We start from the raw sequence: 144,179 nt of genomic DNA, 5'->3' as shown, positions 1-144,179 counted from the left end.
CTGGTCCATCAAAAGCCGAAGAGATCTCATGTAGGCCAAGGTTTGGACAGGATGACAAGATGTGGCCACCAAAATGTCCCATGAGGTTGCCAACATAGCATTCAATCTAAAGTCCTTGATATTATTTAAAGACAACAGGCCCAAGATGAAAAAAAAAAAAAGTTCTGGGCCTTCCATTTGCAACTCAGAATTTGTTCCATATTGCCCAAATTGTCAGAGGGGTTGGAGTAAGAGGACTACACCAGGGAATTGTCTCCTATATGTTCATTACATGATATATTTCCAGTTTGTATTATTCATATACATTTTGTTTTCTCTTCCAGGTGCGCAGCCCAGCACAGGTACGTTACATTGTATAGACTTTATTCTGCTCTTCTTCATTGTCTTCCAGTTCATAAAATATGTCAGATATGTTCCCATAAAAAAAAAAAAAAATTGGATAATTTAACCTTTTAAAACTTAATTTTTTAATTTCATAAATCGATGCAGGGGGTGATATGTCAAGTACGAGTACTCTAGCAGTTTGGACACAAAGGTAGACCTCGAGGTCTGTGGAGAGGGGGATGGGGAGGAGAAGGAGAACAAGTGAGGATCTCCTCAAATTACTGTGTTAGGAAGCAAGATATTATCCATCTCTGTATGGAGATTAGATTTGGACTTACCCCTGTACTCTCTGCCCTCTTCTTCTCTCGCTCTATAGACTTCAGTGGGATAAGGATATATATATATATATGTCCATTCAGATACAGTTTGGGAAGAGAGGAGTAACAGGAGAAGGAAGTATTTTTCTTTAACAAAATATATAGTGTGTATCTGCCAATTTTCTCACTATCTTGTCTATGTAACACCGAGTGTTGTGCTTGTCCATTGTGGAGTCGCTGAATGCCGAATTTCCCCCTCGGAGACTCATAAAGTAATTCTATTCTATACCATTAAAAGTTTAGGTGTAATTTAAAGTGATTATATGCAATAAGGAAAAACAGGACTGGCTGCGCACTGCGGGGAAGAATCTCGCACGTCTAAGGGCTGTTTTATTTCAATATCTAAACATATTAGTCCACAGAAGTAAATAGCAGAAAAATTTGATAATTTATGTTTCTTGCCTTTTATTGACTATTGCAGCAGGAAGTACAACTACTGGACCAACCACAACTAGTACAACTACCACACCAACCACTACAACCGCGGCGACTACAACTACCACACCAGCCACTACAACCGCGGCGACTACAACTACCACACCAGCCACTACAACCGCGGCGACTACAACTACCACACCAGCCACTACAACCGCGGCGACTACAACTACCACACCAGCCACTACAACCGCGGCGACTACAACTACCACACCAGCCACTACAAACACAGCTACTACAACTACCACACCAACCACTACAACCGCAGCTACTACAACTACCACAGCAGCCACCACAACCGCAGCAACTACAACTACCACACCAACCACCACAACCGCAGCTACTACAACTACCACACCAGCCACTACAACCGCACCTACTACAACTACCACACCAGCCACTACAACTGCACCTACTACAACTACCACACCAGCCACTACTACTGCAGCTACTACAACTACCACACCAGCCACTACAACCACAGCTACTACAATTACCACACCAGCCACTACAACCGCAGCGACTACAACTACAACTACCACAGCAGCCACTACAACCGCAGCGACTACAACTACCACAGCAGCCACTACAACCGCAGCGACTACAACTACCCCACCAGCCACCACAACCGCAGCTACTACAATTACCACACCAGCCACTACAACCGCAGCGACTACAACTACAACTACCACAGCAGCCACCACAACCGCAGCTACTACAACTACCACAGCAGCCACTACAACCACAGCGACTACAACTACCCCACCAGCCACTACAACCACAGCTACTACAACTACCACACCAACCACTACATCTGCAGCTACTACAACTACCACAGCAGCCACTACAACCGCAGCGACTACAACTACCCCACCAGCCACTACAACCACAGCTACTACAACTACCACACCAACCACTACATCTGCAGCTACTACAACTACCACAGCAGCCACTACAACCGCAGCTACTACAACTACCCCACCAGCCACTACAACCACAGCTACTACAACTACTACACCAACTACTACAACCACAGCTACAACTACCACACCAGCCTCTACAACTGCAGCTACTACAACTACCACAGCAGCCACTACAACCGCAGTGACTACAACTACCCCACCAGCCACTACAACCGCAGCTACTACAACTACCCCACCAGCCACTACAACCACAGGTACTACAACTACCACAGCAGCCACTACAACCACAGCTATTACAACTACCTTACCAGCTACTACAACCGCAGCTACTACAACTACCCCACCAGCCACTACAACCACAGCTACTACAACTACCACAAAAACCACTACAACCGCAGCTACTACATCTACCCCACCAGCCACTACAACCACAGCTACTACAACTACCACAGCAGCCACTACAACCACAGAAACTACAACTACCCCACCAGCCACTACAACCGCAGCTACTACAACTACCCCACCAGCCACTACAACCGCAGCTCCTACAACTACCACAGCAGCCACTACAACTGCAGCTACTACAACTACAACAGCAGCCACTACAACTGCACCTACTACAACTACCCCACCCGCCACTACAACCGCAGCTACTACAACTACCATACCAACCACTACAACTGCAGCTACTACAACTACCACAGCAGCCACTACAACCGCAGCTACTACAACTACCACAGCAGCCACTACAACCGCAGCTACTACAACTACCCCACCAGCCACTACAACCACAGCTACTACAACTACCACACCAACCACTACAAACACAGCTACTACAACTACCCCACCAGCCACTACAACCACAGCTACTACAACTACCACACCAACCACTACATCTGCAGCTACTACAACTACCCCACCAGCCACTACAACCGCAGCTACTACAACTACCACAGCAGCCACTACAACCGCAGCTACTACAACTACCCCACCAGCCACTACAACCACAGCTACTACAACTACTACACCAACCACTACAACCACAGTTACAACTACCACACCAGCCACTACAACCGCAGCAACTACAACTACCACACCAGCCACTACAACCACAGGTACTACAACTACCCCACCAGCCACTACAACCGCAGCAACTACAACTACCCCACCAGCCACTACAACCGCAGCTACTACAACTACCCCACCAGCCACTACAACCGCAGCTCCTACAACTACCACAGCAGTCACTACAACCGCAGCTACTACAACTACCACAGCATTCACTACAACCGCAGCTACTACAACTACCCCACCAGTCACTACAACCACAGCTACTACAACTACCACACCAACCACTACAACTGCAGCCACTACAACCGCAGCTACTACAACTACCACAGCAGCCACTACAACCGCAGCTACTACAACTACCCCACCAGTCACTACAACCACAGCTACTACAACTACAACACCAACCACTACAACTGCAGCTACTGCAACTACCCCACCAGCCACTACAACCGCAGCTACTACAACTACCACAGCAGCCACTACAACCGCAGCTACTACAACTACCCCACCAGCCACTACAACCACAGCTACTACAACTACCACACCAACCACTACAACCACAGCTACTACAACTACCACACCAACCTCTACAACTGCAGCTACTACAACTACCACACCAGCCACTACAACCGCAGCGACTACTACCCCATCAGCCACTACAACCGCAGCTACTACAACTACCACAGCAGCCACTACAACCACAGCTACTAAAACTACACCACCAGCCACTACAACCACAGCTACTACAACTACCACACCAACCACTACATCTGCAACTACTACAACTACCCCACCAGCCACTACAACCGCAGCTACTACAACTACCACAGCAGCCACTACAACCGCAGCTACTACAACTACCCCATCAGACACTACAACCACAGCTACTACAACTACTACACCAGCTACTACAACCACAGCTACAACTACCACACCAGCCTCTACAACTTCAGCTACTACAACTACCACACCAGCCACTACAACCGCAGTGACTACAACTACCCCACCAGCCACTACAACCGCAGTTACTACAACTACCCCACCAGCCACTACAACCACAGTTACTACAACTACCCCACCAGCCACTACAACCGCAGCTACTACAACTACCACAGCAGCCACTACAACCACAGCTACTACAACTACCACACCAGCTACTACAACCACAGCTACAACTACCACACCAGCCACTACAACCGCAGCTACTACAACTACCCCACCAGCCACTACAACCACAGCTACAACTACCACACCAACCACTACAACTGCAGCTACTACAACTACCCCACCAGCCACTACAACTGCAGCTACTACAACTACAACACCAGCCACTACAACCGCAGCGACTACAACTACCACACCAACCACTACAACCGCAGCTACTACAACTACCCCACCAGCCACTACAACCACAGCTACTACAACTACCACAGCAGCCACTACAACCGCAACAACTACAACTACCCCACCAGCCACTACAGCCGCAGCTACTACAACTACCCCACCAGCCACTACAACTGCAGCTCCTACAACTACCACAGCAGCCACTACAACTGCAGCTACTACAACTACCATAGCAGCCACTACAACCGCAGCTACTACAACTACCCCACCAGCCACTACAACCACAGCTACTACAACTACCACACCAACCACTACAACTGCAGCTACTACAACTACCCCACCAGCCACTACAACCACAGCTACTACAACTACCACAGCAGCCACTACAACTGCAGCAACTACAACTACCCCACCAGCCACTACAACCGCAGCTCCTACAACTACCACAGCAGCCACTACAACCGCAGCTCCTACAACTACCACAGCAGCCACTACAACCGCAGCTACTACAACTACCACAGCAGCCACTACAACCGCAGCTACTACAACTACCCCACCAGCCACTACAACCACAGCTACTACAACTACCACACCAACCACTACAACCACAGCTACTACAACTACCACACCAGCCTCTACAACCGCAGCTACTACAACTACCACACCAGCCACTACAACCGCAGCGACTACAACTACCCCACCAGCCACTACAACCACAGCTACTACAACTACCACACCAGCCTCTACAACTGCAGCTTCTACAACTACCCCACCAGCCACTACAACCGCAGCTACTACAACTACCACAGCAGCCACTACAACCACAGCTACTACAACTACCCCACCAGCCACTACAACCGCAGCTACTACAACTACCACACCAACCACTACATCTGCAGCTACTACAACTACCCCACCAGCCACTACAACCGCAGCTACTACAACTACCACAGCAGCCACTACAACCGCAGCTACTACAACTACCCCACCAGCCACTACAACCACAGCTACTACAACTACTACACCAACTACTACAACCACAGCTACAACTACCTTACCAGCCTCTACAACTGCAGCTACTACAACTACCACACCAGCCACTACAACCGCAGTGACTACAACTACCCCATCAGCCACTACAACCGCAGCTACTACAACTAACCCACCAGCCACTACAACCACAGGTACTACAACTACCCCACCAGCCACTACAACCGCAGCTACTACAACTACCACAGCAGCCACTACAACCACAGCTACTACAACTACCACACCAACCACTACAACCGCAGCTACTACAACTACCACACCAGCCACTACAACCACAGCTACTACAACTACCCCACCAGCCACTACAACCGCAGCTACTATAACTACCCCACCAGCCACTACAACCACAGCTACTACAACTACCACACCAGCCACTACAACCACAGCTGCTACGACTACAACACCAGCCACTACAACCGCAGCTACTACAACTACCACAACAGCCACTACAACTGCAGCTACTACAACTACCCCACCAGCCACTACAACCACAGCTACTACAACTACCACACCAACCACTACAACCACAGCTACTACAACTACCACACCAGCCACTACAACCGCAGCTACTACAACTACCACACCAGCCACTACAACCGCAGCTACTACAACTACCACAGCAGCCACTACAACTGCAGCGACTACAACTACCACAGCAGCCACTTCAACTGCAGGTACTACAAGTACCACACCAGCTACTACAACCACAGCTACTACAACTACCCCACCAGCCACTACAACCACAGGTACTACAACTACCCCACCAGCCACTACAACCACAGCTACTACAACTACCACAGCAGCCACTACAACTGCAGCAACTACAACTACCCCACCAGCCACTACAACCGCAGCTACTACAACTACCCCACCAGCCACTACAACCGAAGCTCCTACAACTACCACAGCAGCCACTACAACCGCAGCTTCTACAACTACCCCACCAGCCACTACAACCACAGCTACTACAACTACCACACCAGCCACTACAACAGCAGCTACTACAACTACCCCACCAGCCACTACAACTGCAGCTACTACAACTACCCCACCAGCCACTACAACCGCAGCTCCTACAACTACCACAGCAGCCACTACAACCACAGCTACTTCAACTACCACACCAGCCACTACAACCGCATCTACTACAACTACCACACCAGCCACTACAACCACAGAGACTACAACTACCACAGCAGCCACTTCAACCGCAGTTACTACAACTACCACACCAGCCACTACAACCGCAGCTACTACAACTACCACAGCAGCCACTACAACCGCAGCTACTACAACTACCACAGCAGCCACTACAACCGCAGCTACTACAACTACCACACCAGCCACTACAACCGCAGCTACTACAACTACCCCACCAGCCACTACAACCACAGCTACTACAACTACCACAGCAGCCACTACAACTGCAGCAACTACAACTACCCCACCAGCCACTACAACCGCAGCTACTACAACTACCCCACCAGCCACTCCAACCGCAGCTCCTACAACTACCACAGCAGCTACTACAACCACAGCTACTTCAACTACCACACCAGCCACTACAACCGCAGCTACTACAACTACCACACCAGCCACTACAACCACAGAGACTACAACTACCACAGCAGCTACTTCAACCGCAGGTACTACAACTACCACACCAGCCACTACGACCACAGCTACTACAACTACCACAGCAGCCACTACAACCGCAGCTACTACAACTACCTCACCAGCCACTACAACTACCACACCAGCCACTACAACTGCAGCGACTACAACTACTTCCCCTGCCACTACAACTACAGCTACTACAATGACCTCACCAGCCACTACAACCGCAGCTACTACAACTACCACACCAGCCACTACAACCGCAGCTACTACAACTACCCCACCAGCCACTACAACCACAGCTACTACAACTACCACACCAGCTACTACAACCGCAGCTCCTACAACTACCACAGCAGCCACTACAACCGCAGCTACTACAACTACCACACCAGAAACTACAACCACAGTGACTACAACTACCACACCAACCACTACAACCGCAGCTACTACAACTACCACACCAGCCACTACAACCGCAACTACTACAACTACCACACCAGCCACTTCAACCGCAGCGACTACAACTACCCCACCAGCCACTACAACCACAGGTACTACAACTACCCCTCCAGCCACTACAACCGCAGCTACTACAACTACCACACCAGCCACTACAACAGCAGCTACTACAACTACCCCACCAGCCACTACAACTGCAGCAACTACAACTACCCCACCAGCCACTACAACCGCAGCTACTACAACTACCCCACCAGCCACTACAACCGCAGCTCCTACAACTACCACAGCAGCCACTACAACCACAGCTACTTCAACTACCACACCAGCCACTACAACCGCAGCTACTACAACTACCACACCAGCCACTACAACCACAGAGACTACAACTACCACAGCAGACACTTCAACTGCAGGTACTACAACTACCACACCAGCCACTACAACCGCAGCTACTACAACTACCACAGCAGCCACTACAACCGCAGCTACTACAACTACCACAGCAGCCACTACAACCGCAGCTACTACAACTACCACACTAGCCACTACAACCGCAGCTACTACAACTACCCCACCAGCCACTACAACCACAGCTACTACAACTACCCCACCAGCCACTACAACCGCAGCTACTACAACTACCCCACCAGCCACTACAACAGCAGCTCCTACAACTACCACAGCAGCCACTACAACCACAGCTACTTCAACTACCACACCAGCCACTACAACCGCAGCTACTACAACTACCACACCAGCCACTACAACCACAGAGACTACAACTACCACAGCAGCCACTTCAACCGCAGGTACTACAACTACTACACCAGCCACTACAACCGCAGCTACTACAACTACCTCACCAGCCACTACAACTACCACACCAGCCACTACAACTGCAGTGACTACAACTACTTCCCCTGCCACTACAACTACAGCTACTACAACGACCTCACCAGCCACTACAACCGCAGCTACTACAACTACCACACCAGCTACTACAACCGCAGCTCCTACAACTACCACAGCGGCCACTACAACCGCAGCTACTACAATTACCACACCAGAAACTACAACCACAGTTACTACAACTACCACACCAACCACTACAACCGCAGCTACTACAACTACCACACCAGCCACTACAACCGCAACTACTACAACTACCCCACCAGCCACTACAACTACAGGTACTACAACTACCCCACCAGTCACTACAACCGCAGCTACTACAACTACCACACCAGCCACTACAACCGCAGCTACTACAACTACCCCACCAGCCACTACAACCACAGCTACTACAACTACCACAGCAGCCACTACATCTGCAGCAACTACAACTACCCCACCAGCCACTACAACCGCAGCTACTACAACTACCCCACCAGCCACTACAACTGCAGCTCCTACAACTACCACAGCAGCCACTACAACCGCAGCTACTACAACTACCCCACCAGCCACTACAACCGCAGCTACTACAACTACCACAGCAGCCACTACAACCACAGCTACTACAACTACCCCACCAGCCACTACAACCACAGCTACTACAACTACCACACCAGCCACTACAACCGCAGCTACTACAACTACCACACCAGCCACTACAACCGCAGCTACTACAACTACCCCACCAGCCACTACAACCACAGCTACTACAACTACCACAGCAGCCACTACCACTGCAACAACTACAACTACCCCACCAGCCACTACAACCTCAGCTACTACAACTACCCCATCAGCCACTACAACCACAGCTACTACAACTACCACACCAGCCACTACAACCGCAGCTACTACAACTACCCCACCAGCCACTACAACCGCAGCTACTACAACTACCACACCAGCCACTACAACTGCAGCTACTACAACTACCCCACCAGCCACTACAACCGCAGCTACTACAACTACCCCACCAGCCACTACAACCACAGCTACTACAACTACCACAGCAGCCACTACAACTGCAGCAACTACAACTACCCCACCAGCCACTACAACCGCAGCTACTACAACTACCCCACCATCCACTACAACCGCAGCTCCTACAACTACCACAGCAGCCACTACAACCACAGCTACTTCAACTACCACACCAGCCACTACAACCGCAGCTACTACAACTACCACACCAGCCACTACAACCACAGAGACTACAACTACCACAGCAGCCACTTCAACCGCAGGTACTACAACTACCACACCAGCCACTACAACCACAGCTACTACAACTACCAGAGCAGCCACTACAACCGCAGCTACTACAACTACCTCACCAGCCACTACAACTACCACACCAGCCACTACAACTGAAGCGACTACAACTACTTCCCCTGCCACTACAACCGCAGCTACTACAACGACCTCACCAGCCACTACAACCGCAGCTACTACAACTACCCCACCAGCCACTACAACCGCAGCTACTACAACTACCTCACCAGCCACTACAACTACCACACCAGCCACTACAACTGAAGTGACTACAACTACTTCCCCTGCCACTACAACCGCAGCTACTACAACGACCTCACCAGCCACTACAACCGCAGCTACTACAACTACCCCACCAGCCACTACAACCACAGCTACTACAACTACCACACCAGCCACTACAACCGCAGCTACTACAACTACCACACCAGCCACTACAACCGCAGCTACTACAACCACCCCACCAGCCACTACAACCACAGCTACTACAACTACCACAGCAGCCACTACCACTGCAGCAACTACAACTACCCCACCAGCCACTACAACCGCAGCTACTACAACTACCCCATCAGCCACTACAACCACAGCTACTACAACTACCACACCAGCCACTACAACAGCAGCTACTACAAATACCCCAGTAGCCACTACAACCGCAGCTACTACAACTACCACACCAGCCACTACAACCGCAGCTACTACAACTACCCCACCAGCCACTACAACCGCAGCTACTACAACTACCCCACCAGCCACTACAACCACAGCTACTACAACTACCACAGCAGCCACTACAACTGCAGCAACTACAACTACCCCACCAGCCACTACAACCGCAGCTACTACAACTACCCCACCATCCACTACAACCGCAGCTCCTACAACTACCACAGCAGCCACTACAACCACAGCTACTTCAACTACCACACCAGCCACTACAACCACAGCTACTACAACTACCACACCAGCCACTACAACCACAGAGACTACAACTACCACAGCAGCCACTTCAACCGCAGGTACTACAACTACCACACCAGCCACTACAACCGCAGGTACTACAACTACCAGAGCAGCCACTACAACCGCAGCTACTACAACTACCTCACCAGCCACTACAACTACCACACCAGCCACTACAACTGCAGCGACTACAACTACTTCCCCTGCCACTACAACTACAGCTACTACAGCGACCTCACCAGCCACTACAACCGCAGCTACTACAACTACCACACCAGTCACTACAACCGCAGCTACTACAACTACCCCACCAGCCACTACAACCGCAGCTACTACAACTATCACACCAGCTACTACAACCGCAGCAACTACAACTACCACAGCAGCCACTACAACCGCAGCTACTACAACTACCACACCAGAAACTACATCCACAGTGACTACAACTACCACACCAGCCACTGCAACCGCAGGTACTACAACTACCATACCAGCCACTACTACCACAGTGACTACAACTCTACTTCTAACTCTCATATCAACAACTGCGTCTCCTACAACTACTACTGCAATCACAACTACATTATTACCAACTACAACTGCTACCAGCAGTGCTAGTACTACAGGTAATTCAAATATTCTTCCAGTTACTCAACCAGTAGGTACCCTTAACCTTCCGGACAGTACGTCTTCCACTCCCCCAACTACCACACCAGCCACTACAACCGCAGCTACTACAACTACCACAGCAGCCACTACAACCGCAGCTACTACAACTACCTCACCAGCCACTACAACTACCACACCAACCACTACAACTGCAGCGACTACAACTACTTCCCCCGCCACTACAACTACAGCTACTACAACTACCACACCAGCCACTACAACCGCAGCTACTACAACTATCACACCAGCCACTACAACCGCAGCTACTACAACTACCCCACCAGCCACTACAACCACAGCTACTACAACTACCACACCAGCTACTACAACCGCAGCTACTACAACTACCACAACAGCGACTACAACTGCAGCGACTACAACTACCACACCAACCACTACAACTGCAGCGACTACAACTACTTCCCCCGCCACTACAACTACAGCTACTACAACGACTTTACCAGCCACTACAACCGCAGCTGCTACAACTACCACACCAGCCACTGCAACCGCAGCTACTACAACTACCCCACCAGCCACTACAACCGCAGCTACTACAACTACCATACCAGCTACCACAACCACAGCTACTACAACTACCACAACAGTGACTACAACTGCAGCGACTCCAACTACCACAGCAGCCACTACAACCTCAGCTACTACAACTACCACACCAGCCACTACAACCACAGTGACTACAACTACCACACCAGCCACTACAACCGCAGGTACTACAACTACCATACCAGCCACTACTACCACAGTGACTACAACTCTACCTCCAACTCTCATATCAACAACTGCATCTCCTACAACTACTACTGCAACCACAACTACATTATCACCAACTACAACTGCTACCAGCAGTGCTAGTACTACAGGTAATTCAAATATTCTTCCAGTTACTCAACCAGTAGGTACCCTTAACCTTCCGGACAGTACGTCTTCCACTCCCCCAACTATCACACCAGCCACTACAACCGCAGCTACTACAACTACCTCACCAGCCACTACAACTGCAGCTACTACAACTACCACACCAGCCACTACAACCGCAGCTACTACAACTACCACACCAGCCACTACAACCGCAGCGACTACAACTACCACAGCAGCCACTTCAACCGCAGGTACTATAACTACCACACCAGGCACTACTACCGGAGTGACTACAACTCTACCTCCAACTCTTACATCAACAACTGTGTCTCCTACAACTACTACTGCAATCACAACTACATTATCACCAACTACAACTGCTACCAGCAGTGCTAGTACTACAGGTAATTCAAATATTCTTCCAGTTACTCAACCAGTAGGTACCCTTAACCTTCCGGACAGTACGTCTTCCACTCCCCCAACTACCATTGTTCTTTCCAGTACTACTACAACACCAACTACAACTAAACCTCCTACAACTACCACATCAGTAACAACTGCACCTTCTGCAACTACTACTACACCCACTACTACTACTGTACCTTCCACAACTACCACATCATCAACTACAACACAAGCACCCACAACTACTTCATCACCAACTACAAGGACTACCAGTACTACAGGAAATTCAAATGTTCTTCCAGTTACTCAACCAGGAGGTACTCTTAATCTTCCAGACAGTACGTCTACTACTTCTCCAACTACCACTAATCTTCCGACTAGTACTACAAAACCCACTAGAACTCAACCTCCCATGACTACTGTATTGTCAACAAGAATTGTTGTGGGTCCTACTACCACTCCAACCACAACAAATGAATCTCCTACAACTACTACATCAACGTCACTTACAACTACCACATCAGTAGCTACAAATAAACCTCTGACAGTCACTACATCACCCACTACAACTGCACTACTCAGAACTACATCACCACCAACTGAAGAACCGATAACTACCAAGCCAGCAAGTACAACTGAACCTACCACAACCACAAGAACAACTACATCATCAACAACAACTGAAGCACTTACAACTACGACTAAGCTTTCGACAACTGCTACATCGCCCACTAGCACCAAGCCTGCTTCATCCATCTCTGGAATGACAACCAACAGAGCTAGTACTACAGCAAACTCAAATGTTCTTCCAGTTACTCAACCAGGCGGTACTCTAAATCTTCCCAGCAATACAATGGTCTCTACAGTTGCTAGTAACACTACTACATCTACTACTACAACTACAAAATCTGTTGCGGCTTTTCAACAAGACGATGAAGACTGTAAGTATTTCACTCTAGTGTTCTACAATGTTTTTGTATACATCTCCCTGATATCATTGTCCAATTACCATTCCCCCTATGGGTTGGATGGTTTCTGCCAAGGAGACCATTTGAGGTTCTTCAGAATTGAAGAATTGAATCTTCTTGCTTTTTTCTTATTTTTTTTTTTTTTTAAACAGAGTGTATTTAGCCAAAAACAGAAATTAAATACTGACCATAGATTTGTATTGAGTTTATCAGGCCCAAAAAATGGACAAAGTTGGGACATGTCCTATTTTGTGTGCACCCTTTGACTTCCATTGTTCCAAAAACATGAATGTTTGGATTTTTTTTTAACCATTTTTCACTGAGGAGTGTATGCGGCCCAAGTTATGTAGCTTCAAGATTCCTCAAACGCAAGAGGGCAATATTACACAAGCTCAATAGGGCAACACTATAGAAGAACAATAGGGCAACACTACACAAGCTCAATAGGGCAACACTACACAAGCTCAATAGGGCAACACTATAGAAGAACAATAGGCAAACACTACACAAGCTCAATAGGGCAACACTATAGAAGAACAATAGGACAACACTACACAAGCTCAATAGGACAACACTACACAAGCTCAATAGGGCAACACTATAGAAGAACAATAGGACAACACTACACAAGCTCAATAGGACAACACTACACAAGCTCAATAGGGCAACACTATAGAAGAACAATAGGGCAACACTACACAAGCTCAATAGGACAACACTACACAATCTCAATAGGACAACACTACACAAGCTCAATAGGACAACACTACACAAGCTCAATAGGGCAACACTACACAAGCTCAATAGGGCAACACTACACAATCTCAATAGGACAACACTACACAATCTCAATAGGGCAACACTATAGAAGAACAATAGGGCAACACTACACAAGCGCAATAGGACAACACTACACAAGCGCAATAGGACAACACTACACAAGCTCAATAGGGCAACACTACACAAGCTCAATAGGGCAACACTACACAAGCTCAATAGGACAACACTACACAATCTCAATAGGACAACACTACACAATCTCAATAGGGCAACACTATAGAAGAACAATAGGGCAACACTACACAAGCGCAATAGGACAACACTACACAAGCGCAATAGGACAACACTACACAAGCTCAATAGGGCAACACTACACAAGCTCAATAGGGCAACACTACACAAGCTCAATAGGACAACACTACACAATCTCAATAGGACAACACTACACAATCTCAATAGGGCAACACTATAGAAGAACAATAGGGCAACACTATAGAAGAACAATAGGGCAACACTATAGAAGAACAATAGGGCAACACTACACAAGCTCAATAGGGAAACACTATAGAAGAACACTAGGGCAACACTACACAATCTCAATAGGGCAACACTATAGAAGAACAATAGGGCAACACTATAGAAGAACAATAGGGCAACACTACACAAGCGCAATAGGACAACACTACACAAGCGCAATAGGACAACACTACACAAGCTCAATAGGACAACACTACACAATCTCAATAGGATAACATTACACAATCTCAATAGGACAACACTACACAAGCTCAATAGGACAACACTACACAAGCTCAATAGGGCAACACTACACAATCTCAATAGGGCAACACTACACAATCTCAATAGGGCAACACTACACAAGCTCAATAGGGCAACACTACACAAGCTCAATAGGGCAACACTACACAAGCTCAATAGGGCAACACTACACAAGCTCAATAGGGAAACACTATAGAAGAACAATAGGCAAACACTACACAAGCTCAATAGGACAACGCTACACAAGCTCAATAGGACAACACTACACAGGTTCAATAGGGCAACATTAAACAGAGTAGTATTCCTTTCCCCATAATATATATATAAAACATTCCTATTTTTTTTCATTTTTTCTAAATGCAAAGCTGAAATCTTATCTTTTTCATCAGTATCTGGAGTATTATATGACACATTGTGTTCTATGTGATCATGATCGCTCATTATGTTAATGTATGTTAATGGCCGGCCTGGTCATATTCATTATATAGATTATTTTTAATTACAGTGCCATTCTGGGGCATCATCCTAATTTCACTGGCTGTTATACTGGCTTTTGGGGTGTTAGCAGCTTGTCTTTTTGGGGTAAGTACACTAGCTATTTTATTACATATTACATATATTAGACCATATTCATGTCTATATACTTTACATGATAGTTTTTATACTTTAGTAAAGTTTTTCTAAGCTGAAGGTTTTGTACGTTACATAGAGCTTGAGTATTTGTATATAGTATTTATATTTTGCATATCTGGTTGAGATTTTTTTCTATATGATTCTTAGTAATGTCTTGATCCATTACAATGAATATGACCATGAATGCAGGAACTGTCTATGGTCTGGGATTTATCAGAAACCCAACCATGATTGTCGACTTGTGGCCATGTTATCAGGAGGACACTACATGTATGAGAAGATAACCTGACCACAATAAGGACATCATGGCTGGTTATCAGGAGGAGACACTACATGTATGAGAAGATAACCTGACCACAATAAGGACATCATGGCTGGTTATCAGGAGGAGACACTACATGTATGAGAAGATAACCTGACCACAATAAGGACATCATGGCTGGTTATCAGGAGGACACTACATGTATGAGAAGATAACCTGACCACAATAAGGACATCATGGCTGGTTATCAGGAGGAGACACTACATGTATGAGAAGATAACCTGACCACAATAAGGACATCATGGCTGGTTATCAGGAGGACACTACATGTATGAGAAGATAACCCGACCACAATAAGGACATCATGGCTGGTTATCAGGAGGACACTACATGTATGAGAAGATAACCTGACCACAATAAGGACATCATGGCTGGTTATCAGGAGGACATTACATGTATGAGAAGATAACCTGACCACAATAAGGACATCATGGCTGGTTATCAGGAGGACACTACATGTATGAGAAGATAACCCGACCACAATAAGGACATCATGGCTGGTTATCAGGAGGACACTACATGTATGAGAAGATAACCTGACCACAATAAGGACATCATGGCTGGTTATCAGGAGGACATTACATGTATGAGAAGATAACCTGACCACAATAAGGACATCATGGCTGGTTATCAGGAGAGGACACTACATGTATGAGAAGATAACCTGACCACAATAAGGACATCATGGCTGGTTATCAGGAGGACACTACATGTATGAGAAGATATCCTGACCACAATAAGGACATCATGGCTGGTTATAAGGAGGACACTACATGTATGAGAAGATAACCTGACCACAATAAGGACATCATGGCTGGTTATAAGGAGGACACTACATGTATGAGAAGATAACCTGACCACAATAAGGACATCATGGCTGGTTATCAGGAGGACACTACATGTATGAGAAGATAACCTGACCACAATAAGGATTATCATGGCTGGTTATCAGGAGGACACTATATGTATGAGAAGATAACCTGACCACAATAAGGACATCATGGCTGGTTATCAGGAGGGGACACTACATGTATGAGAAGATAACCTGACCACAATAAGGACATCATGGCTGGTTATCAGGAGGACACTACATGTATGAGAAGATAACCTGACCACAATAAGAACATCATGGCTGGTTATCAGGAGGACACTATATGTATGAGAAGATAACCCAACCATATCAGAGAAATATCCTTCATTCATGGTCATATCCATTAGTAACAGACAATAGGCAGTCTCTACTATGATGGTTGGAGAAAATCTATTTTTAATGAACACTTAACAAAATGGTGGAAGAAGGGAACAAATCTTAATCTTTGTTATAGTATGACTATGAATGGCCACATAGACAGCTCTGCTATAGACTCATTAGGCTAATCCTTCAGACAGACTCCTTTTGTCGGCCTCCAGATGGCATTGTGTCATACTATGATGATGATGAAGACACCTCTTGGCTTCAGGGTGATAAATAACGTTCTGTAATGAGATGATCTTGTGGAAATTTCCTATTTTACATTACATACAAAATATACAACAAAAATATCTTTACAGAATTTATTTTTTAAAGACCCCCTATACATTTCTGAATAGTTCTCTAGTGGTCCTCTGTATGGGATAAGCCGGCAAAGAAGAGGAACTTATTACAATAGAATAACTGACCTAATGTTGGGGTGGCCAGACCAAGGCATTCAGAGGCACCCTCAAGCAGGGCAAGGATAATCAAGACTGGCATGCAAAATGTTGGTCTTGATAAATCATCCCCATAGTCTTCTACAGGGGGATAAGGTTTAGATAATTAGAGTAAATTATCAAAAAACATGAAAAGAATTCTGTATCTTGGTATCCCATCCATTTTCTATTCCTGCACTCCACCAGCCCTGCACTTCTCTTAGCTATTATGGCGGCATCCCACCCTTTTGAGCGATGTTTTGTTCAGGTGATCATTTTTCAGCCGATCGCGATCATGAAATTTGCTCGATCGGGATCCGATCCCAATCGCTCAACCCTAGTGATGTCACTATCATCCATAGTGATGTCATCGCTTGTTGGCAATCATGTGACAAAATATGTTATGTTATGCCAAAACATCCAATATATTACATAGAAAGATGAGGAGCAGAACCGGAGGGGATGATGAGTGGAGGAACTCTAGTGAATACTGTAAGTGGACTACTTTACCAAGTTAATTTATGATATCATGTTTGTTCTACATACAGATTGCAGCCTGTATGCGAATGACACGTGGCTACAGAGTGAACACAGCCCAGGCCTGCGAACAGTCTGTCCCATCCTACAATACACACTATGGATGCTGGAACTGTACCCAACCAATGCCAGACCCAGAAGGCGGAATACCAAGAGAATGTATCCCGAGGTCAACGGCTAGAGATGAATTTTGCTCAAGGCCACAGTGTGGAGAGACCCCCCAATAATTGGTCTAAACTGGACTTGGCACTTGTTACGATCTGAGGGGCTTTGAGATGGACATTTCGGACTATCAAAATACAATTCTATGCTCCATGGGCTCCAGGCTGATATTCTTTTGAGAAGACATTTTCATTGGTAGCCAACAATTTTCTACGATTACCGTTTTTTAAAAAATTCAACCTGGATGGATTGGGTGGTACATACAGCCATACAGAATATTTCCATACCAAAGTTTAAGTTTGTTCTATTCAGATACAGATTTAGCTATTTTTATTAGAAGATGTTATAGCCCATAGTGTTAACCCACATTGTTCTAGGATGTAATGTCAACACTACTGTTACATGGTGATTCCTCACACATACTAGATATATTGGAGTGTTTGAGCACAATCCAACCTAACCCCATCTATATGGCCACTAACCCCATCTACATGGTCACTAATCCCACCTAACCCCATCTACATGGCCACTAACCCCATCTACATGGTCACTAATCCCACCTAACCCCATCTACATGGCCACTAACCCCATCTACATGGTCACTAACCCCATCTACCTGGCCACTAACCCCATCTACATTGCCACTAACCCCATCTACATGGCCACTAACCCCATCTACATGGCCACTAACCCCATCTACATGGCCACTAACCCCATCTACATGGTCACTAACCCCATCTACCTGGCCACTAACCCCATCTACATTGCCACTAACCCCATCTACATGGCCACTAACCCCATCTACCTGGTCACTAACCCCATCTACATGGCCACTAACCCCATCTACATGGCCACTAACCCCATCTACCTGGTCACTAACCCCATCTACATGGCCACTAACCCCATCTACATGGCCACTAACCCCATCTACATGGTCACTAACCCCATCTACATGGCCACTAAACTCATCTCCATGGTCATAGTAGATCTAAAGATGAACTGTAATTACCAATTCCAATTTTAATGTGGAAAGAAATCTGCCCTTGAAATTAAAATACATTTACCCCCTCCCCCAGGTAACTGGTAACAGGTCCTTCAGAGCATCCCTTTTTCTGTAGGACCTGACCTGGGTAGTATTATTATTATGGACTCTATGTAATATTCCATTTTCCTTGTGGTGGAGCTGCAGGAAAATTAAACACTCGCCAGGTTTCCCTACAGATCATTGGGGCACTTTTATCATGTGCAGGGCATTTTGTTACAATCAAACGAAACCTATAATAAGTAAGGGGCGTCCAGAGCAGAGGACCCCTTTAATGGAATGATTATTTGCTATACTATGCTTCGATGCCTTGTTTCTATTTATTTGGGATCAGTGTTAGTTCCTGACTTTGCTTACGGTCCTGCCGTTTGTATAACCACCGACTGCATTATTTTATATGTCTAGACCTATATGGGCTATTTATTACATGTACTATATTGTAAATATATCAGTCTTGATTGTTTTTTGCTATAATCCATGATTCTTATTATATATTTGTATGGACAAGTTCATATCTTTATTTTCATACCCGATGATTTAATAAAGCTTTTATTTATTAATTAAAAGAATTTTAAAAACTTTCTGTCAACTTTACTCCCAAAATATTTTCTAAAAAAAATGTTTACTATTTTTTACAGTTGGAGATGAATGAGAAGGATCTCTTGTATATTATCATTGACTTTATTGTTACTGTACATTTGAGGAGTTGGTCATTGACATATGATACAATACACACATTCCTATGGACCATTTATGACCCAGCATTCCAAGCTAGATCAATGGAAACATTTCTCAAATTTTTCCACCCAAAATCAAATTTTTAAGATGTGACTCCAGTCACTTTGTCTCATCTCCTCCCAACAACACACTCACAGGTCATCAAATATCAAGAGTTGTTTTTTACAGGGTACACTATAGACCTAATGGCACACAAAATGTGAAACAACAACCCCCTCCAAGTCTTCAAAGGCTATGGACAATTTTGCACCAAATTTTTTGGAGTTCATTTCCTTCCTAAATTCAAAATTAAGCAACTTTCTAAACAGGTTACATTTAAACTTTCCTACAATTTTTTTGCTGTAGAGTCTGTACAGTTTCTTTACATAGCTGACTGTGCTGCTGATGTAAATGTACACAATTCTTGCCTATTGTTTTTTTTACGAGCCTGTTCTTTCTGTTCTCCCCTTTCCTTCTTTAATCATTTCCCACTACAGTCATTTCTCACTTTTGTGTTTTCATTTTTACCCCCTCCCTCTTCCAAAAGCCACAACTTTTTTTTTATTTTACACATAGGAGCTTATATTTTGCAGGACAAACTGTACTTCATAATGGTAACTTTTAATATTCTGTATTAGGGGGATATCATCTCTCCATAGGGAGAGACCACTATTTAGGTGTGTGGAGTCTTATTAAGCCATTAGCGCTAGAGATGAGTGAACAGTGAAATATTCGAGATTCGATATTCGTTTTGAGTAGAGCCTCAATATTCGACTATTCGATCAAATATTGAATCCCATTATAGTCTATGGGAAAAATGCTTGTTTCAGGGTAAACCACTATTTGACTAAAGGAGAGTCATCAAGTCCACGAGTAGCAGGAGGAGAGTGTTTAGGAGGAGCGCTGTGCAGTAAAAGTCTATTATAGTCTATGGGGTCCGTACGCTTTAACTGCACAGCCCTTGCAGTTGCACTGATAAAAAGTCAGCTCCCTCATAACAGCAAGCTGCCAGCTCTCCTGACTAGCAAGACGAACCTGCGGCAAATCAACGCTGATTCTGCAGCAGGCTCGTCCTTGCTAGTCAGGAGAGCTGGCACCTTGCTGTTACGAGTGAGCTTACTTTTTCTCATAGGAATGAATAGACCAGCGTTGATTGGCCAGTGTACAGCATTCGGCTAATCAATGCTGGTTCTGCCGGAGGCTCGTTTGTGAGGAGGTGGAGTCTAAGATCGGACCACAGCAGTCTCCATTGTGGTCCAATTTTATACTCCGCCTCCTCACAGACGAGCCTCCAGCAGAACCAGCATTGATTGGCCGAATGCTGTACACTGGCCCATCAACGCTGGTCAATTCATGAGAAAGAGAGTCAGCTCCCACATAACAGCAAGCTGCCAGTTTTCCTGGCTAGCAAAGACGAGCCTGCGGCAAATCACTGCTGGTTCTGCAGCAGGCTCGTCCTTGCTAGTCAGGAGAGCTGGCAGCTTGCTGTTATGAGGGAGCTTACTTTTTCTCATAGGAATGAATTGACCAGCGTTGATTGGCCAGTGTACAGCTGTTTTCGCAACATAGGACCCCAGCCTAGAGGTGCACATTCCCTCTTCCCTATACGGAATCTATAAAAGAAAATCTATCAAGCTAGATCAGATGCCGTATTATGGAGAAATGCAGGTAGGGGACAGGTAACGAATCATTGCTATATCATACAGCAGCACATGTGGAATGATGATACAGACTCCATGCACATATCTTTGCCAGAGGGGTTAAAATGTGGGAGAAACCCACATAAATAGACACCCACGTCTTCAAATCCATAAATAATTAGATCAGTCATTATAATACAGATTTTATTAAATTTCTATTTAATAGAAATTGCTTGTAATCTAATTATATTAAGAACTGAAATGCCGAGGCGTTCAATGGCTTATGATAATTATGGGAGAATGTAGTCATTACATGTTATGTCTCCCATACACAGGATGCATCATCGTATTCAGCTCTACAGTAGATTGTCCCGGGGGCAGACACAGTCAGCGAATGCGAACGCTTTGATCTGCAAAGTCATAGAACTCGCTCCTTATGTCTCTAGCTCTTCACCTTTAATTGTGCGCAATGAAATTCATTAGGTCAGTTCTTAGGAACAATCCTGTAGACAGTAAGAAGCCTCTTCTAAAGGGAATTTGTCACCATATTTTTTTCTTGATTAAATCTATATAGTGAAATCTACGACTTTTTAAAATCTTTTTTTTTAAATGTATTTAGTTATTTATTTGGATATTTTCTTACTTTTTTGTACATGATTATAGGGGCGGCCATCTTGTCTAGGGTTCTCCTTCTCTGTTAACAGGATTTAGTGATATGTTTTACAGTGGTTAGTGCCATGCCTTGTAACACTGGGGTGCTGGTTTCGAATCTTGACCAAGGGCGGCATCTACAAGGAGTTTGCATTTTGTCCCTATGTTTATGTGGATTTTCTCGGGGTCCTCCAAATTCCTCCCACATGTCAAATACACACTGATAGGTAAATTGACTTCCTTTAAAATATCTCTGACCCTTGTGGTTGTTGGGGCTGAGCGTCTGTACAACATTTATGAACTCTTACCTATGCTTTTAGTGAGAAAAGTGCATTTCAATGGCCATAGGCAGCGATAGTCTGGTGTCGACACATTGAGGTCTAGGTGAGAATTTTCTAGACATGCTCTATTATCCGTAACGATGGCTCAGTGGTGTTGTATATGGAGTTGTTATCTTCTATTGTAATACTGTCTAAGGTGTAAATAAGATGACTATTACCAAGGAAACCCCTACAAAATTGGCAAGTGTCAGTCTATTATTAGACTTAGTGGCCAGAGTGAAAATTTCAGGACATAGTATTTTCCTAAAAAAATCTTTAAAAATATGTTTAATATACAATCTTGGTTTAAAACCAGGTTATTTTCTGTTTTGAGGAATGGTAAAATAGGTCCAAATGTCGGCTTAGTCCAATCCCTCTGTCTCTTCATGTCATCCCAGACAGACGGGAAGATGTTGAGGTCGGGGCCATATCATCACTTGCAGGACTCCTCCTCCTCCATAGGGCAAAGGTCACACCAAATATTGATGGGATTTACATTTCTCTTTTCTTTATGCAATTCATTCTTGCTTTGTGGTTCTGAGACAGAATGTTAAAGATTTAGATGCTTCGGCTAAACATTAATTCCTTTTAAAAAAAACAAAAACAAACTACAATGCCGAGATCCTGAATTTTTGGGCCGAGGAACAACTAAATATGATCAAATAATATTTCATACAGCTAAAGACTTAAATGATCTTTCTTACATGTTTTACAAGTTGTCTGGTAAGTCAGCGAGGACAGTTCAGGATTACATTGTCTCAGACTTGGACTGACGCCAGAAGAAGGATCGCTACTCATACCGCCCAAGGCACTGTTTTATGTGTAACAAGGGAGAGTTCCGTCACAGCGCAGGTTTTCCCAAGCAACCAAGGAGATAAACTATTTATAGCTGCTTGAACAGCCGTGCGTAAAAAATCTCATCAAACCTTCTGTAGAGTCGGCTTTGTCTTCTCAAATCTTCTGCTCCAAGGCTGGGCTTTTCCTTCTTCTTATCTTTGGATCCTTTCACTCTACCATATGCTTATACCATATGTTCCTATTCTAGGTGTTGAGTCATATGGATGCCCAGACCACAAGCACCAGCAATCTACCGTAAATTATTAGACTTCTTTCTTAAGTGGGTCCTTTCATGAAGACAACCATTCTTAGTCCTTTATTGACCTTTACTGGCCTTCCTCTTCTAATCCTTTACTGACCAACCCCTTCTAATCCTTTACTAGCCGGCCTCTTCTAATCCTTTACTGACCGGCCTATTCTAATCCTTTGCTAGCCATCCTCTTCTAATCCTTTACTGACCGGCCTCTTCTAATCCTTTACTAGCCTTCCTCTTCTAATCCTTTACTGACCAACCCCTTCTAATCCTTTACTAGCCATCCTCTTCTAATCCTTTACTAGCCGGCCTCTTCTAATCCTTTACTGACCAGCTTCTTCTAATCCTTTACTAGCTGTCCTCTTCTAATCCTTTACTGACCGGCTTCTTCTAATCCTTTACTAGCTGTCCTCTTCTAATCCTTTACTGACCAACCCCTTCTAATCCTTTACTAGCCGTCCTCTTCTAATCCTTTACTGACCGGCTTCTTCTAATCCTTTACTAGCCATCCACTTCTAATCCTTTACTAGCCGTCCTCTTCTAATCCTTTACTGACCGGCCTATTCTAATCCTTTGCTAGCCGTCCTCTTCTAATCCTTTACTGACCGGCCTCTTCTAATCCTTTACTGACCGGCCTCTTCTAATCTTTTACTGGCCGTCCTCTTCTAATCTTTTATTGACCGGCCTCTTCTAATCCTTTACTGACCATCCTCTTCTAATCCTTTACTAGCCGGCCTCTTCTAATCCTTTACTGACCAGCCTATTCTAATCCTTTACTAGCCTTCCTCTTCTAATCCTTTACTGACCGGCTTCTTCTAATCCTTTACTAGCTGTCCTCTTCTAATCCTTTACTAGCCTTCCTCTTCTAATCCTTTACTAGCCGTCCTCTTGTAATCCTTTACTGACCGGCCTCTTCTAATCCATTACTGACCAACCCCTTCTAATCCTTTACTAGCTGTCCTCTTCTAATCCTTTACTGACCGGCCTCTTCTAATCCATTACTGACCAACGCCTTCTAATCCTTTACTAGCTGTCCTCTTCTAATCCTTTACTGACCGGCTTCTTCTAATCCTTTACTAGCTGTCCTCTTCTAATCCTTTACTAGCCTTCCTCTTCTAATCCTTTACTAGCCGTCCTCTTCTAATCCTTTACTGACCGGCCTCTTCTAATCCATTACTGACCAACCCCTTCTAATCCTTTACTAGCCGTCCTCTTCTAATCCTTTACTGACTGGCCTCTTCTAATCCTTTACTGGCCGTCCTCTTCTAATCCTTTGCGAGCCGGCCTCTTGTAATCCTTTACTGACCGGCCTCTTGTAATCCTTTACTGACCGGCCTCTTGTAATCCTTTACTGACCGGCCTCTTCTAATCCTTTACTGACCGACCTATTCTAATCCTTTACTGACCAGCCTCTTCTAATCCTTTACTAGCCGTCCTCTTCTAATCCTTTACTAGCTGTCCTCTTCTAATCCTTTACTGACCGGCCTCTTCTAATCCTTTACTGACCGGCCTCTTGTAATCCTTTACTGGCCTTCCTCTTCTAATCCTTTACTGACCGGCTTCTTCTAATCCATTACTCACCAACCCCTTCTAATCCTTTACTAGCCGTCCTCTTCTAATCCTTTACTAGCCGTCCTCTTCTAATCCTTTACTGACTGGCCTCTTCTAATCCTTTACTGGTCATCCTCTTCTAATCCTTTGCTAGCCGGCCTCTTGTAATCCTTTACTGACCGGCCTCTTCTAATCCTTTACTGACCGGCCTCTTCTAACCCTTTACTAGCCGTTCTCTTCTAATCCTTTACGAGCCGTCCTCTTCTAATCCCTTACTAGCTGTCCTCTTCTAATCCTTTACTGACCGGCCTCTTCTAATCCTTTACTGACCGGCCTCTTCTAACCCTTTACTAGCCGTCCTCTTCTAATCTTTTACTGACCGGTCTCTTCTAAACCTTGTTGACCAAACTTTTTTTTTTTCCTTTTCTCCATCGTCAGATACCAAGATTTATAACATTTTTAATCCATCATCAATGTAACTGTACAAGGGCTTATTTTTTTGCGGGACAAGTGGTAATGTTTAATGGCAATATTTTGGGTAGATATTAATGATTATCCTTTATTAACTCTTTCTGGGATGGAATAGAAAAAACAGCAATTTGGCCTTTAGCTTTTTATTCTATAAATTTTGCGATGTAAATAACTTAATATGTCCATTCAGTGGTTTGATACAATTAAATTGATACCAGATCTCTGTGTTTTTTTTAAATTAAGCATAAAACCTCTTTTTGTAATAATATTTTTTCCATCGCCACTTTCCAAGATCCAAGGGGCTTTTTTTTTGCGGAAAGACCTAAGATTTAAATTTTTCAACACTTTTTATATTTCTTTTTCTTTCAGTGGCTGACAAAAATTGAAATTCTGGCATTTATTTATTTACTTTTTTACACCGTTCTTATCATTATAATTGTTTTGCTCAGGTCCTTACGCCCATGGCAGTACCCAATAGGCGTGATATAGTTTTATGATTTATTAGTCATTTTGGGGTGGGGGATTAATGTGGTGTTATGGATGAACTTTTTTTTTAACTTAATTTAATACAATTTTTTGTCTTCCTATCGGCCTTTATCTTGCAATCTTCTGATCACTTTTACATTAGACTACTGGTGTGAGTTATAATAAATATGATGGGTGAAGGTGTCCCTGCCCCAGTACACCCCGCTCTCCCACACTGAGTAAGAAAGGAGTGCAATAGGGATTGTGGTGCAGATTTGGTACAAAAAAGGTCCTTGTACAAATGTGCGCCACTATATCATCGTTTTCTGGCATAGAGGGATTACTAAATCTCTGCTACTTTGTATATTGAGGAATCTTTAGTTGTTTTTCAGCAATGAATTTTTTTTAGGTGTTTTCCTGAATTATTTTTCGGCACATTGATTGACGTCTGGGGATTATTTTTAGGCCGATGAACTTCCTCAAAGTCGTGTTTGTGTATATTGGTTGTTAGAACATTTGTCCCAATTGCTTACTTTGGCCTTTGATCCTCTCTTCACACAAATGTGTGTAATGTTTCCTTGCACCAATGAATGGCTGTGAAGGAAGGAGGCTAAACCAACAAAACATGTGCAAAACTTATTGATATAAGGTGGATATAATATTAATCCACCTGTGGGAGAGAAGATGAGGCCCTTTATGGGGGACACGGGTCATGATTTTTTGCCACCAGTTTAATTTAAACACATTGGAGTTTCTTAAATGTATTCTGTTGGTAATCTCACTGGATATGTAATAGTCAAGCCAAAGCAAAATTAAAACCATCATTTTTAATTGAAACCTCTCTTGTCGCATCAAGTAACCATGAGGCCCCATAGCAAAATTTATTATGATGCCCCAAAGTATGATTATTTTGGTCGCATTCACAAAGAGAGATAACACTCATAATAATATTACAGCATAAACAATACACAGAGTGATGTCACAGTACAGAGATAATACACACAGTGATGTCACAGTACAGAGATAATACACACAGTGATGTCACAGTACAGGATAATACACACAGTGATGTCACAGTACAGAGATAATACACACAGTGATGTCACAGTACAGGGATAATACACAGAGTGATGTCACAGTACAGAGATAATACACACAGTGATGTCACAGTACAGGATAATACACACAGTGATGTCACAGTACAGAGATAATACACACATTGATGTCACAGTACAGGATAATACACACAGTGATGTCACAGTACAGGATAATACACACAGTGATGTCACAGTACAGAGATAATACACACAGTGATGTCACAGTACAGAGATAATACACACAATGATGTCACAGTACAGAGATAATACACACAGTGATGTCACAGTACAGGATAATACACACAGTGATGTCACAGTACAGAGATAATACACACAGTGATGTCACAGTACAGGGATAATACACAGAGTGATGTCACAGTACAGAGATAATACACACAGTGATGTCACAGTACAGAGATAATACACAGAGTGATGTCACAGTACAGGGATAATACACAGAGTGATGTCACAGTACAGAGATAATACACACAGTGATGTCACAGTACAGACATAATACACACAGTGATGTCACAGTACAGGATAATACACACAGTGATGTCACAGTACAGGATAATACACACAGTGATGTCACAGTACAGGATAATACACAGTGATGTCACAGTACAGAGATAATACACACAGTGATGTCACAGTACAGAGATAATACACACAGTGATGTCACAGTACAGAGATAATACACACAGTGATGTCACAGTACAGGATAATACACACAGTGATGTCACAGTACAGAGATAATACACACAGTGATGTCACAGTACAGGGATAATACACAGAGTGATGTCACAGTACAGAGATAATACACACAGTGATGTCACAGTACAGAGATAATACACAGAGTGATGTCACAGTACAGGGATAATACACAGAGTGATGTCACAGTACAGAGATAATACACACAGTGATGTCACAGTACAGACATAATACACACAGTGATGTCACAGTACAGGATAATACACACAGTGATGTCACAGTACAGGATAATACACACAGTGATGTCACAGTACAGGATAATACACAGTGATGTCACAGTACAGAGATAATACACACAGTGATGTCACAGTACAGAGATAATACACACAGTGATGTCACAGTACAGAGATAATACACACAGTGATGTCACAGTACAGGATAATACACACAGTGATGTCACAGTACAGGCTAATACACACAGTGATGTCACAGTACAGAGATAATACACACAGTGATGTCACAGTACAGGATAATACACACAGTGATGTCACAATACAGGATAATACACACAGTGATGTCACAGTACAGAGATAATACACACAGTGATGTCACAGTACAGAGATAATACACACAGTGATGTCACAGTACAGGGATAATACACACAGTGATGTCACAGTACAGAGATAATACACACAGTGATGTCACAGTACAGGGATAATACACACAGTGATGTCACAGTACAGGATAATACACACAGTGATGTCACAGTACAGAGATAATACACACAGTGATGTCACAGTACAGGATAATACACACAGTGATGTCACAGTACAGAGATAATACACAAAGTGATGTCACAGTACAGGATAATACGCACAGTGATGTCACAGTACAGGATAATACACACAGTGATGTCACAGTACAGGGATAATACACACAGTGATGTCACAGTACAGAGATAATACACACAGTGATGTCACAGTACAGAGATAATACACACAGTGATGTCACAGTACAGAGATAATACACACAGTGATGTCACAGTACAGGATAATACACACAGTGATGTCACAGTACAGGATAATACACACAGTGATGTCACAGTACAGGGATAATACATACAGTGATGTCACAGTACAGAGATAATACACACAGTGATGTCACAGTACAGGATAATACACACAGTGATGTCACAGTACGGAGATAATACACACAGTGATGTCACAGTACAGAGATAATACACACAGTGTTGTCACAGTACAGAGATAATACACACAGTGATGTCACAGTACAGGATAATACGCACAGTGATGTCACAGTACAGAGATAATACACACAGTGATGTCACAGTACAGAGATAATACACACAGTGATGTCACAGTACAGGGATAATACACAGAGTGATGTCACAGTACAGAGATAATACACACAGTGATGTCACAGTACAGAGATAATACACAGAGTGATGTCACAGTACAGGGATAATACACAGAGTGATGTCACAGTACAGAGATAATACACACAGTGATGTCACAGTACAGACATAATACACACAGTGATGTCACAGTACAGGATAATACACACAGTGATGTCACAGTACAGGATAATACACACAGTGATGTCACAGTACAGGATAATACACAGTGATGTCACAGTACAGAGATAATACACACAGTGATGTCACAGTACAGAGATAATACACACAGTGATGTCACAGTACAGAGATAATACACACAGTGATGTCACAGTACAGGATAATACACACAGTGATGTCACAGTACAGAGATAATACACACAGTGATGTCACAGTACAGGGATAATACACAGAGTGATGTCACAGTACAGAGATAATACACACAGTGATGTCACAGTACAGAGATAATACACAGAGTGATGTCACAGTACAGGGATAATACACAGAGTGATGTCACAGTACAGAGATAATACACACAGTGATGTCACAGTACAGACATAATACACACAGTGATGTCACAGTACAGGATAATACACACAGTGATGTCACAGTACAGGATAATACACACAGTGATGTCACAGTACAGGATAATACACAGTGATGTCACAGTACAGAGATAATACACACAGTGATGTCACAGTACAGAGATAATACACACAGTGATGTCACAGTACAGAGATAATACACACAGTGATGTCACAGTACAGGATAATACACACAGTGATGTCACAGTACAGGCTAATACACACAGTGATGTCACAGTACAGAGATAATACACACAGTGATGTCACAGTACAGGATAATACACACAGTGATGTCACAATACAGGATAATACACACAGTGATGTCACAGTACAGAGATAATACACACAGTGATGTCACAGTACAGAGATAATACACACAGTGATGTCACAGTACAGGGATAATACACACAGTGATGTCACAGTACAGAGATAATACACACAGTGATGTCACAGTACAGGGATAATACACACAGTGATGTCACAGTACAGGATAATACACACAGTGATGTCACAGTACAGAGATAATACACACAGTGATGTCACAGTACAGGATAATACACACAGTGATGTCACAGTACAGAGATAATACACAAAGTGATGTCACAGTACAGGATAATACGCACAGTGATGTCACAGTACAGGATAATACACACAGTGATGTCACAGTACAGGGATAATACACACAGTGATGTCACAGTACAGAGATAATACACACAGTGATGTCACAGTACAGAGATAATACACACAGTGATGTCACAGTACAGAGATAATACACACAGTGATGTCACAGTACAGGATAATACACACAGTGATGTCACAGTACAGGATAATACACACAGTGATGTCACAGTACAGGGATAATACATACAGTGATGTCACAGTACAGAGATAATACACACAGTGATGTCACAGTACAGGATAATACACACAGTGATGTCACAGTACGGAGATAATACACACAGTGATGTCACAGTACAGAGATAATACACACAGTGTTGTCACAGTACAGAGATAATACACACAGTGATGTCACAGTACAGGATAATACGCACAGTGATGTCACAGTACAGAGATAATACACACAGTGATGTCACAGTACAGGATAATACACACAGTGATGTCACAGTACAGGATAATACACACAGTGATGTCACAGTACAGGGATAATACACACAGTGATGTCACAGTACAGGGATAATACACAGTGATGTCACAGTACAGAGATAATACACAGTAATGTCACAGTACAGAGATAATACACACAGTGATGTCACAGTACAGGGATAATACACACAGTGATGTCACAGTACAGGGATAATACACACAGTGATGTCACAGTACAGGGATAATACACACAGTGATGTCACAGTACAGGGATAATACACACAGTGATGTCACAGTACAGAGATAATACACACAGTGATGTCACAGTACAGGATAATACACACAGTGATGTCACAGTACAGGATAATACACACAGTGATGTCACAGTACAGGATAATACACACAGTGATGTCACAGTACAGAGATAATACACACAGTGATGTCACAGTAAAGGATAATACACACAGTGATGTCACAGTACAGGGATAATACACACAGTGATGTCACAGTACAGGATAATACACACAGTGATGTCACAGTACAGAGATAATACACACAGTGATGTCACAGTACAGAGATAATACACACAGTGATGTCACAGTACAGAGATAATACACACAGTGATGTCACAGTACAGAGATAATACACACAGTGATGTCACAGTACAGAGATAATACACACAGTGATGTCACAGTACAGGATAATACACACAGTGATGTCACAGTACAGGATAATACACACAGTGATGTCACAGTACAGGGATAGTACACACAGTGATGTCACAGTACAGGATAATACACACAGTGATGTCACAGTACAGGATAATACACACAGTGATGTCACAGTACAGAGAAAATACACACAGTGATGTCACAGTACAGGATAATACACACAGTGATGTCACAGTACAGAGATAATGCACACAGTGATGTCACAGTACAGGATAATACACACAGTGATGTCACAGTACAGAGAAAATACACACAGTGATGTCACAGTACAGAGATAATACACACAGTGATGTCACAGTACAGGATAATACACACAGTGATGTCACAGTACAGAGAAAATACACACAGTGATGTCACAGTACAGGATAATACACACAGTGATGTCACAGTACAGAGATAATACACACAGTGATGTCACAGTACAGAGATAATACACACAGTGATGTCACAGTACAGGATAATACACACAGTGATGTCACAGTACAGGGATAATGCACACAGTGATGTCACAGTACAGAGATAATACACACAGTGATGTCACAGTACAGGATAATACACACAGTGATGTCACAGTACAGAGATAATACACACAGTGATGTCACAGTACAGGGATAATACACACAGTGATGTCACAGTACAGGGATAGTACACACAGTGATGTCACAGTACAGGGATAGTACACACAGTGATGTCACAGTACAGGGATAATACACACAGTGATGTCACAGTACAGAGATAATACACACAGTGATGTCACAGTACAGAGATAATACACACAGTGATGTCACAGTACAGAGATAATACACACAGTGATGTCACAGTACAGAGATAATACACACAGTGATGTCACAGTACAGAGATAATACACACAGTGATGTCACAGTACAGGATAATACACACAGTGATGTCACAGTACAGAGATAATACACAGTGATGTCACAGTACAGAGATAATACACACAGTGATGTCACAGTACAGAGATAATACACAGTGATGTCACAGTACAGAGATAATACACACAGTGATGTCACAGTACAGAGATAATACACACAGTGATGTCACAGTACAGAGATAATACACACAGTGATGTCACAGTACAGGATAATACACACAGTGATGTCACAGTACAGAGATAATACACACAGTGATGTCACAGTACAGAGATAATACACACAGTGATGTCACAGTACAGGATAATACACACAGTGATGTCACAGTACAGAGATAATGCACACAGTGATGTCACAGTACAGGGATAATACACACAATGATGTTACAGTACAGAATAATACACACAGTGATGTCACAGTAAAGGATAATACACACAGTGATGTCACAGTACAGGGATAATACACACAGTGATGTCACAGTACAGAGATAATACACACAGTGATGTCACAGTACAGGATAATACACACAGTGATGTCACAGTACAGAGATAATGCACACAGTGATGTCACAGTACAGGATAATACACACAGTGATGTCACAGTACAGGATAATACACACAGTGATGTCACAGTACAGAGATAATACACACAGTGATGTCACAGTACAGGATAATACACACAGTGATGTCACAGTACAGGATAATACACACAGTGATGTCACAGTACAGGATAATACACACAGTGATGTCACAGTACAGGGATAATACACACAGTGATGTCACAGTACAGAGATAATACACACAGTGATGTCACAGTACAGAGATAATACACACAGTGATGTCACAGTACAGGATAATACACACAGTGATGTCACAGTACAGAGATAATACACACAGTGATGTCACAGTACAGAGATAATACACACAGTGATGTCACAGTACAGAGATAATACACACAGTGATGTCACAGTACAGAGATAATACACACAGTGATGTCACAGTACAGGATAATACACACATTGATGTCACAGTACAGGATAATACACACAGTGATGTCACAGTACAGGGATAATACACACAGTGATGTCACAGTACAGAGATAATACACACAGTGATGTCACAGTACAGGATAATACACACAGTGATGTCACAGTACAGGGATAATACACACAGTGATGTCACAGTACAGGATAATACACACAGTGATGTCACAGTACAGGATAATATACACAGTGATGTCACAGTACAGAGATAATACACACAGTGATGTCACAGTACAGAGATAATACACACAGTGATGTCACAGTACAGGATAATACACACAGTGATGTCACAGTACAGGATAATATACACAGTGATGTCACAGTACAGAGATAATACACACAGTGATGTCACAGTACAGAGATAATACACACATTGATGTCACAGTACAGGATAATACACACAGTGATGTCACAGTACAGGATAATACACACAGTGATGTCACAGTACAGAGATAATACACACAGTGATGTCACAGTACAGAGATAATACACACAATGATGTCACAGTACAGGATAATACACACAGTGATGTCACAGTACAGAGATAATACACACAATGATGTCACAGTACAGGATAATACACACAGTGATGTCACAGTACAGGATAATACACACAGTGATGTCACAGTACAGGGATAATACACACAGTGATGTCACAGTACAGGATAATACACACAGTGATGTCACAGTACAGGATAATATACACAGTGATGTCACAGTACAGAGATAATACACACAGTGATGTCACAGTACAGAGATAATACACACATTGATGTCACAGTACAGGATAATACACACAGTGATGTCACAGTACAGAGATAATACACACATTGATGTCACAGTACAGGATAATACACACAGTGATGTCACAGTACAGGGATAATACACACAGTGATGTCACAGTACAGGATAATACACACAGTGATGTCACAGTACAGGATAATACACACAGTGATGTCACAGTACAGAGATAATACACACATTGATGTCACAGTACAGGATAATACACACAGTGATGTCACAGTACAGGATAATACACACAGTGATGTCACAGTACAGGATAATACACACAGTGATGTCACAGTACAGGGATAATACACACAGTGATGTCACAGTACAGAGATAATACACACAGTGATGTCACAGTACAGGATAATACACACAGTGATGTCACAGTACAGGATAATACACACAGTGATGTCACAGTACAGGATAATACACACAGTGATGTCACAGTACAGGATAATACACACAGTGATGTCACAGTACAGGATAATACACACAGTGATGTCACAGTACAGAGATAATGCACACAGTGATGTCACAGTACAGGATAATACACACAGTGATGTCACAGTACAGGATAATACACACAGTGATGTCACAGTACAGAGATAATACACACAGTGATGTCACAGTACAGGATAATACACACAGTGATGTCACAGTACAGGATAATACACACAGTGATGTCACAGTACAGGATAATACACACAGTGATGTCACAGTACAGGGATAATACACACAGTGATGTCACAGTACAGAGATAATACACACAGTGATGTCACAGTACAGAGATAATACACACAGTGATGTCACAGTACAGGATAATACACACAGTGATGTCACAGTACAGAGATAATACACACAGTGATGTCACAGTACAGAGATAATACACACAGTGATGTCACAGTACAGAGATAATACACACAGTGATGTCACAGTACAGAGATAATACACACAGTGATGTCACAGTACAGGATAATACACACATTGATGTCACAGTACAGGATAATACACACAGTGATGTCACAGTACAGGGATAATACACACAGTGATGTCACAGTACAGAGATAATACACACAGTGATGTCACAGTACAGGATAATACACACAGTGATGTCACAGTACAGGGATAATACACACAGTGATGTCACAGTACAGGATAATACACACAGTGATGTCACAGTACAGGATAATATACACAGTGATGTCACAGTACAGAGATAATACACACAGTGATGTCACAGTACAGAGATAATACACACAGTGATGTCACAGTACAGGATAATACACACAGTGATGTCACAGTACAGGATAATATACACAGTGATGTCACAGTACAGAGATAATACACACAGTGATGTCACAGTACAGAGATAATACACACATTGATGTCACAGTACAGGATAATACACACAGTGATGTCACAGTACAGGATAATACACACAGTGATGTCACAGTACAGAGATAATACACACAGTGATGTCACAGTACAGAGATAATACACACAATGATGTCACAGTACAGGATAATACACACAGTGATGTCACAGTACAGAGATAATACACACAATGATGTCACAGTACAGGATAATACACACAGTGATGTCACAGTACAGGATAATACACACAGTGATGTCACAGTACAGGGATAATACACACAGTGATGTCACAGTACAGGATAATACACACAGTGATGTCACAGTACAGGATAATATACACAGTGATGTCACAGTACAGAGATAATACACACAGTGATGTCACAGTACAGAGATAATACACACATTGATGTCACAGTACAGGATAATACACACAGTGATGTCACAGTACAGAGATAATACACACATTGATGTCACAGTACAGGATAATACACACAGTGATGTCACAGTACAGGGATAATACACACAGTGATGTCACAGTACAGGATAATACACACAGTTATGTCACAGTACAGGATAATACACACAGTGATGTCACAGTACAGAGATAATACACACATTGATGTCACAGTACAGGATAATACACACAGTGATGTCACAGTACAGGGATAATACACACAGTGATGTCACAGTACAGGATAATACACACAGTGATGTCACAGTACAGGATAATACACACAGTGATGTCACAGTACAGAGATAATACACACATTGATGTCACAGTACAGGATAATACACACAGTGATGTCACAGTACAGGATAATACACACAGTGATGTCACAGTACAGGATAATACACACAGTGATGTCACAGTACAGAGATAATACACACAGTGATGTCACAGTACAGGATAATACACACAGTGATGTCACAGTACAGGATAATACACACAGTGATGTCACAGTACAGGATAATACACACAGTGATGTCACAGTACAGGAACAGCCCCACTTTTATTCTTTAATACCACTGCTTTAAGAAAAACAGCCCCCATGCCCCGCGCCCATTATAGTTTAACTTCCCCTGTCCCTGTATTGAGACAAAGTAAAAATATATGTTAGACTCCTTTCCCAGAGATATTCTGTGAGCTCATGAAATTCTCTTTATAGAATGCTATATTACTTCTATAATCCTCTCTATTAGGCGGGTTTAAGCTAAAAATTTCTTAATTTGACAGTTCTGACAAAAAGCTGAGATAAGTGGACGATAAATATCTGCTAGTCCTGTAAGGGCCATAAGCCGATTCACTACACCTATATCCTCCAGGGTATCTGCTCTCACACAGGACCAAGATTTCAGATTTAAGTCTGGGATGAAATCTTTACAATAGTCCGTCTTAGAATTTTACCGGTAAATTTTGGGACTTAATTGCCTTAATTTTTGCATTTTTTTCTTTGCGAGGCAATGCACAGATTGTCTCTAGAAGATCCACAATCTAATCAGACATATCCTTGGAAGTGAAGTCTTGTTATTGGGCACAGGCTGGATCTTTATGGCCTTTTGATTTATAGAAAAGAATGGAATTTGGAGCCCTAAATATTCAACAAGTTAATACCAAAAAGAAGAATAACCCTGAGATGATGGTAATAAAGAAATATACAAATACATCATCTCTGGATAACCAAAGAACTTCACAGAATTCCCTTAACTAGACCTCAAACAGTCTATTTTAGGCTCGGGTCAGACAGAGCCTTGAATTGCACCTAAAAAATCTCCAGAAGAAAAAAATTGCGGAAAAATTATATAAAAAAATTCTGCAAAAATACTTGTGTTTACTAATATTCTCCCACTTTTTTGAATTTAGCTCTCCCCCGATATGAATGTTAGGGGAAAAAAATAGAGATTCCATATATAAAATTTCAGAATTTTTTCTAAAAGTTCTAATTTTTTAATAATGCGTGGAGGAAATTCACAAAATCCAGTGGCGTAAGTATCGGGGAAGCAGCGGAGGCAGCTACCACAGGGCCCAGGAAATCAGGGGGCCCGGCATTTTTTTTTTTTAACAGGCCGTTCCGGTAACTGGCCCTACATACTTACCAATCCTGGCAGGGGCCGGGATCGGTAAGTGACACCGCGGGCCCCGCAAACATCATTATTATACTCAGGCCCGAGTATAATGATAGGAGGCCCGGGAGAGGTAAGCGAACATAACAAACAGTGTTACTTACCTCTCCACACTCCGCAAAGGCTTCGGGCCTACTTGGGGTTGGTCAGGGTCTTTGGCATCGGTCGGGGGGCCCATGTCAAAGGTTCGCCAATGGCCCCGCCATTCCTACCCTGTTTTCCCGAAAATGAGACGGTGTCTTATATTAATTTTTGCTCCCAAAGATGCGCCATGTCTTATTTTCAGGGGGTGTCTTATTTTTTTCAAAGAAGAATTCACATATATTGCTAAATATAAAAATTAACATTTATTAAATACTGTACAGTATAAAAATATTTTTATAGATTTGTAGAGCAGGCGATTTTGGACACAGGGATACCTAACATGTACGGTATGTGTTTCACAGTATTTACATACTTTTATACAGTCCTATGAAAAAGTTTGGGCACCCCTATTAATCTTAATCATTTTTTGTTCTAAATATTTTGGTGTTTGCAACAGCCATTTCAGTTTGATATATCTAATAACTGATGGACACAGTAATATTTCAGGATTGAAATGAGGTTTATTGTACTAACAGAAAATGCGCAATATGCATTAAACCAAAATTTGACCGGTGCAAAAGTATGGACACCCTTATCATTTTATTGATTTGAATTCCCCTAACTACTTTTTACTGACTTACTGAAGCACAAAATTGTTTTGGAACCTCAGTGAGCTTTGAACTTCATAGCCAGATGTATCCAATCATGAGAAAAGGTATTTAAGGTGGCCAATTGCAAGTTGATCTCCTATTTGAATCTCCTCTGAAGAGTGGCATCATGGGCTACTCAAAACAACTCTCAAATGATCTGAAAACAAAGATTGTTCAACATAGTTGTTCAGGGGAAGGATACAAAACGTTGTCTCAGAGATTTAACCTGTCAGTTTCCACTGTGAGGAACATAGTAAGGAAATGGAAGAGCACAGGGACAGTTCTTGTTAAGCCCAGAAGTGGCAGGCCAAGAAAAATATCAGAAAGGCAGAGAAGAAGAATGGTGAGAACAGTCAAGGACAATCCACAGACACCTCCAAAGAGCTGCAGCATCATCTTGCTGCAGATGGTGTCACTGTGCATCGGTCAACTATACAGCGCACTTTGCACAAATAGAAGCTGTATGGGAGAGTGATGAGAAAGAAGCCGTTTCTGCACGTACGCCACAAATAGAGTTGCCTGAGGTATGAAAAAGCACATTTGGACAAGGCAGCTTCATTTTGGAAACAAAAATTGAGTTGTTTGGTTATAAAAAAAAGGCGTTATGCATGGCGTCCAAAAAGAAACAGCATTCCAAGAAAAACACATGCTACCCACTGTAAAATTTGGTGGAGGTTCCATCATGCTTTGGGGCTGTGTGGCCAATGCCGGCACCGGGAATCTTGTTAAAGTTGAGGGTCGCATGGATTCCACTCAGTATCAGCAGATTCTTGAGAATAATGTTCAAGAATCAGTGACGAAGTTGAAGTTACGCCGGGGATGGATATTTCAGCAAGACAATGATCCAAAACACCGCTCCAAATCCTCAGGCATTCATGCAGAGGAACAATTACAATGTTCTGGAATGGCCATCCCAGTCCCCAGACCTGAATATCATTGAACATCTGTGGGATGATTTGAAGCGGGCTGTCCATGCTCGGCGACCATCTAACTTAACTGAACTTGAATTGTTTGTCCAAAATACCTTCATCCAGGATCCAGGAACTGATTAAAAGCTACAGGAAGCGACTAGAGGCTGTTATCTTTGCAAAAGGAGGATCTACTAAATATTAATGTCACTTTGCCCATACTTTTGCACCGGTCAAATTTTGGTTTAATGCATATTGCACATTTTCTGTTAGTACAATAAACCTCATTTCAATCCTGAAATATTACTGTGTCCATCAGTTATTAGATATATCAAACTGAAATGGCTGTTGCAAACACCAAAATATTTAGAACTAAAAATGATTAAGATTAATAGGGGTGCCCAAACTTTTTCATAGGACTGTATGTGTTCTAGGGAAATGGATTGATTTGAATTTTTAATATATATATATATATATATATATATATATATATATATATATATATATATATATATATATTTTTTTTTTTTTTCTTTTTTTGCATTTATTAACCCCCTGTAATACATTACAGACAGGCGACCTGCCTTCAAAAGGAATGACGATTTTTTGCAATGCAATTGTAAAGGTCTGATCACTAATGCAATGCATTAGTGATCAGACCTTTGCAATTGCATTGCATTGCAAAAAAAAAAATCGCCTTTACAAGGCTCCCGGCTGTCATGCCAACTTGACATCGGCCCTGGAGCATGCTCCAGGTGCCGGCAATCACCGGCACCAGAAGTGTTAATGCCCACGGTCGGTGTGGGCACCGACCGGAGGCATTAGCGCTGGATGTCTGCTGACACCAGCAGACACCAGGCGGCTATGGCGGCCTCCCGACTCCCGAGTGGCCGCCATAGTTAAACACCCGGCATCCTGTGTCGGGCAGCCGCCATAGCCGCCTGGTGGGTGTTTAACTATGTCGGCCACCCGGGAGTCGGGAGGCCGCCATAGCCGCCTGGTGTCTGCTGGTGTCAGCAGACATCCAGCGCTAATGCCTCCGGTCAGTGCCCACACACGCTCCCATAGAAATGAATGGAAGCGCCCGGCAGGCCGAGAAACCCCCCGCTTGCTGGCTACTTCCATTCATTTCTATTCACTACGTCTTACTTTCGGGGGAGCGCCTTATATTAGGCAAGGCAGCAAAATGTCTGCCATGCCTTACTTTCGGGGTACGTCCTATTTTCGGGGAAAATACGTACACCACTCACAAAATCTCATTCACTTTGCTCATCCTGTAAAACACAGGGGGTATATGATTATTTTTTTTATCTTGCTTTTATTTTTTTTATAATTCAGACAAATAAAAAGAGTTTTTATAAAAAAAAAAAAAAAAAAATTGCAGTAAAAATAAATAATAAAATATTTCAGCAGATACATAACCTTGCCTACAACGATCTCATCAATCCGCCTTAAATTAACCAGGGTTATTAATCCAGGTCTGGGATTACCAATATAATTTACATAAGATTCGCAGATTTAGATGGGGAAGATAAAAGAAAGTGGTGAAGTCTATGTACAGCAATGATAAGGTGACTGGAGGACCCCAAACAGCTACTTAAAGGGGTTTGGCAGGATTGGAATAAATAAGGCTACTATCTACCAGAAACAGCGCCACACTTGTTCATAGGTTCTGCCTGGTATTGCAGCTCAGATCCACTGAAGGGAATGTGGCAGAGAAGTAATACCATATACAACCTGTGGATAGGATACGGTGTGATGTGTAGTTGACTCCTTACAATATACAGTACTTGTCATTCCAGATAGAAGAGTCATCACAAGGATATAACAAACTAATATAGCATACATATACTGTATATTAAGTGCAATGCTCAGGTGTGAACAGGGGTCAGTATAAGCCCCCTGACCAGTCTATGGATACACAGCCCTGTAATGTACATAATATACTGATGGGTTCAGCTGTAACTCAGCCTGAATTTGGTTAAGGACTCCAGTATCCCATGAAAACAATTCAATACAATATTATGACACGCTAGCTAATCATTGACAGGTTGTAATTCACAAGGCAACCACCAGATGGCCGCACTCAGACACAGATAGCATATCACTCTTGACACAATATCACGAAACAATATTATCTTGAAAACCTGTTAGTCTCATGACTAGAGATGAGATTTGTTCTGATGAATATTCGTGAAGTTCACTCCTTTGGTTCATTTTGACCTGGACTTGTTCGGAAGTGCGATTATATTATCCTCAGACCCCAGAGTATAATACGTGGCGGTCCAGGCGAGGTGAGTAATAATAACAATCCCTTATACTCACCTCACCTCTCCTGGGCATACTCACAGCATCCGGAGATTCCCCCGGCATCCTCTTCCCACCTCCTATGGCCTCTGTCCGATGTCACGTGAAATGCTGGGGATGTTGGGGCATCATATCATCCATATGGGTCCAACCCAAACTTTTGGAAAATTCAGTTCAATCTGAAACGGTTCACTGATCCCTACTCATGACACGTATCTGGACACATCCGGTCAAGAGGTCAGGTAAAGAAGGAGGCATCTGTATACGGTATATTTGTGTGCCATCCTACATGAGAGCAGAGCAGGATACAACACGATACGCGGCTGCTCCAGAATCCACTATGACTCACGCGCATAATCGACATATTTATGTGAAAATATCAGATACAAATACCAAGAAGATAAAATCTACTATCCAGACCTAGATATAGATGGAGCCCAGCGGTGCAATATCCATAGGAAGTAAAGACAGTTGTGTTCTACGTGACCTTGCCATGACTATGGTGTCTATACACCTGAGTATCATATACAAGTGCACGTTTTTTGTTGCACCCCTGTGCTGGTGCTGAAGACCTGATACGGTGCTCGCTATATCTGTCATCAGGAAAACACTATCAACTCATTGTCATGTTCAAGAAACCAGTCTGAGATGATTCCAGCTTTATGACATGGCATTGCATTATCCTGCTGAAAGTAGCCATCAGATGTTGGGTACATTGTGGTCATAAAGGGATGGACATGGTCAGCAACAATACTCAGGTAGGCTTTGGTGTTGCAACGATGCTCAATTGGTACCAAGGGGCCCAAAGAGTGCCAAGAAAATATTCCCCACACCATGACACCACCACCACCAGCCTGAACCGTTACCGATACAAGGCAGGATGGATCCATGCTTTCATGTTGTTGACGCCAAATTCTGACCCTACCATCCGAATGTCGCAGCAGAAATCGAGACTCATCAGACCAGGCAACGTTTTTCCAATCTTCAATTGTCCAATTTCGATGAGCTTGTGCAAATTGTAGCCTCAGTTTCCTGTTCTTAGCTGAAAGGAGTGGCACCCGGTGTGGTCTTCTGCTGCTGTAGCCCATCTGTAGCCTCAAAGTTGGACGTACTGTGCGGCATTCAGAGATGCTCTTCTGGCTACCTTGGTTGTAACGGGTGGCTATTTGAGTCACTGTTGCCTTTCTATCAGCTCGAACCAGTCTGGCCATTCTCCTCTGACCTCTGGCATCAACAACGCATTTCCGCCCACAGAACTGCCGCTCACTGGATGTTTTTTCTTTTTCGGACCATTCTCTGTAAACCCTAGAGATGGTTGTGCGTGAAAATCCCAGTAGATCAGCAGTTTCTGAAATACTCAGACCAGCCCTTCTGGCACCAACAACCATGCCACGTTCAAAGGCACTCAAATCACCTTTCTTCCCCATACTGATGCTCGGTTTGAACTGCAGGAGATTGTCTTGACCATGTCTACATGCCGAAATGCACTGAGTTGCCGCCATGTGATTGGCTGATTAGAAATTAAGTGTTAACGAGCAGTTGGACAGGTGTACCTAATAAAGTGGCCGGTGAGTGTAGACTTACCCAAGAAGTGGTCACTACATTTGTAGCAAAATTTTTTCTTAATAAATTCTGTCGTTCAGGCAAATCTACTTTGTAATACATCTGGACAGAGACAAACTTCTAATTTCTTCCATTCTTTATCTTTTCTCTGACATTGGCCACTCACTCTTTGCTAAATCTGTCTTGGTCTTCCAAGTAGGACTGTCAGAGATCAAAGGGATCAAATTACAATTGCCCTTGGAAGTCTATGGTAAGGGAGGAGAAGTCAACTGGAAGTAAAGCAGAGACACAGACACAGCATGGGTAAGTCTAAGTTTTCAGTCTCGCCCCATTGCTAAGGATAGGTGATTGGTATTTACATCCTTTAAGACACCTTATATAAAGCTGAGCTGCAGAAGCCGACTCCATCCTTTTACCAGTGTGGTGCTAGTCCTGGAAAAAAAAGCAGCCACGTGTTTCTAATCCGATACGGTATAACTGCCATAATGGGATTATATCCGCACGGATTATCCATGGTCTGTTTAGGGATTTGAGCTCTGAAATCCTTAATGATACCAGGAGTGTTATCTATCTTTCTGTGCGGTGCCCCTTAAGGATTAGAACCTACAGTAAATGACTTGTCGCCAAGCATAAAAACTAGAACGTGACACAGGAGAAAGTTGGCGTCACACAGTAGTCCCACAAGGAATGCAAGCGGATCTCACCCATAATTAGAACTGCCAGTCACTGCCCCACATCGTATCCTGTTATTCTGCTCACCCTGCCAAACAGTGCATAAATAATACCGCTATATAGGTGCAGACTAATCCACACGTACACATGCTTGTACATTGTTTTACATTGCGTCTTGCCAGGGGGTAATAGTTCAAGGCGCAACAAAATCAACAAAGACAAAGGTGATGAAAGAGACCTGATTTATTATCCAGGGTCAGTCACTGGGGTAAATCTCATGCAGTGTGACTAAGGATGAATAAATCTGACCTATAAGGTTCATATAATACTTCAAATAATCTCCACTCCCAATATAAATGGCTGCCTTGCAACATGAACTCCTGGCCATAGAGCAGCCCGGGATGTCCTTTATGTACCAGAATGGAGAGTCGATCCAGTGGTCACATCACGTGTATGCATAACGTGTAAGACTAAACACAGCTTGTCCGGTGATAGTAGCTGGAGGTGAGAAAAGCCAAACTGAAGGTGAACATCACTGCGGCTTTAAAAGATTTTTTTTTTCTTGTGCTGCAATACTTATAATACTGTAGCCTCATATATACAGTATTCAATAACAGCAAAATAGAGGGTTAAAATAACACCGCTATAGAGGGCTAAAATAACACTGCTATAGAGTGCTCAAATAACACCACTATAGAGGGCTCAAATAACACCGCTATAGAGGGCTCATATAACACTGCTATAGAGGGCTCAAATAACACCGATATAGAGGGCTCAAATAACACTGCTATAGAGGGCTCAAATAACACCGATATAGAGGGCTCAAATAACACCGCTTTAGAGGGCTAAAATAACACTGCTATAGAGTGCTCAAATAACACCGCTATAGAGGGCTCAAATAACACCGCTATAGAGGGCTCATATAACACTGCTATAGAGGGCTCAAATAACACTGCTATAGAGTGCTCAAATAACACCGCTTTAGAGGGCTAAAATAACACTGCTATAGAGTGCTCAAATAACACCGCTATAGAGGGTTCAAATAACACCGCTTTAGAGGGCTAAAATAACACTGCTATAGAGTGCTCAAATAACACCGCTATAGAGGGTTCAAATAACACCGCTTTAGAGGGCTAAAATAACACTGCTATAGAGTGCTCAAATAACACCACTATAGAGGGCTCAAATAACACTGCTATAGAGGGCTCAAATAACACCGCTATAGAGGGCTCAAATAACACCGCTATAGAGGGCTCATATAACACTGCTATAGAGGGCTCATAAAACACTGCTATAGAGGGCTCAAATAACACCGCTATAGAGGGCTAAAATAACACTGCTATAGAGTGCTCAAATAACACCGCTATAGAGGGTTCAAATAACACCGTTATAGAGGGCTCAAATAACATCACTATAGAGGGCTCAAATAACACCGCTATAGAGGGCTCAAATAACACCGCTATAGATGGCTCAAATAACACCGCTATAGAGGGCTCATATAACACTGCTATAGAGGGCTCATATAACACTGCTATAGAGGGCTCAAATAACACCGATATAGAGGGCTCAAATAACACCGCTTTAGAGGGCTCATATAACACCACTATAGAGGGCTCAAATAACACTGCTATAGAGGGCTCAAATAACACCGCTATAGAGGGCTCAAATAACACCGATATAGAGGGCTCAAATAACACCGCTTTAGAGGGCTCATATAACACCACTATAGAGGGCTAAAATAACACTGCTATAGAGGGCTCAAATAACACCGCTATAGAGGGCTCAAATAACACCGCTATAGAGGGCTCATATAACACTGCTATAGAGGGCTCATATAACACTGCTATAGAGGGCTCATATAACACTGCTATAGAGGGCTCAAATAACACCGCTATAGAGGGCTCAAATAACACCACTATAGAGCGCTCAAATAACACCACCATAGAGCGCTCAAATAACACCGCCATACAGGGCTCAAATAACATCACTATAGAGGGCTCATATAACACTGCTATAAAGGGCTCATATAACACCACTATAGAGGGCTCAAATAACACCGCTATAGAGGGCTCATATAACACCACTATAGAGGGCTCATATAACACCGCTATAGAGGGTTCATATAACACTGCTATAAAGGGCTCATATAACACCGCTATAGAGGGCTCATATAACACTGCTATAGAGGGCTCATATAACACCACTATAGAGGGCTCATATAACACTGCTATAGAGGGCTCATATAACACCACTATAGAGGGCTCATATAACACCACTATAGAGGGCTCATATAACACTGCTATAGAGGGCTCATATAACACCACTATAGAGGGCTCATATAACACTGCTATAGAGGGCTCATATAACACCACTATAGAGGGCTCATATAACACCGCTATAGAGGGCTCATATAACACTGCTATAGAGGGCTCATATAACACCACTATAGAGGGCTCATATAACACCACTATAGAGGGCTCATATAACACTGCTATAAAGGGCTCATATAACACCACTATAGAGGGCTCATATAACACCACTATAGAGGGCTCAAATAACACCGCTATAGAGGGCTCATATAACACTGCTATAGAGGGCTCATATAACACTGCTATAGAGGGCTCATATAACACTGCTATAGAGCGCTCAATGATACAAGCCCATAAGTTTAACACTAAAATTTACTCTAAACCACTTATATGATGCTGTAGTGCAGTCAGTGACATACTAAACATATTTTTGGGATCAAAGTGCAATCTTGTTGCCAAGTAAGTCATCTTTTAATGTATATGCAAATGAGCTGAGACATGACAAAAATGGGGCAGACATGACCGCACCCCAGGTGCACCAGAGCATTCACAAATGGAATAAAAGATAATTCTTCTCAACAGCGAGAATGCATTTTGACACAAAAAACAGTCTATGTCACCTTATGGCTGTACAGTAGCATGTAAGGGGTTTAATGGTGATTCTGGCGGTGGTAGTTCCACTAAGAGGTCATCCCAATCTCCAAGACTGATGGCTGGTGTGGTTACTTACACTTCTCCAGGATTTGGTGTTGAGGGGGCTTTCTTGTCTCCACTGTATATTTGGCTACAGCGGTGGGATCTTCCTCTTTGACCCAATCTGTAGCCAAAGAGCCGCCCATTCGCCCTCCCATGAGGAGATGATACAGTTCCTACAATTTTAGTTTTGGAAGAAATATTACATCACTGTTACACTTGTAGCCGGGTTATATTTTTCCTTGCTGTTTGTCATGTAGGTGTCACGGCTGAAATTTGGCAGGACCTTGTCCCTTTTCAAAGCTGGAGGAGTTGGGGTATATGTCGCCTGTGAGACGAACAAGGACATGTCCACCATGGGCGCAGTAGTGGATATATTCATGGTAAATTGACATAGTTCTTCACATGTGCAATAAAGTTGGTCGCCCCCACCTTCACCCACAATCTGGTGCCTAATTTTGGTAAGGTGCATTCATATAGGTATGGAAGGTTTCATTGGAGACTCTGTCTCAGAGTGTACCAAAAATTGTCGGAGGAAAAATTCTTGCTCGGAGGACTTTTACCCCGCCGGTTTCAGATGAAAAAGAAGAACACCCAACAGACCCCTTTACAGTCAAAGAGGTCCGAGTGTGACTACTGTTTCACCGATACGCCTTTCCAATGGTGCCTCCAGTTATGTTTCCATGCTCAGGTTTTCTGATGTAATTTTTGGGGCCAAATGGAAAAAAGGAAGAACCATCATCTGTTGTTTATACAGGGTTAGGCAGGGAGGTATGGATGATTGGAAATAACACTTACACACTCATTTTTCAACGAAACTCAAATGTTATTTTTTCATTGTGTAGCTTGGATGTTGCCATTACCTAAAGTTCTGCTTGTTTACCACTCCTGACCAGTGAAAGCGAGCTTCGTCACTCATAACCAAAACAATATCGTCAGTCATGATGTTTCTGCAAATCCGAATCGTCTTCCGTAGTCGCTTTGCTGCAACTGTTGGACAACCATCAGCTTATAGGGATAAAAATACTGGTCCCGCTGTAAAATCCGGCGAACTGATCGGTCCGAGATGCAAAGAGCACGAGTATGGCCGAACCTCAAGGGCTGGCTTCAACTGCTTGACGCACCCTTTCGATGTTTTCCGGGGTCCGTACTGTTTGGTCATCTCCTCGTGCAGTTAAACTTTGGTACACGACCATGACAGCCAACGTTGAAATGATTCCACGAAACGTCTCTGTGTTTGAATGACAGAACGGCCCGTTTCAATAAAGGTGTTGTACACGAACACACGACGCTCTATCGACCACGTCTCCATTGCTCCTGACGAGCAGATACCCCCACTCTTTATCCACCAAGGTTATCCCCACCTTGCGTGGCGCCCCGTTCTAATCCTCCATACCTCGCTGCCTAACCCTGCATTTTATCTCGCTTTTTGACCCATGTCTGGTTTTGTCATCCAAAAACCAGATAGAGTGTAAAACCAGCCTCGCGTACAGTAATCCTGACATACATATTTTAATTAATACCAAAAAGGAGTGCTCATGTAATACCGTCATTTACTCTTTTATATAGCATTAATCCTACTATACAAACATTAATTAAAACCGCCATTAATTGTTTAATTAATGCTGATGTAGCGAATTTACACAGTACCAAAATAATGGCACCGTATACTGTACACAAGGGCTGGGAAATTCCTCAAATCTGATTAATGCAACATCAATGTAAATCATGATTTTCATCAGAATCCTGACCTCGATAACAGCCTGGTCCCTCGTGGGCGTGGCTAATATTAGGGGTGACAGGTGACAGCAGGAATTTAGGCAGCTAGATTTGGGGTCAGGCTGGGGATGAGTACACAGTATACCTCTGTCTACAGTTCACACTGGGCTGGAGTCGGTGTTAAGTTTGTGAGGGTAGCGTGTACTATGTGTGTGTGTAACCCCGGAGATGACTTCACCATGTTGGCAGGTTGTATAATAGTCCTTGGGCACCAGGAGAGGTGCAGCTATAGGTTTGCAGAGGAAGGAATTGGCTCGTGAGCCTCGGGGGTCCCAATGGTCTCTGTATAACATAAGGAGATACCAGTATTATAGATAGCACATGGATGCCCCATTACATATTTTGCATTGGGGTCCGGGATCTTCACGTTACGCCTTCAGCCACCAGAAATCCAGGATAGCGGTCAACAAACCAATGATCATCTCACACTTACAAATGTTCATTTTGCGCTTACGCAATACACTCAAGTGACACTTGAAGTGACATCCGAGCGCACTCGATTATACATTCATGTCTATGGGGGCTTCCGATTCATTGCACTCTGATGACTCAGAACATGATAAAACTTGCTCTATAATCACCCGTGTCATAGGAACAAAATGAATCCGAAGCTACCAAAGGCGTGAAAGCATACCTGAGTGCAGGTGTCACTCCAAGTGTCATCCGAGGATGCTCTGTTGCAAACTCAGCCACACATCGGAATCACACATGGTTATGTGCATGGGGCCCAAGTCTCCTAGAGAATACAACAGGGCGAATCAAGCACCAAAGTATTCACAGTGATTCTATAGTGGAATAATTGGCAAGATTGGGCAGAACTAGGGTTGAGCCGATCTTGAGATTTCAGGATCGATTTTAAAATCCAATTTCCAATCATCTTCCAGCTGATCCCGATTATGAAATTTGCTAGATCACCGATCGGGATCCGATCTTTCCCGATCCTGATGGCTCAACTCTATTAATGATATATACATGAATAGGGTTGAGCTGATCTTGAGATAACCTCCAACCTCGATCCCGCCGGAAAAGATGGGGATCAGAATTCCGATCGCGATCGTGAAATTTACTCGATCGCCGATTGGAATCCAATCTATTACGTCTAAAGAAACCTATAACGTCCTATACATATTGCTGACCATTTATCCATCTTTTACCCGAGGGATTCCCCCCTCCCCCACATATAATGATGGAATAATTTATAAGCCTCTACTGATAGTTCCTCTCACTGGAACAACATTCTTGAGTGTGATCATATCACAGGTTATGGTTCCTAGAGACTAGTTGGTGACGGGTCATTGATTAAGGGGTTTATTTGTATATTCTGTCATAACTTTGAGTTTTTGTTACCCAAGACGACGAGAATTAGAAGTCTTGTTTTTATGAATTTATCAGTCTTCTGTTATATAAGACGTCCTCGTACCCTGTCTTATTCTAGAGACAATGACCACGCCTCATCTTTCTTCCCTTGGCATACCTGAGACATCTGCATCACATCGGCACGTAATATTTCATCTCCCTAAACACAGTTACCCGATTGATAGTTCATATTCAGCTGATGTGTCAGAGGTCCCGGGACATTAGATGTCTAATCTTCTAGAAGTAATCATATACGTAGCTCAAAGAACAATTACTATATAAGTTTCACAGGGTGTCAACTCTGAGTAATGACACAATTGGGTTGTCGCCAGTCCAACACACCCCGAGATAAAACCCCCTGCAGTGAACCTTCAGTAGATCTTTACGACAGATAAGTGGACATTGTTTTTGGAGATTTGGACTTGATATTGATTGAAGGACAATAGGGCGAGACATCATGAAGACGTCGTACCTCTGCCTCGTAGCAGGGCTTGTGTTCCTTGTAGCTTTTGCTGGTCATACGGGTAAGTCATGAGGATTTGACTTTTCAATGATAAGGGATTCTTATTTTGTGCATTGTATTAAGCTAGAGAGGGGTACGGGGGCCGACAAGGTTCTTGTCTCGGTTCCCATATACTTTAGCTTTTGCACTTGGCTCCTCGTACACCTGTACCATTGGCCACACGCACGTTCTAACTGGGAGGGGAGCACGCTACTGCCAAACACCTCCGGCATTGGCAACTATTCCCAGAGAACATACGAATCAGCATATGGAAATTCTACAGTCAGGTTCTCGTTCCCCTGACTTTCTAGGGACGTCGCCCTCTGTATCGGATGGTCAAATGGTCTGCCAAAGCCAGTGGAATCGGTCAATATAAATCCAGTATATATATAGTCAGCTCAAGGTGCATTTAGGAAAGATAACAGAGCAGTTACATTACAAGGAACTACAGCGAAGATAAGGGTATAATTATATGCTTAGAGAAGAATAACACAAGTACATTGTGCAAACCTTCAGTTTATATAGCTCCTAGACATGTCACTAGCTGAAGGATTTGGTGCGCACATAGAACGGCGATATGAGCAATGAGCCGAACGTAAGGACAATAGTAGGCTGCTTAGGAAAATAAGAATAGTGCTAGTACTGCTAGTATTACTACAACTAAGTGCAACACTAAATACAATAATAATTATACTACTACATATAGTATTACCACAACTAAGTGACATAGTAACAGTATCACAACCACCAACACTAAATATAGCATAACAATACTACCATATATAGTATTACCACAACTAAGTGTAATAGTAACAGTATCACAACCACCAACACAATACAATAATAATAATAATAATAATAATAATAATAATAATTATACTACATATAGTATTACCACTCAACGCACTAGTAAAGTATCACAACCACCTACACTAAATATAATAATAATTATACTACTTCATATTGTATTACCACCACTAAGTACAATAGTAATAAGATTAATAGTAATAGTATCACAACCACCAACACTAAATACAATAATAATTATACTACTACATATAGTATTACCACAACTAAGTGACATAGTAACAGTATCACAACCACCAACACTAAATATAGCATAACAATACTACCATATATAGTATTACCACAACTAAGTGTAATAGTAACAGTATCACAACCACCAACACAATACAATAATAATAATAATAATTATACTACATATAGTATTACCACTCAACGCACTAGTAAAGTATCACAACCACCTACACTAAATATAATAATAATTATACTACTTCATATTGTATTACCACCACTAAGTACAATAGTAATAGGATTAATAGTAATAGTATCACAACCACCAACACTAAAACCATTAATAATTATACTACTACATATAGTATTACCACAACTAAGTGTAATAGTAATAGTATCACAACCATCTACACTATAAATACAATACTAAGTACTATTATATATAGTGTTACTGCTACTAAGTGCAATGGTAATATTATTATTACTAATAGTATCACAACCAGATCACTAAAACCATTAATAATGATACTCCTACATATAGTATTACCACCACTCAACGCAATAGTAATACTATCACAACAACTAACACTAAAACCATTAATAATTAAACCACCCACCCCACCTCTCCATATAGCAGAGGAAGGTGAGACTCCACGGACTGTTAGGGGGAGTTCACATGGAGTAAAGTGCCGCGTGACCTGGCACGTATACGGCGTGTGAGACTTTGAGCGCCGTATACGCTCCCATTGATTTTTGTGGCCGCAAAATCACTGCCGCAAAATAACGCCGCGTATACGATCCAGGCTCCCATTGGAATCAATGGGAGCGTATGCGGCGCTCAAAGTCTCATGCCGTATACGTGCCACATCACGCGGCACGTTACTCCGTGTGAACTCCCCCTCATACCCCAAATCAACCACCCCAACCCCCCATACCCACCACTCACCCCCCCCTCCGACTCCAACCCCCCCCCTTTACTAGCTTTGGCAATGCCACATATCTATTCGGACGTTCCAGTAAAGCCTGTTTGATTTGATATATTGTATTACTACCACTAAGTGCAAAAGTAATAGTAATTGTATCAAAACCACCAACACTAAATACAATAATAACAATACTCCTACATATAGTATTACTACCACTCAGCACAATAGTAATAGTATCACAACAACCAACACTAAAACCATTAATAATTATACTACATATAGTATTACCACCACTAAGTGCAATAGTAACAGTATCACAACCACCAACACTATATAAAATAATAACAATACTCCTACATATAGTATTACTACCACTAAGTGCAATAGTAACAGTATCACAACCACCAACACTATATAAAATAATAACAATACTCCTACATATAGTATTACTACCACTAAGTACAATAGTAATAGTATCACAACCACCAACACTAAATATAATAATAATAATTATACTACATATAGAATTACTACCACTAAGTGTAATAGTAACAGTATCACAACCACCTACACTAAATACAATAATAATACTCCTACATATAGTACTACCACCACTAAACACAATAATAATAGTACTACTACTAATACAGCCGATAACAACAACATAATAACAAGATCAATATTACTACTACTATAGAATAATAATAATAATAATAATAATAATAATAATAATAATAATAATATAATGTATCATTAGAGCAACGTTCGGAGTACAGAACAACCATCAGTAATATAAGTGGAGCCTCTTAGATCCGACATTCAGTAACTTCTACTTCTGGCACGGACGGGACTTATACCCGGAGTTTCTGTCTCTGCCTTAAAATAACCCCATTCAGATTTCTAGATGTGATTTTTATTTGCCGATATTTGCAGATTTGTATACACTGTAATCTGTGCTAGCAAGTAAGAAGCGGAAAAAGTTTTGTAAACTCGGGGATTTTAATAAATTTCTTGCACCTTTCCTGGTCTGTATGATAGAAAAGCAAATCTAGTGGAGCTATTTCTTGGTGTATGTGGCTGTGCACATCTGTCAGGCTCGCTGAGGTCCCGCATCTTCCACTTGTTGAGTGTCACAAATGAAAACATTGTGTTTTGTTTCACACAAAAAAAATTATTTTCCAAAAGTGGACACTTAAAAAAATAAAAATAAAAAATAAATATATATATATATATATATATATATATATATATATAGTATTATTATTATGATAATAATAATAATAATAATAATAATAATAATAATAATAATAATAATAATAATAATAAAATACAACAATAATCTCTATATTGCTCCTAATAAGGACAGGTTTGCACTTTTGCCATTTTTCTTTCTTTCTATTGTATGTTAGTGAGAATCTCCTTTATATTTTGAGACTCAGACTTGTAAGTTTCTCAGAACATTCTCTGCGTTTCACCTATTCTTAGTAGATTGTGGGCAAAAATTGGCAAAAATTGGTTTTGTTTCTGTTATAGATATGTCATAAAATAACAACTGATAGAATCCTTGTTAATCAGAATTCTACTAACCCTAACAATATCTGCGCCCAATGTCGGGTTCCGGTTCTTTGGGACCACCCGATAAATGATTCGAGGGCCCCCCAGGACATAGCACATGGTACCCTTCAAATTTGTGTGTCGTATTGGACCATTATTGTATTTGTGGGCTAGTCCGACACTGATGGTGCCCGCAGTCCCATGAAAGCAACTGTATTGTCAAGTTGAAGTTTGCTAGGTCTGTACACAATATTATGAGAATTAGACAAAATGTAAGTTGTTAAAGGGGATGTATAAGAGCGTCGGTCTTGTCCATCGCTGTGTCTGCAATTCATCTGAAGGGGCTGCAATACCAGTCACAACCTTTGCACAATAATGGCGCTGTTGCTAGGAATACAGGTGGTAATCTTTTCTGGGAGAGAACATTCCACCTACTATTAAGGACCTGACATCTACATTAAAAAGTTTCATAAAAATCATCAATAAATTTGCAATTCCTTCAGTATTTGACAATTTCAACCAAAAATAGAAAAATAGGCAAAAGGATGGAAATGCAGAACAATAACCCAGACGCGGGGGGCGCTACGTAGATGATGTGCCCGGCTTGTGCTACTGGATTTGCACAGACAAGGGCAATAACAAAAAGCTTCGAGACTTGGAGACTGAAACTATTCACAAAAAGTTCAAGCACTGATGGATTTTGTTCCCCAGTCACAGCCCCTTGGGGTCGCAGTGAAGGAATCAGAGGGTGACATGGCGGTCTGTGGAATCGCAGCCAAAGTGGCCTTAAAGATATGGCTGATCGATGTCCCTTTATAAACACAACATTTGGAGTCAAACTCATCTCGGACGATACAAAACGTATTAAATGTATTTATATAGTAGTGATGTCACATTATATACTAGTGATGTCACAGCTACAAAAACACTAAAAGTAGCAAAATCTAACGTGACACAAATATAAGAGGAAACACACAGAACATGAAGAGATACAGAATATCATATGTGTGACAAGTAGAGTGTACTGCGCCCCACGTATGTATGAGACATGTAATACAGGACGGTGTATAACGCTGACGTGTTGCTTGTCTTGTAGGTGCAGAGACGACGACACCAGGTACAGTAGGATATACACGGGATTATTACTCACCTCCTTCTCTTCCGCACTTTTCTTCCTCCTTTCTCACTTTTTGAGTCTCTTCTCTTTTGCACAGAACAAAATCTTCCTCTATTATATTTGGGTAGAAACCAAAGCCGCACCTTCTGCTCCAACTGAACTCCGCGACTCACACCGTCACTCCTAGTTCTCCTTCCCGGAGAAAGGATTATTCACAAAAACAGCAGCAGTCTGGGATAATCCAATAAGATAATTAGCTGCTGTAATCCGCACTCATGTATATACTAGGAAATACTGAATCTATAATTATACAGAATGGACTGCGATTATATAATGTGCTGCACTGTCCTGTATATAACCAGATCTATATACCTGCAATACCTACCTACAGGATTTATCTACCACATATATATCTCCTATCTATCTATCTATCTATCTATCTATCTATCTATCTATCTATCTATCTCCTATCTATCTATCTATCTATCTATCTCCTATCTATCAATCAATCAATCATCTATCTAGCTATCTTGAATGTTAAAAGATTTCAGCTCTCACTGATTGATAATGCAACTATAATATAGATTGATATGAAATATATAGATATTAGATAATGAAATAGATAGATAGATAGATAGATAGATAGATAGATAGGAGACAGATCGATAGATAGATAGATAGATAGATAGATAGATAGATAGATAGATAGGAGATAGATCGATAGATAGATAGATAGGAGATAGATAGATAGATAGATAGATAGATAGATAGATAGATAGATAGGAAATGGAAGATAGATAGATAGATAGATAGATAGATAGATAGATAGATAGGAGATAGATAGATAGATAGATAGGAGATAGATAGATAGATAGATAGATAGATAGATAGATAGGAGATAGATCGATAGATAGATAGATAGATAGATAGATAGATAGATAGATAGGAAATGGAAGATAGATAGATAGATAGATAGATAGATAGATAGATAGATAGATACCGAAACGTCGCTGCTTGGAATATACCCACACTGTTTCTAAATGTTGGAGTGCTGCCATTTTTTCCATTTCTTAGATAGATAGATAGATAGATAGATAGATAGATAGATAGATAGATAGATAGACAGATTGTAATATCGTTGAAGTAAAGGACATGAACGTATTTCATGAAAGCATATCATAAATTATTCTTAAAAATCTCATTACTTTAGCCACAACATCATATACCAGTAATACTGGTGCACCCACTGCATCACCCAATGATCCAACACCCAGTTCAACTGTGTCTACAAGTTCAAAACCTGCAACAACAAGTCAAGAAATAACATCGACATCGAGTAATGTATCAGGTACATCAGTTGCAATAATTACAACTCAACCTATAACTACTCAATATACAACTACACAGACCACAAATGCAGCAAAAACACAGACCTCGCCTGATACTACAACTAGTACAACATCCCCAAAAAGTACAGGAACAACCCTTACAGCAACTATACCTACTACTACACAGTCTACAACTACTCTAAGAACCAAAGATGCAACAACACTAACGTCAACTGATACAACTAGTACTACATTCTCAACAAGAATAGAAACAAGTACATCAGGAACAACCCTTACAACAACTCTACCTAATGCTTCACAGTCTACAACTACTTTAATTACCACGGCTGAAACAACTCAGACATTACCTGATACTACAACTAGTACTACATCCCCAACAAGTACTGAAACAAGTACCTTTACAACAACTCTACCTACTACTACACAGTCGACAACTACTCTAACCACTGCGGCTGCAACCACACAGACCTCACCTGATACTACTAGTACTATCTCCCCAACAAGTACAGAAACAAGTACCCTTACAACAACTCTACCTACTACTACACAATCTACAACTACTTTAACCACTGCAGCTACAACAACACAGACCTCAACTGATACTACAACTTCTACTACATCCCCAACAAGTTCTGAAACAAGTACATCAGGAACAACCCTTACAGCAACTCTTCCTACCACTACACAGTCTACAACTACTTTAATTACCACGGCTGCAACAACTCAGACATCACCTGATACTACAACTAGTACTAAATCCCCAACAAGTACTGAAACAAGTACCTTTACAACAACTCTACCTACTACTACACAGTCGACAACTGCTCTAACCACTGTGGCTGCAACCACACAGACCTCAACTGATACTACTAGTAATACCACCCCAACAAGTACAGAAACAAGTACCTTTACAACAACTCTATCTACTACTACACAGTCGACAACTACTCTAACCACCACAGCTGCAACACAGACCGCACCTGATACTACAACTAGTACTACCTCCCCAACAAGTACAGAAACAAGTACCCTTACAACAACTCTACCTACTACTACACAGTCTACAACTACTTTAAGCACCACGGCTGCAACAAATCAGACATCACCTGATACTACAACTTCTACTACATCCCCAACAAGTTCTGAAACAAGTACATCAGGAACAACCCTTACAACAACTCTTCCTACCACTACACAGTCTACAACTACTTTAATTACCACGGCTGCAACAACTCAGACATTACCTGATACTACAACTAGTATTACATCCCCAACAAGTACTGAAACAAGTACCTTTACAACAACTCTACCTACTACTACACAGTCGACAACTACTCTAACCACTGCGGCTGCAACAACACAGACCTTACCTGATACTACTAGTACTCCATCCCCAACAAGTACAGAAACAAGTACCATTACAACAACTCTACCTACTACTACACAGTCTACAACTACTTTAAGCACCACGGCTGCAACAACTCAGACATCACCTGATACTGCAACTTCTACTACATCCCCAACAAGTTCTGAAACAAGTACATCAGGATCAACCCTTACAACAACTCTTCCTACCACTACACAGTCTACAACTACTTTAATTACCATGGCTGCAACAACTCAGACATCACCTGATGCTACAACTAGTACTACATCCCCAACAAGTACTGAAACAAGTACCTTTACAACAACTCTACCTGCTACTACACAGTCGACAACTACACTAACCACTGCGGCTGCAACAACACAGACCTCACCTGATACTACTAGTACTCCATCCCCAACAAGTACAGAAACAAGTACCCTTACAACAACTCTACCTACTACTACACAGTCTACAACTACTTTAAGCACCACGGCTACAACAACTCAGACATCACCTGATACTACTAGTACTACCTCCCCAACAAGTACAGAAACAAGTACCCTTACAACAACTCTACTTACTACTACACAGTCTACAACTACTTTAACCACCACGGCTACAACAACTCAGACATCACCTGATACTACAACTTCTACTACATCCCCAACAAGTTCTGAAACAAGTACATCAGGAACAACCCTTACAACAACGCTTCCTACCACTACACAGTCTACAACTACTTTAATTACCACGGCTGCAACAACTCAGACATCACCTGATACTACAACTAGCACTACATCCCCAACAAGTACTGAAACAAGTACCTTTACAACAACTCTACCTACTACTACACAGTCGACAACTACTCTAACCACTGCGGCTGCAACAACACAGACCTCAACTGATACTACTAGTAATACCACCCCAACAAGTACAGAAACAAGTACTTTTACAACAACTCTACCTACTACTACACAGTCGACAACTACTCTAACCACCGCACCTGCAACAACACAGACCTCACCTGATACTACAACTAGTACTACATCCCCAACAAGTACAGAAACAAGAACCCTTACAACAACTCTACCTACTACTACACAGTCTACAACTACTTTAAGCACCATGGCTGCAACCACACAGACCTCACCTGATACTACTAGTACTACCTCCCCAACAAGTACAGAAACAAGTACCTTTACAACAACTCTACCTACTACTACACAGTCTACAACTATTTTAACCACCACGGCTACAACAACTCAGACATCACCTGATACTACAACTTCTACTACATCCCCAACAAGTTCTGAAACAAGTACCCTTACAACAACTCTTCCTACCACTACACAGTCTACAACTACTCTAAGCACTGCGGCTGCAACAACACAGACTTCACCTGATACTACTAGTACTACCTCCCCAACAAGTACAGAAACAAGTACCCTTACAACAACTCTACCTACTACTACACAGTCTACAACTACTTTAACCACCACGGCTGCAACAACTCAGACATCACCTGATACTACAACTTCTACTACATCCCCAACAAGTTCTGAAACAAGTACATCAGGAACAACCCTTACAACAACTCTTCCTACCACTACACAGTCTACAACTACTTTAATTACCACGGCTGCAACAACTCAGACATCACCTGATACTACAACTAGCTCTACATCCCTAACAAGTACTGAAACAAGTACCTTTACAACAACTCTACCTACTACTACACAGTCGACAACTACTCTAACCACTGCGGCTGCAACCACACAGACCTCAACTAATACTACTACTAATACCACCCCAACAAGTACAGAAACAAGTACCCTTACAACAACTCTACCTACTACTACACAGTCTACAACTACTTTAAGCACCACGGCTGCAACAACTCAGACATCACCTGATACTACAACTTCTACTACATCCCCAACAAGTTCTGAAACAAGTACCCTTACAACAACTCTTCCTACCACTACACAGTCTACAAATACTTTAATTACCACGGCTGCAAAAACTCAGACATCCCCTGATACTACAACTAGCACTACATCCCCAACAAGTACTGAAACAAGTACCTTTACAACAACTCTACCTACTACTACACAGTCGACAACTACTCTAACCACTGTGGCTGCAATCACACAGAACTCAACTGATACTACTAGTAATACCACCCCAACAAGTACAGAAACAAGTACATTTACAACAACTCTACCCACTACTACACAGTCGACAACTACTCTAACCACCGCAGCTGCAACAACACAGACCTCACCTGATAGTACAACTAGTACTACATCCCCAACAAGTTCTGAAACAAGTACATCAGGAACAACCCTTACAACAACTCTTCCTACCACTACACAGTCTACAACTACTTTAATTACCACGGCTGCAACAACTCAGTCATCACCTGATAATACAACTAGCACTACATCCCCAACAAGTACTGTAACAAGTACCTTTACAACAACTCTACCCACTACTACACAGTCGACAACTACTCTAACCACCGCAGCTGCAACAACACAGATCTCACCTGATAATACAACTAGCACTACATCCCCAACAAGTACTGTAACAAGTACCTTTACAACAACTCTACCTACTACTAAACAGTCGACAACTACTCTAACCACCGCAGCTGCAACAACACAGACCTCACCTGATAGTACAACTAGTACTACATCCCCAACAAGTTCTGAAACAAGTACATCAGGAACAACCCTTACAACAACTCTTCCTACCACTACACAGTCTACAACTACTTTAATTACCACGGCTGCAACAACTCAGTCATCACCTGATACTTCAACTAGTACTACATCCCCAACAAGTACTGAAACAAGTACATTTACAACAACTCTACCTACTACTACACAGTCGACAACTACTCTAACCACTGCGGCTGCAACAACACAGACCTCAACTGATACTACTAGTACTCCATCCCCAACAAGTACAGAAACAAGTACCCTTACAACAACTCTACCTACTACTACACAGTCTACAACTACTTTAAGCACCACGGCTGCAACAACTCAGACATCACCTGATACTGCAACTTCTACTACATCCCCAACAAGTTCTGAAACAAGTACATCAGGATCAACCCTTACAACAACTCTTCCTACCACTACACAGTCTACAACTACTTTAATTACCATGGCTGCAACAACTCAGACATCACCTGATGCTACAACTAGTACTACATCCCCAACAAGTACTGAAACAAGTACCTTTACAACAACTCTACCTGCTACTACACAGTCGACAACTACACTAACCACTGCGGCTGCAACAACACAGACCTCACCTGATACTACTAGTACTCCATCCCCAACAAGTACAGAAACAAGTACCCTTACAGCAACTCTACCTACTACTACACAGTCTACAACTACTTTAAGCACCACGGCTACAACAACTCAGACATCACCTGATACTACTAGTACTACCTCCCCAACAAGTACAGAAACAAGTACCCTTACAACAACTCTACTTACTACTACACAGTCTACAACTACTTTAACCACCACGGCTACAACAACTCAGACATCACCTGATACTACAACTTCTACTACATCCCCAACAAGTTCTGAAACAAGTACATCAGGAACAACCCTTACAACAACTCTTCCTACCACTACACAGTCTACAACTACTTTAATTACCATGGCTGCAACAACTCAGACATCACCTGATACTACAACTAGCACTACATCCCCAACAAGTACTGAAACAAGTACCTTTACAACAACTCTACCTACTACTACACAGTCGACAACTACTCTAACCACTGCGGCTGCAACAACACAGACCTCAACAGATACTACTAGTAATACCACCCCAACAAGTACAGAAACAAGTACTTTTACAACAACTCTACCTACTACTACACAGTCGACAACTACTCTAACCACCGCACCTGCAACAACACAGACCTCACCTGATACTACAACTAGTACTACATCCCCAACAAGTACAGAAACAAGAACCCTTACAACAACTCTACCTACTACTACACAGTCTACAACTACTTTAAGCACCATGGCTGCAACCACACAGACCTCACCTGATACTACTAGTACTACCTCCCCAACAAGTACAGAAACAAGTACCTTTACAACAACTCTACCTACTACTAAACAGTCGACAACTACTCTAACCACCGCAGCTGCAACAACACAGACCTCACCTGATAGTACAACTAGTACTACATCCCCAACAAGTTCTGAAACAAGTACATCAGGAACAACCCTTACAACAACTCTTCCTACCACTACACAGTCTACAACTACTTTAATTACCACGGCTGCAACAACTCAGTCATCACCTGATACTTCAACTAGTACTACATCCCCAACAAGTACTGAAACAAGTACATTTACAACAACTCTACCTACTACTACACAGTCGACAACTACTCTAACCACTGCGGCTGCAACAACACAGACCTCAACTGATACTACTAGTACTCCATCCCCAACAAGTACAGAAACAAGTACCCTTACAACAACTCTACCTACTACTACACAGTCTACAACTACTTTAAGCACCACGGCTGCAACAACTCAGACATCACCTGATACTGCAACTTCTACTACATCCCCAACAAGTTCTGAAACAAGTACATCAGGATCAACCCTTACAACAACTCTTCCTACCACTACACAGTCTACAACTACTTTAATTACCATGGCTGCAACAACTCAGACATCACCTGATGCTACAACTAGTACTACATCCCCAACAAGTACTGAAACAAGTACCTTTACAACAACTCTACCTGCTACTACACAGTCGACAACTACACTAACCACTGCGGCTGCAACAACACAGACCTCACCTGATACTACTAGTACTCCATCCCCAACAAGTACAGAAACAAGTACCCTTACAACAACTCTACCTACTACTACACAGTCTACAACTACTTTAAGCACCACGGCTACAACAACTCAGACATCACCTGATACTACTAGTACTACCTCCCCAACAAGTACAGAAACAAGTACCCTTACAACAACTCTACTTACTACTACACAGTCTACAACTACTTTAACCACCACGGCTACAACAACTCAGACATCACCTGATACTACAACTTCTACTACATCCCCAACAAGTTCTGAAACAAGTACATCAGGAACAACCCTTACAACAACTCTTCCTACCACTACACAGTCTACAACTACTTTAATTACCATGGCTGCAACAACTCAGACATCACCTGATACTACAACTAGCACTACATCCCCAACAAGTACTGAAACAAGTACCTTTACAACAACTCTACCTACTACTACACAGTCGACAACTACTCTAACCACTGCGGCTGCAACAACACAGACCTCAACAGATACTACTAGTAATACCACCCCAACAAGTACAGAAACAAGTACTTTTACAACAACTCTACCTACTACTACACAGTCGACAACTACTCTAACCACCGCACCTGCAACAACACAGACCTCACCTGATACTACAACTAGTACTACATCCCCAACAAGTACAGAAACAAGAACCCTTACAACAACTCTACCTACTACTACACAGTCTACAACTACTTTAAGCACCATGGCTGCAACCACACAGACCTCACCTGATACTACTAGTACTACCTCCCCAACAAGTACAGAAACAAGTACCTTTACAACAACTCTACCTACTACTACACAGTCTACAACTATTTTAACCACCACGGCTACAACAACTCAGACATCACCTGATACTACAACTTCTACTACATCCCCAACAAGTTCTGAAACAAGTACCCTTACAACAACTCTTCCTACCACTACACAGTCTACAACTACTCTAAGCACTGCGGCTGCAACAACACAGACTTCACCTGATACTACTACTAATACCACCCCAACAAGTACAGAAACAAGTACCCTTACAACAACTCTACCTACTACTACACAGTCTACAACTACTTTAAGCACCACGGCTGCAACAACTCAGACATCACCTGATACTACAACTTCTACTACATCCCCAACAAGTTCTGAAACAAGTACCCTTACAACAACTCTTCCTACCACTACACAGTCTACAAATACTTTAATTACCACGGCTGCAACAACTCAGACATCCCCTGATACTACAACTAGCACTACATCCCCAACAAGTACTGAAACAAGTACCTTTACAACAACTCTACCTATTACTACACAGTCGACAACTACTCTAACCACTGTGGCTGCAATCACACAGAACTCAACTGATACTACTAGTAATACCACCCCAACAAGTACAGAAACAAGTACATTTACAACAACTCTACCCACTACTACACAGTCTACAACTACTCTAACCACCGCAGCTGCAACAACACAGACCTCACCTGATACTACAACTTCTACTACATCCCCAACAAGTTCTGAAACAAGTACATCAGGAACAACCCTTACAACAACTCTTCCTACCACTACACAGTCTACAACTACTTTAATTACCACGGCTGCAACAACTCAGTCATCACCTGATAATACAACTAGCACTACATCCCCAACAAGTACTGTAACAAGTACCTTTACAACAACTCTACCTACTACTACACAGTCGACAACTACTCTAACCACTGCGGCTGCAACCACACAGACCTCAACTGATACTACTAGTAATACCACCCCAACAAGTACAGAAACAAGTACTTTTACAACTCTACCTACTACTACACAGTCGACAACTACTCTAACCACCGCACCTGCAACAACACAGACCTCACCTGATACTACAACTAGTACTACATCCCCAACAAGTACAGAAACAAGTACATCAGGAACAACCCTTACAACAACTCTTCCTACCACTACACAGTCTACAACTACTTTAATTACCACGGCTGCAACAACTCAGAAATCACCTGATGCTACAACTAGTACTACATCCCCAACAAGTACTGAAACAAGTACCTTTACAACAACTCTACCTGCTACTACACAGTCAACAACTACACTAACCACTGCGGCTGCAACAACACAGACCTCACCTGATACTACTAGTACTCCATCCCCAACAAGTATAGAAACAAGTACCCTTACAACAACTCTACTTACTACTACACAGTCTACAACTACTTTAACCACCACGGCTACAACAACTCAGACATCACCTGATACTACAACCTCTACTACATCCCCAACAAGTTCTGAAACAAGTACATCAGGAACAACCCTTACAACAACTCTTCCTACCACTACACAGTCTGCAACTACTTTAATTACCACGGCTGCAACAACGCAGACATCACCTGATACTACAACTAGCACTACATCCCCAACAAGTACTGAAACAAGTACCTTTACAACAACTCTACCTACTACTACACAATCGACAACTACTCTAACCGCTGCGGCTGCAACCACACAGACCTCAATTGATACTACTAGTAATACCACCCCAACAAGTACAGAAACAAGTACTTTTACAAAAACTCTACCTACTACTACACAGTCGACAACTAGTCTAACCACCGCACCTGCAACAACACAGACCTCACCTGATACTACAACTAGTACTACATCCCCAACAAGTACAGAAACAAGTACCCTTACAACAACTCTACCCACTACTACACAGTCTACAAATACTTTAAGCACCACGGCTGCAACAACTCAGACATCACCTGATACTACAACTTCTACTACATCCCCAACAAGTTCTGAAACAAGTACATCAGGAACAACCCTTAAAACAACTCTTCCTACCACCACACAGTCTACAACTACTTTAATTACCATGGCTGCAACAGCTCAGACATCAACTGATACTACAACTAGCACTACATCCCCAACAAGTACTGAAACAAGTACCCTTACAACAACTCTACCTACTACTACACAGTCGACAACTACTCTAACCACTGCGGCTGCAACAACACAGAACTCAACTGATACTACTAGTACTCCATCCCCAACAAGTACAGAAACAAGTACCCTTACAACAACTCTACCTTCTACTACACAGTCTACAACCACTTTAACCACCACGGCTGCAACAACTCAGACATCACCTGATACTACAACTTCTACTACATCCCCAACAAGTTCTGAAACAAGTACATCAGGAACAACTCTTACAACAACTCTTCCTACCACTACACAGTCTACAACTACTTTAATTACCACGGCTGCAACAACTCAGTCATCACCTGATACTACAACTAGCACTACATCCCCAACAAGTACTGAAACAAGTACCTTTACAACAACTCTAACTACTACTACACAGTCGACAACTACTCTAACCACTGCGGCTGCAACCACACAGACCTCAACTGATACTACTAGTAATACCACCCCAACAAGTACAGAAACAAGTACTTTTACAACTCTACCTACTACTACACAGTCGACAACTACTCTAACCACCGCACCTGCAACAACACAGACCTCACCTGATACTACAACTAGTACTACATCCCCAACAAGTACAGAAACAAGTACATCAGGAACAACCCTTACAACAACTCTTCCTACCACTACACAGTCTACAACTACTTTAATTACCACGGCTGCAACAACTCAGACATCACCTGATACTACAACTAGTACTACATCCCCAACAAGTACTGAAACAAGTACCTTTACAACAACTCTACCTACTACTACACAGTCGACAACTACTCTAACCAGTGCGGCTGCAACAACACAGACCTCAACTGATACTACTAGTACTCCATCCCCAACAAGTACAGAAACAAGTACCCTTACAACAACTCTACCTACTACTACACAGTCTACAACTACTTTATCCACCACGGCTGCAACAACTCAGACATCACCTGATACTACAACTAGCACTACATCCCCAACAAGTACAGAAACAAGTACCCTTACAACAACTCTACCTACTACTACACAGTCGACAACTACTCTAACCACTGTGGCTGCAACACCACAGACCTCAACTGATACTACTAGGACTCCATCCCCAACAAGTACAGAAACAAGTACCCTTACAACAACTCTACCTACTACTACACAGTCTACAACTACTTTAAGCACCACGGCTGCAAACACACAGACCTCACCTGATACTACTAGTACTTCCTCCCCAACAAGTACAGAAACAAGTACCCTTACAACAACTCTACCTACTACTACACAGTCTACAACTACTTTAACCACCACGGCTACAACAACTCAGGCATCACCTGATACTACAACTTCTACTACATCCCCAACAAGTTCTGAAACAAGTACATCAGGAACAACCCTTACAACAACTCTTCCTAACACTACACAGTCTACAACTACTTTAATTACCACGGCTGCAACAACTCAGACATCACCTGATACTACAACTAGTACTACATCCCCAACAAGTACTGAATTAAGTACATTTACAACAACTCTACCTACTACTACACAAACGACAACTACTCTAACCACTGCGGCTGCAACAACACAGACCTCAACTGATACTACTAGTACTCCATCCCCAATAAGTACAGAAACAAGTACCCTTACAACAACTCTTCCTACTACTACACAGTCTACAACTACTTTATCCACCACGGCTGCAACAACTCAGACATCACCTGATACTACAACTTCTACTACATCCCCAACAAGTTCTGAAACAAGTACATCAGGAACAACCCTTACAACAACTCTTCCTACCACTACACAGTCTACAACTACTTCAATTACCACGGCTGCAACAACTCAGTCATCACCTGATACTACAACTAGCACTACATCCCCAACAAGTACTGAAACAATTAACTTTACAACAACTCTATCTACTACTACACAATCGACAACTACTCTTACCAGTCCGAATGCAACAACTCAGACATCACCTGATACTACAACTAGCACTACATCCCCAACAAGTACTGAAACAAGTACCTTTACAACAACTCTACCTACTACTACACAGTCGACAACTACTTTAAGCACCACGGCTGCAACAACTCAGACATCACCTGATACTACAACTTCTACTACATCCCCAACAAGTTCTGAAACAAGTACATCAGGTACAACCCTTACAACAACTCTTCCTACCACTACACAGTCTACAACTACTTTTATTACCACGGCTGCAACAACTCAGACATCACCTGATACTACAACTAGTACTACATCCCCAACAAGTACTGAAACAAGTACCTTTACAACAACTTTACCTACTACTACACAATCGACAACTACTCTTACCAGTCCGACTGCAACAACTCAGACATCACCTGATACTACAACTAGCACTACATCCTCAACAAGTACTGAAACAAGTACCTTTACAACAACTCTACCTACTACTACACAGTCGACAACTACTTTTATTACCACGGCTGCAACAACTCAGACATCACCTGATACTACAACTAGTACTACATCCCCAACAAGTACTGAAACAAGTACCTTTACAACAACTTTACCTACTACTACACAATCGACAACTACTCTTACCAGTCCGACTGCAACAACTCAGACATCACCTGATACTACAACTAGCACTACATCCCCAACAAGTACTGAAACAAGTACATTTACAACAACTCTACCTACTACTACACAGTCGACAACTACTCTAACCACTGCGGCTGCAACAACACAGACCTCAACTGATACTACTAGTACTCCATCCCCAACAAGTACAGAAACAAGTACCCTTACAACATCTCTAACTACTACTACACAGTCTACAAATACTTTAACCACCACGGCTGCAACTACTCAGACATCACCTGATACTACAACTAGTACTACATCCCCAACAAGTACTGAAACAAGTACATTTACAACAACTTTACCTACTACTACACAGTCGACAACTACTCTAACCACTGCGGCTTCAACAACACAGACGTCAACTGATACTACTAGTACTCCATCCCCAACAAGTACAGAAACAAGTACCCTTACAACAACTCTACCTACTACTACACAGTCTACAACTACTTTATCCACCACGGCTGCAACAAATCAGACATCACCTGATACTACAACTTCTACTACATCCTCAACAAGTTCTGAAACAAGTACATCAGGAACTACCCTTACAACAACGCTTCCTACCACTACACAGTCTACAACTACTTTAATTACCACGGCTGCAACAACTCAGTCATCACCTGATACTACAACTAGCAATACATCCCCAACAAGTACTGAAACAAGTACCTTTACAACAACTCTACCTACTACTACACAGTCGACAACTACTTTAAGCACCACGGCTGCAACAACTCAGACATCACCTGATACTACAACTTCTACTACATCCCCAACAAGTTCTGAAACAAGTACATCAGGAACAACCCTTACAACAACTCTTCCTACCACTACACAGTCTACAACTACTTTAATTACCACGGCTGCAACAACTCAGACATCACCTGATACTACAACTAGTACTACATCCCCAACAAGTACTGAAACAAGTACCTTTACAACAATTTTACCTACTACTACACGATCGACAACTACTCTTACCAGTCCGACTGCAACAACTCAGACATCACCTGATACTACAACTAGTAGTACATCCCCAACAAGTACTGAAACAAGTACCTTTACAACAACTCTACCTACTACTACACAGTCGACAACTACTTTAAGCACCACGGCTGCAACAACTCAGACATCACCTGATACTACAACTTCTACTACATCCCCAACAAGTTCTGAAACAAGTACATCAGGAACAACCCTTACAACAACTCTTCCTACCACTACACAGTCTACAACTACTTTAATTACCACGGCTGCAACAACTCAGATATCACCTGATACCACAACTAGTACTACATCCCCAACAAGTACTGAAACAAGTACCTTTACAACAACTTTACCTACTACTACACAATCGACAACTACTCTAACCACTGCGGCTGCAACAACACAGACTTCACCTGATACTACTAGTACTACCTCCCCAACAAGTACAGAAACAAGTACCTTTACAACAACTTTACCTACTACTACACAATCGACAACTACTCTAACCACAGCGGCTGCAACAACACAGACTTCACCTGATACTACTAGTACAACCTCCCCAACAAGTACAGAAACAAGTACCCTTACAACATCTCTACCTACTACTACACAGTCTACAACTACTTTAACCACCACGGCTGCAACAACTCAGACATCACCTGATACTACAACTAGTACTACATCCCCAACAAGTACTGAAACAAGTACATTTACAACAACTCTACCTACTACTACACAGTCGACAACTACTCTAACCACTGCGGCTGCAACAACACAGACTTCACCTGATACTACTAGTACTACCTCCCCAACAAGTACAGAAACAAGTACCCTTACAACATCTCTACCTACTACTACACAGTCTACAACTACTTTAACCACCACGGCTGCAACAACTCAGACATCACCTGATACTACAACTAGTACTACATCCCCAACAAGTACTGAAACAAGTACATTTACAACAACTCTACCTACTACTACACAGTCGAAAACTACTCTAACCACTGTGGCTGCAACAACACAGACCTCAACTGATACTACTAGTACTCCATCCCCAACAAGTACTGAAACAAGTACATTTACAACAACTCTACCTACTACTACACAGTCGACAACTACTCTAACCACTGCGGCTTCAGCAACACAGACCTCAACTGATACTACTAGTACTCCATCCCCAACAAGTACAGAAACAAGTACCCTTACAACAACTCTACCTACAACTACACAGTCTACAACTACTTTATCCACCACAGCTGCAACAACTCAGACATCACCTGATACTACAACTAGTACTATATCCCCATCAAGTACTGAAACAAGTACCCTTACAACAACTCTACCTACTACTACACAGTCGACAACTACTTTAAGCACCACGGCTGCAACAACTCAGACATCACCTGATACTACAACTTCTACTACATCCCCAACAAGTTCTGAAACAAGTACATCAGGAACAACCCTTACAACAACTCTTCCTACCACTACACAGTCTACAACTACTTTAATTACCATGGCTGCAACAACTCAGACATCACCTGATACTACAACTAGTACTACATCCCCAACAAGTACTGAATTAAGTACATTTACAACAACTCTACCTACTACTACACAAACGACAACTACTCTAACCACTGCGGCTGCAACAACACAGACCTCAACTGATACTACTAGTACTCCATATCCAACAAGTACAGAAACAAGTACCCTTACAACAACTCTACCTACTACTACACAGTCTACAACTACTTTAATCACCACGGCTACAACAACTCAGACATCACCTGATACTACAACTTCTACTACATCCCCAACAAGTTCTGAAACAAGTACATCAGGAACAACCCTTACAACAACTCTTCCTACCACTACACAGTCTACAACTACTTTAATTACCATGGCTGCAACAACTCAGACATCACCTGATACTACAACTAGTACTACATCCCCAACAAGTACTGAATTAAGTACATTTACAACAACTCTACCTACTACTACACAAACGACAACTACTCTAACCACTGCGGCTGCAACAACACAGACCTCAACTGATACTACTAGTACTCCATATCCAACAAGTACAGAAACAAGTACCCTTACAACAACTCTACCTACTACTACACAGTCTACAACTACTTTAATTACCACGGTCGCAACAACTCAGACATCACCTGATACTACAACTAGCACTACATCCCCAACAAGTACTGAAACAAGTACCTTTACAACAACTCTACCTGCTACTACACAGTCGACAACTACTCTAACCACTGCAGCTACAACAACACAGATCTCACCTGATACTACAACTAGTACTACCTCCCCAACAAGTACAGAAACAAGTACATCAGGAAAAACCCTTACAACAACTCTTCCTACCACTACACAGTCTACATCTACTTTAATGACCACGGCTGCAACAACTCAGACATCACCTGATACTACAACTAGCACTACATCCCCAAAAAGTACTGAAACAAGTACCTTTACAACAACTCTACCTACTACTACACAGTCTACAACTACTTTAAGCAGCACGGCTGTAACCACACAGACCTCACCTGATACTACTAGTACTACCTCCCCAACAAGTACAGAAACAAGTACCCTTACAACAACTCTACCTACTACTACACAGTCTACAACTACTTTATCCACCACGGCTGCAACAACTCAGACATCACCTGATACTACAACTTCTACTACATCCCCAACAAGTTCTGAAACAAGTACATCAGGAACAACCCTTACAACAACTCTTCCTACCACTACACAGTCTACAACTACTTCAATTACCACGGCTGCAACAACTCAGTCATCACCTGATACTACAACTAGCACTACATCCCCAACAAGTACTGAAACAAGTAACTTTACAACAACTCTATCTACTACTACACAATCGACAACTACTCTTACCAGTCCGAATGCAACAACTCAGACATCACCTGATACTACAACTAGCACTACATCCCCAACAAGTACTGAAACAAGTACCTTTACAACAACTCTACCTACTACTACACAGTCGACAACTACTTTAAGCACCACGGCTGCAACAACTCAGACATCACCTGATACTACAACTTCTACTACATCCCCAACAAGTTCTGAAACAAGTACATCAGGTACAACCCTTACAACAACTCTTCCTACCACTACACAGTCTACAACTACTTTTATTACCACGGCTGCAACAACTCAGACATCACCTGATACTACAACTAGTACTACATCCCCAACAAGTACTGAAACAAGTACCTTTACAACAACTTTACCTACTACTACACAATCGACAACTACTCTTACCAGTCCGACTGCAACAACTCAGACATCACCTGATACTACAACTAGCACTACATCCTCAACAAGTACTGAAACAAGTACCTTTACAACAACTCTACCTACTACTACACAGTCGACAACTACTTTAAGCACCACGGCTGCAACAACTCAGACATCACCTGATACTACAACTAGTACTACATCCCCAACAAGTACTGAAACAAGTACATTTACAACAACTCTACCTACTACTACACAGTCGACAACTACTCTAACCACTGCGGCTGCAACAACACAGACCTCAACTGATACTACTAGTACTCCATCCCCAACAAGTACAGAAACAAGTACCCTTACAACATCTCTACCTACTACTACACAGTCTACAACTACTTTAACCACCACGGCTGCAACTACTCAGACATCACATGATACTACAACTAGTACTACATCCCCAACAAGTACTAAAACAAGTACATTTACAACAACTTTACCTACTACTACACAGTTGACAACTACTCTAACCAATTCGGCTTCAACAACACAGACGTCAACTAATACTACTAGTACTCCATCCCCAACAAGTACAGAAACAAGTACCCTTACAACAACTCTACCTACTACTACACAGTCTACAACTACTTTAAGCACCACGACTGCAACCACACAGACCTCACTTGATACTACAACTAGCACTACATCCCCAACAAGTTCTGAAACTAGTACATCAGGAACAACCCTTACAACAACTCTACCTACTACTACACAGTCTACAACTACTTTAACCACCACGGCTACAACAACTCAGGCATCACCTGATACTACAACTTCTACTACATCCCCAACAAGTTCTGAAACTAGTACATCAGGAACAACCCTTACAACAACTCTTCCTACCACTACACAGTCTACAACTACTTTAATTACCACGGCTGCAACAACTCAGACATCACCTGATACTACAACTAGTACTACATCCCCAACAAGTACTGAATTAAGTACATTTACAACAACTCTACCTACTACTACACAAACGACAACTACTCTAACCACTGCGGCTGCAACAACACAGACCTCAACTGATACTACTAGTACTCCATCCCCAATAAGTACAGAAACAAGTACCCTTACAACAACTCTTCCTACTACTACACAGTCTACAACTACTTTATCCACCACGGCTGCAACAACTCAGACATCACCTGATACTACAACTTCTACTACATCCCCAACAAGTTCTGAAACAAGTACATCAGGAACAACCCTTACAACAACTCTTCCTACCACTACACAGTCTACAACTACTTCAATTACCACGGCTGCAACAACTCAGTCATCACCTGATACTACAACTAGCACTACATCCCCAACAAGTACTGAAACAAGTAACTTTACAACAACTCTATCTACTACTACACAATCGACAACTACTCTTACCAGTCCGAATGCAACAACTCAGACATCACCTGATACTACAACTAGCACTACATCCCCAACAAGTACTGAAACAAGTACCTTTACAACAACTCTACCTACTACTACACAGTCGACAACTACTTTAAGCACCACGGCTGCAACAACTCAGACATCACCTGATACTACAACTTCTACTACATCCCCAACAAGTTCTGAAACAAGTACATCAGGTACAACCCTTACAACAACTCTTCCTACCACTACACAGTCTACAACTACTTTTATTACCACGGCTGCAACAACTCAGACATCACCTGATACTACAACTAGTACTACATCCCCAACAAGTACTGAAACAAGTACCTTTACAACAACTTTACCTACTACTACACAATCGACAACTACTCTTACCAGTCCGACTGCAACAACTCAGACATCACCTGATACTACAACTAGCACTACATCCTCAACAAGTACTGAAACAAGTACCTTTACAACAACTCTACCTACTACTACACAGTCGACAACTACTTTAAGCACCACGGCTGCAACAACTCAGACATCACCTGATACTACAACTAGTACTACATCCCCAACAAGTACTGAAACAAGTACATTTACAACAACTCTACCTACTACTACACAGTCGACAACTACTCTAACCACTGCGGCTGCAACAACACAGACCTCAACTGATACTACTAGTACTCCATCCCCAACAAGTACAGAAACAAGTACCCTTACAACATCTCTAACTACTACTACACAGTCTACAAATACTTTAACCACCACGGCTGCAACTACTCAGACATCACCTGATACTACAACTAGTACTACATCCCCAACAAGTACTGAAACAAGTACATTTACAACAACTTTACCTACTACTACACAGTCGACAACTACTCTAACCACTGCGGCTTCAACAACACAGACGTCAACTGATACTACTAGTACTCCATCCCCAACAAGTACAGAAACAAGTACCCTTACAACAACTCTACCTACTACTACACAGTCTACAACTACTTTATCCACCACGGCTGCAACAAATCAGACATCACCTGATACTACAACTTCTACTACATCCTCAACAAGTTCTGAAACAAGTACATCAGGAACTACCCTTACAACAACGCTTCCTACCACTACACAGTCTACAACTACTTTAATTACCACGGCTGCAACAACTCAGTCATCACCTGATACTACAACTAGCACTACATCCCCAACAAGTACTGAAACAAGTACCTTTACAACAACTCTACCTACTACTACACAGTCGACAACTACTTTAAGCACCACGGCTGCAACAACTCAGACATCACCTGATACTACAACTTCTACTACATCCCCAACAAGTTCTGAAACAAGTACATCAGGAACAACCCTTACAACAACTCTTCCTACCACTACACAGTCTACAACTACTTTAATTACCACGGCTGCAACAACTCAGATATCACCTGATACCACAACTAGTACTACATCCCCAACAAGTACTGAAACAAGTACCTTTACAACAACTTTACCTACTACTACACAATCGACAACTACTCTAACCACTGCGGCTGCAACAACACAGACTTCACCTGATACTACTAGTACTACCTCCCCAACAAGTACAGAAACAAGTACCCTTACAACATCTCTACCTACTACTACACAGTCTACGACTACTTTAACCACCACGGCTGCAACAACTCAGACATCACCTGATACTACAACTAGTACTACATCCCCAACAAGTACTGAAACAAGTACATTTACAACAACTCTACCTACTACTAAACAGTCGAAAACTACTCTAACCACTGTGGCTGCAACAACACAGACCTCAACTGATACTACTAGTACTCCATCCCCAACAAGTACAGAAACAAGTACCTTTACAACAACTTTACCTACTACTACACAATCGACAACTACTCTAACCACAGCGGCTGCAACAACACAGACTTCACCTGATACTACTAGTACAACCTCCCCAACAAGTACAGAAACAAGTACCCTTACAACATCTCTACCTACTACTACACAGTCTACAACTACTTTAACCACCACGGCTGCAACAACTCAGACATCACCTGATACTACAACTAGTACTACATCCCCAACAAGTACTGAAACAAGTACATTTACAACAACTCTACCTACTACTACACAGTCGACAACTACTCTAACCACTGCGGCTGCAACAACACAGACTTCACCTGATACTACTAGTACTACCTCCCCAACAAGTACAGAAACAAGTACCCTTACAACATCTCTACCTACTACTACACAGTCTACAACTACTTTAACCACCACGGCTGCAACAACTCAGACATCACCTGATACTACAACTAGTACTACATCCCCAACAAGTACTGAAACAAGTACATTTACAACAACTCTACCTACTACTACACAGTCGAAAACTACTCTAACCACTGTGGCTGCAACAACACAGACCTCAACTGATACTACTAGTACTCCATCCCCAACAAGTACTGAAACAAGTACATTTACAACAACTCTACCTACTACTACACAGTCGACAACTACTCTAACCACTGCGGCTTCAGCAACACAGACCTCAACTGATACTACTAGTACTCCATCCCCAACAAGTACAGAAACAAGTACCCTTACAACAACTCTACCTACAACTACACAGTCTACAACTACTTTATCCACCACAGCTGCAACAACTCAGACATCACCTGATACTACAACTAGTACTATATCCCCATCAAGTACTGAAACAAGTACCCTTACAACAACTCTACCTACTACTACACAGTCGACAACTACTTTAAGCACCACGGCTGCAACAAATCAGACATCACCTGATACTACAACTTCTACTACATCCCCAACAAGTTCTGAAACAAGTACATCAGGAACAACCCTTACAACAACTCTTCCTACCACTACACAGTCTACAACTACTTTAATTACCATGGCTGCAACAACTCAGACATCACCTGATACTACAACTAGTACTACATCCCCAACAAGTACTGAATTAAGTACATTTACAACAACTCTACCTACTACTACACAAACGACAACTACTCTAACCACTGCGGCTGCAACAACACAGACCTCAACTGATACTACTAGTACTCCATATCCAACAAGTACAGAAACAAGTACCCTTACAACAACTCTACCTACTACTACACAGTCTACAACTACTTTAATCACCACGGCTACAACAACTCAGACATCACCTGATACTACAACTTCTACTACATCCCCAACAAGTTCTGAAACAAGTACATCAGGAACAACCCTTACAACAACTCTTCCTACCACTACACAGTCTACAACTACTTTAATTACCATGGCTGCAACAACTCAGACATCACCTGATACTACAACTAGTACTACATCCCCAACAAGTACTGAATTAAGTACATTTACAACAACTCTACCTACTACTACACAAACGACAACTACTCTAACCACTGCGGCTGCAACAACACAGACCTCAACTGATACTACTAGTACTCCATATCCAACAAGTACAGAAACAAGTACCCTTACAACAACTCTACCTACTACTACACAGTCTACAACTACTTTAATTACCACGGTCGCAACAACTCAGACATCACCTGATACTACAACTAGCACTACATCCCCAACAAGTACTGAAACAAGTACCTTTACAACAACTCTACCTGCTACTACACAGTCGACAACTACTCTAACCACTGCAGCTACAACAACACAGATCTCACCTGATACTACAACTAGTACTACCTCCCCAACAAGTACAGAAACAAGTACATCAGGAAAAACCCTTACAACAACTCTTCCTACCACTACACAGTCTACATCTACTTTAATGACCACGGCTGCAACAACTCAGACATCACCTGATACTACAACTAGCACTACATCCCCAAAAAGTACTGAAACAAGTACCTTTACAACAACTCTACCTACTACTACACAGTCTACAACTACTTTAAGCAGCACGGCTGTAACCACACAGACCTCACCTGATACTACTAGTACTACCTCCCCAACAAGTACAGAAACAAGTACCCTTACAACAACTCTACCTACTACTACACAGTCTACAACTACTTTAACCACTGCGGCTGCAACAACACAGACCTCAACTGATACTACTAGTACTCCATCCCCAATAAGTACAGAAACAAGTACCCTTACAACAACTCTTCCTACTACTACACAGTCTACAACTACTTTATCCACCACGGCTGCAACAACTCAGACATCACCTGATACTACAACTTCTACTACATCCCCAACAAGTTCTGAAACAAGTACATCAGGAACAACCCTTACAACAACTCTTCCTACCACTACACAGTCTACAACTACTTCAATTACCACGGCTGCAACAACTCAGTCATCACCTGATACTACAACTAGCACTACATCCCCAACAAGTACTGAAACAAGTAACTTTACAACAACTCTATCTACTACTACACAATCGACAACTACTCTTACCAGTCCGAATGCAACAACTCAGACATCACCTGATACTACAACTAGCACTACATCCCCAACAAGTACTGAAACAAGTACCTTTACAACAACTCTACCTACTACTACACAGTCGACAACTACTTTAAGCACCACGGCTGCAACAACTCAGACATCACCTGATACTACAACTTCTACTACATCCCCAACAAGTTCTGAAACAAGTACATCAGGTACAACCCTTACAACAACTCTTCCTACCACTACACAGTCTACAACTACTTTTATTACCACGGCTGCAACAACTCAGACATCACCTGATACTACAACTAGTACTACATCCCCAACAAGTACTGAAACAAGTACCTTTACAACAACTTTACCTACTACTACACAATCGACAACTACTCTTACCAGTCCGACTGCAACAACTCAGACATCACCTGATACTACAACTAGCACTACATCCTCAACAAGTACTGAAACAAGTACCTTTACAACAACTCTACCTACTACTACACAGTCGACAACTACTTTAAGCACCACGGCTGCAACAACTCAGACATCACCTGATACTACAACTAGTACTACATCCCCAACAAGTACTGAAACAAGTACATTTACAACAACTCTACCTACTACTACACAGTCGACAACTACTCTAACCACTGCGGCTGCAACAACACAGACCTCAACTGATACTACTAGTACTCCATCCCCAACAAGTACAGAAACAAGTACCCTTACAACATCTCTACCTACTACTACACAGTCTACAACTACTTTAACCACCACGGCTGCAACTACTCAGACATCACATGATACTACAACTAGTACTACATCCCCAACAAGTACTAAAACAAGTACATTTACAACAACTTTACCTACTACTACACAGTTGACAACTACTCTAACCAATTCGGCTTCAACAACACAGACGTCAACTAATACTACTAGTACTCCATCCCCAACAAGTACAGAAACAAGTACCCTTACAACAACTCTACCTACTACTACACAGTCTACAACTACTTTATCCACCACGGCTGCAACAACTCAGACATCACCTGATACTACAACTTCTACTACATCCTCAACAAGTTCTGAAACAAGTACATCAGGAACTACCCTTACAACAACGCTTCCTACCACTACACAGTCTACAACTACTTTAATTACCACGGCTGCAACAACTCAGTCATCACCTGATACTACAACTAGCACTACATCCCCAACAAGTACTGAAACAAGTACCTTTACAACAACTCTACCTACTACTACACAGTCGACAACTACTTTAAGCACCACGGCTGCAAAAACTCAGACATCACCTGATACTACAACTTCTACTACATCCCCAACAAGTTCTGAAACAAGTACATCAGGAACAACCCTTACAACAACTCTTCCTGCCACTACACAGTCTACAACTACTTTAATTACCACGGCTGCAACAACTCAGACATCACCTGATACTACAACTAGTACTACATCCCCAACAAGTACTGAAACAAGTACATTTACAACAACTCTACCTACTACTACACAGTCGACAACTACTCTAACCACTGCAGCTGCAACAACACAGACCTCAACTGATACTACTAGTACTCCATCCCCAACAAGTGCAGAAACAAGTACCCTTACAACAACTCTACCTACTACTACACAGTCTACAACTACTTTAAGCACCACGGCTGCAACAACTCAGACATCACCTGATACTACAAATAGCACTACATCCCCAAAACGTACTGAAACAAGTAACTTTACAACAACTCTACCTACTACTACACAGTCGACAACTACTCTTACCAGTCCGACTGCAACAACACAGACCTCAACTGATACTACTAGTACTCCATATCCAACAAGTACAGAAACAAGTACCCTTATAACAACTCTACCTACTACTACACAGTCTACAACTACTTTAATCACCACGGCTATAACAACTCATACATCACCTGATACTACAACTTCTACTACATCCCCAACAAGTTCTGAAACAAGTACATCAGGAACAACCCTTACAACAACTCTTCCTACCACTACACAGTCTACAACTACTTTAATTACCACGGCTGCAACAACTCAGACATCACCTGATACTACAACTAGTACTACATCCCCAACAAGTACTGAAACAAGTACCTTTACAACAACTTTACCTACTACTACACGATCGACAACTACTCTTACCAGTCCGACTGCAACAACTCAGACATCACCTGATACTACAACTAGTAGTACATCCCCAACAAGTACTGAAACAAGTACCTTTACAACAACTCTACCTACTACTACACAGTCGACAACTACTTTAAGCACCACGGCTGCAACAACTCAGACATCACCTGATACTACAACTTCTACTACATCCCCAACAAGTTCTGAAACAAGTACATCAGGAACAACCCTTACAACAACTCTTCCTACCACTACACAGTCTACAACTACTTTAATTACCACGGCTGCAACAACTCAGATATCACCTGATACCACAACAAGTACTACATCCCCAACAAGTACTGAAACAAGTACCTTTACAACAACTTTACCTACTACTACACAATCGACAACTACTCTAACCACAGCGGCTGCAACAACACAGACTTCACCTGATACTACTAGTACAACCTCCCCAACAAGTACAGAAACAAGTACCCTTACAACATCTCTACCTACTACTACACAGTCTACAACTACTTTAACCAATACGGCTGCAACAACTCAGACATCACCTGATACTACAACTAGTACTCCATCCCCAACAAGTACTGAAACAAGTACATTTACAACAACTCTACCTACTACTACACAGTCGACAACTACTCTAACCACTGCGGCTGCAACAACACAGACTTCACCTGATACTACTAGTACTACGTCCCCAACAAGTACAGAAACAAGTACCCTTACAACATCTCTACCTACTACTACACAGTCTACAACTACTTTAACCACCACGGCTGCAACAACTCAGACATCACCTGATACTACAACTAGTACTACATCCCCAACAAGTACTGAAACAAGTACATTTACAACAACTCTACCTACTACTACACAGTCGACAACTACTCTAACCACTGCGGCTGCAACAACACAGACCACAACTGATACTACTAGTACTCCATCCCCAACAAGTACAGAAACAAGTACCCTTACAACAACTCTACCTACTACTACACAGTCTACAACTACATTATCCACCACAGCTGCAACAACTCAGACATCACCTGATACTACAACTAGTACTATATCCCCATCAAGTACTGAAACAAGTACATTTACAACAACTCTACCTACTACTACACAGTCGACAACTACTCTAACCACTGCGGCTGCAACAACACAGACCTCAACTGATACTACTAGTACTCCATCCCCAGCAAGTACAGAATCAAGTACCCTTACAACAACTCTACCTACTACTACACAGTCGACAACTACTTTAAGCACCACGGCTGCAACAACTCAGACATCACCTGATACTACAACTTCTACTACATCCCCAACAAGTTCTGAAACAAGTACATCAGGAACAACCCTTACAACAACTCTTCCTACCACTACACAGTCTACAACTACTTTAATTACCACGGCTGCAACAACTCAGACATCACCTGATACTACAAGTAGTACTACATCCCCAACAAGTACTGAAACAAGTTCCTTTACAACAACTTTACCTACTACTTCACAATCGACAACTACTCTTACCAGTCCGGCTGCAACAACTCAGACATCACCTGATACTACAACTAGCACTACATCCCCAACAAGTACTGAAACAAGTACCTTTACAACAACTTTACCTACTACTACACAATCGACAACTACTTTTACCACTGCAGCTGCAACAACACAGACTTCACCTGATACTACTAGTACTACCTCCCCAACAAGTACAGAAACAAGTACCCTTACAACAACTCTACCTACTACTACACAGTCTACAACTACTTTAACCACCACGGCTGCAACAACTCAGACATCACCTGATACTACAACTTCTACTACATCCCCAACAAGTTCTGAAACAAGTACATCAGGAACAACCCTTACAACAACTCTACCTACCACTACACAGTCTACAACTACTTTAATTAGCACGGCTGCAACAACACAGACCTCACCTGATACTACTAGTACTCCATCCCCGACAAGTACAGAAACAAGTACCCTTACAACAACTCTACCTACAACTTCACAGTCTACAACTACTTTTATCACCACGGCTGCAACCACACAGACCTCACCTGATACTACTAGTACTACCTCCTCAACAAGTAGAGAAACAAGTACCTTTACAACAACTCTACCTACTACTACACAGTCTACAACTACTTTAACCACCACGGCTACAACAACTCAGACTTCACCTGATAATACAACTTCTACTACATCCCCTACAAGTTCTGAAACAAGTACATCAGGAACAACCCTTACATCAACTCTTCCTACCACTACACAGTCTACAACTACTTTAATTACCACGGCTGCAACAACTCAGATATCACCTGATACCACAACAAGTACTACATCCCCAACAAGTACTGAAACAAGTACCTTTACAACAACTTTACCTACTACTACACAATCGACAACTACTCTAACCACAGCGGCTGCAACAACACAGACTTCACCTGATACTACTAGTACAACCTCCCCAACAAGTACAGAAACAAGTACCCTTACAACATCTCTACCTACTACTACACAGTCTACAACTACTTTAACCAATACGGCTGCAACAACTCAGACATCACCTGATACTACAACTAGTACTACATCCCCAACAAGTACTGAAACAAGTACATTTACAACAACTCTACCTACTACTACACAGTCGACAACTACTCTAACCACTGCGGCTGCAACAACACAGACTTCACCTGATACTACTAGTACTACCTCCCCAACAAGTACAGAAACAAGTACCCTTACAACATCTCTACCTACTACTACACAGTCTACAACTACTTTAACCACCACGGCTGCAACAACTCAGACATCACCTGATACTACAACTAGTACTACATCCCCAACAAGTACTGAAACAAGTACATTTACAACAACTCTACCTACTACTACACAGTCGAAAACTACTCTAACCACTGTGGCTGCAACAACACAGACCTCAACTGATACTACTAGTACTCCATCCCCAACAAGTACTGAAACAAGTACATTTACAACAACTCTACCTACTACTACACAGTCGACAACTACTCTAACCACTGCGGCTGCAACAACACAGACTTCACCTGATACTACTAGTACTACGTCCCCAACAAGTACAGAAACAAGTACCCTTACAACATCTCTACCTACTACTACACAGTCTACAACTACTTTAACCACCACGGCTGCAACAACTCAGACATCACCTGATACTACAACTAGTACTACATCCCCAACAAGTACTGAAACAAGTACATTTACAACAACTCTACCTACTACTACACAGTCGACAACTACTCTAACCACTGCGGCTGCAACAACACAGACCACAACTGATACTACTAGTACTCCATCCCCAACAAGTACAGAAACAAGTACCCTTACAACAACTCTACCTACTACTACACAGTCTACAACTACATTATCCACCACAGCTGCAACAACTCAGACATCACCTGATACTACAACTAGTACTATATCCCCATCAAGTACTGAAACAAGTACATTTACAACAACTCTACCTACTACTACACAGTCGACAACTACTCTAACCACTGCGGCTGCAACAACACAGACCTCAACTGATACTACTAGTACTCCATCCCCAGCAAGTACAGAATCAAGTACCCTTACAACAACTCTACCTACTACTACACAGTCGACAACTACTTTAAGCACCACGGCTGCAACAACTCAGACATCACCTGATACTACAACTTCTACTACATCCCCAACAAGTTCTGAAACAAGTACATCAGGAACAACCCTTACAACAACTCTTCCTACCACTACACAGTCTACAACTACTTTAATTACCACGGCTGCAACAACTCAGACATCACCTGATACTACAAGTAGTACTACATCCCCAACAAGTACTGAAACAAGTTCCTTTACAACAACTTTACCTACTACTTCACAATCGACAACTACTCTTACCAGTCCGGCTGCAACAACTCAGACATCACCTGATACTACAACTAGCACTACATCCCCAACAAGTACTGAAACAAGTACCTTTACAACAACTTTACCTACTACTACACAATCGACAACTACTTTTACCACTGCAGCTGCAACAACACAGACTTCACCTGATACTACTAGTACTACCTCCCCAACAAGTACAGAAACAAGTACCCTTACAACAACTCTACCTACTACTACACAGTCTACAACTACTTTAACCACCACGGCTGCAACAACTCAGACATCACCTGATACTACAACTTCTACTACATCCCCAACAAGTTCTGAAACAAGTACATCAGGAACAACCCTTACAACAACTCTACCTACCACTACACAGTCTACAACTACTTTAATTAGCACGGCTGCAACAACACAGACCTCACCTGATACTACTAGTACTCCATCCCCGACAAGTACAGAAACAAGTACCCTTACAACAACTCTACCTACAACTTCACAGTCTACAACTACTTTTATCACCACGGCTGCAACCACACAGACCTCACCTGATACTACTAGTACTACCTCCTCAACAAGTAGAGAAACAAGTACCTTTACAACAACTCTACCTACTACTACACAGTCTACAACTACTTTAACCACCACGGCTACAACAACTCAGACTTCACCTGATAATACAACTTCTACTACATCCCCTACAAGTTCTGAAACAAGTACATCAGGAACAACCCTTACATCAACTCTTCCTACCACTACACAGTCTACAACTACTTTAAGCACCACAGCTGCAACAACTCAGACATCACCTGATACTACAACTTCTACTACATCCCCAACAAGTTCTGAAACAAGTACCCTTACAACAACTCTTCCTACCACTACACAGTCTACAACTACTTTATCCACCACGGCTGCAACAACTCAGACATTACCTGATACTACAACTAGTACTACATCCCCAACAAGTACTGAAACAAGTACCTTTACAACAACTTTACCTACTACTACACAGTCGACAACTACTCTAACCACTGCGGCTGCAACAACACAGACCTTACCTGATACTACTAGTACTCCATCCCCAACAAGTACAGAAACAAGTACCCTTACAACAACTCTACCTACTACTACACAGTCTACAACTACTTTAATTACCACGGCTGCAACAACTCAGTCATCACCTGATACTACAACTAGCACTACATCCCCAACAAGTACTGAAACAAGTACCTTTACAACAACTCTAACTACTACTACACAATCGACAACTACTCTAACCGCGGCGGCTGCAACCACACAGAACTCAACTGATACTACAACTGGTACTACATCCCAAACAAGTACAGAAACAAGTACCCTTACAACAACTCTACCTACTACTACACAGTCTACAACTACTTTAACCACCATGGCTGCAACAACTCAGACATCACCTGATACTACAACTTCTACTACATCCCCAACAAGTTCTGAAACAAGTACATCAGGAACAACCTTTACAACAACTCTTCCTACCACTACACAGTCTACAACTACTTTAATTAGCACGGCTGCAACAACACAGACATCACCTGATACTACAACTAACACTACATCCCTAACAAGTACTGAAACAAGTACCTTTACAACAACACTATCTACTACTACACAGTCGACAACTACTCCAATCACTGCGGCTGCAACAACAGAGACTTCACCCGACACTACTAGTACTACCTCCCCAACAAGTACAGAAACAAGTACCCTTACAACAACTCTACCTACTACTACACAGTCGACAACTACTCAAACCACTGCAGCTACAACAACACAGACCTCAACTGATACTACTATTAATACCACCCCAACAAGTACAGAAATAAGTACCTTTACAACAACTCTACCTACTACTACACAGTCGACAACTACTCTAACCACTGCAGCTACAACAACACAGACCTCACCTGATACTACTACTAGTACTACCTCCCCAACAAGTACAGAAACAAGTACATCAGGAACAACCCTTACAACAACTCTACCTACTACTACACAGTCTACAACTACTTTAAGCACCACGGCTGCAGCAACTCAGACATCACCTGATACTACAACTTCTACTACATCCCCAACAAGTTCTGAAACGAGTACCCTTACAACAACTCTTCCTACCACTACACAGTCTACAACTACTTTAATTACCACGGCTGCAACAATTCAGACATCACCTGATACTACAACTAGCACTACATCCCCATCAAGTACTGAAACAAGTACCTTTACAACAACTCTACCTACTACTACACAGTCAACAACTACTCTAACCACTGCGGCTGCAACCACACAGACCTCAACTGATACTACTAGTAATACCACCCCAACAAGTACAGAAACAAGTACCTTTACAACAACTCTACCTACAACTACACAGTCGACAACTACTCTAACCACTGCGGCTGCAACAACAGAGACTTCAACTGATACTACTAGTACTACCTCCCCAACAAGTACAGAAACAAGTACCCTTACAACAACTCTACCTACTACTACACAATCTACAACTACTTTAACCACCACGGCTGCAACAACTCAGACATCACCTGATACCACAACTTCTACTACATCCCCAACAAGTTCTGAAACAAGTACATCAGGAACAACCCTTACAACAACTCTTCCTACCACTACACAGTCTACAACTACTTTAATTACCACGGCTGCAACAACTCAGACATCACCTGATACTACAACTAGCACTACATCTCCAACAAGTACTGAAACAAGTACCTTTACAACAACACTATCTACTACTACACAATCGACAACTACTCTAACCACTGCGGCTGCAACAACACAGGTTTCACCTGATACTACTAGTACTACCTCCCCAACAAGTACAGAAACAAGTACCCTTACAACATCTCTACCTACTACTACACAGTCGACAACTACTCTAACCACCGCAGCTGCAACAACACAGACCTCACCTGATACTACAACTAGTACTACCTCCCCAACAAGTACAGAAACAAGTACCCTTAGAACAACTCTACCTACTACTACACAGTCTACAACTACTTTAAGCACCACGGCTGCAACAACTCAGACATCACCTGATACTACAACTTCTACTACATCCCCAACAAGTTCTGAAACAATTACATCAGGAACAACCCTTACAACAACTCTTCCTACCACTACACAGTCTACAACTACATTAATTACCACGGCTGCAACAACTCAGACATTACCTGATACTACAATGAGTACTACATCCCCAACAAGTACTGAAACAAGTACCTTTACAACAACTTTACCTACTACTACACAGTCGACAACTACTCTAACCACTGCGGCTGCAACAACACAGACCTTACCTGATACTACTAGTACTCCATCCTCAACAAGTACAGAAACAAGTACCCTTACAACAACTCTACCTACTACTACACAGTCTACAACTACTTTCAGCACCACGGCTGCAACAACTCAGACATCACCTGATACTACAACTTCTACTACATCCCTAACAAGTTCTGAAACAAGTACATCAGGAACAACCCTTACAACAACTCTTCCTACCACTACACAGTCTACAACTACTTTAATTACCATGGCTGCAACAACTCAGACATCACCTGATACTACAACTAGCACTACATCCCCAACAAGTACTGAAAGAAGTACCTTTACAACAACTCTACCCACTACTACACAGTCGACAACTACTTTAAGTACCACGGCTGCAACAACTCAGACATCACCTGATACTACAACTTCTACTACATCCCCAACAAGTTCTGAAACAAGTACATCTGGAACAACCCTTACAACTCTTCCTACCACTACACAGTCTACAACTACTTTAATTACCACGGCTGCAACAACTCAGACATCACCTGATACTTCAACTAGTACTACATCCCCAACAAGTACTGAAACAAGTACCTTTACAACAACTTTACCTACTACTATTCAAACGACAAGTACTCTAACCACTGCGGCTGCAAGAACACAGACTTCACCTGATACTACTAGTACTACCTTCCCAACAAGTACAGAAACAAGTACCCATACAACAACTCTACCTACTACTACACAGTCTACAACTACTTTAACCACCACGGCTGCAACAACTCAGACATCACCTGATACTACAACTTCTACTACATCCCCAACAAGTTCTGAAACAAGTACATCAGGAACAACCCTTACAACAACTCTTCCTACCACTACACAGTCTACAACTACTTTAATTACCACGGCTGCAACAACTCAGACATCAACTGATACTACAACTAACACTACATCCCCAACAAGTACTGAAACAAGTACCTTTACAACAACACTATCTACTACTACACAGTCGACAACTACTCCAACCACTGCGGCTGCAACAACAGAGACTTCACCCGATACTACTAGTACTACCTCCCCAACAAGTACAGAAACAAGTACCCTTTCAACAACTCTACCTACTACTACACAGTCGACAACTACTCAAACCACTGCAGCTACAACAACACAGACCTCAACTGATACTACTATTAATACCACCCCAACAAGTACAGAAACAAGTACCTTTACAACAACTCTACCTACTACTACACAGTCTACAACTACTTTAAGCACCACGGCTGCAACAACTCAGACATCACCTGATACTACAACTTCTACTACATCCCCAACAAGTACAGAAACAAGTACCCTTTCAACAACTCTACCTACTACTACACAGTCGACAACTACTCAAACCACTGCAGCTACAACAACACAGACCTCAACTGATACTACTATTAATACCACCCCAACAAGTACAGAAACAAGTACCTTTACAACAACTCTACCTACTACTACACAGTCTACAACTACTTTAAGCACCACGGCTGCAACAATTCAGACATCACCTGATACTACAACTAGCACTACATCCCCATCAAGTACTGAAACAAGTACCTTTACAACAACTCTACCTACTACTACACAGTCAACAACTACTCTAACCACTGCGGCTGCAACCACACAGACCTCAACTGATACTACTAGTAATACCACCCCAACAAGTACAGAAACAAGTACCTTTACAACAACTCTACCTACTACTACACAGTCGACAACTACTCTAACCACTGCGGATGCAACAACAGAGACTTCACCTGATACTACTAGTACTACCTCCCCAACAAGTACAGAAACAAGTACCCTTACAACAACTCTACCTACAACTTCACAATCTACAACTACTTTAACCACCACGGCTGCAACAATTCAGACATCACCTGATACCACAACTTCTACTACATCCCCAACAAGTTCTGAAACAAGTACATCAGGAACAACCCTTACAACAACTCTTCCTACCGCTACACAGTCTAGAACTACTTTAATTACCATGGCTGCAACAACTCAGACATCACCTGATACTACAACTAGCACTACATCCCCAACAAGTACTGAAACAAGTACCTTTACAACAACTCTACCTACTACTACACAGCCGACAACTACTCTAACCACTGCGGCTGCAACCACACAGACCTCAACTGATACTACTAGTAATACCACCCCAACAAGTACAGAAACAAGTACCTTTACAACAACTCTACCTACTACTACACAGTCGACAACAACTCTAACCACTGCAGCTACAACAACACAGATCTCACCTGATACTACAACTAGTACTACCTCCCCAACAAGTACAGAAACAAGTACATCAGGAACAACCCTTACAACAACTCTACCTACTACTACACAGTCTACAACTACTTTAAGCACCACGGCTGCAACAACTCAGACATCACCTGATACTACAACTTCTACTACATCCCCAACAAGTTCTGAAACAAGTACCCTTACAACAACTCTTCCTACCACTACACAGTCTACAACTACTTTAATTACCACGGCTGCAACAACTCAGACATCACCTGATACTACAACTAGCACTACATCCCCATCAAGTACTGAAACAAGTACCTTTACAACAACTCTACCTACTACTACACAGTCAACAACTACTCTAACCACTGCGGCTTCAACCACACAGACGTCACCTGATACTACTAGTACTACCTCCCCAACAAGTACAGAAACAGGTACCCTTACAACAACTCTACCTACTACTACACAGTCGACAAGTACTCTAACCACTGCAGCTACAACAACACAGACATCACCTGATACTACAACTAGTACTACCTCCCCAACAAGTACAGAAACAAGTACCTTTACAACAACTCTACCTACTACTACACAGTCTACAACTACTTTAAGCACCACGGCTGCAACAACTCAGACATCACCTGATACTACAACTTCTACTACATCCCCAACAAGTTCTGAAACAAGTACCCTTACAACAACTCTTCCTACTACTACACAGTCTACAACTACTTTAATTACCACGGCTGCAACAACTCAGACATCACCTGATACTACAACTAGCAATACATCCCCATCAAGTACTGAAACAAGTACCTTTACAACAACTCTACCTACTACTACACAGTCAACAACTACTCTAACCACTGCGGCTTCAACCACACAGACGTCACCTGATACTACTAGTACTACCTCCCCAACAAGTACAGAAACAGGTACCCTTACAACAACTCTACCTACTACTACACAGTCTACAACTACTTTAACCACCACAGCTGCAACAACTCAGACATCACCTGATACTACAACTAGTACTACATCCCCATCAAGTACTGAAACAAGTACCCTTACAACAACTCTACCTACCACTACACAGTCTACAACTACTTTAAGTACCACAGCTGCAACAACTCAGACATCACCTGATACTACAACTAGTACTACATCCCCATCAAGTACTGAAACAAGTACCCTTACAACAACTCTACCTACCACTACACAGTCTACAACTACTTTAAGTACCACAGCTGCAACAACTCAGACATCACCTGATACTACAACTTCTACTACATCCCCAACAAGTTCTGAAACAAGTACATCAGGAACAACCCTTACAACAACTCTTCCTACCACTACACAGTCTACAACTACTTTAATTACCATGGCTGCAACAATTCAGACATCACCTGATACTACAACTAGCACTACATCCCCAAAAAGTACTGAAACAAGTACCCTTACAACAACTCTACCTACTACTACACAGTCGACAACTACTCTAACCACTGTGGCTGCAATCACACAGAACTCAACTGATACTACTAGTAATACCACCCCAACAAGTACAGAAACAAGTACATTTACAACAACTCTACCCACTACTGCACAGTCGACAACTACTCTAACCACCGCAGCTGCAACAACACAGACCTCACCTGATACTACAACTAGTACTACATCCCCAACAAGTTCTGAAACAAGTACATCAGGAACAACCCTTACAACAACTCTTCCTACCACTACACAGTCTACAACTACTTTAATTACCACGGCTGCAAAAACTCAGACATCACCTGATACTTCAACTAGCACTACATCCCCAACAAGTACTGAAACAAGTACCTTTACAACAACTCTACCTACTACTACACAGTCGACAACTACTCTAACCACTGCGGCTGCAACAACACAGAACTCACCTGATACTACTAGTACTACCTCCCCAACAAGTACAGAAACAAGTACCCTTACAACAACTCTACCTACTACTACACAGTCTACAACTAATTTAACCACCACGGCTGCAACAATTCAGACATCACCTGATACTACAACTTCTACTACATCCCCAACAAGTTCTGAAACAAGTACATCAGGAACAACCCTTACAACAACTCTTCCTACCACTACACAGTCTACAACTAATTTAATTACCACGGCTGCAACAACTCAGACATCACCTGATACTACAACTAGCACTACATCCCCAACAAGTACTGAAACAAGTACCTTTACAACAACTTTACCTACTACTACACAGTCGACAACTACTCTAACCACTGCGGCTGCAACAACACAGACCTTACCTGATACTACTAGTACTCCATCCCCAACAAGTACAGAAACAAGTACCCTTACAACAACTCTACCTACTACTACACAGTCTACAACTACTTTAAGCACCACGGCTGCAACAACTCAGACCTCACCTGATACTACTAGTACTACCTCCCCAACAAGTACAGAAACAAGTACCCTTACAACTACTCTACCTACTACTACACAGTCTACAACTACTTTAACCACCACGGCTGCAACAACTCAGACATCACCTGATACTACAACTTCTACTACATCCCCAACAAGTTCTGAAAAAAGTACATCAGGAACAACCCTTACAACAACTCTTCCTACCACTACACAGTCTACAACTACTTTAATTACCATGGCTGCAACAACTCAGACATCCCCTGATACTACATCTAGTACTACATCCCCAACAAGTACTGAAACAAGTACCTTTACAACAACTCTACCTACTACTACACAGTCGACAACTACTTTAACCACTGTGGCTGCAACCACACAGACCTCAACTGATACTTCTAGTAATACCACCCCAACAAGTACAGAAACAAGTACCTTTACAACAACTCTACCTACTACTACACAGTCGACAACTACTCTAACCACTGCAGCTGCAACAACACAGACCTCACCTGATACTACAACTAGTACTACATCCCCAACAAGTACAGAAACAAGTACCCTTACAACTACTCTACCTACTACTACACAGTCTACAACTACTTTAACCACCACGGCTGCAACCACACAGACCTCACCTGATACTACTAGTACTACCTCCCCAACAAGTACAGAAACAAGTACATTTACAACAACTCTACCCACTACTACACAGTCGACAACTACTCTAACCACCGCAGCTGCAACAACTCAGACATCACCTGATACTACAACTTCTACTACATCCCCAACAAGTTCTGAAACAAGTACATCAGGAACAACCCTTACAACAACTCTTCCTACCACTACACAGTCTACAACTACTTTAATTACCACGGCTGCAACAACTCAGACATCACCTGATACTACAACTAGTACTACATTCCCAACAAGTACAGAAACAACACTTACAACAATTTTACCTACAAAGACACAGTCTACAACTACTCTAACCACTACGGCTCCAACAACGCAGATCTCAACTTATACTACAACTACTACATCACCAACAAGTACAGAATCAAGTACTTCAGGAACAACTCTTACAACGTCTCTTTCTACCACTGCACAGTCTACAACTCTTTTAACCACCATGACTGCAACATCTCAGACATCACCTGATACTACAATTAGTACTACATCCCCAACAAGTACAGAAACAACACTTTCAAAATCTGTACCTACAACGACACAGTCTACAACTACTCTAACCACCACGGCTGCAACAACACAGACCTTACCTGATACTACAACTACTACTACATCCCCAACAAGTACAGAAACAAGTACCTTTACAACAACTCTACCTACTACTACACAGTCCACAACTACCTTGACCACCACGGCTGTAACAACACAGACCTCAGTTGAAACTACTAGTACTCCATCCCCAACAAGTACAGAAACAAGTACCCTTACAACAACTCTACCCACTACTAAACAGTCTACAACTACTTCAACCACCACGGCTGCAACAACTCAGACATCACCTGATACTACAACTTCTGCTACATCCCCAACAAGTTCTGAAACAAGTACATCAGGAACAACCCTTACAACAACTCTACCTACTACTACACAGTCTACAACTACTCTAACCACCAAGGATGCAACAACACAGACCTCACCTGATACTACAACTACTACTACATCCCCAACAAGTACAGGAACAAGTACCCTTACAACATCTCTACCTACTACTACACAGTCTACAACTACTCTAACCACTGCAGCTGCAACAAGTCAGTTACTGACTGACATGGCAACATCCATCCGTACTCAGTCTTCCTTTAGCAAGTCTACATCCGCTGTATCGACCAATATGGCAACGTTAACTGAACCTTCAGTTAATACAGCTGCATCCACAATTATGAGTCAATCCACCACTTCAACAGGTTCTACAACCAATGCAACCACATCTAGCAATGCTCGACCCGCAACGTCAGCATCGGTGGTAACGTCAATATCCACTGTTTCATCAACCAGTTCTTATCTGTCCACTACTTCTCCAGTAAGTTCTCAATCAGGTAGCAATGGCTCTACAATAAGTTCATCCATGTCAACAAACATTTCAGCAACACCCACAAAGACTACAAGTACCATTAATAGTAATAGTGGAACACGAGCAACAACAAGTGCCAGTACTGTGACATCTGGACCAAGTACAGCCGGGGGTAGTCCTACAGCTACAAGTTCCAAGCCTGGTTCCAGGACATCCACATCAAGCTCTTCTGCCACGATCACTAGTAAGTTACAAAAGTTTTATACACCTTGAAGTCATTGGATTGAAATAATTAAGAGTGGTGTTTCATATGCCAGTATTAACTGGCTCTCCCACTGGTGCAATGTAAATTAGAATTATTTAGAGGTTCTGACCTCTCTATTATTCTGGAACACCTCGGGAGGTCCCTCATACTACAATTGATGGGCAAAGGCATCCATGACCCAACCTACTCCTCCTGCTTTTATAAAATGTGGAGATCAGGGCGCACAAAGATTAAAGTGGCTCATCTTCAGTGCAAACATTGTCCATGCGCCAAAGATCCACCACATCTACTCCCATTTATGCTGTTTTCCGGTGTACAGGAAACCGATTATTTCCCAAATTGTGCAATAGGGTCGTTTGGTTACCAGTTTGTGAGTAAGTTTTATTGTATTGTAAAAGATGTTGCCCTTCTTTTATCTCCACAGCCCTGAATGGAGGAACTATCCTAAGTGCTATCACTGCCGTCCAAACAACCTCCGACCAGTCTGCATGTAAGTACACTATAGATAAAAACAAGTCTAAGAGTAAATACAGCAGTAATAGTATATGGGAGGAATATGCAAATCTGTCTCCCAAGATGTAAATAGGGAGACAATGCCTCTGTTAGGCTGCCCTCTATAGGAAGCACCCTGAACATCATGCCCGACTTACCCAGAAGCCTTTACTGCATAATGTGACAGTTTCTCAGCTACGGCCGGCCGTTTCGGTCTGGTTGGACTTCGTCAGTGCAGCATAGACTGTAAACTGTTGTGGTATAAAGCCCACATTATGCAGTAAAGGCTTCTGGGAAAGTTGGGCATGATGTTCAGGGTGCTTCCTATAGAGGGCAGCATAACAGAGGCACTGTCTTCCTATTCACATCTTGGGAGACAGATTTGCATATTCCTCCCATAATCCCTTGCAGTGGAGCAGCTATGGCTGTATAAGTCTCCGCACACCTAATAGGTGGTCTCTCCATAAGGATGGACATTATCCCCATAATCTAGTAATAGTCTAGTAAACCCTTAAAGGGAGTGTGTCACCAGTACGCAGCAGATGGACCCAGCCCTCCAGATAGATAGGTTAAGTGTTTCCCCTTGTGAATCGCTCCATCTGTTGCTTTTTTTGTCAATATGCAATTATGCTATATAGCCAACAAGGGCATTACCATTACTCCAAAGAGCTCAGTTACATATGAACAGAATCAGTGATATGTCGGCAATGGAGGCACCAATTTACAAGAGGAAACCACTGCTTGATCCAGGTGACCCTAACCTATCTATCTGCAGGGTTGAATGTAGAATTCCCCCCCCAATCAGTCAATCAAATCTCGTAGTTTAATCCCCATGTGGTTTGATCCACTGAAGAAGCATTCAACATTTTTGAGAGACCATGGTTCGCTAAATGGAGTTAAATTTGCTGACGTCACTCTGTATTTTTGGTAGACTGGGAGCGGGTCCATTTATTTTAGAGGGATTATTAAAGAAATTATTACTTTAAAACGGGAGACGTGAGTTAACCATGGAACCAAAGAAGGAAGAGTTTCAACTTTTTTGGGGAGACCAGGATCATGACTGGATTGGAGGTTTCATATATGGACTGTCAGTCATCGTGTTACATGATCATGTGCTGATTTTTTGTATCTTTGTAGTGACATACTGGCAAATCATCCTGTTGGCACTGGCCGCCATCTTGGGTCTTATCTTACTGGCAGGGTTGTTGTTTGGGGTAAGTATTTCTCTAGGTACTGGATATGTAGCATTGATGCAAATATAGAAGTCTTCAGTTACTTTTGGTAAAATCAAGTCAGAATTTTACATAAAATGTCCAATGGTGAACAAAATTTGGGGCAGATGTATTATTATTGGCTTGAATACAGACAGCTTAACCACTAGACCAAGCCGGTGGGAAATGTCCTAAACTTCTCATTATGGCTCACGCTTTTGTTGCCTCCGTTGGTGATCCTTATTCGATACGTTGGACACTCTTCTCTCACTCTACACCACCTCTTCGTTGGTTTACCAACCTTACTTACTTTTGACCAATTTTTTTGGCCCACACTTTGCAGAATTTTAAGAACTGCCCCTTTTATCGGAGTCATGCCCCTCTGCTAAAAATTTTCATAAAGTTTTTTCCACAAATCAGACCAAAATTGTGGCTAAATTTTAGTTGTTGACAGTGGGGTGCTAAGTCATCCTTTATGGTTCTTCAGAACATCCCTCACCATTGCGTAAGTGTGAGGAATAGTAACATTGACTCACCAAAATGGAGTAGTAAAGAGCAGGGAGCACATTTTTATGGTGGGTCCCCATTGTATGCCGGTCCCCACCAGCTTCATTTGATTTGTGTGATCCCTGTTTTTTGCAGGTATGGGCCTGTCTTCGTTCCACTGCTACATATGCCGTCACCAGCTATCCAAGTTATATGGCTCACTATGGTTGGTTCAATTCTGCAAGGCCGGACATACCAACAGACCTTGAAAAAGGAATAAGCCCGAGAAGACCATCACCTCCAGGAGAAGAACGTCACCCACAATTCGGACAATCCTACAGAGGGCAGCACCACTAATAGAAGGACAGATGGTCCTGGTGACTTATGTATAGGCGATGACGTAAAGGTCGTGTGATGTCGCCATTGACCCCATGTCCCTTATGTCATGAAATATTTGAAAGCATATTTTATCCTTTCAGTAATGCACTAGAGAAAACTGGAAATTTCATCCTAAAAACTTGAATTGATCTCAGTATTGATCCATATTGAATAACCAATGTTTATAATGTTTTAGAAGTTAGTATTAGTAACCTGCATGGCAACAGGGAAAAATGTCACTACAACCCCCAGACAGCACAACAACAAATGATATGACTTGCTCTGGAGGACCCGTCAAATTCATGCTTTGCACATTAGCTTCATTATTTCAATAGCCATTAGGTCATACCTAATATCACCTGCGGGGGAGCTGCAGGGAAAGACAAGGCTTGCTCTTAGGCACTCCCATACATTACAGCTAATGGTGGGGGTTCTAAAACAAAGGCTTGCCCAAGGCAGACAACTCTTCATACAATAGCTATATGACCTGTATATGATGCTGAACAATGTAGCAAAATACAGATAATAAAGTTAGCAAATTTTCGGACATATTTCTGGGTACCTACCTCTACTTTTGTAAAGAATCAGTATAAGTGGACTTTCTATACAATAGACATATCTCGTTACAATGACAGTCACAAGGTCACTCGGAAAATATTAAAATAATAATAAAATATTAAGATTATTCTGCAGATTTTTATGGCTTTTTGTGTTTCCATGAATTTTTCTATGTATTATTATTATATACAGTGTACTGAGCATCATTTCTATATTTGTATATTTGCTTATTATATTTATTATCATGTCTGTATTAAAATGCGAAAAATAAAGCTGGCGTTCCTATTATGTTCGTTTTTTTTATCATTGTCATTAAAAGGGATATACGGGATAAGAAAACATGGCGGCTTTCTGCTTCTCGGGAAGTGACCTCTTATCCGTTGATTACAACTCAGTCCCATGTGACATCACAGCGACCAGTTCAGGTCCTCCTTGAGCCTCTATCTAGTCTCCTGCATTACGTTAGAGTCCTGCAGAGTCCTGTTTTTAGGCAATGTCATGGTGGTTTCATAATGTTAGTATTCCCCATTTGACCACTAAGGTCCTGCCATAGGCCTCAGGGGTCCCCCATGGCCAATAACGATATTCAGGAGTCTGGAAGAGGCTTGGAGAGTAGTGAGATCTGCCCCGGAGCCCAGGAGAGGTGAGTATGATTATTAGACACCTCCCATAGGCCTGCACTTATTATATTCTGGGTCTGGAGATGCCTCGGAGTGTAACAGTAATTCATGGGTTTTCTGCAGTGTTTTTTTTCTGCAATGTGTGGATGGGATTAACCAGAATCTTTGCTGGTAATGTAAAATCCAGCGTTTTCGCAACGTGAGGCTTCAGCCGCAAAAGGTTTTCCCCATAATCAAAGTTACTGATCTGTCCATAGAAAACGTAATAGGTGGAGATAGGACCGGGATCAGTCACTAGAACAGGGGTCTTATGTTCCTTAGTGTCCAGGGGTGGGTGGTCAGACATGTGCCCCATTACCCCATTCATGTGACTGCTATAGAAATGGTCTCAGCTCTCTGTGATCAATATAATGTGAAAATTGCGCGAGAGCGCCTGCGAGGCCGCTGAGCCCCTTACACAGGAGGACACGGGATCCCAGGTTTCCTCGCGATCAGACACTTATCACCTACCCCTGTGGACAGGTCATATATTCTGAGTATGGTAGAACCCCTTGAGGCTAAACTCCATGTTTTGGAAATGATGCAGTTTATTGATCTGATCCACACATTGCTAAAAATCTGCTTTTTCAAAATCATTCTGTTCCTTTTAGCTGCGGGTCGTCAGCATTTTTCCTATAGATTTAGTAGGGGAAAAAAAACCTCAGAGAAAACTGCAGCAAAGAATAAAAAATGCAGCGAGAAAAAAGCGGCATAATTTATCCAATGTTTTTTAGTTGCGTGTCGCTACACGGGGATTTACACTGCAGTTTTTTGCTGAGGAACTGAATGCTGGGTATAAGAGAAGTTATAGGTGGCCCATAGTAATGTATATGTCACCTGTATAATGATCAGCACAGTAGAAAAATCCCATATAATGGCCGTTACCATATAGGTGAAATATAACCCCATATACAATATAAGCACATATACAATATAAGTATATACAATATAACCCCCATATACAATATAAGTATATACAATATAAACCCCATATACAATATAAACCACACGCAGAAAAAGTGCTGTGTAAACTGAATCTTACACCATCTCAATATACTATGTAGTATACTAAAAAAAATCATATTATAATACATCACGTATCCATAATAACATATATATATATATATACACACACACCGGTGTATACACTAGATACATAGTATAAAGCATAGCATAATAGATATATAATATACAGTATAATATATAATGTGTAGCGTTGTGTCCTGTCTATGTCTGGTATACTGCATACCTCCCAACTTTTGAAGAACCGAAAGAGGGACAAAATGTGCGGCCCACCCACTTTTGTGTTGACTCCGCCCACTCGTTAATTTTTCATGTGCCCGCACACAGTATAATCCTCCTACAGTCACCCGTAAATTATATGTCCCCCCTCTATCTCTCCCCCAGTTTCATATACACCCTTCATCTGCCCCCAGTTTCATGTCCCTCTTCCATCTCTGCCCCCAGATTCATGTCCCTCCATCTCTGCCCCCAGATTCATGTCCCTCCATCTCTGCCCCCAGATTCATGTCCCCCCATCTCTGCCCCCAGATTCATGTCCCCCATCTCTGCCCCCAGATTCATGTCCCCCATCTCTGCCCCAATGTCATGCCGTCCTCTCCTTCATCTGCCCCCAGATTCACGTTCCACCTCCACATTAAACTTACCTTCTCCTCCGCTCCCTCGCCGCCTCTCTCGCTGACACATGCGGCTGAAGGAAGGAGCTGACACAGGTCAGCTCCTCGCCTCTCTCCCTGACACATGCGGCTGAAGCTGCTCGCGTGCTCGCTTCGCCGCTGCGTCTCTCTCTCTCGCTGACACATGCGGCTGAAGCGAGGAGCTGACCTGTGTCAGCTCCTCGCTTAGCTGCTGCCGCCGGCTCCTGGCTTGTACATCGCGTCTACAAGCCAGGAGCCGGCGGCAGCAGCGAAGCGAGGAGCTGACACAGGTCAGCTCCTCGCTTCAGCCGCATGTGTCAGTGAGAGAGAGACGCAGCGGCGAAGCGAGCACGCGAGCAGCTTCAGCCGCGTGTGTCAGGGAGAGAGGCGGGCAGCGGCGAAGCGAGGAGCTGACCTGTGTCAGCTCCTTCCTTCAGCCGCGTGTGTGTTCAACTCAGATCTGCGTCCTCTGGACGCAGATCTGAGTTGAAATCGGGACATACCTCCCTCCAACCGGGACCGCGGGACATGTCACCCAAATCGGGACTGTCCCGCGGAAATCGGGACGGTTGGGAGGTATGATACTGTATACAGTGTAAGTTTATATACAGGTATAATATCTATCTATCCTATATATATTCTACCTGTGTATAAACATGCACTGTATACTGTATACATCACACACACAGTATACACATTACACACATAGTACACACAGTACACACATTATACACATTACACACATAGTACACACAGTATACACATTATACACAGTACATACACACAGTATACACATTATATACATTACACACATAGTGTACACACTTTTTTGCCGTTTTCTTGCAGTAGGGGGAGCCATTTGTAAGCTTTCAGTATCTGGAGGTCTGGCAGGAGGCCGCACACCCTGACTACACTGCAGAGGTTCTCCCCGAATATCCATCATCATGGAGACAATGAGGAGGAGGAGGAGGAGGAAGGGGAGGGGCTTAAGGCAGCACAATCAGTTTTATTAAAGGCGCTCTATCACTAGAATCCCTATGTGCAATGCCTTAAGAAAGTCTCTTCTTCTCTTACCGTTATTATTCTGATCCGCGCCTCCGTTCCTGAGGAACTTCTTCTTTCTTCCTTATGCTAATGAGTTTTCTCGCAGCGCTGAGGGCGTCCCCAGTGCTGCTTGAAAATTCTCCAGCGACGACCTGCCTTCTCACCGCCTCCGCCTTCTTCTCTCATGTTCCTTCTTCTCTGGGTCCAAAAGCACCGACTGTGCATGTTCATCGGCCATTTTCCTGTGGGCCAACACGGGAGAAGCCACAGAAAAATGGCTGACGGACATGCGCAGTCGGCGCTTTTGGACCCAGAGAAGAAGGAACATGAGAGAAGAAGGCGGAGTCAGTGAAGAAGGCAGGCCATTGCTGGAGAATTTTCAAGCAGCACTGGGGACGCTGCCAGCGCTGCGAGAAAACTCATTAGCATAAGGAAGAAAGAAGCAGTTCCTCAGGACGGCGGCGCGGATCAGAATAATAAAGGTAAGAGAAGAAGAGACTTTCTTAAGGCTATTCCTACGTGTATTTATTGTAAATAGGGATTCTAGTGATAGAGACCCTTTAAGGGTGGGTTCCCACCAGCGCTCGGTCTCCGTTTTGAGGTTTCCGTCTTCTGCTGACAGGAGACGGACACCTGGCATTCAGTGTCCGCCGGTCAACGCCCGTGAGCGTCTTCTGCTCTCCGCGGCGAAACCGTTATTTTTTTAATCGAACACAAAGTCACAATGAGCAAACCTAGAAAACTCTCCCATTCCCTTCCCCTTTCGCCGCCCGAGGTGAACTACAGAAAGCCGCCCCCACCCCCCCAGGAGGAGGGGGCGTGGCCGAGAGGAGGGGGCGTGACCAAGCAGATGGGGCGGGGCTTAGCACCGTTCGCAGGCAGAGAGCAGGCACGGAGAGGACCTGCTCTCTGCCTGACCGTGAGGGGAGGCTGCTGGAGCAGCGCTGCTCTAGTGGCCTCCCCAAACCACCGCTCGGTGCTAAGCCAGTCCAGGACAGCTTGTCCTGGACTGGCTTAGGGAAGCAAAAATGCCGCCCTCCCTGGGGCCCTGACATAGCGCCGCCTGAAGCGGTCACTTCAGGTCGCCTCACAGGAGGTGTGGCGCTGTGCAGACCATTGTGTGTATGGCCCGGAACAGGAAGTCACAAACTATCTTCGGCCTGGTGGCAAGAGTTGGAATTGCAAGATTTTTAGGATTTTGTTTTTAATATGAAAAATTAACCATATCACCAAAAATTCTTTAAAAAACATGGTTATAAAAAAAAAAACAAGACAGGTCATGTCCTGGCGAGACTTTCCCATTACATTTAGGAGTCCGATGTCTCCAAGGTTATTGATATCTAAGGAGGATGTAACGAAAACTGACACTGATACAGTGAGAACGTCTCTTGTTCAGGTTCTTAGAATATTTTGGGCAGATGTGTCATGTGAAGGATATACCGGGGCCGACACAGGTGGAGAAAAACATGACAAAAAACTATCTAAGGAATTTGGCGAGTTCCAGTTCCATTGAGGGATTTCAAACCTATGAGACGATACAATCAATACGACGATATGTGGAGGATACGATGTATTCGGTTTAGATCCAGACACCGGTTATTTGGTGTTGAAATTTCCAAACTTCTGAAGCCCAAGGTGTAGCAATGAAAGTAATTCTTATCCCTCTCCTGTATCTTCAAGTGCTGGAACTCCGCGCTGTTTACTTTGAGTCAACTAAGAGATTAAGGGATTAACTTCTTGTCACTCTGTCTAAACACAGTAAATCCTTCTGGTTCTCTGCATCCTATTGTTTATGTATCTGCACATCACTGCACAAACATGGAGGAGGAGACTAAAGAGAAGGCTTATTAAAGGGGTGATCCAGATCATTTTTTGAACCCTTATCCTCATCAACAAGAGATTAGTAGGGTCTGATACTCAGGACCTTGCTGACCAGCTACTTGAAGGGGCCGAATAAGTGTTATTTCATAGTAACAAATATGCAAATCTCTTCTCCAGGATGTAATTAGGAGATCAATGCCTCTGTATGCCGTCCTCTAGAGGGCAGCCCACTTAACATCATGCATGACTCAGTTAATAAGCCTACTAACATGATGCGGATTTAATTGCCAAATTAGCATTTCTATTCCAAAAGGAGCAGATTCCCAGCTATGGACAGTGCTGTTTCGGTCTTTTGGACCTCCTCAGCATAGCGCAGGGATATTGATTTGGCAGAGTGAGAGACTATAGACCAGGGTCAGCGGATAATCGTACACATCAGGGAGAGTGTGTGCCTACATAGGCGTGCGGAGACTTATAAGTCACACGAACCACACTTTAAATTGACTTAAAACATAGCATAGAATAGGGTTTCTCTGATAGCAAGACTACCACGGTGGCCCTTCTATCTCTAGACACTTTGGTGGTGGTCCCGCTATCATCTATTCACAGCAGCCATTTGAATCCTAAGTTGTTTGGTTTTAGTACAATATTCAATGTACCATATATACAATTGAATGGAATATCCGGGTCCAATTTGGTTTGTTAAAAACCAATTCATCCATCTCTAGTTTCTTCCTCTCGAAGACGTCCTGGTGTAGACTTCTGCTGACCAAATATCCACCAGACTGTGGTGCAGAACCAAAAGAATAAACAGGACAAGGTAAGAGGTGGCAGCAGGGAACTGGTATGGATGAACAGGATTAGAGTCAGGGCAAGCTAGATCGCAACGTCTCTAAGTGGTTCTAATGTAGGGAGCAGCTGATCAAGGCACAAGCAGACTCCGCTGTGCACCACCATAGGGACAGATCGGACCAAGTAAGGTGCAAGCCAAGAGTTGGTAACAGGTAACATTTAGATCTGGATGAGTAGACAGGAGTGGAGTTGGGACAAGCAAGGTCAGTAGACAGGTATCGTGCAAGATAGCAAACGGCTGCAGTCAGAGACAAAGCTAATGGTCAATATATAGATATCAGGCAGGTCAGGACGGCAGATGGAGGCAGAGTCTAGGATGAAGGATATCAGAGAGATAATGATAGTCCTCACAGGAATAATCAATGTAATGAACCAAACAAATTAACTGGCCTAGGCAGAGGAAAGACAAGGTGGAGACTGGCAGGGTTCAGCTGAGAAAGGCCTCCATTTGGTCTTGTTAGACCTTCAGGTTGCAGGGAGGAGGATCGTGACCAACCTATGGGCTAGACCAGCTGTAGCCGCAGAAGGAATCAGCAGCATGAAGAAGCAGAAATCGCACAAGACATCCTGGTGGTGGTTATGTCCTCAGCATTCTTAAAAGCTCAGCTGTCTTTCATTCTTATAACCACTGATGGTCTTAACTACGAGACTTCAGTGATGTAATCTTATGACAAGGCAGAAGACAATTCTTGGGTGGATTTCTCCATTGACGACCAAGTCCTCCTAGGCTAGACATCTGGTAGGGATCATTATTTTTAAACATTCTTTGTTTAGTCTGACTTGTTTTCTTTGAAGAATGTCATTGTGATATCCTGCAGATCCTGTTCTAAGACAACTCAACATCTGTATCGAGAAAATATTTTGAAGAGAACATATTAAATTTTGGGGTGGATTTACGAAAGTTGTCCTAAAGACAGCATAGAACAAGGCAAGACATTCAAAAATGGTGGCAAAATTATCACATTGTCACGCACAATATGTAAATTTGGCACATCTTACTAAATAGGTGAAAGCTTTTTTCATTACTTTATATCATAGAAGATTCTTATGCACGAAGGGAATTTTTGGATTTTCGTTAGAATTATCTTCTCATTTGACAGGACAATTATGTGTTTGATCATTGTATCTATTGTATCTCCAAGTAGATGGCATTCTGGCTAATCCTATCCACACATTGCAGAAATATATCCACAGCGGAAATGTTGTGATTTTAAAACCCGACATGTTTTTGTATATCGCAACATGTCAATTCTACCTATAGAAACGCTGGCGTTTTCCATATACATATAATATGGACAGAGGGACAACAGATTATTGGCTGTGGCTCGCTATGGGTGGTTCTAGCCTACTCACTACGTGGGGGTCCTAGCCTACTTGCTATGGGAGGGTCCTAGCCTACTCGCTACAGGGGGTACTAGCCTACTCAGTAGGGGGGTCCTAGCCTACTTGCTATGGGAGGGTCCTAGCCTACTTGCTACAGGAGGTACTAGCCTACTTGCTATGGGGGATCTTAGCCTACTCGCTATGGGGGGTCCTAGCCTACTCGCTACATGGGGGTCCTAGCCTACTCGCTCCATGGGGGTCCTAGCCTACTCGCTACGGAGGGTTCTAGCCTACTCTCTTTGGGGGGTCTTAACCTACTCGCTACAGAAGGGTCCCTAGCCTATGGGGTATTTTTTTGTTCAGTAAATTGCAGCCTTTATTGACACATTTTGGGTAATATATTTGATGTCTTTCATCATGCTTTGGCACAAATATTTTTGAATTTTTTATACTTTGACATTTTCAGATGAGGAGATACCGAATGTGTTACATTTTTTGCTTTATTTATTCTTGTATATAATTTCTTTTCTTTTATCTTTCTTTTACGCCCCCTCTAGGAGATATAAAGAGAATTGGTCATTTTTTGAGGCTCAGGCTCGATCCTTACATAACATTGTCAGACCCCGGAGCCTTCAGAAGACTCCGAGCTGCCCTGGTAGTATGCCTTTCCATACCATGGTTGGATCTGACCAAGACTTCTGATCTAAGTTGTCTCTGAACAGTCACTGGCACATTATTTGCTGTATTTTTCTGCATTTTTAGCCAAAAAAGATGCAATTTTATAGTAATAGGTAGAGATGGGCGAGCAGTCTTCGATCGAATACCAAGTCCGTGACTTGCTCTTGCTATGCCAATTTTCAGGAGTTCTTCAGTGACTTTTCTATCAGACAAAAATCCTTCACTCTGCAATTTTTTTTTCTTAAATATTTAAAAAATTTTCTTGTGTGAATTTTTAAACTCAACATTGTTTACCCGAACAACCGTTCCTCTACTCGTCGTACTTTACATCACAATCCTCTTATTTTGGTGACACCTGGCACACCCCATCTCCGCTGTCAGTCTTCTCAGCATACCTGTACGTCTGTCTCACATCAGGACGTCACTTTGCTGCCCTGTTCACGCACTTCGGAGGTTCTAAGTGCATATTTATAGAATGTGTCACAGGTCCCAGCGCCGAGATCTGAACCATTCTACCTGAACTAAATGTAGGAATATGTACAAGAATAGAACAATTGATATCAGTATCGTAGGGTGTCACCTTTCAGCAATGACACATTTGGGGTTGTCACCAGCTCAGCATAAAAACCCCTGGCAGGGAATTTTCTGTAGATTTATTATATGTGGCCACGGTGTCAGAACATATCGACTGATACTGAAGGACGATGGCAAGACGAAGCATCATGAAGACTTCACAACTTTACCTTCTTATTGTGATCCTTGCTGCATTTCATGGACGTATAGGTAAGCCAAATTTGGTTTGCAAAAAAGAGTCAAAAAATTTGCAGCAAAAATTAGATTTTAGGACACTTCCTATAATAATGTTTTGACTTCTTGTGACATTGAGGGGGGTGAGGTGTCTAAACTTGTGGAAGTTTTATAAGCCGGCGTGTATTATAGGCAAACAGGATAAATGTCTCAATAAATCTAATAATGATATATTTGTAATGAGAGAGAATAAGAGAGAACGGCAGAGAGGGGTCATTATACTGACACATTGTAACAGAAACAGAAACGGCTTAGTGTGTATAGACTGTATCAGGGAGCTCTCGTCTGATGTTATCTATTGTATATGTGATATGGAATATAGAAACTGTTACTTATTTATTATTATTATTATTAGTAATTATAATAGAGGATGTGGTATACGGGATAGAGCAATGGTTATTGTTACAATTATTATTATTATTATTATTATTATTATTATTATTATTATTATTATTATTATTATTAGTATTAAAAGACGTCGTATACTAGAAATAGTCCTTGTTTATTATTACTATTATTATGATTATTATTATTGATAGTAGATGTGGTATACTGGATATAGTCATTGTTTATTTATTTATTATTACTTCTATTATTATTATTATTATTATTATTATTAATAATATTATTATTATTATTATTATTATTATTAGTAGTAGTAGTAGTTGTAGTTGTGATATACTGGATGTAATGATTGCTATTTATTATAATGGCGATTGTAATGACTAATATTAGAACTAGAGGTAATATTTCATGATTTTTTTTGGCTTAATTTCTACCATATATATATATATATATATATATATATATATATATATATATATTTATTTTATATACACACAAATTATACAGCGCTGCGGAATATGTTGGTGCTATATAAATAAAACATTATTATTATTATTATTATTATTATTATATGGATTCATTTTTATGTAAATTTTTATTATTCATTTATTTGCTTTTTTCTTTTCTTCTTAATAACCAGTATGGCGTGTGTGTCTGTTTTTCATATATTTTCAGTTTTTTGTAATATCACATAGTGCTACTAAATATTTTCCCTCTTCATTTACAATTTTTTTTGCACATCCTCCCCCCATAAGGTCATAATAAACCTTAGAGGGGTATTTTAATATTTTTTTCCCTTGTGGCCGATACATTAGTCGACAGAGTTAATTGCCGATCTCCTGGCTGTATACAGTCAATGGGCAGCTGGCAAGTAGTTAAGTAGACTGGTTTGTAGGCCATGTAAATATATAAAAATAAATGTAAATGTGCATATGTAAAGCTATACACACACACACATATATATATATATATATATATATATATATATATATATATATATATATATATATATGAGCATATTTATCAGTCTATATGTATAGAGAGAGAGAGAAATGTTAACCTCTGACTTACTTCATATTGAGAATTGTAATCATGAAATGTCTTCTGTTTGCTTTCTAGATGCCCAGGCGACTACTGATACAGGTAAAGTCGATCTATTCTTCATCTTCTTTATTATCCATCAGACAGGTCATAAAAGCTTTGAAAGATGAGGTGCTTAGTCTTTATTTCCAGTAGAGTTAGCATGCTCTCCTCTCTATAGACATGAATGGGAATGAGAGCCGTAGCCATACTGGATCGTTCCCTCCATTTCTTCTTTCTTATATACAGATGTCCTGTGTTATCTCAAACCAGTCAGACCATTATCAGTCTTAAAGAAGCAACGTAGTAACAATTTGCACGACACCTGCCCTGTTCGAAAATCATCGAGAGTATAATATAAGGTTATGGGATAACTTACTGACAGCTTTGTAGTGAAGTTATGTGCTCCCCTCTGGAGCGCCGACCTCCTCTCTTATTTACCGGAGTGCTTCTTTAATCCCATCTACTTTCAGTCTCTGAGCTAGATGAGCTGGAAAAACATCTGCATTGCATTGGTATGAAACCCGCAGCAAAAACCTGCAGAATGAGTTGACAGGCAGGAGATGTAATTCCGCACCACATGTCATTTTACACATAGACACTATAACTACTGTAATCCACATTCGCTGCATTTCTGCTTTGTGTGAACGCGGCCTTAATCTCCCGATTTGACAAACTGTTTTCTTTCTCCTTAACCTGCTCATTGTGCAGAACCACAAATTCCTTCTCTGTGACATTTGGACAGACATCACAGCCACACCTGCACTGCGTTGCCAATTTCACATTAGTCTCACCGCCACTCCTGGTGCTTCAGTCCCCAGTGCTCACAAAGTGACTGATGCACTACCTTAAGAACTAATTATAGACATGGTGAAATCTATTACAATATATAAGATAAACGGTTTATAATTTGACTCTATTACATCATTATTGTAGGTGATATTATTATTATACATGAATATGCTACAATATATTTATAATATTTTTTATTCATTCCTTATTTTTCCCCCTAACAGTCAGTACTACAATATCGACTACTACTCAGTCTTCCACAATGTCAACCACTACTACCACAACACCCACTTCAACTAGTTCTACAACAAGTACCACAACACCAACAAGTACCAGTACAACAACTCCAACCACAACCAGTACGTCTCCATCTTCAACCACAACAACCACTGCCACAACAACACCCACTTCAACTAGTTCTACAACAAGTACCACAACACCAACAAGTACCAGTACAACAACTCCAACCACAACCAGTACTTCTCCATCTTCAACCACAACAACCACTGCCACAACAACACCCACTTCAACTAGTTCTACAACAAGTACTACAACACCAACAAGTACCAGTACAACAACTCCAACCACAACCAGTACTTCTCCATCTTCAACCACAACAACCACTGCCACAACAACACCCACTTCAACTAGCTCTACAAGTACAACACCACCAACAAGTACCAGTACAACAACTCCAACCACAACCAGTACTTCTTCAACCACTACAACCACTGCCACAACTACACCCACTGCAACTAGCACTACAAGTACAACATCACCAACAAATACCAATACAATAACTCCAACCACAACCAGTACTTCTTCATCTTCAACCACAACCGCTTCCCCATCACCTACTTCAACTAGTTCTACAACAAGTACAACACCAAGTACCAGTACAACAACTCCAGCAACAGCTAGTAATTCTCCATCTTCAACCACAACAACAGCCCCAACAATACCCATTTCTACAATTACAACAACACCAAGTACCGGTTCAACAACCCAAACAACAACACCTATTTCAACTAGTTCTACAACAGGAACAACAACACCAACAAGTACCAGCTCAACAGCTTCTACAGTAACCAGTACTTCTCCATCTTCAACCACGACATCAACCACTTCCCCAACAATACCCACTTTAACAGGTTCTACAAGTACAACAGCACCAACAAATACTAGTTTGACAGCCTCATCAACAACTGGTGTGTCTTCATCTTCAACCACAACATCAACCATTACTCCAATAACACCCACTTCAACTAGTTCTTCAGCAGGTACAACCACACCAACAAGTACTGTTTCACCAGCTTCAGTATCCACTAGTAGTTCTTCAGCAGGTACAGCCACATCAAATACTCTCTCAGCTGCTTCAACAAGCATTACAACTCAGTCGACAAACACAACATCAACCATTGCTCCAACACCCACTTCAACTAGTTCTTCAGCAAGTTCAACTACAACAACAAATGCTGGTTTAACTCCTTTAGCAATTGGCGCTTCTCAGCCTTCAACCTCGACATCAACCAGTGCCATAACATCAACCATTTCAGCTAGTTCATCAACTAATTCAACACAATCATCAACAGCCACCACTTCATCGACTACTGTTGGATCAACCACATCACCAACTGGACTATCGACTGGTACTAATGCAACCACAAATACAGGATCAACTGCTCCATCATCATCTATTTCTTCTACCAATATGGTGACAATCCCCTCTTTAATTGAGTCTTCATCTACATCCTCAACCACACTAAGTTCTATTCCACCAAATGCCAGCACCTCCAGCCCTATTACATCTAGTAACATAACATCTACTGTCACTGGCTCAACCAGTGGTTCCACTACTGGAACTACTAATGGCACTATCTCAACTGGTACCACCATCAGTACGTCTTCTGTATCAAATGCCATTAATAATATTGGCACAACTGGATCAACCTCCAATTCTACAAGTAATGTAGTTAGTCCTAGTACGGTACCGGTAACTGTTGGTACAGGGAGCACCACAAATACCAGCTCATCTACAGGATCTACTGCGACCATAACAACTACAGCATCGTCGGGATCCACTCCTTCTGTTGTTATTATTAATAGTAATAGTAGTTCTGCAGCTACAGTTTCTACAAGCAATGGCGGTGCAGGCTCTACAGTTAGTGCATACACCGGGACCACATCTACAACAGTACCTGTTACCAATAATAACAGTACCATGGCTGCAACAGGATCCACCGTTTCCGGAACTGCCGCCAGTACTTCTAACACAACAGGACTAAGTACAAGTCCAAGCACTGGTACATCATCAAATTCTACCGCCACCACTTCTGGATCCAGTACTTCCACAGTTCTTTCTGGACTCACTGCTTCTACAACAGGGTCAACAAACATAGGTGTAAGTGGCACCACAAACTCCAACAATGGTACTGCGGCAACCTCAGGATCAACCGGACCAAGTTCATCGGGGACTATTTCTACAACCACCAGTTCTAATTCTGTATCCAACACAGGCACGGGCTCTTCTGCAACAGTTACCAGTAAGTAACCAAAGTATTCATTGTATGGAGCATAAAAAGATCTATTCCATTGCTAGCTCGATCCTCAGCATGCTATATAGGAGATGAAAGTAAAATGGTGACCCCCAAACCTTTACAAAAAATTGGTTGTCAAAGTGCAGGAATTGTATATACTCCTTGTCCTCTGCTGCCAGGGAGGGCTGAGAACAGGAAAGTTGATATAATATTAAAAAATAAAGCATTTTAATAATATTTTTTCTGTTTAGTCCTTGGTACTCCACCCATGGTTTCCAACAGCGAAGACCTGCTATACTACAGTATATAATACGTGCACAAAACCAACCCCAGACAATCCCTTTAACCTGTCCTTGAAATGTAATAGATCTTAGCATCCCTCACATATAAGGAGTTATCAAAGATTAGAAAATATGGCTGTTTTCATCTTCTATATAGATAAATGGGCCATGGTCATGTGACCATCTGACGTGAGGTCACTTCCCGAGAAGAAGAAGAAAGCTAATCCCGGATAACCCCTTTAAGTCAATGAAGAGTATTGGGGTGATAGAACTTGCTGCTTTACTAAGGCTTTGCTAAAACATTCTGCATTTATTTTCTCTCCCTAGGTTCCAGTGGAGCCGCAACCCTGACCACTATCACCTCCACCCAGACAACCTCAGACCCATCTGCAAGTAAGTATCTTATATGTAAAGGGGATGTGATCAGATGTGGGTCTTTAGAAGAGAAGTAGTGTCGGAGGCCAACATTGGGAGCCAACCGACAGGGAAATAAAAGACAACTACGGTATATAGGAACGTAATAGAGCACGGCCCCCACCTAAGCCCTGGGAATAAGAGGGGAGGTACATATAGAGCCTTGTCTGTGTGCATAGTGTATAGTGTTACCACCTCCAGATCTGTCAATATCTCACTCACCGTATGATGATAAGGACATGACTCTGCACATTCTGTCCCATTCTATACGGCAAAGCTACCAAGGATGTTACATGACTGCTTTAGTGGCCAATGGCCGTCAGTGACTGTTTTATATCTATATAGTTACCTCTTTGTCCTACTGCTCTTCCATTGTATAGGATTGTAATACAGCGCACTAACTTGTTCCATCTTATTTTCTAGTTCCATACTGGGGAATTATTCTTCTTGGACTGGTCTCCATATTGGGTCTAGCCTTCATTGCATGTCTAATCTGTGGGGTAAGTCCCTATATGTACATAAACAGTCCTCCAATAAGATCATCACCCTGTCTATAGTGAGGACATGACCAATGAGATACTCTTATGCTTGATGATGGTCTGACTGCTCTAAACATCCATCCAAGCTCATTCTTGACCAGGCCTCCTTATATCTCCTCCTCAATGAGGTTGTCTTATTGTGGAGGGATATAGGACCGCTGTTGTGTTCATCATGGGGTGACCATTGGTTGGGTTCCTTATTGATGACTCTCCATTATACATCTATTTTTTCATATTTTACATCAAATACGTTTTTCCCTGCAGATATTGGCGTGTTGCCGCTCTTCTTCTGCGTATAATGTTTCCGGTTATACAACGTACTTCACTCATTATGGTTGGACAAACTCTGCAAGACCATCCGTAGTGACAGACCCCGAAAATGGAGTAGAGCTGAAGGAACAGCAGAAAACATCAAGGAACAACCAATACGAACACGTCATGCAATCCTAGAGAGGACACAGGGACCTGCTGGTCTCGGCTCCAAATCATGAACCCTGAACAAAATGTTTGCATTGTAGACAGTATTTTATTTAAAGAGGACCTGTCACCAAGTGTGAGAAGCCCAAAGACATACGTCATCTGCTCGGAGCTGTCACTGATCATTTTGGTGCTTTGTCTATCCAAATCTGTTCAGCCATTCCAAAGATATAAGCCCTTTTAATGTTGATGTATATTAGGGTCTACTAGCCAAGTGGGCGGTATCACTGCATGACATACAGAACACAGATCCCGCCCCTGAGCAACCGCAATGTTACCACCCACTTTACTAGTAGTTAATTTGTATCAATTTGTATCAACACTAAAAGGGCTTATATCTGTGGAATGGCGGAACGGATTTGGATAGACAAAACGTCAAAATGATCAGCGTGACAGCGTCGATCAGAGGATGCATGTCATTTGGTCCTCTTTAAAGGGGTTGTTGAGTTAAATTTCGGTTTCTTCATGCTTTAACCAGGGGTTTCAGTCTGGTTCTGTCTCCAGGTCATGTGATTGGAATTGGCCTCTGTCCACTGGACAACCCCTTTAACTGTAATATTTCTTGCAAAGTTATTTAGTCATACCGTGTATAGACAATGCATGAGAATGGTAAAAAGGCTCCACCTCGTTGACTTCTTTTTCTCATTGGGATCCGTTCCAATTTGCTATCTAGCACGGTGTAATATTCCGGCCACCAGACTGAAGCTTTATAAAATATTGGTCCACCAATGGAGCCTTGAAGAAATGGTGCACTATAATAATAAGAAAGGTGAAGTCTTCCTAAAGGTGCCCATACCCATTAGGCCAATGTTGGGCGACTCCTCGACTTCAGCAGGGCTGGCGACTATCTGATGTATATGGAGGTGGCCCAGCGGTGCCAACGCGATTGCTCAATGTTATTGTGTCTGATCCTTTTGTTCTTAGGATCTAATCTTATACAATCTGCTTAATCTTGTAGACAATCCTTATGTCATGTAGACTTGTATCCTCATGAGATTATCCCACAGGAAGCAAATATCATGTATTGCACCTTCAGATTCGATTGCAGCTCCTCTGCCACATGGGGCACCAGTATTATAGATGGCACCTATAGTATTAGTGATGGCACATAGTGGGCACCTACATATTTACATAGGACCAGAAAGCTCTACCTATTACTGACAGTATATTCTAGACCTGCACCAAGGGTTAATATTTTGGAAACTTTGTATCATGTAATTCCATCCATTTATTGTACATTTGTATATATAGTAACGTCTTATATTTATTACACTCGCTGTTTTATATGATATTTTATTTATATGGAGCTGCTGGGGCTCTTGTAGTTCTTCTTGTCATCATTTTAATGATTAAAAATCGGATCGTTTTGATTATTATTTCATCGTAACGTCTTCTAATGCACTGATATAATATAGTGATATAATGTACAGAAAAACATCAGGACATACATGTACGGTATACATATTCCACGCACATACAGTGTGCACATAACACATGTATACACACGTCACACAGACAGGATACACAGCAGATGTATACCATGCCATGCACACAGTATACAGCAGGTATACATTATATTATTATATACAACTTTACTTACTTTTCCTGCAGTTGTTGTAGCTGACACTTGGTGTTCTGACATGGGGGGAGCCTGAAGCAGGAGTATCCCCCCATCATAGGGAGCAACTGTTAGAGGGGGTGGGTAGGAGGCAGAATACAGAGGAGAAGAGAAGGTGCAGGAAGAAGACAGGAGAGCAGCAGGGGGGAGAGGGGCGGAGGACAGAAAGGAGGGAAGAGGTCAGGAGAGGGGGCAGGAGAGAACATGTGGTGTGGGAGGGGTACAGGAGTACAGGAGACCCTTGCATCCTATTCCTGCATCCTCTGACTCCCCTCCCTCTCCTGCTATTGCCGACTACATAGAAGTCTATTTCCAGTGATACAACACCATACCTCCCAACTTTTGAAGAACCGAAAGAGGGACAAAATGTGCAACATCACATCGCGTCTACACAGCCAGTAGGCGGCGTGCAGTGGCAAAGCAAGGAGCTGACCTGTGTCAGCTCCTTGCTTTAGCCGCGTATGTGTTCAACTCAGATCTGCGTCCTCTGGACGCAGATCTGAGTTGAAATCGGGACATAGTTACATAGTTACATAGTAGATGAGGTTGGATAAAGACATGAGTCCATCAAGTCCAACCTATAACCCTACAATCCCCTACAGTGTTGATCCAGGGGAAGGCAAAAAACCCCATGAGGCTCATGCCAATTGCCCTATTTCAGGGGAAAAAATTCCTTCCCGACTCCAAATCTGGCAGTCAGTATAAAACCCTGGATCAACGTGTCCTTAAAATCTGGAGACCATAACCCGTTATATTTTTCTCTTCAAGAAAGGCATCCAGGCCCACTTTGAACTTGTTCAGTGAATCCGCCATCACCACTTCCTGGGGCAGAGAGTTCCAGAGCCTCGCTGTTCTTACTGTGAAGAATCCCCTACTATGTTTCTGGTGATACCTTCTCTCCTCCAGACGTAGAGGATGTCCTCTTGTCACTGTCACTGGCCTAGGAGTAAAAAGATCCTTAGAAAGTTCTTTGTATTGTCTCTTCATGTATTTGTACATTGTTATTAGATCTCCCCATAGACGTCTTTTCTCTAAACTGAATAACCCCCAGTTTGTTAACCTCTCGTTGTCCTCCAGTCCACCCATTCCCCTAATCATTTTGGTTGCCCATCTTTGCACTTTTTCAAGTTCTCTTATGTCTTTCTTGTATATCGGGGCCCAAAATTGCGCACAATATTCTAAGTGTGGCCGTACCAGTGATTTGTATAGAGGCATAACTATGTCCTTGTCATGAGAATCTAGACCTCTTTTGATGCATCCCATAACTTTATTTGCCTTGGCAGCAGCTGCCTGACACTGGTCACTAAAGGTAAGCTTGTGTCCACCAAAATCCCTAAGTCTCTCTCATTGGCAGTCTTATCCAGTAATTTACTATTTAGTACATAGTCAGACATTTTATTACGTCGCCCAAAGTGTATTACCTTACATTTGTCAACATTAAACTTCATTTGCCAAGTTTCCGCCCATGCTTCCAGTTTCCTTAGATCCCCTTGTAATATTCTACTATCCTCCTCATTATTAATTAATTACCCTACAAGTTTAGTATCATCTGCAAATATGGACCCCCTGCTCTGTAATATGGACACCCTGCTCTGTAATATGGACACCCTGCTCTGTAATATGGACACCCTGCTCTGTAATATGGACTCCCTGCTCTGTAATATGGGCCCCCTGCTCTGTAATATGGACACCCTGCTGTGTAATATGGACACCCTGCTGTGTAATATGGACACCCTGCTGTGTAATATGGACACCCTGCTCTGTAATATGGACACCCTGCTCTGTAATATGGGCCCCCTGCTCTGTAATATGGACACCCTGCTCTGTAATATGGGCCCCCTGCTCTGTAATATGGACACCCTGCTGTGTAATATGGACACCCTGCTGTGTAATATGGACACCCTGCTCTGTAATATGGACACCCTGCTTTGTAATATGGACACCCTGCTCTGTAATATGGACTCCCTGCTCTGTAATATGGACACCCTGCTTTGTAAACCTTCTACCAGGTCATTAATAAAGATATTAACCCCTTAAGGACCAGGCCATTTTTTGGTTTCGCATTTTCGTTTTTCCCTCCTCACATTTCAAAAGCCATAACTTTTTCATTTTTCAGTTCACAGAGTCACATGATGGCTTATTGTTTGCGGGACAAATTGTACTTTGTAATGGCACCATTCAATATGCTGTGCAATGTACTGGGAAGCTGGAAAAAAATTCAGAATGAGGTGCAATTGGAGAAAAAAATGCATTTGCGCCATTTTCTTATGGGTTTAATTTTTACAGCGTTCACTGTTTGGTACAAATGACATGTTACCTCTGTTCTACGTGTCAGTATGAACGCGGTGATACCAAATTTATATAGTATTTGAAATGTTTTGATACTTTTAAAAAAATGATAAACTTTGCAAAATAGAAAAAAAAATTTGTGTCATCATGTTCTAACACCTGTAACTTTTTCATATTTCCATGTATGGAGCTGGTTGTGGTGTCTTTTTATGCGGGACAAGATGATGTTTCTATTGATACCATTTGGGGAAAGATCTGATGGTGTGATCACTTTTTATTCAATTTTTTATAGGAGGCAAAGTGTTGAAAAAAACGCTTTTTGGCTGTTTTTATTTTTTTTGCCGCTACGCCGTTCGCAGTACGGGATAAATGTTTTAATATTCTAATAGTTCGGGCATTTTGGAGCGCGGGGATACCTAATATGTTTATGTTTAATGTTCTTTAATTACTTTTATAGCTAATCTAGGGAAAGGGGGGTGATTTGAACTTTTATATTTTTTTTATTTTTTTAATACTTTTAAAAACTTTTTTTTTTCTTCTGTTACATTTATGATCAGACCCCTTAGGTACCTTGAAACCTAGGGAGTCTGATCGCTCATACTATTCACTGCAATACTACAGTACTGCAGTGAATAGGAAAATCCCAGCACTTCTATTAGAGGCTGCCTCTGGCATCGTGTAATAGATCTCATGCAGAGACAAGCCTGGAAGCCTTCAATAGGCTTCCGGCTGTCATAGCAACCGATCACCGCCCTCTTGTGACGTTCAGGAGGGCAGCGATCGGCGAAACATGGCGGCGCCCATGCCGCCTGCGCTGTTTACACACTGCGGTCACGTTTGACCGCAGTGTGTAAAGGGTTAACAGCAGCGATCGGCTCGGGCACCGACCGCTGCTGTTAGTGGCAGGTCCTGGCTGTATGATACAGCCGGCATCTGCCGTGTATGGAGCGAGCTCAGCGTGTGAGCTCGCTCCATACATCCCCATGCGACCCATGACGTACAGTTACGTCAAGGGTCGCTAAGGGGTTAAACAAGAGAGGACCTAATACTGACCCCTGCGGCACCCCACTGGTGACTGTGGCCCAGTCTGAATATTTACCATTAACATACCTCCCTCCAACCGGGACCGCAGGACACGTCACACAAATCGTGAATGTCCAGCGGAAATTGGGACAGTTGGGAGGTATGCAACACTACAGCGGAGGGAGGGGAGAGAAGATCAGTAAGGGCCATGGCAATGCTGCAGCAGCAAATACACATTGGGGGAGATTTATCGAGAATAATGTGCCAGAATTCTGGTGTAAGTCTTAATACCAATCATGAAGGACACCGCATTTGGCATTATGAGCCAAAAACGCACCAAACTTTTTGTTACTTAGCTGAAAAGTGTTGTAAGATCTATCAAACAGCCTGAGATAACTCCAGGGCGGTATAGGAGCATCTGGTGTAAAACTATTAGTAAATCTGCCCCAGTGACCTCTGGACTCTCTTGTGAGGTGTCTACAACACCATATTAAGAGCAGACGGAACGGGCGCACAGTCCTTGTCCAACCAAGATGAAAGCTACGAAAGAATAGGTACAGTACTGTGGCAAAAATTTTAGACAAGTATGGCAAAAATGCTACAAAGTAAGAATGCTTCCAGAAATAGAAGGGTTAATTGCTTCTTATTATTATCAATATTCGGTGTGACCTTTGCCCTTTGCCCCCCATCAGTTCTTCTCGGTACTTGCAGGTAGTTTTTAGCAGCACTCGGCAAGGAGGTTGTTCCCACTGCCATCTTGGAGAACTAAGCCCAGATCTTGGCTTGCTCCAATCCATTTGTCTCGTCATGTCATCTCAGACAGACTGGATGATGATGAGCTCAGGGCTATATCTGTGGGGGTCGGATCATCTCTTCCAGGTCTTCCATGTTCTTCTTGAGTATTACATAATATTAGCTGCCTGTAGTTCTCAGCATTGAGGATTCCATTAACCCTGACAAATCTCTGATGACATCATGAACCAAAAATGCACGGAACCTCCGCCATACTTCACTGTTGCCCGCAGTCCATCGCCTTTTGCTACAGCCAAATATTTCACATTTTGACTTCTCAGTCCTGAGCATCGGCCGCCATTTTCTGCACCACAACACCTAAGTCTTCGCTTGAAAATTTGAGTCACTTGGTCTTTTTTTCAATTTTTCCATGTAGACCACAGGGGGCGCTCTGGACTAAATGTGAAATATTTAGTAGATGCACAAGGCACAGTTACATACATTTCTCACAATACAATACATAGTATGAAACTAGTATATTATCAAGACCCACCAGAAAATAAAATAACATTGTGTCTGAATATGTCCATCATAGAGAAAAATGACCAACATGGCCAAATACATTTTTTCTTAATCAGCTACTATTCCTTGGATTATTCCAATAGGTAAGGGCTAATCTCTTGACACCAACCCCAGTCCAGATGTTGTCCAGAAGCAGGAAGGGAACGTTCTGTCTTGTGATTGGAACCAAAATGATACATTGTAACTTCATATAGTCCCTAATAGTATTTAAGAGCGTGGTCATCAATATCCTCCCACTATCCAGCCATTTCTATAGAGTCCATGAGCAGAGCCTAGCCCTCCTACAGCTCAGCATACTATACGTAGAATGATCTAAAAATAGCTGCACTTTGACAAAGTCCAACCAGCACAGACCGGCCTCGGACCATCTAACAATCCAAAATTTCCCCAGGAACGTAGACCTGAAAAACAGGTTTATGTCTAGAGATGGGAGAACCCTGCGAGAATCTTTTTGAGAGGTTGACTTGTCAGTTTCAATTTAGACCAAACTTTTTGATCCAAACCAAAAGTGCTTTTATTATACTCCGGGGTCTCTTCGGACCCCATAGTATAATCGCTGATCCTCTGCTTCCCTTACATCTCCTGGGCCATATCACAGTGTCTGGTGCACGATCCTTGATGTCTTCTGTCTTCCTCAAGTATGACATGGGGTATCCTGACATCACGACTGTCAGAGATTATTACGGTATTATACTCCACCACCTTCCCTGGTCCTCCACTTATTATACTCGGGGGTCCGAAGAGACCCCAGAATAGAACAGTGGTCCAGGGATGGTGTAACGAAATTTGTAATGAACCAGGCTTGTTACGAACAGGTTTGATCATCTCTATTTGCCATTCACTTACAAAAAGAACATTGGGGCAGATTTTACATAAAATATAGGAGCAATTTTTGTGCAAATTGGGTTTTTTCCCCAAAAAAATTGTGACTTTTTGTTTTCGGCACCACCGATTTATTATCACATTTCTAATGTAAATGTACATTAGCTGTGAGCTAGTATACATTCCCTCCAAGCTTACAGCCTAGCGGAGGGAGTGCTTTATTTATTTCCTTGTACATAAGACGGGTATTATTTATAAATCTGCCCCAGTCACTTTACAGGGACTCCATTGTTTCACGTCTGCATATTTTGCTCTTGCTCTGGGCTATCTTTGAGCCTGTTGTGGTGTAAATGCTATTATTATGCTATTGCTATGTCTATGTCATGGCAGGTAACTCTTCCCATGCTATAGTGTGCTGCACACTACACTACCAGTGACGTACCTTTGCTACGTACAATAGTGTCATGTCCTTGTAGTCAGGTAGGTTTTTATAATGTCACTTTGAGAAGCCTCTTCATGTTAATGTTATTCATTGCATCAGTTTTGTCGCTGACTATACTCTGACGTAGGACAAATCTCAAGCAGCCTGAATGGATGTACGTCATGATGTCCTACATAGTGGGGAGATCCGCCTCCAGGTCAACAAATATCTCATGCGGAATTTCCCTAGAAGACTGTCAAAGAGTCCAAGAAACTGGCAGTCGTGAGATGTGTCCTTGGTTCATGGGTTAGTGTGATGTTAGGAATGAATGAACTAGTTCGTCATGAGTTTTTCAAAAATTTCAGATTTAGCCAAACCCCCAAATTTTGGGGGTTCACCACCCACTAATCATTATTAAACTCTTGGGTCACTTTAGACCTCAGAGTATAATAATTGTAGGCCCAGGGGAGGTGTGGAAAAATAAAAAAATACCCATACTCACCTTTCCTCATTACTTTGAGACTCTGCCGTGGTATCTGGTCTTCTTTACCATTCATTCCCGGTGTCCTCCGGCCTCTCTTGTGACATCAATGGTCCTGGGTTACCACTGAGACCTGTGATTGGATCTCAGTAGTCTCATGTGGAGCAGAAAAGGAGCTTGGAACTTTTGTCAAAGTGTCTTGGATTCAATGCCACCCACATGATTGTTGAGGTCAAATTTCTGGCCACATTGGTTACTTGGGTTGTTGCATCACAAAGAAGGCCAGAAGACATGAGGGATGCCTGGTTAGGAAGACCGGATGCTGAGGAGGAGCCTCAGGGAGGTGCGGGAAGGTGAGTATGCATGTATATTATTTTCCAGCACCCACCTTGGACCGTTGATTATTATGCATTGAGGTCCTAAAAAGTAGGAGCACTACGACCATGGATGGAGATTATAGTATAGATTGAGATTCAAAGCACAGAGAGTGTTGTAGAGTAGGGGAGTTTATGGCTGTCCAAGGGTCTGTTGTATGAACAGGGAGACAATTTACCTATCAATATATTTTTTGGGAGGAAACCCACCCAAACACAAGACCATACAAACCCCTTGGAGATGTTGCCCTTGGTTGGATTCCAACCCAGGACCCAAGTGCTGCAAGGCAACAGTGCTATGCACTGAACCACCATGCTGCTGTACTGTTGGCTGCATGTGCAGGTACCATCAACTGCTGCTCATAACGTCAATAGACTCATGTAGCCAAATTATACCTAATAACACCTGAGTGTGGAACCAATCCAACAGGGGAACCAATCCAACACCAAGACTTACTAGATCCATTCATTTCGTAGGACACTGACCCCATTACATGCCACTTGTTACCTCTCACCACTACAGAAGTTTCCACATATACACAAGCCATGTTATGTAAACTCCTAGACACACGGTATAAGGTTATGCTATTTATTACTAAATGTAGGACATAGTATTCTGTGTTGTAGGAAACACCTATCAAAGGAAACCTGTCACACCATTCTTGCTGCTGGCCGTGGGGTGAGGCGTCTGCCACATAGCTTCCCTCTGGCTTTTTCGGACCCATTGATCTTTTTTGACAGGTTTTAACCTTATACACAAAAATAGAAGTAGGTATTTATTCTCTATTTAGACTAAAATGTAAATCTAAATATGAAGGAATTTCCCACTAAAGCAAGTTATCCCATATCTAGGTATTGGCATGTACAATGAGGATCAGTCTGCCATTCCCTATCCATTACTACTACTGCTGGTTTCTTTACATGTCATTCTGCCAGGAGTAACTGTAAAATAGCAAACAGCTGAGAAAAGCCCAAGTGATAATATATAAGAGATCCGAGTTAAATGAACTACATATACAGCATATGCTGCAGCTAAAATAACACTGACACAGACAAAAGAGGAATATAAGTACTATATATAACACTGCTTACTGTCTATGACTAACCATCATATCAGCAACAATATGGGCAGCTAGTCTGAAGTAGATAGCCCCTCCTTACACTCCATATGCCGTGTAAAAGCAGGAAACACCGACCAACAAAACATGCAAAGCCTGTTAAGAAAGGCCTGCCCTCCCCTACTGCCTGTGAGGATAGACCTGCCCATACCCCTTCACTATCCATATAACGTTTTGAGCCTGTTGATTTCTAAAGATGGACTTGCCCTAGTGACAGGGAGTGAACAGCAAAGTAGGAGGGAGAGAGACACATAGTAGCAGGATCTTTAAATAAAGGGAAATACATTTTGGTCAGAACCATTCACTCTGTGAAGCGACACTAAAAGTGACCTTGAAAACTCACCGGCCTATAGTAGTCAGAACACAGTAAGTCAAGAAGTGACGCGCCGTACTGGCACTACCAAGTCAGAGTTCTCAGAATACAAACAGTCAAGGACATAAGTAACATACCCTTAGTGCCAGATACAATGTATATTCTATGATTGGGTGGGTGGGTCATGGGTGGGGCCTGAATACTACCATCACTCCTTGTTAGGGGCCGTATATTTTGGAATATATAAACATTATTCTGCAGGGCAGTAATAGTGGAAATTCATGAAATACCGCACATGGATAATGACATTTTTTCATTGTTCTATAGTTTGGACTCCGCTTATGACTCTCGCAGAGGTTCACATCAGTCTGGTGAACAGTTTGAGTCTGCCACGTTGGCTCAGTGCCATGCACAGCTTGTACTGAGGGACGACCTACCTGATATTACGAAACGTTGAGTATGGGGACACAAGACACCGAGCTAGGATGACAAAACCTTGAGAATAGAATATTATCAGCCGGTACATTTTCCACCCCAAGGCATTTTAGGTTTCAAAAATGTTCCTTTTTCACTGCACCCTACTGTAATAGTCACATGGGCTACTGATACAGTTTGTATATCTCTGTCTGTGATGTCTGCCCCCGGCACGCCTTGTCCTTGGTCTCATAAAAAGTGATAACTGGAAAGAGGGAAGTGGCACATCTGCACCCAATAAGGCCAGTGCACCGAAGACGCCCATCATCTATTCCCATCTACACCCATTTTCCATTATATATAGAATAGTAATTTCACCCCATGGTGTCCAGTCCCTGCTCGGATTTTGGGTGGCTCGTCATCCCTGAAGCTACAGGGCAGTGTCCTCCATCTGATGACTCTCCTTCACTGCCCATTAAGTTTTTGTTATGCCGAGGCTGACAGCAATACGACAGCTCACGAGGTATTATTGAGCCACTTATTACCTATCATTACACTTCTCCTTTACTTTCCAGATCAGTCACGTCCTCCCGTTTTACAAGTTTACATTTGAGTCAGCTCAGGGATTGAGGATATAATATCCTTTCAGTCTATAAAATGATAGTAAATCCTGCAGGTTCCTCCCTATTGTTTATGTGTCTGCATGTCCTAAGTAGGTAATGACTTAGGTTATTAATAAAAATCATTCTGATGTAATGTACAGTACTGTGCAAAAGGTGCGGAGCAATGCTGCCCAGTAAGAGGCTTACAGTAACAGAAGGGTTAATCATTTATTTGTATCGATTCTCAACATAAAGTGAATGAAGGAAAGAGAAATATGTATCTCATCAGTATTCAGTGTGACCTTCGCTCTTTGGAGGAGGAGTCCTATCTATTAATTGCTCTGGAAACTATTTTGATAAATAAATAATGCCACATTGTATCATTCTTGTGTTCATCTGAGGCTGTGTTCTAAGATCCATTATTATTATGTCCAGAGACCTAAAATCACAAAACTTCAATCCAGTGCGATTTGATAAATTTGTCCCATTTTTAGACTGTTTGAAGTTTGGACAGGATTTGTAAATCTGCTCCAATGCTTCTTGAGCAAATCTCATCCTCTGTTAGTTGTAAATTCTTCTGCTTTACCTCCCAATCTTCTTATTTTAGTAACAGGCGACACACCCCAGCTCCGATGTCAGTCTTCTCAACACACCTGTGTCATCTGCTTCTGATCACAACGTCATTTTTGTGCCCGATTCACGCAAATTAATCATGACAAAATACATATTTATACCGTGTGTCACAGGGCCAAGGTGAATATCTCTCTCGTCTATAGGTTTCAATGTTTTCCTATGATAGAACAATTGATATTCGTCTCACAGGGTGTGACCTCTCAGCAGTGACACACATGGCTTGTCATTCAATAACTCAGCATAAAACCCCCTGCAGTGATTTTTTTAGTAGATTTTGGAATGCAGCGGCCGGTACAGGACATATCGACTAATACTGAGAGACCGTAACGCCGCACAGCATGAAGACTGCAAGATTGTTCCTTCTTCTTATGTACCTGGCGGCACTTCTTGGCTGTACAGGTAAGACACAAGGGGATTGGACAAAAAATGTAACTTGTCTTATACTTTTTGGAGAAAAAAATAAAAAAAATAAATTATATATATATATATATATATATATATATATATATATATATATATATATATAATATATATATATATATATATATATATATATATACTTATGCATCTATCTATCCATCTCCTATCTATCTATCTATCTATCTATCTATCTATCTATCTATCTATCCATCCATCCATCCATCCATCCATCTCCTATCTATCTATCTATCTATCTATCTATCTATCTCCTATCTATCTATCTATCTATCTATCTATCCATCCATCCATCCATCCATCTCCTATCTATCTATCTATCTATCTATCTATCTATCTATCCATCCATCTCCTATCTATCTATCTATCTATCTATCTATCTATCCATCCATCCATCCATCTCCTATCTATCTATCTATCTATCTATCCATCCATCCATCTCCTATCTATCTATCTATCTATCTATCTATCTATCTATCTATCTATCTATCCATCCATCCATCCATCTCCTATCTATCTATCTATCTATCTATCTATCCATCCATCCATCTCCTATCTATCTATCTATCTATCTATCTATCTCCTATCTATCTATCTATCTCCTATCTATCTATCTATCTATCTATCTATCTATCTATCCATCTCCTATCTATCCATCATCTATCTATCTATCTATCTATCTATCTATCCATCTCCTATCTATCTATCTATCTATCTATCTATCCATCTCCTATCTATCTATCTATCTATCTATCTATCGATCCATCTCCTATCTATCTATCTATCTATCTATCTATCTATCTATTTATCTATCTATCTATCCATCCATCCATCCATCCGTCCATCCATCCATCTCCTATCTATCTATCTATCTATCTATCTCCTATCTATCTATCTATCTATCTATCTATCTATCTATCTATCTCCTATCTATCCATCCATCCATCTCCTATCTATCTATCTATCTATCTATCTATCTATCTATCTATCTATCCATCTCCTATCTATCTATCTATCTATCTATCCATCCATCCATCCATCTCCTATCTATCTATCTATCTATCTATCTATCTATCTATCTATCCATCCATCCATCCATCTCCTATCTATCTATCTATCTATCTATCTATCTATCTATCTATCTATCCATCTCCTATCTATCCATCTCCTATCTATCTATCTATCTATCTATCTATCTATCTATCTATCTCCTATCTATCTATCTATCTTCTATCTATCTATCTATCTATCTCCTATCTATCTATCTATCTATCTATCTATCTATCTATCTATCTATCTATCCATCCATCCATCCATCTCCTATCTATCCATCATCTATCTATCTATCTATCTATCTATCTATCTATCTATCTATCTATCTATCTATCCATCTCCTATCTATCCATCTCCTATCTATCCATCTCCTATCTATCTATCTATCTATCTATCTATCTATCTATCTATCTATCTCCTATCTATCTCCTATCTATCTATCTATCTATCTATCTATCTATCTATCTCCTATCTATCTATCTATCTATCTATCTCCTATCTATCTATCTATCTATCTATCTATCTATCCATCCATCCATCCATCTCCTATCTATCCATCATCTATCTATCTATCTATCTATCTATCTATCCATCTCCTATCTATCCATCTCCTATCTATCTATCTATCTATCTATCTATCTATCTATCTGTCTATCTATCTATCTATCCATCTCCTATCTATCCATCTCCTATCTATCTATCTATCTATCTATCTATCTATCTATCTATCTCCTATGTATCTATCTATCTATCTATCTATCTATCTATCCATCCATCCATCTCCTATCTATCCATCTCCTATCTATCTATCTATCTATCTATCTATCTATCTCCTATCCATCATCTATCTATCTATCTATCTATCTATCTATCTATCTCCTATCTATCTATCTATCTATCTATCTATCTATCCATCCATCCATCCATCTCCTATCTATCCATCTATCTATCTATCTATCATCTATCTATCTATCTATCTATCTATCTATCTATCTATCCATCTCCTATCTATCTATCTATCTATCTATCTATCTATCTATCTATCCATCCATCCATCTCCTATCTATCTATCTATCTATCTATCTATCTATCCATCCATCCATCCATCCATCTCCTATCTATCTATCTATCTATCTATCTATCTATCTATCCATCTCCTATCTATCCATCTCCTATCTATCTATCTATCTATCTATCTATCTATCTCCTATCTATCTATCTATCTATCTATCTCCTATCTATCTATCTATCTATCTATCTCCTATCTATCTATCTATCTATCTATCTATCTATCTATCTATCTATCCATCCATCCATCCATCTCCTATCTATCCATCTCCTATCTATCTATCTATCTATCTATCTATCTATCTATCTATCTATCTCCTATCTATCTATCTATCTATCTATCTATCTATCTATCTCCTATCTATCTATCTATCTATCTATCTATCCATCTCCTATCTTTTTATCTATCTATCTATCTATCTATCTATCCATCTCCTATCTATCTATCTATCTATCTATCTATCTATCTATCCATCTCCTATCTATCTATCTATCTATCTATCTCCTATCTATCTATCTATCTATCTATCTATCTATCTATCTATCCATCTCCTATCTTTCTATCTATCTATCTATCTATCTATCTATCTATCTATCCATCTCCTATCTATCTATCTATCTATCTATCTATCCATCTCCTATCTATCTATCTATCTATCTATCTATCCATCCATCCATCCATCTCCTATCTATCTATCTATCTATCTATCTCCTATCTATCTATCTATCTATCTATATATCTATCCATCCATCCATCCATCCATCCATCTCCTATCTATCTATCTATCCATCCATCTCCTATCTATCTATCTATCTATCTATCTATCTATCTATCTATCTATCCATCCATCCATCTCCTATCTATCTATCTATCTATCCATCCATCCATCTCCTATCTATCTATCTATCTATCTATCTCCTATCTATCTATCTATCTATCTATCTATCTATCTATCTATCTATCTATCCATCCATCCATCTCCTATCTATCCATCTCCTATCTATCTATCTATCTATCTATCTATCTATCTATCATCTATCTATCTATCTATCTATCTATCTATCTATCTATCTATCCATCTCCTATCTATCCATCTCCTATCTATCTATCTATCTATCTATCTATCTCCTATCTATCTATCTATCTATCTATCTATCTATCCATCTCCTATCTTTCTATCTATCTATCTATCTATCTATCTATCTATCTATCCATCTCCTATCTATCTATCTATCTATCTATCTATCCATCTCCTATCTATCTATCTATCTATCTATCTATCTATCTATCTATCCATCCATCCATCCATCTCCTATCTATCTATCTATCTATCTATCTATCTCCTATCTATCTATCTATCTATCTATCTATCTATCTATCCATCCATCCATCTCCTATCTATCTATCTATCTATCTATCTATCTATCTATCTATCCATCCATCCATCTCCTATCTATCTATCTATCTATCTATCTATCTATCTCCTATCTATCTATCTATCTATCTATCTATCTATCCATCCATCCATCTCCTATCTATCCATCTATCTATCTATCTATCTATCTCCTATCTATCTATCCATCTATCTATCTATCTATCTATCTCCTATCTCCTATCTATCTATCTCCTATCTATCTATCTATCTATCTATCTATCTATCTATCTATCCATCTCCTATCTATCCATCTTCTATCTATCTATCTATCTATCTATCTATCTATCTATCTATCTATCATCTATCTATCTATCTATCTATCTATCTATCTCCTATCTATCTATCTATCTATCTATCTATCTATCTATCTTCTATCTATCTATCTATCTATCTATCTCCTATCTATCTATCTATCTATCTATCTATCTATCTATCTATCTATCCATCCATCCATCCATCCATCTCCTATCTGTCCATCTCCTATCTATCTATCTATCTATCTATCTATCTATCTATCTATCTATCTATCTATCTGTCTATCCATCCATCCATCTCCTATCTATCCATCTCCTATCTATCCATCTCCTATCTATCTATCTGTCTATCTATCTATCTATCTATCTATCTATCTATCTATCTATCTATCCATCTCCTATCTTTCTATCTATCTATCTATCTATCTATCTATCTATCCATCCATCTCCTATCTATCTATCTATCTATCTATCTATCTATCTATCTATCCATCTCCTATCTATCTATCTATCTATCTATCTATCTATCTATCTATCTATCTATCCATCCATCCATCCATCTCCTATCTATCTATCTATCTATCTATCTATCTATCTATCTATCTATCTATCTCCTATCTATCTATCTATTAGAGATGAGCGAACACTAAAATGTTCGAGGTTCGAAATTCGATTCGAACAGCCGCTCACTGTTCGAATGTTCGAATGGGTTTCGAACCCCATTATAGTCTATGGGGAACATAAACTCGTTAAGGGGGAAACCCAAATTCGTGTCTGGAGGGTCACCAAGTCCACTATGACACCCCAGGAAATGATACCAACACCCTGGAATGACACTGGGACAGCAGGGGAAGCATGTCTGGGGGCATAAAAGTCACTTTATTTCATGGAAATCCCTGTCAGTTTGCGATTTTCGCAAGCTAACTTTTCCCCATAGAAATGCATTGGCCAGTGCTGATTGGCCAGAGTACGGAACTCGACCAATCAGCGCTGGCTCTGCTGGAGGAGGCGGAGTCTAAGATCGCTCCACACCAGTCTCCATTCAGGTCCGACCTTAGACTCCGCCTCCTCCGGCAGAGCCAGCGCTGATTGGCCGAAGGCTGGCCAATGCATTCCTATGCGAATGCAGACTTAGCAGTGCTGAGTCAGTTTTGCTCAACTACACATCTGATGCACACTCGGCACTGCTACATCAGATGTAGCAATCTGATGTAGCAGAGCCGAGGGTGCACTAGAACCCCTGTGCAAACTCAGTTCACGCTAATAGAATGCATTGGCCAGCGCTGATTGGCCAATGCATTCTATTAGCCCGATGAAGTAGAGGTGAATGTGTGTGCTAAGCACACACATTCAGCACTGCTTCATCACGCCAATACAATGCATTAGCCAGTGCTGATTGGCCAGAGTACGGAATTCGGCCAATCAGCGCTGGCTCTGCTGGAGGAGGCGGAGTCTAAGGTCGGACCTGAATGGAGACTGGTGTGGAGCGATCTTAGACTCCGCCTCCTCCAGCAGAGCCAGCGCTGATTGGCCGAATTCCGTACTCTGGCCAATCAGCACTGGCCAATGCATTCTATTAGCTTGATGAAGCAGAGTGTGCACAAGGGTTCAAGCGCACCCTCGGCTCTGATGTAGCAGAGCTGAGGGTGCACAAGGGTTCAAGTGCACCCTCGGCTCTCCTACATCAGAGCCGAGGGTGCGCTTGAACCCTTGTGCAGCCTCGGCTCTGCTACATCAGAGCCGAGGGTGCGCTTGAACCCTTGTGCACACTCTGCTTCATCAAGCTAATAGAATGCATTGGCCAGCACTGATTGGCCAGAGTACGGAATTCGGCCAATCAGCGCTGGCCAATGCATCCCTATGGGAAAAAGTTTATCTCACAAAAATCACAATTACACACCCGATAGAGCCCCAAAAAGTTATTTTTAATAACATTCCCCCCTAAATAAAGGTTCTCCCTAGCTATCCCTGCCTGTACAGCTATCCCTGTCTCATAGTCACAAAGTTCACATTCTCATATGACCCGGATTTGAAATCCACTATTCGTCTAAAATGGAGGTCACCTGATTTCGGCAGCCAATGACTTTTTCCAATTTTTTTCAATGCCCCCGGTGTCGTAGTTCCTGTCCCACCTCCCCTGCGCTGTTATTGGTGCAAAAAAGGCGCCAGGGAAGGTGGGAGGGGAATCGAATTTTGGCGCACTTTACCACGTGGTGTTCGATTCGATTCGAACATGGCGAACACCCTGATATCCGATCGAACATGTGTTCGATAGAACACTGTTCGCTCATCTCTACTATCTATCTATCTATCTATCTATCTATCTATCTATCTATCTATCTCCTATCTATCTATCTATCTATCTATCTATCTATCTCCTATCTATCTATCTATCTATCTATCTATCTATCTATCTATCTCCTATCTATCTATCTATCTATCTATCTATCTATCTATCTATCTATCCATCCATCCATCCATCTCCTATCTATCTATCTATCTATCTATCTATCTCCTATCTATCTATCTATCTATCTATCTATCTATCTATCTATCTATCTATCCATCAGCCGGTGAGGAATCTGGAGAAGAAAAAATGATATAGTGAAAATGAATACAAAATTTTTTTTTAGAAAGAACAATGACAAATGAAAAAACCAGAAACACTACAATCTTCTTAAGGCGCTAGTATACACATGTCCTTTTGTCCTGACGGTAGTTCAACAAGCTGTAGCAGGGTAGTGTCATCCGTGTTAGAACGAATATGTCCTATCATAGGCCCGATTGAGCCCCAGGGGTTCAATGGTATTTAAAGTGTGAATCCAGAAGGATTCTCTTTGTTTAAGTCTGGCTATACGGTTACCTCCCCTTCTCGACTCAGGAACATGTTCGATTACTTGAAATCTTAGCTGTGACACGTTGTGTCTAGCTTTGCTGAAGTGTGATGGGACTGGTAGGGCATCAACATGATTCCGTATTGTAGATTTATGTTTGGAGAAACGATCTCGAATATGTTGGGTGGTTTCCCCCACATATAATAGTCCGCACGGGCATTTAAGTAAATACACCACAAACGATGAATCACAGGTAAAGAAGTCGTGGATAGGGAAGCGATGTCCTGTGTGGGGATGAAGAAAGTGGTCCCCACGGATGACAGCAGAACACTGGATGCAGTGCAGGCACGGAAAAGTGCCCCGTTTGGGAGTAGCCAAGAAAGATTGTCTAGGTATTTTGTTGATGCTCCCAAAGTCGGCCTTGACCAATGTGTCTCTCAGATTTTTCTCCTTCTTATAACTCATAAGCGGGGGATGTGAGAATTCTTCTATTGAGGGAAAAGCCCTATGTAGAATGGACCAATACTTCCGGACTATACCATTGATTTTAATGGACAACGGATGGTATTTTTGGACGAACGGAATTTGTTTAGGTCTTGATGGTCCAGGGTTACTCATTGGCCTCTGGGATTCATGTGTAAGGGCTTTGCGGAGGACCGGGCTGGGGTATCCCCTCTCCCTGAACCTTTGCGTCATATCATCAAGACGTGTCGTCTGGATAACCGGATCAGTAACGATCCGTCGTACCCTCTTGTATTGTGAAATGGGTAGTGAATTCCTAGTGTTGGGTGGGTGATTACTTGAATAGGCCAACAGGCTATTTCTGTCCGTAGGTTTAGTGTATAAATCAAAACTGATCAGTCCCAGTTCGTCTTTCAACACCCAAGTATCAAGGAAATTTAATTTAGACGGATCGTGATGGATAGTGAATTGAAGTTCAGGATGAATGTCATTAAGTACATTATGAAAAGAAAGCAGAGATGTAAGGGATCCATTCCAGACACAGAAGATATCATCGATATAGCGGCGCCAGTATATGGCGTGCTCTTTAAATAAGGTATGGGGATAAACGTGGTCAGTCTCAAACATGTGCATGTATATGTTAGCATATGGGGGCGCTACGTTCGACCCCATTGCGGTGCCACGGATTTGCAAAAACATGTCGTCCGCAAACATAAAGAAGTTGTTGTGTAGAATTATGTGGAGAAGGTCAAGACAGAAATTAAGTTCCTCACCAGAAATGTCGTTAGCCAGAAGAAACCGTTTGGTGGCTGAGAGGCCCTTATCGTGTTGAATGGACGTGTAGAGACTAGTGACATCCCAGGAGACCAAGATGGTGTGACTAGGGCAAGGGGAAATAGCGGTAAGTGTATCCATGAAATGAGAGGTGTCCAATAAGAAAGAAGTAGTGTTACGAACCAGCGGAGTAAAGATTTTGTCCAGTAGCTTAGAGAGTGGAGAGAGAATGGAATCAGTACTAGCCACGATGGGACGCCCAGGTGGTTTATGTAGATTCTTGTGGACCTTTGGAAGTATGTAGAAGACCGGAGTAATAGGATGGTGATTAGTCAAGTACTCCATAGTTTTACTGTCAATGATCCCTAACTGTAGGTAGTGTTCCAGATGTGTATGTATCAAGGCAGAAACTTGTGAGGTGGGATTATGTGACAGTGGTCGATACGTGTTAGTGTCGGCTAGCTGACGTCTGACTTCCTCCAGGTAATCTGACCTATTCATGACCACTAGGGCGCCCCCCTTGTCTGCGGGTTTGATAATAATATCAGTGTTATTTTGTAGCTCGCGGAGGGCTGAACGCTCCTCATGCGAGATGTTGGACCGCTGTCTAAATCTCCCGAGATTGACATCGTGTAGAAGATTACGGGTATCTCTTTCAACAAGTGAGATATACGTCTCAATAGGGTGCTTGTCTTTAGGTGGTAAATAAAGACTCTTGTTCCTCAGACCAAGGTTGGATATAGAAAAAATAGATATCGGAGAAATACCACTAGAGTCAGAGGAAGGGACATTATGAAAATGTGCTTTAAGGCGAAGTTGTCTGAAGAAACGGAAGAGGTCATCTTCCAACGTAAATGTGTCCAATGGCTTACTTGGACAAAAGGAGAGGCCTTTGCTCAAGACCGACATCTGTGGGGGAGTCAATGTGATACTGGAAATATTGATGACCAAACGGGGCTCACCTGGGACCGGGTCTGGATCCTGTTGTTTCTTGCTTCTGCCCCTTCTGGTGCGCCTCCTCCGCGAGTGTCCTGTCTTGGTCTGGTCCGGGGTGGACGTTGTCGTCTCTCTAAAAAAGGAACCCTGTCGGAGCCTCTGGAAGAGTCGCTGCCTGAGCCGGAATAGGCTTCTCGGAACCTGGATCGTGTACGGGTGAAGGGTGTCTCCTGCCAACGGTACACTCGATTCTGGGCATAATCCTCAGTGTCGCGGATGAATTTGTCCCTCTTCCTCTTTTCGTTGGTAGCCTTGAAATCCTTAATAGTCGTATCAATATTGGTCTTGAGGGTAGTCCACTCGTCACTAGAAAGGGAACTTTTGAGTTGTTCCTCCGTGCTCTGGATCTCTTTCTGGAGAGAGTCTATTTTAGACTGTAGAGTCTCGACTGTGAGTAAGATTAGATCGAAAGAGCACTTGTTCAGTATGCTTTCAAATTTAGCGCAGAAATCTGCGTCTTCACTGAATATAGTGGGGCGTAGATTACATCTAAGTCCCCTAGGGATACGTTTAACCTTATAATATTCGGCTAATGTGCCGCAGTGCAGTTCATATGAGGTGTACTTTTTATATACACGCTCAAGTTCTTTTGATCTTATTTCAGAGTTGGATATTTGTAAAAATTGGTTTGGACAAGAGACATTCTCTATAATTTTATTGGCTGCTTCAATATTATAAGAGAATGTGTTATGGGACATTTGGCCTTAAATATAGGTGCTGGTCCAAAGTCAGTAATAGTAATATATAGATATCAGAGGTTCCTCTATCTATATATTGCAGAGTCTGCAGACTGCTGTGTACTCTTCCTTAGGTATAGTTCCCATCTTCCACTTTTTGTATGTTTCCTTTTTCCTTTTTAGCAGGTTATGTAATTTTTTGGTCATCCATCCTGATATTTTTAGGTGCTTCCCATTTTTCTTCCTTCTAGGTATTGTTAGTTCCTGTGCTTTAATGATTTCCCTACGGAAGATTTCCCACCCTTCATGTGCATTTTTGTGCTTAAGAATTTTGCACCATGGAATTCTGCTAACCCTTGCCTTCAGGCTCTTGAAGTCTGCCCTGCTAAAGTCGAGCCTTGAAGTCTGTGTCTTCTCAGGTCTTCTTCTTCTTCTTGCAACCCCAAACTCAATTATAGCATGATCGCTGAATCCCAGTGTCCCTGCTACCCGTAGTCCCTTAACCATGTGCTCTTTGTTGGTTAGGACTAGGTCCAAAATGGATGTTCCTCTCGTGTTTTCTTCTACTAACTGGGCAATGAAGTTGTCTGCTAGAGAGGATAAAAATTTGATGGAGCCTTTACTCTTGGCTGTGTGGGTTTCTCAATGAATGTCAGGGTAATTGAAGTCTCCCATGATCACTATTTCATGTTTCTTTGCTGTGAAAAAATCTCATCCATGTCTTCTGTCTGTCCTGGTGGTCTGTAATAAACGCCTAGTATGATGTCCTTATCATTGTTTTTCCCTTGAATTACTACCCAAATAATTTCCAGTAGATTATCATTCTGTAAAACTGTCATTTCTGTTGGAGATGTGTTCTTTTTTAACATACAATGCAACTCCACCCCCTCTTTTATTAGTTCTATTCTTTTTGAATAAGTTGTATCCTTCCATCTGTATGTTCCAATCGTGCATGTCGTTCCACCAGGTTTCTGTGATGCCGATGACGTCATAGTTTTCCTTGTGTATCATCAGCTCTAGTTCTCCTTGTTTGTTTCCCATGCTTTGTACGTTTGTGTAAAAACATTTCAGATTGTGCTCTGTTGTATCCTTTTTCGTAATTTCCTTCTGAGTATCCTGTCTTGGGTCCTCTTTACCACATCTAGTAACCTTGTTTAGTATGTCTTTTAGCTGCATGTTCTTGTCTTTCTTTTTTCTTCCCATCCCCTCTTCTTCTTCTTCTATCTATCTATCTATCTATCTATCTATCTATCTATCTATATTCTATCTATCTATCTATCTATCTCCTATCTATCTATCTATCTATCTATCTATCTATCTATCCATCTCCTATCTATCTATCTATCTATCTATCTATCTATCTATCTCCTATCTATCTATCTATCTATCTATCTATCTATCTATCTCCTATCTATCTATCTATATATCTATCTCCTATCTATCTATCTATCTATCTATCTATTTATCTATCTATCCATCCATCTCCTATCTATCTATCTATCTATCTATCTATCTATCTCTCTCTCTCCTATCTATCTCCTATCTATCTATCTATCTATCTATCTATCTATCTATCTATCTATCCATCTCCAATCTATCCATCTCCTATCTATCTATCTATCTATCTATCTATCTATCCATCTCCTATCTATCTATCTATCTATCTATCTATCTATCTATCTATCTATCCATCCATCTCCTATCTATCTATCTATCTATCTATCTATCTATCTATCTCCTATCTATCTATCTATCTATCTATCTATCTATCTCCTATCTATCTATCTATCTATCTATCTATCTATCTATCTCCTATCTATCTATCTATCTATCTATCTATCTATCTATCTATCTCCTATCTATCTATCTATCTATCTATCTATCTATCTATCTATCCATCCATCTCCTATCTATCTATCTATCTATCTATCTATCTATCTCCTATCTATCTATCTATCTATCTATCTATCTATCTATCTCCTATCTATCTATCTATCTATCTATCTATCTCCTATCTATCTATCTATCTATCTATCTATCTATCTATCTATCTCCTATCTATCTATCTATCTATCTATCTATCTATCTCTCTCCTATCTATCTATCTATCTATCTATCTATCTATCTATCTCCTATCTATCTATCTATCTATCTATCTATCTATCCATCTTCTATTTATCTATCTATCCATCCATCTACTATCTATCCATCTCCTATCTATCTATCTATCTATCTATCTATCTATCTATCTCCTATCTATCTATCTATCTATCTATCTATCTATCTATCTATCCATTATCTATCTATCTATCTATCTATCTATCTATCTATCTATCCATCCATCTCCTATCTATCCATCTCCTATCTATCTATCTATCTATCTATCTATCTATCTCCTATCTATCTATCTATCTATCTATCTATCTATCTCCTATCTATCTATCTATCTATCTATCTATCTATCTATCTATCTCCTATCTATCTATCTATCTATCTATCTATCTATCCATCCATCTCCTATCTATCCATCTCCTATCTATCTATCTATCTATCTATCTATCTATCTATCTATCTCCTATCTATCTATCTATCTATCTATCTATCCATCCATCTCCTATCTATCCATCTCCTATCTATCTATCTATCTATCTATCTATCTATCTATCTATCTATCCATCTCCTATCTATCTATCTATCTATCTATCTATCTATCCACCCATCTCCTATCTATCCATCTCCTATCTATCTATCTATCTATCTATCTATCTATCTATCTATCTCCTATCTATCTATCTATCTATCTATCTATCTATCTATCTCTCTCCTATCTATCTATCTATCTATCTATCTATCTATCTATCTATCCATCCATCTCCTATCTATCCATCTCCTATCTATCTATCTATCTATCTATCTATCTATCTATCTATCATCTATCTATCTATCTATCTATCTATCTATCTATCTATCTTCTATTTATCTATCTATCCATCCATCTCCTATCTATCCATCTCCTATCTATCTATCTATCTATCTATCTATCTATCTCCTATCTATCTATCTATCTATCTATCTATCTATCCATCTTCTATCTATCTATCTATCTATCTATCTATCTATCTATCCATCCATCTCCTATCTATCCATCTCCTATCTATCTATCTATCTATCTATCTATCTATCTATCTATCTCCTATCTATCTATCTATCTATCTATCTCCTATCTATATATCTATCTATCCATCTCCTATCTATCCATCTCCTATCTATCTATCTATCTATCTATCTATCCATCTCCTATCTATCTATCTATCTATCTATCTATCTATCTATCTATCTATCCATCCATCTCCTATCTATCCATCTCCTATCTATCTATCTATCTATCTATCTATCTTCTATCTATCTATCTATCTATCTATCTATCTATCTCCTATCTATCTATCTATCTATCTATCTATCCATCCATCTCCTATCTATCCATCTCCTATCTATCTATCTATCTATCTATCTCCTATCTATCTATCTATCTATCTATCTATCTATCCATCTCCTATCTATCTATCTATCTATCTATCTATGTATCTCCTATCTATCTATCTATCTATCTATCTATCTATCTATCTATCTATCCATCCATCTCCTATCTATCCATTTCCTATCTATCTATCTATCTATCTATCTATCTATCTATCTATCTATCTTCTATCTATCTATCTATCTATCTATCTATCTATCTATCTCCTATCTATCTATCTATCTATCTATCTATCTCTCATCTATCTATCTATCTATCTATCTATCTATCTATCCATCCATCTCCTATCTATCTATCTATCTATCTATCTATCTATCTCCTATCTATCTATCTATCTATCTATCTAGCTCCTATCTATCTATCTATCTATCTATCTCCTATCTATCTATCTATCTATCTATCTATCTATCTCTCTCCTATCTATCTATCTATCTATCTATCTATCTATCTATCATCTATCTATCTATCTATCTATCTATCTATCTATCTATCTATCCATCTCCTATCTATCTATCTATCTATCTATCTATCCATCCATCTCCTATCTATCCATCTCCTATCTATCTTTCTATCTATCTATCTATCTATCTATCTATCTATCTATCCATCTCCTATCTATCTATCTATCTATCTATCTATCTATCCATCTCCTATCTATCTATCTATCTATCTATCTATCTATCTATGTATCTCCTATCTATCTATCTATCTATCTATCTATCTATCCATCCATCCATCTCCTATCTATCCATTTCCTATCTATCTATCTATCTATCTATCTATCTATCTATCTATCTCCTATCTATCTATCTATCTATCTATCTATCTATCTATCCATCCATCTCCTATCTATCTATCTATCTATCTATCTATCTATCTATCTATCTCCTATCTATCTATCTATCTATCTATCTATCATCTATCTATCTATCTATCTATCTATCTCCTATCTATCTATCTATCTATCTATCTATGTATCTCCTATCTATCTATCTATCTATCTATCTATCTCCTATCTATCTATCTATCTATCTATCTATCTATCTCCTATCTATCTATCTATCTATCTATCTATCTATCTATCATCTATCTATCTATCTATCTATCTATCTATCTATCTATCATCTATCTATCTATCTATCTATCTATCTCCTATCTATCTATCTATCTATCTATCTATCTATGTATCTCCTATCTATCTATCTATCTATCTATCTATCTATCTATCTATCCATCCATCTCCTATCTATCCATTTCCTATCTATCTATCTATCTATCTATCTATCTATCTATCCATCTCCTATCTATCTATCTATCTATCTATCTATCTATCTATCTCCTATCTATCTATCTATCTATCTATCCATCCATCTCCTATCTATCTATCTATCTATCTATCTATCTATCTATCTCCTATCTATCTATCTATCTATCTATCTATCATCTATCTATCTATCTATCTATCTATCTATCTCCTATCTATCTATCTATCTATCTATCTATCTATCTATGTATCTCCTATCTATCTATCTATCTATCTATCTATCTCCTATCTATCTATCTATCTATCTCCTATCTATCTATCTATCTATCTATCTATCTATCTATCTATCTATGTATCTCCTATCTATCTATCTATCTATCTATCTATCTATCTATCTATCTCCTATCTATCTATCTATCTATCTATCTATCTATCTATGTATCTCCTATCTATCTATCTATCTATCTATCTATCTATCTATCTATCATCTATCTATCTATCTATCTATCTATCTCCTATCTATCTATCTATCTATCTATCTATCTATCTATCTATCTATGTATCTCCTATCTATCTATCTATCTATCTATCTATCTATCTATCTATCTCTATATATTTACTTATATTTATGTATTATATTTCTGTAACAGTTTACAATTTGTAACTATGAATCAGACATAGTAAGTCTCTAGATGGATCCAATGAAAATATTGTCATAATGTTAGAGACTTAGTATTATCATACTGAATAATAACTCCGTACGGCTTCTTAGCTATAATTATATGGTCACAGTATAATAAAAACATAAAGTGTGCAATTATTCTGCTCAGTGTGTATAGCTCCTAGACATTGTAATTTCGCTGCAGTATTTATGACACAGAGAGATTTGTACCCGTAACATACGACTATATAATACATTACTATGGATAGAAACATTAATAGTATTACTTGTAGAAGGAATTGTAGTTGTATTTATTTGGTTATTTTTTTATTATGTGTTTATTCCTCTTGTGATCAATATTGATATCAGTATAATCTAATAATTATTGTTCTAATTTTTTTCTTATTAGTAATAGTACTAGTAGGAGAACTGCACTACTACTACTACTACTACTACTACTACTACTACTACTACTACTACTACTACTACTACTACTACTACTAAAAAAACAAAAAATAAAAATGAGAATAAAAATAACACTAATAATAATAATAATAATAATAATAATAATAATAATAATAATAAATCTAAATAATAATAATAATAATAATAATAATAATAATGATGATCAAAATAATAATAATAAAGCAAAAAATTAAAATGATAATAATAATAACAATAATAATAATAATAATAATAATAATAATAATAATAATAATAATAATAATCGAATTAATAATAATAATAATAATAATAATAATAATAATAATAATAATAACAATCAAAATAATAATAATAATATTAAAGGAAAAAATAAAATTTATAATAATAATAATAATAATAATAATAATAATAATAATAATAATTATTATTATTATTATCACAATCCTCATTATCTAATATGATGACTATTCATCTTTAGTTATTTTTTCGATATCACAATTTTAATCCTAGTGTTATTTGGCGATGATATTATTTAGTCGTATGATTGGGATTATTTAAGTGACAAAAAAATATTATCATCCTCATGTTTTTTTTTATGTATTTTATATATAGTCTGACAAAATTGGGCTTTCTGGTACCAGTAGGACTTATTATAATGATAACCTATGTACAGGATCGGTCACCAGTATCTGATCTATGGGAGCTCGATACCCCAATACCGCTCTGATCAGCTGATCTGGCCACCTATAGGTGCCTGTGGCAATGGCTGCGAATAGGGGGGTGGAGGCAGTTTTGCTCCTATTCCAGTATTAGCACCTAGTGGCAGCCATATCCATAGCCATAGCACGTCACTGCTTACGGTTTAGGGAAGAACGCGTTCGTAAGCAATACTTTACTATACAAATGGTAAAAATTATGGAACAGGTTCCAACAGGATTAGGTAATGATGGAAAGTGGGGTTTGCATTATAAAAGGGCTATATACCTACCATGTACACTACAATATACGGGATATCCATATGCAGCGTTGATCCAGGGACTTTTCCAGGAAGGAATCTGTTTCACTTAATGGTGGATTTGGTCTGGTACAGTATCTTGTGCTTTTTGACTTCCGTTGGATCTTCTTGGGTTTATGAACATAAGTTGGACATGATGGACCTATTATTCAAATCAGAGGCGAAACAGCGAAAAAAAACGGTGGCACTTTTGATTTTTTTTCTGCTATAATGTTCACCCTACAGGAATTTTTTTTTTAGGAGTTTGTAGACCGGGTATTTTAAGACACAGGGATACCGACAGTAATATGTATGTGTTTCACTGTAATTGTGACTTTTATATGTATTCTAGGGAAAGGGGCTGATATAGAACTTTATTTAGAAACTTTATTTTTTACTATTTTATTGCCCCACTTAGGGGGCTTCAACCTACAATCTATGGGAGATTCTGTACATTACTATTGAAGCTGGTCATAGACCAATCGTAGACCAGCTACAATTGCATTTTTCCTATGACAGGTCTGGTAGCCTTCATTAGGCTCCCGGCTATAACAGGAACAGGTCGGCTCTTGTGATCTCGCTGTGCAGGAGTTGGCCTGAAACAAGAAAAGTGCAGGGCCAGTAGGGACCAGCCCCAGGGGCACCTTCAATTCCTTCATGGGACTCACAGTTAGTAATACCCGCAAACAGAGTGAACTCTGTACATCCGCTGTACATCACAGCAGAGAGCCGGTGGCTATTGTGACCACTCTGCAGTAGAACAGACACCATCATCTTTACAAACCCGGCATCTGCCATAACAGCACATTAGACATCAGAAGGTTCACATTGCTGGGACACCCTCTCAGCCCAGGGCCCACAGCATGGCCACACTCTTCCCACTGAAGGAGGGGGGCGATGCTTCAAAACTGCTTCTCCGCCCCTCCCCCTACCAACATACCCCACATTCGGACTAAAAGACGCACCTTCATTTTCCTCCCAAATTTGTGGGAAAAAAATGCACCAAAAAATATGGTAGTTCTGTTTTCAATCCATAATGGACAATAACTTTGTTACTTCGGCATGTAACTATACTTAGTACCAACCATGTTTCCAGATATACTTGAACACCAAAAGTCTTATAAAGTTACAGGAATTGTTTCTCTAAGATTTTAATATTGACTTTTTTCATGTGATGCCAAAAATTCTTATGTCTTAGCAATGGCCAATGTATTCAACTTTAGAACTCAATTCTTCATTGTTAACTGAAACGTACTTCTTGTCTTCTAGGTGCACAGACGGCTCCCGACACAGGTAAAGTATTTATACCATTACATTTGGTGTGTTGGGATGTGTTGCCTTTTCCAAATACATGAATAAGAGAAATAGCCACAACGGATATGGTCATGTGATTGGGGATTTACAGGGCTTTCAATGATACAAACAACTTTGCATTGAATTTATTATTGTTTTGTAGTGACCGTGCGATGTTAATATGAGTGGTAATAATATCATGTCTGCTATAAAACAGATACTGTGTGATATAAATAGTGAAGGGCCCCCATTCAGTCCAATCTGCTCCATAGTGACCCTCTCATAGTACAATCTGCTCCATAGTGACCCTCTCATAGTACAATCTGCTCCATAGTGACCCTCTCATAGTACAATCTGCTCCACAGTGGCCCCAACTCAGTCCAATCTGTTTCACAGTGGTCCCCACACAGTCCAATTGCTCCACAA

At 41.4% G+C, this 144,179-nt stretch overlaps 3 protein-coding genes and 1 long non-coding RNA gene across 4 annotated transcripts; all 4 read left to right on the top strand.

Annotated features, from left to right (window-relative positions):
• Positions 1 to 57,202: 57,202 nt before the first annotated feature.
• LOC142185554 (uncharacterized) lies at positions 57,203 to 65,717 on the top strand. The gene is made up of 4 exons (XM_075260982.1): positions 57,203 to 57,211; positions 58,411 to 59,070; positions 64,774 to 65,497; positions 65,668 to 65,717. The coding sequence occupies exons 1-4, from the start codon at positions 57,203 to 57,205 to the stop codon at positions 65,715 to 65,717; spliced, it is 1,443 nt and encodes a 480-aa protein (XP_075117083.1).
• A 622-nt stretch (positions 65,718 to 66,339) lies between these two features.
• LOC142185552 (uncharacterized) lies at positions 66,340 to 98,262 on the top strand. The gene is made up of 19 exons (XM_075260981.1): positions 66,340 to 66,397; positions 72,918 to 72,928; positions 73,090 to 74,314; positions 74,462 to 74,992; positions 76,640 to 77,331; positions 77,551 to 78,102; positions 81,568 to 81,666; positions 81,729 to 81,745; positions 82,881 to 82,968; positions 85,963 to 86,088; positions 86,317 to 86,481; positions 89,677 to 89,829; positions 89,932 to 90,022; positions 91,919 to 92,490; positions 93,754 to 94,858; positions 95,183 to 95,695; positions 96,141 to 96,206; positions 97,346 to 97,422; positions 98,062 to 98,262. The coding sequence occupies exons 1-19, from the start codon at positions 66,340 to 66,342 to the stop codon at positions 98,260 to 98,262; spliced, it is 6,342 nt and encodes a 2,113-aa protein (XP_075117082.1).
• Positions 98,263 to 110,110: 11,848 nt separating this feature from the next.
• LOC142185068 (uncharacterized) lies at positions 110,111 to 112,542 on the top strand. Its single transcript, XM_075260317.1, has 2 exons — positions 110,111 to 110,846; positions 111,135 to 112,542. The coding sequence occupies exons 1-2, from the start codon at positions 110,163 to 110,165 to the stop codon at positions 112,449 to 112,451; spliced, it is 2,001 nt and encodes a 666-aa protein (XP_075116418.1). The 5' UTR covers positions 110,111 to 110,162; the 3' UTR covers positions 112,452 to 112,542.
• A 499-nt stretch (positions 112,543 to 113,041) lies between these two features.
• On the top strand, positions 113,042 to 114,125 carry LOC142185074 (uncharacterized). Its single transcript, XR_012711854.1, has 3 exons — positions 113,042 to 113,111; positions 113,556 to 113,632; positions 113,936 to 114,125. It is a non-coding gene; the product is annotated as an uncharacterized LOC142185074 (long non-coding RNA).
• Positions 114,126 to 144,179: the final 30,054 nt, after the last annotated feature.

This window comes from Leptodactylus fuscus, chromosome 11, assembly GCF_031893055.1.
Source record: "Leptodactylus fuscus isolate aLepFus1 chromosome 11, aLepFus1.hap2, whole genome shotgun sequence".
NCBI classification, from domain to species: domain Eukaryota; kingdom Metazoa; phylum Chordata; class Amphibia; order Anura; family Leptodactylidae; genus Leptodactylus; species Leptodactylus fuscus.
This window is presented reverse-complemented; position numbering and strand designations above follow the sequence as displayed.

Excerpts from the sequence above, each read along its gene's own strand:
- LOC142185068 (XM_075260317.1), top strand. The coding sequence starts at position 110,163 with ATGTCAACCACTACTACCACAACACCCACTTCAACTAGTTCTACAACA. Across the intron at positions 110,847-111,134 it reads CTCCATCTTCAACCACAACA|TCAACCATTACTCCAATAAC; the intron begins ACAGCCCCAACA and ends TCAACCACAACA.
- LOC142185554 (XM_075260982.1), top strand. Across the intron at positions 59,071-64,773 it reads CAACTACTTTAAGCACCACG|TCGACAACTACTCTAACCAC; the intron begins GCTACAACAACT and ends ATTACTACACAG. Across the intron at positions 65,498-65,667 it reads TAGTACTACATCCCCAACAA|TCTACAACTACTTTAACCAC; the intron begins GTACTGAAACAA and ends ACTACTACACAG.
- LOC142185552 (XM_075260981.1), top strand. The coding sequence starts at position 66,340 with ATGGCTGCAACAGCTCAGACATCAACTGATACTACAACTAGCACTACA. Across the intron at positions 74,315-74,461 it reads ATCACCTGATACTACAACTA|AAACAAGTACCCTTACAACA; the intron begins GTACTACATCCC and ends CAATAAGTACAG. Across the intron at positions 86,089-86,316 it reads CCCTTACATCAACTCTTCCT|AGTACCTTTACAACAACTTT; the intron begins ACCACTACACAG and ends AGTACTGAAACA.